Source organism: Telopea speciosissima, chromosome 1 (assembly GCF_018873765.1).
Source record: "Telopea speciosissima isolate NSW1024214 ecotype Mountain lineage chromosome 1, Tspe_v1, whole genome shotgun sequence".
NCBI classification, from domain to species: Eukaryota; Viridiplantae; Streptophyta; class Magnoliopsida; order Proteales; family Proteaceae; genus Telopea; species Telopea speciosissima.
The window spans coordinates 79,328,510-79,464,111 of NC_057916.1; the positions used below are offsets into that span (position 1 = coordinate 79,328,510).

The 135,602-nt window shown below is 38.7% G+C and overlaps 7 protein-coding genes, 3 long non-coding RNA genes and 1 pseudogene across 15 annotated transcripts; 7 read left to right on the forward strand and 4 right to left on the reverse strand.

Moving 5' to 3' along the window:
• The first annotated feature begins 992 nt into the window (after positions 1-992).
• LOC122667142 (protein HOTHEAD-like) lies at positions 993-3,395 on the forward strand. Its single transcript, XM_043863349.1, has 5 exons — positions 993-1,125; positions 1,385-2,026; positions 2,091-2,485; positions 2,567-3,132; positions 3,258-3,395. The coding sequence occupies exons 1-5, from the start codon at positions 1,041-1,043 to the stop codon at positions 3,310-3,312; spliced, it is 1,743 nt and encodes a 580-aa protein (XP_043719284.1). The 5' UTR covers positions 993-1,040; the 3' UTR covers positions 3,313-3,395.
• Positions 3,396-11,445: 8,050 nt separating this feature from the next.
• LOC122652292 (ATPase GET3A-like) lies at positions 11,446-24,885 on the forward strand. Its single transcript, XM_043846365.1, has 7 exons — positions 11,446-11,750; positions 12,110-12,234; positions 15,878-16,028; positions 16,792-16,902; positions 23,841-23,979; positions 24,142-24,257; positions 24,330-24,885. The coding sequence occupies exons 1-7, from the start codon at positions 11,490-11,492 to the stop codon at positions 24,504-24,506; spliced, it is 1,080 nt and encodes a 359-aa protein (XP_043702300.1). The 5' UTR covers positions 11,446-11,489; the 3' UTR covers positions 24,507-24,885.
• A 6,572-nt stretch (positions 24,886-31,457) lies between these two features.
• On the forward strand, positions 31,458-32,132 carry LOC122655249 (putative F-box protein At5g55150). Its single transcript, XM_043849460.1, has one exon. It carries the CDS (start codon positions 31,458-31,460, stop codon positions 32,130-32,132), a length of 675 nt encoding a protein of 224 aa, XP_043705395.1.
• Positions 32,133-53,316: 21,184 nt separating this feature from the next.
• Positions 53,317-76,214, reverse strand: LOC122657674. The gene is made up of 3 exons (XR_006332397.1): positions 76,204-76,214; positions 70,061-70,066; positions 53,317-53,467 (listed from the first exon to the last, which is right to left on the reverse strand). It is a non-coding gene; the product is annotated as an uncharacterized LOC122657674 (long non-coding RNA).
• Positions 70,154-70,416, reverse strand: LOC122658250. Its single transcript, XR_006332456.1, has 2 exons — positions 70,365-70,416; positions 70,154-70,278 (listed from the first exon to the last, which is right to left on the reverse strand). It is a non-coding gene; the product is annotated as an uncharacterized LOC122658250 (long non-coding RNA).
• On the forward strand, positions 70,464-72,594 carry LOC122651480. The gene has a single exon (XM_043845260.1). The coding sequence runs from the start codon at positions 70,464-70,466 to the stop codon at positions 72,435-72,437; it is 1,974 nt and encodes a 657-aa protein (XP_043701195.1). The 3' UTR covers positions 72,438-72,594.
• On the reverse strand, positions 73,761-76,134 carry LOC122655167 (ubiquitin-related modifier 1 homolog 2-like). 4 transcript variants are annotated; one of them, XM_043850289.1, is made up of 5 exons: positions 76,022-76,134; positions 75,761-75,919; positions 74,367-74,442; positions 74,113-74,195; positions 73,761-73,914 (listed from the first exon to the last, which is right to left on the reverse strand). In XM_043850289.1, the coding sequence occupies exons 2-5, from the start codon at positions 75,781-75,783 to the stop codon at positions 73,797-73,799; spliced, it is 300 nt and encodes a 99-aa protein (XP_043706224.1). In that variant the 5' UTR covers positions 75,784-75,919; positions 76,022-76,134; the 3' UTR covers positions 73,761-73,796. The 4 variants fall into 4 exon arrangements, with proteins under 4 accessions (XP_043706224.1, XP_043706956.1, XP_043707718.1 ...); XM_043851021.1 differs by having other exon boundaries at positions 76,028-76,111; XM_043851783.1 differs by having other exon boundaries at positions 75,761-75,915; positions 76,022-76,039.
• A 2,840-nt stretch (positions 76,215-79,054) lies between the features above and the next one.
• On the forward strand, positions 79,055-79,460 carry LOC122658801. Its single transcript, XR_006332513.1, has 2 exons — positions 79,055-79,158; positions 79,192-79,460. It is a non-coding gene; the product is annotated as an uncharacterized LOC122658801 (long non-coding RNA).
• LOC122653142 (mediator of RNA polymerase II transcription subunit 18-like) lies at positions 79,295-84,707 on the reverse strand. Of its 3 annotated transcripts, none has more exons than XM_043848772.1 (6): positions 84,695-84,707; positions 83,432-83,498; positions 80,985-81,084; positions 80,700-80,757; positions 80,263-80,619; positions 79,295-79,634 (listed from the first exon to the last, which is right to left on the reverse strand). In XM_043848772.1, the coding sequence occupies exons 2-6, from the start codon at positions 83,465-83,467 to the stop codon at positions 79,532-79,534; spliced, it is 654 nt and encodes a 217-aa protein (XP_043704707.1). In that variant the 5' UTR covers positions 83,468-83,498; positions 84,695-84,707; the 3' UTR covers positions 79,295-79,531. The 3 variants fall into 3 exon arrangements, with proteins under 3 accessions (XP_043704707.1, XP_043703975.1, XP_043703278.1); XM_043848040.1 differs by lacking the exon at positions 84,695-84,707 and adding an exon at positions 84,420-84,482; XM_043847343.1 differs by lacking the exon at positions 84,695-84,707 and having other exon boundaries at positions 83,432-83,601.
• A 16,101-nt stretch (positions 84,708-100,808) lies between these two features.
• On the forward strand, positions 100,809-108,689 carry LOC122648777 (hydroxymethylglutaryl-CoA synthase-like). Its single transcript, XM_043841998.1, has 12 exons — positions 100,809-101,043; positions 102,267-102,373; positions 104,339-104,471; positions 104,825-104,968; positions 105,834-105,992; positions 106,820-106,893; positions 106,978-107,053; positions 107,172-107,227; positions 107,336-107,423; positions 107,531-107,671; positions 107,766-107,915; positions 108,378-108,689. The coding sequence occupies exons 1-12, from the start codon at positions 100,972-100,974 to the stop codon at positions 108,603-108,605; spliced, it is 1,428 nt and encodes a 475-aa protein (XP_043697933.1). The 5' UTR covers positions 100,809-100,971; the 3' UTR covers positions 108,606-108,689.
• Positions 108,690-112,396: 3,707 nt separating this feature from the next.
• LOC122658877 lies at positions 112,397-114,746 on the forward strand (annotated as a pseudogene).
• Positions 114,747-135,602: the final 20,856 nt, after the last annotated feature.

The following is a 135,602-nucleotide window of genomic DNA, read 5'->3' on the forward strand; positions in this document are numbered from 1 at the left end:
ATTTTCCCATGCAAAACCGGTATGCATCGCCATGGTACCGATACCTCAAACCGTGTTAACACTTTAGCTTCGCCAAATTTAAAGTACATTGTTATCCGGATTCAACTCCTCTACTTTCGCCTGCCCGGTACTGTCGTGTGCCCCACACACAAATGGGGTGGAAAGTACCACCCTACCCCCACTCGGGCAGGGGTAAGGCGGTACAATCTGCCTTACTTGTGTGTGGGGCGCACACGACAGTAGGGACAGGCGAAAGTAGAGGAGTCGAATTGCTGATTCTACAGCCTGCACGCACTAGGCAAAATGAGTGAGAGATACGTAAAACTGTGAAACGTCTCACTTTAGGAATTAGAGAATTGAGATCCACTGCTCCATGTAAAGGAGCAATAAACCCAAGTTTTTAAGTAGGAGCAGCAGAGTAGTAGATATTAGTTGCAGGTAATTAATTCCCAGCTGCTCACCAAAAAAAAAAAAAAAAAAAAAAAAAAAATTTAATTCCCAACCGTTTTTCTCTCATTTATTATGTCGACAATTGCATCTATCTATCCATCCATGCGGGACACATTTACAGCTCACATATCAGCTACTTATCCAACATGGATTATTGGTTTTCTTCCATCCATGGCCAAATCTGAGACAAAGAGTAAACAATAAAGATGCATCTAAGGGCCTAAATTTCAAGCACAGAACCACCTGTGTCTTTTCAAAGTTGAAGGATTGCTTGCTTTGCAGTTTTCATGCATGGAGATGTCACACATCTCTGCATTTCTCAGTTTCAGAGAAGATTCAAGTGATCTAATTGAATCTCTTTTAATGAGTACGATTTGGTAGTTGAGCTATTTATTATCTTCTATCGCGTAAAATGTGAGACATGAAATTCTTGTATCGTCCCTTAGCTTTCGCCGTTAATGTTGTTGGGTTTGGGAGTGGTTTATTTATAGTACTCTCAGTTTGGTTTTTTAATTTTTGTTCAAGGAATCCAACTAGTTGGTATTGAGGAGGATTGTGTTTGAAGCTCAAAACCTACTTAGATCACCATCATGGGTTGTGGATGGTGGTGGAGACTGATTAGCACAGCCATTACTGGAATTCTCTGTTTTCATGGACTCTGTCACGCCCAAAAAGGTATAGACATTCAAAGGCTAGCTGTGAACCATTCTTGTATACTCTTAGGTGCACAGATGAAATCCACTCACTCGTCTAGATTCTAGACATTCAAATTATGCTACGTTATGTTTCTTTTCTGGTTTAAGCATACGTGGAAATTAACCATTTGTTAGGAACTTTGATAGAACTATTTTGAAACTATCGTCAACTCTTTTAGATCTTTCTAGTCACATTCTCTGCATGATTGACTAAACTTACTCATTTTCCAATTTTGCAGTTCCAAACTATACATTTCTTAAACAAGCAGATTCAGAGCCGGCGGTGTCATATTACGACTATATCATAGTCGGCGGAGGAACTTCCGGCTGCCCATTGGCCGCAACACTTTCTCACAACGCCAGTGTCTTATTGATCGAGAGAGGAGGGTCTCCCTACGGCAACCAAAACATAACCAATTTAGGATCCTTTGGTGACACCCTAGCCGACACCTCCCCAACCTCTGCCTCCCAACGCTTCGTCTCTGAGGACGGCGTCTTCAACACCCGTGCACGCGTTTTAGGAGGCGGAAGTTGCTTGAACGCTGGGTTCTACACCCGGGCCAGCACTGACTACGTCAGGGACGCTGGGTGGGATGGTGGACTAGTGAACCAGTCCTACCAATGGGTTGAGAAGATGGTGGCCTTCAAGCCCCCTATGCTTCAGTGGCAATCCGCCGTTAGAGATGGACTAATTGAAGCTGGTGTGTTACCTTATAATGGCTTCACTTATGATCACATTTATGGGACTAAGGTTGGTGGAACTATCTTCGATTCTAATGGCCATCGACACACTGCTGCTGATTTGCTTCGGTATGCCAACCCCAAAGGGCTCACAGGTCTTCTACATGCCACCGTTCACAGAATCTTGTTTAGGACCAAAGGTAAAAATTAAGAACTCAATTCCCTGAATGCCTTCATAAACGAAATTAATTCTTCTTAATACAGGGAAGATAAGACCGAGAGCACATGGAGTGGTGTTCAGAGATGCAGCAGGAGTGAAACACAGAGCCTACTTGAAGAAGGGGTCGATGAATGAGATAATCATATCAGCAGGAGCCCTTGGAAGTCCACAGCTGTTGATGCTGAGTGGGGTGGGTCCAGCCAAGCACCTTAAGTCCCACAACATCAAGGTGACATTGGACCAGCCCTTGGTGGGTCAAGGAATGGCGGACAACCCCATGAATGCCATCTTCATCCCTTCCCCCAACCCTGTTGAGGTTTCTCTCATTCAAGTGGTGGGCATTACTAAACTCGGAAGCTACATTGAAGCTTCTAGTGGAAGCAATTTTGCTCAGACCTCAACCTCTCCTAAGAGAGACTTTGGGATGTTCTCACCTCAGGTTCTGATTTAATTCTCATTGAATCTCCTCTCTGTGATTCATCTGTGCAATCTTCAAAATTAAGCCAATCTTTTGTTGCAGACTGGGCAGTTGTCGATTGTACCCCCAAAGCAGAGGACACCAGAAGCTATAGCAAAAGCAACAGAAGCCATGAAAGCTCTTAGTAATGAGGCTTTCAGAGGGGGGTTCATCTTAGAGAAGGTCATGGGTCCTATTTCAAGAGGGCATCTTGAGCTCCGGAACAGAAACCCAAAGGACAACCCGTCAGTCACCTTCAATTACTTCAAAGAACCAGAGGATTTAAAGAGATGTGTTGATGGGCTTAGAACCATAGAGAAGGTGATTGAATCCAAGGCCTTCTCCAATTTCAGGTACCCATATCTCTCCACACAAGCCCTCATCAACATGACCTCAAATTACCCAGTGAACTTGAGACCAAGGCATGACAACGATTCGACGTCGTTGGAGCAGTTCTGCAAGGACACAGTCATGACCATATGGCATTATCATGGAGGGTGTCAAGTGGGCAGGGTTGTTGATCGGGATTATAAGGTTCTTGGAATAGATGGATTAAGGGTTGTTGATGGCTCCACCTTCCATGACTCCCCTGGTACAAATCCTCAAGCCACTGTGATGATGCTTGGAAGGTAAACATAGTCATGGCATCTTCTTCATCATCATCATCTTCTTCTTCTTATTCTGTCTCTTTTGTCAGATTAATAGTTGATTAATTTGGAGTTCACGTTGTTAATTTTTTATTTGGATGATGCAGGTATATGGGAATCAGGATTCTAAAAGAGAGATTTGAAAGGAAAAGCTCGAATTAAGATATGATCAGAGGGTCCTGCATTTAATTAATTATTAAGGAATTAGTAATAAGTGTCTGTGCGTGTGTTGTTGTGTATTAGTGAGGAAGAGGACTGCTTTCTGTGTTCCAAACTAAATAAAATGGAAATCACTTTTGTGCAGAGAGGATGTAAGCCTGGTTGACATGAAAGCCCAATTTCCATCTCTCTCTCTCTCACTAAAATCTAAACGGCTTCAGTTATTGGCATTTAAAGTGTTTGATAAATTGTCAGGAGAATTAACACAATTAGCTATTAAGTGGGCTAGTATGATATTAGCCACTGGAATTAACAATCGTCATTTTAGGTACACCAAGCATATAATTGACAAAAACAAGAACACCCATTACCCATTACCATTTCCTGCTGTTTCTCTTTTGTTCCTAGGTTGCTAATTGTGTAGCAGATTCTTTGGTCAGGTCGGCCATTTGGGACGAGTTATCAATTGATTGGCCTCTTATCTCTCTGTGGCTTCTGCAGTTATAAACGCAGATGACACTGCTTGTAATGACTCTTTTAATCAATGAATCTCCCTTTTACCAAAAAAAAATTAATTACCCATTATCCATCCCATCCATTTATAGAGGAATTGGAATTGGATTATCGGTTCTGGTCGAATCGGATTTTAATTCCAATTTGGATAGATTTCAAATTAATTCAGACTGGTTTCTTACTTGATTATAACCAATTCTGATAAAATCAAAATCAAATTCTCTGGCGGCCAATCCGTTTAATTACTAGAACGTAATGGATGTTTTTTTTTTTTTTTTTTTGGTGAGATGATTTTATTGAGAAAACGTGAAAACTCCTGATTGAAGAATACACATCTCTACAAGCCATGGATCGAAAATGGGATAGACCATCGGACACGTCACTGATAAAGCCCTCCTTGCCAGAGAGTCGGCCAAGCTGTTAATCTCTCTTAAAATAAAACAAAAGTTACATGCTTCAAAGAAAGAGAGATGAATAATGTCCTCCAAAATGCTTCTCAACGTCAGTCGGGATGATGTGATTTCTTTCTGTAGTTAGGAAATCACATCTTTGTCAACTGATTCCAGAACCACTCTTCCAAATCCTTATGAAACAACCTCCAGTAGTGATGATCGGATAGCTAAGGCCTCACCAGTTGCAACATTAGCAAATCTTGTTGGGATTGGCATGACAAGAAGAGGATTACCATGATAATATCAACAATAAAACCCATACTGCCCTTTTGTGAATCGAAAGGGAGACTCACATCACAGTTTATCTTCACCGTACATTGACTATTTTTTTTCATTTTTAGTAAAGTTCATTGTACCTTGACTGGTGATGATGTGGCTAACGATGCGGAACACAGTGGATGTCAAACCCATTCTTTTATGTTATTGTTAGACCAATTAGCTTCTATTTGGCAACATTCGTTATAAGTATTTCTATTGTTGTTCTGTTCTTTTAGAATTAAAAAAGAACATAAATGTGTTTGATTACACTGATTCATTCTTCTGTTAATTTGTAGAGAACCAGACCAAAAAAATGATAAAAGAAGAACAAACTTAAATTGGGAAAAGAACAAAAATGAAGGGCTCGCCCCACATTCAATACTCGATCAACCCCTCCCCCACTTTTTTCCTATCTCTCCCTCCTCTCCCACCTTCCACTCTCTGAACCTGACCGGCCACCTCCCCTCTCACGAAGGCACAGTCTCACATCTTTGTCATCTCTCTCATTTCCCCCTCTCACCATCTCTTTCGTTTCTCTAATCTATCTCAACCCTGCCCCACCCCAACGCACCTTTGACTTCTAAAACACCACCACCCCCTCCCCCAACCCCAACTCTCCACCTTCTCCTCTTCCCATTTGATCTTTCTTGATTGAGGATGAGAGAGAGAAGAGGAACAATAGGAGGGAGATGATGAAGACAACGTTAAAAGGATAGCTAACAATGCATGGTAGATTTGCTCCAAACACATATTTGATTTGCTTGTTTGTATTGTTTTGTTATGTGCTTAAGTATGAGTGCTAGATTGGGCCAGTCTAGTATATGTTAAGAACTTAGGTCTCATTCTCAAAAACTAGCCATTAAGGAGAGGGTGCCTAGTATCTATTAACCCACTCACATCCCCTTTCAAATCCGATGTGGGACTATCCGATTTTTTTTTTTTTTTTTTTTTTGTCTTGTGTGTGGATATCCCAACAATCTTCCCCTCTACGCGAATGTTTTGTTATGTGCTTAAAGGGGCCCACTTTAGTATATGTTTGGGCCAACCTAATATGTGTTAGGAACTTGGGTCTTATCCTCAAAAGCTAGCGGTTAAGGAGAGAGTGTCTAAGTACCTATTAACCCACCCACATCCCCTTTCATATTCGATGTGAGACCATTTTTTTTTTTTTTTTTTTTTTTTTGCCTTATGCATCGATATCCCAACAATCTCTCCCTCCATACAGATGGCAAACACATGGAACCTAAGATCCCGATCTCCCCCTCCACGCGAGAGATGACGTAGAGCCTGAGATCAAACCCTGAGAATCCTCGACCAAACTAAAATTTCTAGGGCCCGACTTTGATATCACTTATTAGGAACTTGGGTCTCACCCTCAAAAGCTAGCCGTTAAGGAGAGGGTGCCCAAGTACCTTTTAACCCACCCACATCCCCTTTCATATCCGGTAGGACCATTCTTTTTTTGCCTTATGTGTGGATATCCCAACAATATGGGATAGGTTAAAGGGCTTAATTTAATGCATTCCATCAACTCTGAAGTTTTGGCGTATCAATCAAGTACCTAACATTTGGTATCAGAGTTGGACACCACGTCATGAATTCAAGTCATGAAAAACACATCGCCTCCTCACCTTTCTATCTAAATAGATGACATAGAAAATTGGGAAAATGGGATTTATTTTTCTTTATTTTTCTCAGTTTCCCTAAAATTGTTAAACATGAATCCTATCCTTTTACATCTACCATGGCTTCTTCCTTGGCCATGGATTATGTCATCTCATCCGCCTTCAGAAAAAGACGGGCTTCAACATTGAGAAAAAAGGAAGTTGAGAAGTTTAATGGAAAAGACACTTTGATTGCGACCTAAAATGGAAGATAGATTTGCATGATCTCATTAAATGTTTTGGTCACTAATCAAGTTTAAGGTTGGAGTGGGGAAGTTGTAAAGTTGGGGGTGGGGGGTTGTAGAATTGAAGTAGGACGTAGAGATCAATGTTTGGGATGGAGAGGTCAACACCTGGCAGATGTGATTTCCAACAGTCCAAGTTGCACTGCCTCAGTTTTTTTTTCTTCGTGAGCTCGGCACCGTTGGATGTCACGTTTGCCAAGTGTCGACATCTCCACCATGAACTCCACTGCACTGCATTTTTAGGGAATTGGAGAGGATTTTTTTTCAAATATTTTTTTTTACCAAACACATTATTAACTTACAAGAATATTTTTTAATAATCCAAAAAACAAATTTTGTAAGTAAAAAAATACTTATATGGAATAGAAACATTATCAATTGGAACTTTAATAGTGGCAACTAGTGTGTGACCCCACCTCTTTTAAGGGCTACGATCTACTATTAACTAGGGAATCATTGTTTTATGGTATATAATGGTAATAAAAGGCCTTACCTTTTTCGTATATTTGGCTAAGGTTTATGAATTTTTATCCGTTGCTGTAGCTGGAGCGCTGTTGTGCGCATCATGCGGTGCAACAACAGCCATGTGTGCACAGCAGGCCCCATTGTGCACACATGGCCATTGCTATGCAGCACGATACGCACAGCAGCGTTCTAGTTACAGCAGGGATAAAGGTCCTCTTATAGGGTAGGCAGACCCCAATCAGTAGTATCTTCTTTTTTTTTTTGGTAATACCCAATCACTAGTACCGACGTGTGCTGCGTATCGCCATGTGTCTTTTCTTTTTTTTTTCTTTTGTTTTTTTCGGAAGGGAGGGAAGTTCGTCACGATGCCAACATGCAGTTTTCCACCAATGGGCACTGTGGGTGAGGGTAGGTATATAAACGGATCGGATTCGGCTCAGATACGGATCTAATATGATCGGATTCGGATATTTCCTGATCGAATACGGATACCTCTAAACGGATTCAGATACGGATTGAATTTGGATTTTCAACCATCCGTTTACATCTCTACCTTGTAACCCAGCAGATCTTCCTCCCTCTAGCGGACACAATTCACTCTCAATCCATATCTCTTAGATTATGATTCTCTTTTCCTCATATTCTAGAACCCGTTGAATCTTCAAAAACCCTCAAGATCATTACTTATTTAATTTTTTATTAGTAAGTATTCAAATTTTTATTTGAATTTCTCTAAACAAATACAGATACAGATTGAATTCGAATTTTCGGATATCCATTTACATCCCTATTTATTTTCTTTCTTGGGATGAAAGCATTACTTCCGTAACACTTGTTTTAAGCTTTTACCAAAAACAAAACACTTGTTTTAAGCTCTAGTTGATTTCAACAGAAAATGTTGTATAGATCTTGTCTTAGACTAAATTATGGAAAAATGATCTACACACTACAGGGTGTAATGAAAGGTGAATTGGAATCCCTCTCTCTTCCCTCCCCCCCCCCACCCCCCAACCTAATCAAAATTTTCTCTGCTCATCACCATCCCAAACTACTTTGTCCTTGAAATGGTATCCACCTAGTCGAGTGCCCTCAGGTGGTGGCTCTCTCATCACGGCGTCCCCTTCTACCCATGACCGACATCTCCTCCAACCGGTGTCGAGCTCTACAAATCTGATATCGTTAGTGATACATACAAGATTAGTTCTCTAATGAATTAACAACACGTGTCAGGGGTCCAGGCTTGAAACCACATGAGCAATCCCACTTACGATCGATGAATGGTTGAGAAGCAAAACGAGGGATCCTGTGATCAATTAGAATGCTAGCTAGCATATAAGACTCCATTACAAGGTGCTAGTGTATATCCCTCTCCCTGCAAGAATTTTGAAAACATTGAAAGATCCGGATCAATGATACAATTGTCACCATAGATGACACCACTCTCTTTGTATGGATTGAATCTTTTCGTCACTCAAACCATTCCTTAGCATATTTCGAAAGAAAACCTAATGAGGCCAGCCTGATTGTTAATGGGCTACTTCTTACAAAATAATTTCCATACCCTTTGGATGTCTATTGCGTACTTACCTTGCCGTATCAGTTACTTAAGGAAATTAAAAAGAACACTAATCGGTTGTGTGGTTCTTGTACCTAGATATAAGAGCTCGCAAAAAGACTGCTTGGCCCCTAATGAAATCGAAAACACCATCCAAATAAATGCTTTTGTGTGTACTCTCATTGACCCCATGCTGGTGTAGAGGCTACATGACCAGGTAGCATTCTATTTGCCAGTTTCATTGATAAGAAATAAAGCTGACACCAAGACAAATGTTGCGGGCTATTTTAGTTGGCAAGGATCGCATCCCAGGTCAAACTTTGTATGCACGAACCCACCTTTGCGAGGTATGTGCTTTCTTCCTTTTCTCCTTTTGCAATTTGCACTCCCTTCAACCCCAACCCCAAGCAGTTTCATAGTAAGGGGGGGGGGGGGGGGGGAAGGATTGCTTTGTGTAATTATGATTGGTTACACTAACCTACCACCATAATTGGTAAAACCTTTTAATAAAAGGTATTTTGGATAGTTAAAATTAAGGGTGTCAATAAGTCCGGTAGACCTGATTGAGCCCGCCCAACTAAAGCCCAACTCGGCACATTTACTAACTGGGCGGTCCCGGTGTAGGATCCTAGCCTTTCGGGCGCCCGATCAGACCGACTAATTCCAGGCCCGACCTAGCTTGACCGGTTACAGCCCGACCCTTTAATTTGTCAACTTTGCTATGGGCTTGGGCCTTGTTTGATTTGGCCCAAATTTGTTTTTGGCATTAACTTTGTGTTGGGTTGGGCCTGATGTATTGGATATATTTTTATGACATTAACTTTATATTGGGCTAGACCTGATGTATTAGGTATATTTTTATGCATTTAATTTTTAGCTTAAATTTTTATCATGGGACATGGGCCAGCGCGAGTGCACTATTTCAGCTTTGTTTGAATGGTTGGAATATTCAATTTTAATAGAAAAAGACATAGAAGAGGTGGCAAGATGGTACACCTCTTTGTAAATATCCAATTGTAATGGACTGCACCGTTTAAAGTATGTTTATATTTAAACAAGCCCAAAGCCTGGTTCTGCATCGTTTAAGGCTCGATTAAGACCCGATTATAATCCGAAGCCCGATCGAATCCAATCAAGCCCAGCCCGACCCAAATACTTAAATGGATGATCACGGTGCAGGCTTTAAGCACCGTGATCCCCGACTAGACGACCTCTAGTTAAAATATGGTCTGAGATTGAGCACACTGCTAGCTTTTTTAGAGTTAGCGGCTCTACCAATGGTGGGGGCTGACATGAGTGGGGCAGCCGGGCAGGGGGAACTTTTCCAAGGGAAGGAGAGATGCAGACCAAGTGCTGGTAGTGGGCTCCATGCTGGCCTGCCCCAGCCTTTACCCAAAATTAATCTTATAATAGGCGTTTTCCCTAATATGTAAGAGGTTTTATCTTTTATGTGCCAAGATATTGACAACTTATTATCATCATCATGCATGGTTACCACCAAGATTAACTCAAAGCAAAATAAACCTTCAATTCTACTGAAGCTCTAATATCATTTTTCCTATAGTCAAGCTAGGCGTTAAGGCCTCAGACTTAGCTCTAGCACCACAGTCCAGGGATCCTGGCTCAAACCCAACTGATCTATATGGATGGATACCTTGATTAGGATTATTCATTTAATATTTGGGCGACCTCCCAACCCGGCCCAATTTTTAAAAGCTAGCCTCCTTTTGCAGGGCCAGTCCTTGGATAGGATCTAGACTTCTCTGCCCAAGGCCGGTCTGGGGCTTGGGCTTGCTCAGCGTTGGGAGTTGGGACTTGAGAAAATATCGCATGCGGCTAGGGTCAACACCAAACCAGCCCAGCCCAGCCAAGCTAGGCCATGTTGAACCCCCCTCCCCACCACCTTAAGGTCCAAACCAATAGTCTGATCCATCTCTTGGTTAGCAAAAACGGCTTTAAAACTCCATTTAAATGTGTTCTTGGTAAAAAAATTTACCGTTTTAAACATGTTTTGCCATATGTTTAAACATAGAAAGAAAAACGACAAACATTTATGTTTTAACACATTTTAAACGTGTTCCTGTTTTTTTTTTTTTTTTTTTTTTTTGGCATTTTTATAACTTTGGACTTGTTGAACAATGACTTACTTAATTGACCATATCTCTCTCTCAAACTCTGATTGATAAAAATGAATTATAAATTGATGCATCTATTAAAAAGGGTTTCTAAAACAATGACTCTCAACTGTAACTAAACATGCATCACTCTATGAGAGTGTTGGTTGTGTTGATAACAATGAGCAACACCATAGCCAAGCCACATTACTCATGACATTATGGTGTATGAATTGGGAATTGATGTTGGATGATATTAGATGACATGTCTTGAAACTTACAATGGGTTGTGGAATATATATGGATTAATTTTGGATGTTATACTTGTTTTGAGCATTAAAAACATGTATTTCAAATAAAAACTCTTCAATTTATATGAGAATAGTATCATTTTTTTTTAATATAAATGTTTAAAATTCGTTTCATTCAATTTTCGATTTTACCATTCTGTGAGTTTTTGACTTAGCCTAAGACTTCAACCCTGATATGACCCGACCCTGACCCATGGCCAGAAATTTCCAACCCTGACTTGCCATTAGGCCAAATATCTCAGCCCAGACCCTGTTCGGATTTAGGATGAGCTAGGACGGGTCCAGGCTGACAAGGCCAAACTTGCACCCCTACGCCGTTTAGAGACAAGAGAGAGAAAACTAAGTGAAGCATATGCTGCTAACTCAGGTTACTGTTACTAGTACCTGCTTCGTGTTTTTTTTTTTGATAAAACTAGTACCTGTTTCGTAACTTCCACTTTTTTATGATTCTTTGATTGATAGTTGCTGGTTTCTTTGTTGAATGCAATTTAATGTCAATTTAATTTGAGAAGGAGATCAGGAGAATCGAAGATTCGGATATATTTTATCTTGCCGGTGAGAGGGAAGGTGCAGGCATAGCAAGGCACAGAGGATTCCCTGTTCATGGCGACAGAACTGGATTTATCAGAAGGAACGGTGCAGAATATCCTGGACCAAGACACACTCAAATGGGTTTTTGTTGGAGGGAAAGGTGGTGTTGGTAAAACGACTTCCAGTTCGATTCTCTCCATTCTTCTTGCTAAAGTTCGATCATCTGTTTTGATCATCTCCACCGACCCGGCTCATAATCTCAGCGATGCGTTTCAACAGCGCTTTACCAAGTCTCCCACTTTGGTCAATGGATTCACGAATCTCTACGCCATGGTATCGCTTCAATTCTCCCAAAATACCTCCTACCCACTAGATTTGGACCATCTTTTCTACTTTCTTTTTTTGGTTTAGGGTGGGGCTTTAATTCGTTTTTAACCAGCTTTTTCTTTTCCGTAATATTTCTGAGGAGATATTCTTTTAATTTTGTTGAAATTTGGATATCTCCTCAATGGGAGGTAACCTGCCATTTAATCTTTCGTGGAATATAATTGATCCTGAAATCGTGTTTCTAGATCAATACCTGATGAATTTTTGTTGTTACTAAAACGTGAATGCTCTCTTTCTCCCCAAAGGAAGAGGCAATAATACATTTCCTTGACTTCTGATCATAATCTGAATGCATTGTTTTGCAGGAGGTGGATCCTAATGTAGAGAATGAGGAATTGCACAATACGGAAGGAATGGACAGCTTTGTTTCTGAGTTGGCGAATGCAATTCCTGGAATTGATGAGGCCATGAGTTTTGCCGAGATGCTCAAGTAGGTTATCTTTCATTGTCATTTACGGAGCAGAACAACAATCATACTGACCTCTGAGATAAATCTCCTTCAGTTACATAGTTTATGTTTGGTCAAAGTGGAATTCTTTTGATGTGTTAGGCTTATGTTTAGTAATATTGTTGGCCAACATCTTCTTGTTAAAATTAACTATTGCACTGTATGTTTTTGCTTGAATTACTCTGGCATAAATGGGCTGGCTGATACTTGTAGAGAGGACCATAAATGCACATACAAACAATATTTACAGATTACTCTTTGGAGTGTTAAGAACCACCACTTATTATGTTTATACACTTTACACCTGACTTTCCTTTCAGGACCTGAGCGTACAGACAAAGAGTACTAATTGTGTTCCATGACAGAAAATTTTCACTTATGGTTTTTTTGGGCAATGCTATGAATAGAGGCAAGTAGCAAATAATCGTCATAGATGATTTTGGTTTCGGTTTCTGGGGTCATTTATAAGCATGGTATATGCGTGCTCCTTGGAGGTTTATTCGCTTTCTTTAACATTGAAGGTGCTCATCTTCATTTATTGAATGCAAAAGATTCATGCAGCTTTCCTATATATATAAAAAACTTTCTCCATGAAAATTAAATGTTGATGTAGAACATCCACAACAAATATATTCATGTGATATTTTCTGTAGTAATCCAAGTAAGCCAAAGAGAAAACTACCTTAGTGAGAATCTGATTGAGTTTGAATTAGAAATTTTCACCCTGTGGTTGAACCAAGTGAACCAATGCACTTGGTAATTATTCTTTAAAGCTTATTTACGAAATTCTTGCAATAATTTATGCTCTAATCTACTTTTCTACTATCCTTTAGACAATTTATGAAATTCTGAGTCTTCAGAAATTTAGCAGTGATGATAATTTCCTCGCTTTCTTTTCATTTATTTGAATAATTTGTGAGTTCTCGTTATTTCTACAATTTTGAGGACAAAATATCCATCAACATAAAAAAAATTTGAGCCTTTTGTATTGACAAATATAAATTTAAATCATGTGCTATTTATTTATACATATGTCCCTTTGAGACCTCGAAAAATGGACAAATTCCTTTTCTTATTTTTAGGAACACATGCAAGATTCATCACTTCACAAAGAATAATGCTAACCCCACCATTAACTACTTCATTCAATATTTTCTTCACCATAGCTTTCCAATCGTGAGACTCTAGAAGTTCAACTCTGAATTTCAGATGTTTCGGGTTTGTAGTAGTAAGATTGAATGGATAGTCAATGTAAGCTTAGGGGGTTTAGGAGGTGTCCCCTTTTCTTTGTCAATACCAAATCTACTCTAGGATGAGGGGGTATTGGGTTTGCATGCTCTTTAGTTTTCATAGGCTAAATATCTAAGCGGCGGTCTTTAAAGTGTCCTTGATCTCTTGTAGATGTGAAACATGTGGTGTAAGCCTTTAAGTTGACTACACCAGTCCGTATATCATTCTATCAATGCCTTGAGTAAGATCTTGATGCACTTTGAGTTTGACAATCATAGTTGGCGAGGCGTCTAGGCGACCCAAGGCGTTGGAGGGGGTCTGGACGCACACCAACAAGGCGACCAAGGCACCTGCCTAGGCGACCAAGGTGACCCTAGTTGTTAAGGCACCCTGCCTAGGCGATGCGTTGACAACTAATGAAGTACCATACCAGCATTGGGTGTGGCAATTCCTCATGTTGTGAGCCTTTTCTCTTGGTACATGTAAATTTTTGAAATGGAAATGGCACCCATGTCTGACATTTCACTTCTTAAGTGTTGTACTGGGGTTCTATCCTCACTGCGACTGCAATAACATTGTTGTTCTTGCTTCCAAAATTTTAGTTGTTTGCTCATGATTCTATTGATGTAAGGCCTGTGACCAATTTGATGGCTTCTATTACAGAATTGTGTTTGTGGTGTTTAATTTCAAATTATGCTATTTATTGCTTTGCTGCCTTATTTTTTGTTGCTCTTCTTTCTTTCAGAGTTTCAGGGCAGTTATTTAGTTAGTTTTTCTACTGCAATACAGGTTGATCAATTACACTGTAGATTCCTATTTCAGTGCAGATAACTTCTGTTTTAGATTCTATCAACTGAAGGCTCCCTAGTAATACAGATGCTTGTAAATTCTGTACTCATAATCACATGGACAATAGCCATCAATCTGAAAATGTTCAAATCTTTTGCACTATTGATTGGCGACTGCTTAATATACTGATGGATTAAAATAATCAAACAGTCCTTTTCAAGGGCTTTGCTTTTGATGAATAAAGAAAATGATTCCAACTCAAAGTCCGTGACGGAATAGAATCCGTTAAGAGGGGAAGGAATGAATGTTAATCGGTATCAACAATATTAGGGGGCCAATTTCACTTCGTGGCCTTCATATTTGAATCATTTGAGTCAGATTCTGTGTCTGTATAAAAGAAAAAATTGGGCTCCATATCTTTTTGGTTCAGATACCTATGGCAATGTCTGCTTCTTTATAGCTGTTGAAGTTATTTATCCACCTATGTCCTCCTTTGGATAGTCCACCATGTTAGAGCTCCTGTTTGATATATATATTGTTTCCTCCCTTTCCTACAAGGTCGGCCTTTTAGAGGAAGCGGTTCCAACATGGTGTCAGAGCAGGCAGGGGTCACGGTACCGAATCCCCTTGGGAGCGGGCAGGTGTTAAAATTATTTATCCACCCGTGTCCCCCTTTGGATAGTCCGCTGTGTTAGAGATTCTGTTTGGTATACATATTTTTTCCCCTACAAGGTCGGCCTTTTAGAGGAAGCGGTTCCAACAATAGCATTTTGCTGATACAGAAATCCCTAGATGCATGATATGATCACTGGTGCCTTGGATCGTATTGATGCAAACCAGGTTTCTATAAAATACCTGTATCTGTTCGGTAGATTCGTGCAAAGAAAGAGAAGAAAATTGAAATCTGAAGTAGGACAGAAATCAGCAAGATCGCAGAAATCAATGGGCCAGATCAAGAGGAGAAAAAGCAAAATATTTCTTTGATATTGGTGAAAGATTGAGACCAAAAGAAATATAATTCGATGACAAAGAATAGAAGTTTTAGAACTAGCAGCAGCAGCAGCAGCCCATCACTTTTCTTTGTGGTTAATTTTGGGTAGTTAAAACTTGTCCCTTTTCTGTGATTTTGGTGCCGTTTGGTTGGTTATTATCTATCTAATAAATTCCAAGTGCTCTTGCGATTCTGAATTGTACCAGGAAAGTTCTGACTGATATATCAAAGGGGTGCTGGTCTGTGACAGGATTTCTATATTTGGATGTTTAGTTTGTTTAAGAATTTAAGCAAGGTCATTTTAGTCTTTTATTCATGGTATGATTATATTAGAGTAAAAGGTCATGATTACTTGTTGGTAGGGTATAATTGTAAAGGCCGAAAGCGTGGATAGTTCTTGTTATTTTTTTTAATGGCATTGCAAAAATTATTCTCCCCATACGTTTTGGGTCTTGAAAGCTTGGTTGCTGCTTTGTCGATTCAATTCCAAAGTATTGTTGGTTGCTTGGTTGCCTTTGTTGACTCTGCCTATTACACTTATCCGTCTTGCGTCAGTATGTTGTTATTCCTTGATCTAATACTCTTCCTACACTGGTATTGTTTCTTTTCCTGCAGATTGGTACAAACAATGGATTACTCTGTTATAGTGTTTGATACTGCTCCAACAGGTCATACACTCCGGCTATTGCAGTTCCCATCAACATTAGAGAAGGGACTGGCAAAAATGATGACCTTAAAAAATAAATTTGGTGGCCTTTTAAGTCAGGTATTTGTTTTCGATCCTGTCAGCATTTTATTACTTGTAACTTAAGTGATGTCATTTGAAGCTGGGATCTTACTACTGAAAGTGCTGCAAGTAAGATTCCTTTGATATGGTCCGTCTTTTTTTGTGGGGAATAGAGAACCTTGCATTTCTTACTATGCTGTCGACAACGAACATTATTGATTTCCTTTATATCCTAATATCTGTGGTTCTGAACCTGTCAAGATTGCCAGGTGAACCAAGTGCCCATCATATGGTCATATTGAGTTCTGTTTTGTTCTTTCTCGTTTTCTATTTGTTGCCAGGGAAATATTTCGTTGAATATAGAAATATCTATCTTGGAAACCTTGCATGACACATCTGGCGACATTTAGATTTTTGATATTTCTTTTTGGTGGAATTCAAAGTAGATTCCTGCATCAGTGGGATGTAATACCAACTTCAATGTCCCTACAAGTTACTGTTTTCCCTCTGTTAGCCAAGGGAAATCCCTCTGGTTATTCACATAATTCAGATGAAAACGTGTGAATTTCGTTAATTCATAGTTTATCTGGCCTTAGTTGTTTCTTCAGTTGATTTTGCAATAGTTTATCGATTAATCAGAAAAGCTTGATTCATATTTCGAGTCACATATGAACCTGTAATTAGGAGTAGTGATCATTTATTTATAATCAATATTACCTCAACAGTAGAAGGAGCCTCATGCACTGGGTACACCCTTTATTACCTCTAATAGTAAATGACAATGTTATGATGTTCATGATAGATGACACGCATGTTTGGCATTGATGATGAATTCGGTGAAGATGCAATTCTTGGAAAGCTGGAAGGCATGAAAGATGTGATTGAACAAGTGAATAAGCAATTCAAGGATCCAGTAAGATCTCTCATTTATTCTAATTTTTCCTCAATTAAGTTGATTCCCTATTCTGTGATACATCTTTGTTTATTATTTTTGTTGTTGCGAGTGCGCGGACTACTTGCGAGACAGTATAAAATCACATAGAAGCAAGTTTAACTGGTGTAGTTAAAATCTGTTGGCTGGGCAACTGCTGAACATAGCAGAGCCTGGGACTGTACACCTTGGTGCCCAAATCAGTATATAGGCAATTGCTTGATTTCTGTTATAATCAACCTTGTTGGATGGAGTTCAAATTCTGTTCAAGGTAGAATGACATTAGATTAACAAAATCCTAAAAGACTGCAATGATTCAAAGGCCAGATTTAACCCAATTGGAAAAATAGTGAAATCTGAAAACTAAATCAGAATATGAGATAACTCTAATTACAGCCAATCGGGAACTCAGATCAACCTTAAACCCAGCAGTCCTAGTGAGGGTAGGACAGCTATATCACATTGAAACTCGATTGCAGATTTTAGAAGAATAGATAACTGAATTAATAACCTATAACGAAGATCAAAGAATAGAGGAACAATACCTGGGCTACTCACTGCAAGGTATTGATTGGATTCACCACCATTTCCACCTTGGAATCACTTCCAGAGAGCCTACTGAATCACCACAGTAGAGAGCATTCTGACTCATCACAGAACCAAAGGTAACAAGCCAAATTTATATCTCAAATTCGTGTACAAGGCTGGACCCCCTTACAAACTTCCATAGAAGACTCAAAAACAGACTCAAACACTAAAAAGGAAAAACCTAACCCAATCTGTAACTAATAAGGTGACATGAACTGACTAGGAAACTGAATCACAACAGGGCTGGACTTATAGAATCCTAGTCCAGCCAAACTAAAACACTTAATAACAATTAAAATAAAGAAATAAAGACACAACTTAACTAATCTCGTATGCCTAGTCCGTACCCATATCATAGGCCCATTAAAGTGGCTCATTACAAAGAAAACCCATTGTTTCAAAAGCCCAACACAGACATAACCTAACCCAAAGGTTATCTGCATCAAATGGTCTCCTGTCTGGGGCTACAGGATGTGCACACAGGTTTGGGGCAATAACTGGCCATATGTCACATTTTAGAATGATCAGGACCTGTGAATGAGTCCTAGCTTAAAGATTGTACATGATAAAAGTAGTTTTCCAAGTGATTTCAAACTATCTGATCTAAGCATTAATTTTGAAGATTTTTGAAACTCTACCAAAAATTGTTTTGACCGTTCAATAGATGTGCAAAAATTACAGGTTTTGTCAGCATCATTATTATGATACTTATTTCTGGAAAGTAAATCACATATCATAGGGATCAGGACCTGTGAATGAGTCTTATCTTAAAAGATTACAACAACAACAACTCAGTCTTATCCCAACTAAACGGGGTCGGCTATATGGACCCTTGGCCTCCAATTAGCTCTATTCGAGGTCATACTTAATATGAGGCCTAAACTATGCATGTCTTTCCTCACCACTTCTCCTAGGGTCATTTTAGATTTGCCCCTGGCTCTTTTAGTAACTTCAATCTGAATCAAATTACTCCTTTGTACTGGAGCATCCAAAGGCCTCCGTTTAGCATGCCACCTCAAACGACTTTCACATAGCTATCATGTATCGAAGCACTCCCAAACCAACTCTAATATGATCATTCCTTACTGTAACATTCCTAGTTTTTCTACACATCCATCTCAACATCCTCATCTTTGCTATACTAAGTTTATCTACATGATGCTTATTAACTGGCCAATGTCCCACACCATACATCATAACTGGTCATATGACCGTCCTATAAAATTTTCCTTAGAGGAATACGTCGATCACACAACACTCCGGATGAAATTCTCCACTTAATCCATCCTATTTAATTCTCTATGAAACATCACCCTCTATATCCCCTTCTTTATTCATGATTGAGCCTAAATACCTAAAGTAATCACTATACGGAATCTCTGTCATCAATTTTCATCACCTCATTATTCATCCTAGTGTAACTAAAGTTACACACACCATATACTTCGCCTTCGTTCTACTTATCTTAAAACCTTTTGATTAAGGTTGATTCTATAATTCCAACTTGATGTTAATCCTTGCTTTTGTCTCTACCACCAAAACAATATCATGAGCAAAAAGCATGTGCCAAGGAACCTCATCTTGAATATCTCTGGTTAAATCATCCATGATCAGCGCAAACAAATAAGGGCTTAAAGCTAATCCTTGATATAATCCTATTGTAATTGGGAAGTCTCTACCTTGACCCTCACAATTCTTACACTAGTCACCACACCATCATACATATCTTTAATTATGTACCCATATTTACTTGAAACACTTCTCTTCTCTAGTACTTGCCACATTAACTCTCTAAATCTTTCTATGAGTCTCCTAAGTAAGTAAATAGCTTATGTCATGGATCTTTTTAGCATAAAAACTAGTTGGTTCTCCGTAATAGTAGTTTCTTATCTCCAGTGGGTTTCGATATCTCTCTCCCACAATTTCATAGTATGACTCATTATTTTACGCCTCTATAGTTATTTCAACTGTGAATATCACCTTTATTTTTGTAAATCGGAACCACAATGCTTCTCTTGCATTCATCTGGCATTTTTTGTTTTGCTCATAATCTTATTAGACAGCTTGGTTAGCCAAGATAAACCATAGATTCCTAAGCTCTTCCACACTTCTATTGGGAGTTGGGACCTCATCTGGGCCTGATGCCTTGCATACTGTCATCCTCCTTAAAGCTTCTTTTACTTCAAGCACCCTAATTTTTTGTATATATCTATTACATGTGGTGTCTTGATGGGTAATGGCATAATGCAGTCTTTCGGGACACTATTACTTGAATATCTTCATTTGGTAGGCTGTAGAAATAATCTTTCCATCTATCCTTAATGTCCTCATCCCTTTTTAATACTTTACCATCTTCACTTTTAATACATCTATCATGGTCAAGATATTTACTCTTCTTTCCCCTCATTTTAGCTATCTTATATATAGATTTCCCCCCTTCCTTTGTGCTTAGATTGTTATAAAGATCATCTTATTTCTTCGTCCTTGATTTTCCCGCAATCTTTTTAGCTTCATTTTTGGCAAACTTGTGTCTCTTTAGATCCTCTACATATCTAGTCCTTTGACATGTCTTAAAACTAGCTTTCTTAGTTTTAATGGCTGCTTGAACCTCATCATCCCACCACCAAGTCTCCCTAGAGGAATGAGTGTCTCCCTCAAAGTTTCAGTTTCCTTGTTTGACCATTGTATTGGTAAATGATTTCAAGGTATATTCTTTTAAGCTCCACCACCTTATCTTGGGCCAAATAAGCTCACCTTCCTTACAATTTCGCGTAATGAGGTACATATCCATGACCACTAAGCTATGTTGTGTGTTTAGGCTCTCCCGTGTTATAACCTTACAGTCCTTATATAACAATCTATCAAACCTTCTAGTTAGGAAGAAATCTATCTGGCTACTATGATTCCCACTTTTGATTGTAACTAAATGTTCCTCTCTCTCTTTCAAAGTACTTTGTTTGTTTTTTGGGTGCATGTACACCTTCATAGCCTCTATGATTTCTCCCAACATGTCCATTCAGATCACCCCCTATAATGATCTTTTCTCTTTGGCTAAAACCTTGCACTATTCCATCCATAAAAAAGGGCGTACCTAGTGCACGAGGCTCTTGCTACTGCGGGGTCTGGGGAGGGTCATAATGTACGTAGCCTTACCCCCCACTTCGCAGAGAGGCCGTTTCCAGACTCGAACCTGTGACCATTAGGTCGCAATGGAGCAACCTTACCGTTGCGCCGAGGTCCTCCCTGTACCCAGTGAATGAGGCTCCTGCCACTACGGGGTGCACTAATTCATCAATGTGTTCCCAAAATTGTAACTTAGTACTTCCACCAATCCTACTTGGGGTGAGTAAGCACTAATTATATTGACAACCTCTTTCTCCAACACAAGCTTGATTGATATAATCCTTTCTCCAAATCTTCTAACATCCACCACATCATTCTTTAAATCTTTATCCACTACTTTGCCCACTCCACTTCTATTAGTTTATCTCCCATATACCAAAGTTTAAGGCTGTCCAACGCCTTAGATGTTTTATACTTCCATCTAGTCTCTTGAATACAGTTTTTGTTAATCCTTCTTCTCCTCATAACATCTATCAATTCTAGACTCTTACCCAATCTCTGCCCCTGTTCCTGGAAAAGGCCCTGCAAGCAGCATCGACGGCAAGTTCCACATCCTTGGCAGTGGCTGCAGGAATATCCCCTGAATCAGTCCAAGAAGAAGAAGAGAAGTAGGGAGGTAGGTTGCAGGGTGGAGCGGATTGCAAGGCTAAGCAAGAAAGAATGGGGTGGGGATGAGTAGGTAAGCAGGGGTCGGACGAGGGTGGGTTCAAGGGGATGGGGAGGGGGAGGAACAGGGGGTTGGGGCGGGTGGGGTTGCAGGAAGAAGAAGAAGAAAAAAAGTGGGGGCGGGTGATGTGGGTCCTACTATGTTTTATTTTAAAAAATAAAAAGATAATTTAAAGGAAAAAATGGAAATGAACAAAAAATTGATTAACTTGTTTAACCTTAATCTGGTTTAGGTATCCCAAACACCATTTATGAAATGTCAGGTATCTAAACTACAATTTCTTAAAAAGGTACCCTTGATGTCATTTACCCAACTAATTATAACAGCTGTTGGAGTCGTCCACATATTGGCAATTGAGTCTTCAACTTGCATTTAATCTCCACCAGCTGTCATGGGCCCACTTGAACCTGGAATTAATCTTCTCTTTAATCTCTACCACATAGAATTTATCTTCAATACTATCTTCTCACCACTGGCCATGGGCCCACACGAATACAACTGATCGACTCCTACTTTATTTCTGGAAATAAATCCCCTTTTATGCTGCTGGACAATATCCTCATCAAATTTGGAAATATGATAACTCAAAATCTATTTTAATCTGAAGATAATCTTCCCCAAAATATGCTGGACAATAGGGGGATGAACCTGGAAAGGTTCTTGCTCATTCCTTAAGATATGCTCCTCAAAATCAGAAATCTGGTCCGCTGGAACATGCTACTCTATCCAACCAACCAAGAACCAGGCCGCATCAGACCAGGCTGTCTCCCACAGCAGCTTAATTCTTACAGCGATTTTGGACTGGTTTTTGGGCCTTGTTCCGGCGGCTACACCTGTGCTGGAACCTGTGATCTACATCACCTATGCTTTGTCTATTATATGTAAGTTTTCTTATATTAGGCCATTACTAGCATAATTATTTCATATTGTATTGATATGGCTTCTATGTTGCATATCAACATAATTATATAAAATCATCATTGCTATATTACTTATAGTCATTAATACATGCCTAGGCGAGCACCTAAGAACCCCTCCTGCCTTGGGTCGCCCAGTCACCTAGCAACCACATAACTCAAATAAATTTTCATTCATTAAACTCTAATATTCTCAATAAAGATGTTAGGTGTACATATATATAATGGAAAAGAAAATGACTCCTAATCCAAATCTAGAGCAGAAATATAAAGCAACTCTAAAAAAACTACTAAACAGAGCCAGTCTAGCCACACACATGCAATTGCATCAAATCCTATGTGGGAGTCTTGGGTTATCTTCTTCTTTCTAATTTCCTTACTCTTATCAACTTTTTCCTGTTGAATGTAAGCTTTTTGCTGTTTGTTTTAAGCTTCAGGTTATCTTGGTTGTTCTTGATCAAGGAGTCTAAGATCATTCTTGTTGGGTAAAAGAAAAATGGTTAATTGCTATTCCCTGCCCTTATAATATGAGGAATGAAGAATTTTAGAAGTTGAGAAGGAAATATATATATGGGCAAGAAAATGCTAACCGGTCGTGTAGCCCCTGCACCAGCGTGGGGGCCAATGAGAGTGTACACATAAGCATTGGTTTGGATGGGATTTTCGATTTCACTGGGGGCTGAGTGGTCTTTTTGCATGCTCCTGTGTCTGGGCGCAGGAACCACACGACTGGTTAGCGTTCTTTTTCCCAACAAGAATGATCTTGGACTCCTTGATCAAGAACAACCAAGATAACCTGAAGCTTTGAACAGACAGCAAAAAGCTTACAAATTCTTGTAATGTGTTGATATTTTGATGGGAAAAAGATCTCTATCCGGGAGTGTGGCCTACGCCAACACTCCCATGAGTCTATCTCTCTCCTCCCCATGTGAAAAGACACCTCTGCTACCTTGTTTTAAGGAGGAGAGAGATAGACTCATGGGAGTGCTGGCGTAGGCCACACTCCCGGATAGAAAACTACTTCCCTATTTCTATTTATTTGTTTATTTAATTATTTCTTTATGCCAAAGAGTAGGCAATTCAAAATGGGAGAGGGTTTCTACAGGGGCAGTGCAAGAAGGAATTTGCACACTACAATCAATGAGGGGTTGGAAAATGGTATCAACCATATGGGTCCACATAGTCAGAAAAGGAAAGAAATGTCAGTGTGGGTCCCACTGGTTATTATGTGTTGAGGGTATAAAGGAATCTGTACAAGGGCAGTGTAGCAATCTTTTTCCCATTGAAAATTTATGGCATGTGTCAAAATTTCCTCCAAATGTTGTAATAATTGTTCACCATTGGGATTTCCTATGTTTTTCTGAAAATGGAAATGTTAGCATATTTGAGTAATCAATATCAATTTTTGAAAACAATGGTTGCGGCGTTTTTCATCTTACATAAAATTTCTATAGGTTTTAAGCTCGCTAGATGGTGTTTTGTTTGCTGCCCATAATTTTTTGGTGTGGTGTACAACATTTGACTTGTATCACCCAGCTTGACTCATGTGAGCATGCGAATTTGTAGGATACCTCCATAAATCCCTATGGCTTTTACAATATTCTTTTTCTTTATTTCCTGAACAGGACTTGACAACTTTCGTCTGTGTTTGCATTCCTGAATTCCTGTCCCTTTATGAGACAGAGAGGTTGGTGCAAGAACTCACAAAGTTTGAGATTGATGCTCATAATATCATCATTAACCAAGTAATCTTCGATGAAGAAGGTGTGTTTTCTATTCATTTGTATTCATGGTTTCCTTTGCACCCATATTTAGTTGCTCTGCTACTGTGTTTGTCACACCACCACCACCCCCCTCACCCCCCCAAAAAAAAAAAAAAAAAAAAAAAGAGAAAAAGACTTGATAGTGAATTTGTTATTCCTGTAGCTGTTGAATCCAAGTTGCTGAAAGCACGAATGCGGATGCAACAAAAGTATCTCGATCAGTTCTACATGTTGTATGATGACTTCAACATAACCAAATTGCCATTGCTTCCAGAAGAGGTCGATACCCATTCTGCACCTTTTCTACTTCTTTTTTCATTACCTTTATTGACGGCTTGTCAATTTTTGCAGGTGTGCGGAGTTGAAGCGCTGAAGAATTTTTCAAATTACTTTGTAACACCTTATCAGCCTTCCCTTAATAGAGGAACTGTTGAAGAACTGGAGCAGAGAGTATCCATGCTAAAGGAACAGTTAAAAGAAGCCGAGTCAGACCTGGAGAAACTAAGAAAAGGAAAGCAAAAGGTCTGATCTGTCTTTCCATTTGCCAGTGATCCAGTTCTCTTATATTGCTGATGCACAAATGGTGGCTTTCTCAGCTGCGTTTGTCTACCACTGGTAAGGTATTATTTTTCTCTGCTCCCTGTTGTGAATGCTGGCCATGGAAGGTGAAGAATTTTGTTTTGGGTCCGGAAGCAGAACAATCTCTAAATTATTTTAGCTAGTGAAGATTCATTATTAGAGTAGATAAGTTGTACTTTTCTTGGATCCTCCAAAGTATGAACAGGTTAACCTAATGGCTACTATACATTGTTGAGGACATAGGATCCATATTTGCCTGTTAGGCTGTACCATTGTTAGCAAATTCAGATTCGGGAATAATTCGGAATATACGGAAAGTTTGGGTTTATTTGGATTTGCAATTTTGAAAGAAATGGCTAAAAATTTGTAATTTGAAAGATGGGTTAATTTGGATATTAAACGCTCAAGTATCGGAATTCAGGGTTGAAAATTCGTCCATTTGCTTAATTTTAGTAATGGAAGTTCTGTAAAGATTTTGAACATTTTAAGCTGAATTACTTGATTTCCAAATTATTTGTGAGTTATTCACAAGGACCAATACTTTGGAGTTCAAAATTTTGCTAGTGGAATTATTATTCTCAGTTTCTAGAAAAGATTATGAATTTCATGTACACCAGACCTTAAACCCCTTGGAGGTTGCCAGAGATGAAAATCCACTGTACATTTGTTTAAAATTTTTATGAGGTTGCATGCGACACCAATTAAGGAGAAATTGCAAGGGGAGGGAGATAAAGATGTCCAGGTTCTCTTGTAATCAACTGTGGTTACACCAAACAGAACTCATAAAACTAAAACACCTTGATCGAGATTGTTTGGGCCTTATGTAGCAAGTAATATGAGGCTAAAAATGATGGTTTATAGTGAGCTGTTGGCATTATTGGAACTCTAGTAGAACTAACCCTTAAAAACTGGATTAGGATCATCTTCAGGGAGCAGGGAACATCCAGGATGCTGCTAGCCGTTGGGCTGTGCCGCACACATCCCTAGGTGTGTGCCGAGATGTGTGCGGCACAGCTCAACCGCTGGATGCCCCCTGGCAGCACCCTAGGCGCACGCCTCCCTGGAGACAAGGTAAATTCTTAAAAACTAGCCATTAAAGAGAATATGTCTTTATAAGCCTTCATCAAGTTTGTCCTTCGTATTTGTCTCGGTGTTTCCCTTGTTTACAATTCATCCAAGCCTTGAACGTTCGACCTCTGGGTTGCAGACATAATCAACAAACCATTGATATTTTTTCTTCTTCATATATGGTATTTGCTTCTCGTCTCATCTCTTCTCTTCTCTTTCCTAGGAATTCAAAACACCCAAATGGAACCTTAGGCAAATAGGCACTAACTCCTCTACGAGTATGGGTCATCTACATGTATGTGTAGGTGAACGTACATCTGAGAGGCAACTACATGTACTTTTTGTTTCCATAAATACCCCTCCACTATCACTATCAAATAAGATTTTTTGATTCTAGAATCTGGTATCAAATTCACGTCTTGGCACTTTCTTTCTTCGTGAAGCGAGTCAAGGCAATGTATTTTATATAACAACAACATCATCGCCTTATCCGAATTTAATGGGGTCGGCTACGTGGATCCTAGAAAGGGCGAGGAAGAATAATAACAGATTAGGGGGTGGGGTATACAACATCGACACAAACAACAAAAAAACTCTAGGGCATCGATCATAGGTACGTACATCTTCTTACAACCCGGCATTTAGGCCTCGAAATGGAGTGAAAATAGGAAACATCACATCAACATAGTCCAACTAAATGTGGTCGACCGCATGGATCTTTGTTCTCCAATTAGCTCTATATGAGGTCATACTAGGAACAAGGCGTAAATTAAGCATGTCTTTCTTCACCACTTCTCCTATGGTTATCTTAGGCCTGTCCCTGGTTCTTTTGGTTCCCTCAATAAGGATCATGTCACTCCTCTGAATTGGAGCATTTGGAGGTCTTTGTTGAACATGGCCATACCACCTCAAATGACTCTCTCTAAGTTTATCATGTATCGCAGCTACTCCCAACCCAACTCTAATAAGATTATTCCTTACTTTATCCTTTCTAGTTTTCCCAGACATCCATCTCAACATCCTCATCTCTACAACACCAAGTTTATTTATGGCACTTCTTCACAGCCCAACATTCTGCCCCGTTCATCATAGTTGGCTTAATGACAGTCTTATAAAATTTTCTTTTAAGCTTTAAAGAGATACGTCGATCATACAAAACTCCAGTCGCACCTCTCCACTTCATCCACCTTATTTTAATCATTTCGGCAACATCATCAGCTATGTCGCTCTCCTTGTTTACAATTGATCCAAGATATTTAAAGTGATCACTTTGCGGGATCTCGCTCCCATCAATATTTACCACCTCATTATTCGTCCCAAAGCTGCTAAAATTATATACCATATATTCGGTCTTAGTTCTACTTATCTTTGAACCTTTTGATTTCAAGGCAGTTATCCATAGTTCCACTTTGATTTTAATCCTTGTTTTGTTTCATCTACCAAAAAAATATCATCTGCAAAGATCATACCCATTGGTACCTCATATTGTATGCCTCTGGTTAAGTTATCCATGATAAACACAAATAGATAAGGACTTAAGGTGGATCTTTAATTGAGATTGAGAATTCACGACCTTGCCCTCTCACCATTCTAATGGTAGTCACCACATCAGCATACATATCTTTAAATATGTTTATTGGGTTATCCATTGCTTTAAATGTCCGGGCCCGTGAATGCCTCTTGGTCCCATTATGTATCGTTTCTAATGGGGTTTAAATAAATCTGGATCGTCCAAACTTCAAAAGGGTGAACCTGTGGAGTTTGGTTCCTCTGCACGTACCAACAGGTGAACATACATGTGAGAGCCAATCACATTTTTTATTTTGCTTCCATAAACACCCCTCCTCCCCTTGTAAATGGCAAAAATAGGACAGGTGGTTGGCTCTCACATGTACGTTCACCAGTTGGCGTATAGTAAATGTTAAGGCATTAAGCCACCATCTTAAGGTTCACAAATCCTTATAGTGTTTTAATATGTTCTCCAGATCAATACTTTTCAAATACCCCCGACTTTTGAAGCCCTCTTGGTGAATGGAATTCCCATTCACTGTGGATGGAGGGAAACTCATTAATATTGGAAGGATGGGTTTACCCTCCTATACTATCCCTAAACATGATCCAATAAATTCATATTGGTTTCATTTTGGTCCAATTCAGCTAGGTTTCATTGGTTCGGGCTAGATTTTGACACCCCTATGGCCCGGCTCTACTGCTTGGGCGATGGTGGTCGGAATTTTTATCTGTTGCTGTAACTGGAGCTTTGCTGTGCGCATCATGCGGCGCAGCAGCGGCCATGTGTGCACAGTGGGCCCCACTGTGCGCACATGGCTGCTGCACCGCACCGCACCGCACGATGCGCACAGCAGCGGATAAAGGTCCGCTGGGGTAGCTGGAGAGTCCAATTTAGAGTCCAAAGTAGATTCAAAGTTTATTTCAGAGTTGAAGTATGATTAGGAATTAGTTTGAGTTGATTCTATATTACAGCGACACCAGCATTGATAATTGAATGAAGTTTTTTGTGTTTTTTTGTTTGGGATTCTTATACGCTACTGTCTTCTTCGTTCTTCCTCTCTGATATTCCTTCGAGTCTATCTCGTCTCTGCAGGTACTCTCTCCCTAATCTTTGTCCTCGCTCTTTTCCTTATTATATACCCTTTTTTCTGAACTGATTTCAGACTTGTATTTTTGTCCATAATTTCATCATTACTCGTTAATTAGTCTTGAAATTCCGTACGTATTTAATCCTTTGTCATCATTAATTCTCTATTATATTCTGGAATTACATACCATTTACTACACCAATTTAAAGAATTGGAGAGGATCTTTATCCCCTATCCCTGATTATACAGCTTTGATAATTGAATGAAATTTTTTGGTTTGAGATTCTTACGCTACTGTGTGTTGTGGCTGTACGACTACATCTTCTTCTTCCTTTCTCGTAGTCTCTCTCTCTCGTCTTTCTCGTCGTCTCTGGTGCTCTCTCTCTCTAATAGACGTTTTCCAATTCCCGATAGGTTTGCTACGTTCAACGACCCCCTTCCCAAGACCCTGATTCCCTCTTCGCTAACGGGCCCTTGCAAACCCTCAGACTGTCTCTCTCAGTCCCTCGACTCACTACAGTCCTGTCCGTGAGAAGCAGGCAAGCAGCGGCACAGGACAGTGGATCGAGAGCTATACAACGACGGTGGACTCTGCAACTTAGACGGCGGCGCAGCGGAGAACTGGTCGGTAAACCTCTTTCCATCTCAAAATCCTTTCTTTTTCTGGTTTTCCGATGCAATTAGACGCTGGTTTAGTTAGGATTATCTGTCTATTTTATGGCTTTTTTTTCCCCCTTTTAGGATTCAAGTTATGATTTCAGTTTCAAGGTAACCTGGATTAGGGACTTTTATTCTATAAAACTAACCTACGATTGGGATATGGATTTTTTGGGGAATTGAATGAAGAAGTTGGTTTATGCTTAACAGCGTGTGTAACCGGGTGATCTCTCGCTCTCTTTCTCTTTCCTCTTCTTGATTGAGTCAGTCTTATTCCTTTCTTCCAGGTTTGATCTCTATTCTAATTCTTATATTTCTTCTCTTACTATTCCTCTTCCTGTGTATGCCATTGATGCTCTGTTCTGGGGCGCTTTGGCCTCTAATGCTTCTCCCACTGTGAGAATCGAAACCATACTCAGATCTGGTTTCCCAGTCACCGCCCAGATATATTGCAGCAGCCAGTTATTAGCAAGACCCTACTTGGTTCACGGGTATGCTATTGGTTGTTTGCAAGAGCATTGCATTTTAAGAACTGGCGCCTGAAATTTCAGGAAGAACAAGGTTTAGTTGAGTAAGATTTTTCACTCGAAACCAATATAGGTCTCCTCTGCTGGTTCATTTGTTCTACCGTGAGAAAGAAGAAGATATGTTCTTCTATTTACCCTTAAGAAGCCCCCTTTCCCTTGTTATTGTAGAAAAAATCCCTGATTTTGAGATTTTATTTTCTTTTTAACCCCTTGCCACATTAATTTCCAGAATTTTCCTTGTCCCCTAGTTTCTGTTACTGATATTTTGTCCCTCTTCCTATTCCTCACTTCCCAGAGGGTGCTAAATAGTTCTGAACTTCTGAATATTTATAAAATTGCCATTACTCACATAGCGATCCAATTTAAGGATTTCGGAACCCGGATCCACATCATTTGCTTTCATATGTTTGAATAGATTCTTCAAGAGGTTTTGAATTCATTCCAATACTGAAATGATTAGGAAGCCTGTTGTTGGGTTATTTGCTTCATAATTCCAACGTATATGAGCTTTTACCTTGGGAGGGAGGAAAGAGAAAGGAAGGACTTCCTTCCTTCCCTGAACAGAGACTCCCTATTTTGTCTCTTTTTTGTTCTGCCTACTTCCTCTAATCTCTATTATAACTGAAATCTCATCCCTGGTAGAGATACTTCTAATTATTCATGTCTTTCAATAGTGGGGTTCACTCTTGTTCCAATTCTTCAATGTGTTAGGTGGTAGTACCAAGTAACCATGAACATTAAGGAACGAACTCATAGTCACACACTAATCCAAAGCTCAAGATACAAATACTTGGCATTAGGAATTAAAAATACTTTAAATGGATCAAACTTGTTTTCCCTTTCTTTCATCAATTCCCATTTCGGCCCCAAATGATTCATACACTCTTCCCTGGTTCTGTAATTGGGAAGATATTGCTTCAGCTTAATGACAAACTCTTCACAAAAACTCCATTCTCTTCCTGTTCTGGTCCTCCAACTCTAAACCATGATCTTCCCTGCAGTCATAATGTGTCGTCCCACTTGGACTACTTGATCTCAGTAGTTCAACAAAGTAGAAGATATCTTCATCTGGTGTAACTGCTGACATCCTATCATCCCACCTGCAAATGCAAATAGATTTGACTCATCAGTTCAGAACAAAACTAGGTAATTATATTCACTGCTAGTTCTTCAATCTTCAGTACTTTCCACTACTCCCTCGATAGTCTTTTGAGATTGACGAGGCTTTGAAACTTCTCCATTTATGGGTTGCAATTTATAAACAATTTTGGCCTTGTGGTATTGAATATATGCATGTGCTTGCTTCTGTTTCGTGGCTTAGCAAATAAAAATAATAAAGTTGAAACTTTTGGGATGGTATTTGTTTGACAGGTTTATGTTTGTTTTTCTCCATTTTTGTTTTGTTAATTTTCTATAATGCAAGGATTTTTTTAAATTTTATTACTAACTTTACTCTTATTGTTGTTATAGTTCTATACTTTCAACTGTCTATTTGTCACTACCCTATTTGCACGAGACAAGGAAAGGGTATGGGGAACAGGTCCGAACTTTGTAATGACATCCTAGGACTGATTGTGGATCAGTTTTCGGCAATCGAAGATGTTGTTCATTTTGGTGCAGTTTGTAGGTCATGGCGATCAGTTTCAGTCGAGAAGTTGCATTTTTCTATTATAGCTGATCCCTGGCTGATGCTTGCAGAGAAGGAAGACAGTGACAAGCGTGGGTTCTATAGTCTCTCTACCAAAAAGGTTTACCACTTGAACTTGCCAGAGGCCCGCGGCAGGAAGTGTTGGTCCTCCTGCGGTTGGTTGTTAACTTTGGGGCTTGACTTGGAGATTCACTTATTCAACCCCTTTTCTCGGGAACAAAAAATCCGGCTTCCACCTCAACCAACACTCCCTATTCAAGTGCCCGTTGAAGTTAAGCCAGAATATCTCCGCACTATTTTTATAGGGAAAGTGGTATTATCGTCAAGACCATCATCTCGTTCCTCAGCTAAAACAACCCTTTCTTGTGAAGAAGAAAAAGAAGCTGAAAAATGCGTGGTTATGGCGACAATTTCTGGATACAGGAAATTAGCCTTCTTGAGATTGGGAGATGTAGTTTGGACTCCTGTAGAGTCAAACAGTCCTTCAGCCATTGCTGACATCGTCTACCTCAATGGTCAATTCTATGCCATCACTGTCAATGCGAAATTGTTGATTGTTGATATTTCCAATCCTCGTCCAAAGACGATTGAGTTTGCTGAACCACCAGAGGATTTTGACATGTATGCGAAATTCTATCTTGTGGAGTCGGTAGGAGAACTTTTTATGGTTGCACAGGATGTTTATGAGGCTTATGAATCTGAGACAAGCAAAATTGTGACCCATGAAACAGATGGTTTTGATGTTTATAAGTTCGGTTTTGATAACAGGAAGTGGACGCAGGTGAAGAGAAGCCTGGATAACCGTGCTCTGTTTGTGGGTTTTAATGCCTCCTTCGCCATCTTCCCCTCTGACAACCATTTAGGATGCGAACCCAACTGTATCTACTACACTGATATCGACACAGGTGGTCTTCTCAATAATGTCTTACCTAATTATAAATCGAGAGATGGAGCTGGTAAAGACATGGGAGTGTTTCGGATGGAGACCGAGGAATTGGATGATCACTATGTTGGCCCCGACATCATTTCTCGTGTTTGTGCACCTCTTTGGATTTGTCCTTCTTTCTCCTTGTAGGGTGGAGGCTGACGACTTAATTTGTGCCTAACTTATTTTTTCTTTACGTTCTTTCTAATTTTTTTTTGTTTTTTAATTTTAAGAAAGTATATATTGAAAGTGACAATCTAATGATGGTGAACATCCTTAATGGTAAAGCTCTTTTAAATCCCTGTAGAATTTCCTTCTTCGGCATATCGAATTCATTGTGTATCAACATACCTATAGAAAAAGGAATTTGTAGCGAACACCCTAGCTGATACGAGTGCTATCACACAAGAGTCCTCCTTCTGGTTCAGCTCTTCCCCTTCCTTTCTTTCTCTTTGGCTTTTGTATGATTCTCGTTCTATTTGTTACCCATGGGGTTATCAATAAAAGTAAATTATATAGAAATAACAAGAAAAAAAAAAAAAAGGCTACCTAGTCGCATGGATCCTGTGCCCAGACATAGGAGAACAAGAAATTATTGTCTTATCCCCTGTGAAATCAAAATCCCATGCATCGAAGTGATGTTAATGCCCCTTGCACACGTTCTCATTGCCCCCATGCTAGTACAAGTGCTACATGATTAGACAACAGTCTATTGCCCAAATAACAAATCATTTCTCACAACCCCCCCCATGGTATCAATTACAATATTGGCAAAGGCCGATAATGGTTTCTGTTCAATCCTAGGTTGGGGATTGGTATTGGCCCTCACATTTACTTAAACTTTTGATTCTCGTCATCTGTCGCTTCCTTCTTCATCTATTTTTTATTATTTCTATATTATTCAATCTAATTTTTTATTGGGTAATTTACACATACCACCCCTGAGGTTTGACGAAAGGATGATTTTACCCCCCCTAGTTTTGGAAAATTCTGCGTACCCCCCTGAGGTTTACAAACGGTAACAAATAAACCCATTCCTTCAGTTTATGACTAACACTGTTAAAATCAGAAGGTAAAGTGACAAAAATGCCCCTTCAAAAAAAAAAAAAAAGACCTACAACTCATCTTCCCCAAATCGATTGGGGAAGATGAGTTATAGGTATCCCCATCGATTGCTCCATCCATGGCTTCTAATGGAACATCTCCGGTGAGCTTCCTAGGCTTTTGTCGAGAATTGGTTTGAGCTCCACTGCGTTGTGTGTGATGAGGTTCGAGGTGGAGGGAGGAGGGATATCATGTTGGAGCCTGATAACAAAATCAGCCACGGTGGTCTTCAACCCCTTTCCTCATTCAACCACGCAACAGTGAAGGATGACTTGCGCTCAACTCTCGGTACCATCTCCTCCTCCAATCTTGAGCTCCATAGATTCTATTGGGGGTAATTCTCAAGTGTAGCTGCTACACAGTTCCTCTTCCCATCGAAAAACTTTGAAAGGCCGGCGCCCTAGTTCTGCCCCTCAGTGGTTTCTGCCTTTAATTTATGGAGCTCCATAGCATCCATCGGGCCTATCCTCAATTGTATCCGCTCCACAGATCTTCTTCCCAACAAACAACCTTGCAGGCCGTCTCCCTAGTTCAGGTAAACGTGGTTTTCACCTTTGATTTCTGGTGCTCTGCAACCGCTGTCATCGATTTACCTACCTGGTTGTGGAAGCCCTAAAATAGCCAGATATCTACCTGATTGTCAAAAGCTAAGTCCATCTTATTGGTAGTTCATTCTCTCTCTCTATTTTTTTCTTTTCTTCTAACATATTCATAGTTGAGTAGAGATAGTCATAATCATCCTTAATTCCTATTTTCTGTTGTCTACTTTCTGACATTCTATGTAAACATTGACATAACTTAGATTGAGCATTTTCCTAATAAAATGCATTTTATCTTCTCATCAGGTTTAAAACCCAGGAATCAGATCCGGATTGGAATCTGGCTTGAATCATTGCAAATATGCTAAAATTTTTAAAAATCAAGAAAACTAGTTTCGTTAATCCATACTTACACCAGAAGCTCACCAGAGATGTTCCATTAGACGCCATGGATGGAGCAATCGATGGGGATACCTGTAACTCATCTTCCCCAATCGATTTGGGGAAGATGAGTTGCAGGCATAGTTTGAGAACTCGTTTCGTTTCTATATTTCGAACTGACCGAAATATCCGAAATATTCGAAATTTTGGATATTTCGGTCGAAATATTGTATTTTTTCTGGTATGTTTTGATAGGTCATTTCGGTGGGTTTTAGGCCAAGTTAAGGCCTAAAACTTCATGAAAATCCTATTTTAGGCTATATAAACACATTTAAATGTTCAAATTGCAAAAATAGTCACCCAAAATGGTGTTTTGGATGTGCATCATTGATTGGCAACGTACGGTCGAACCCTAATGTATAACTTAGTTAATTACACATTGTACATTAAACAAGTAAATTGACTTGGAACTAAGTTGGAAACATAATGACTCATAAGTTAAGTCATAAATCATAATATTAAATACATAAGACATCAAGTCAATAACAAGTTAACAAATAACAACTTAAGAGTTAAGATTTAAGAAGATGATATCAAACATTCCAAATCACAATATGTCAATATCCCCAATTGTCCCCTACAAGGCTACAAGTCAAGTAGTCAACTAGTCATCATTCATCTCAAATGTTTATAAATTTGGTAATAATAACTACTCCGCCGTCCAGGATCAACCCCACTCATGGTCCGCTGGAGCCGACGTGTATTACTCTCCGACTGTAGGACAAATGCATGCCACGTCATAGTCTGGGAGAAGAAGCGAGTGTAGTCATCCACAGTGGCCATGTAAGCTGCATCATCAACATGCTGAAGGTAACCTATCCTAGGATATAGGTCACCAAACTGTGAAGAAGTACTATCCACTGATCCACTATGATATGAGTCATATGACGGCTCTGGGAGCATGTACGGGTTGTACGGCTACGGCAGGTGGGTTGGGTAGCCAGTGTAGGAAAAGAAGTCATCCATAAAAGACGATCCACTATATCCTTGTGAGTGGGAGTCATACTCAAAACTGGGAATGGATGGAGAAGATATAGGTTGCTGCCCCAAAGGGTACTGCCCAGAATGCCCTTCGCCACATGGATGTGAATGAGATGAACCATGCTCTGATTGTGCTCGAGATGGACTGCTATCTACATGAAAAGATGGGGTACGAAAATGCCCACTCGATCTACTGTCTCTATCGCCAATACTCAGTCCACCAACAGAGCCAGATAGGGCATCAATGTCCATAAGCTTAGCCTACCTACTAGTACCACTACCACGACCACCAGGACGGGATTGACCACGCTGCTTTCTCGAGTAGGTCGAGGTGGACGATGTGGGCCGTGTGGTTGGTGTGAGGTTGGTGGGGGCACGGATTGCCTCTTGCTGCTCTTGTACCACAAACGAGACTCGAGTTCCCTCATATGCTTGACCACCATCACCATCATCATCACGTCCATCATTACCTTCATCATCACCTCCATCATCACCATCTCCACCAGGACCACCACCACCATCTCCACCAGATGACATAGACCAATCTTCATCCTCCTCATCAACACCACCAGTAGACTGGAATGGTATGGGTGACGCGTCCCGTACATGTACCTCACCCTCTGCAGCCATGAAGTCATCCACATCAGCTTCTATGTGTTCAGCTATCATGGGGTCAGGTCTACCTCCAGGCTGATCTAACACTGGCTCACCTCTATCCCTCACCCAATCAACAATAGGATCTTCATCATCTGACTCCACCTGGAAAATGTCGGCAAGATCGATATTTTCCCTGATACCCTCTTGTCCCATGCGTATGTGTTGCATCTTCAACCTCAAATTATAATGCACATACACTAAGTCAGAGAGACGTTCAGAACCCAATCTATTTCTCCTCTTGGAGTGGATGAGAGAAAATGTACTCCAATTCCGTTCACAGCCAGATGCTGAACATGTCTGGGAGAGAACCTTGATTGCTATTTTTCTTAAATTGTTTGTCGAACCCCCATACAACACCCACCATTCAGCTGCATTACAACAAAAGAAACATGTCACCTTCATTTCAAAAGAATAAGATATTGAATTGAGTAATGACTAATGAAGTAATGACTAATGAGTACCGGCATCACCGCGTGTCCGGCCTTGTTGTGCAGCTTTGGTTCCAAAACTTCCCAATGCATCCCTAAAAGTCTTCAACTATAATCATTTGGAAAATATATAAAATTAGTAATGACTCGTTACTATTTAGAATTGAATTGAGTAATTCCAAATGAATTATAACTTATAAGACTCACCTCATTGTTGCATATCGCCTGTAATTTACTATTCGGCTCCAACTTGGCAACTACTTCTTTGACTGCGTCAATAAGACTATTATTCAACCCAAGCCTATGACTGTATTGGTACTTGGGGTTCAAATAACATGCTGAAATTGACATTACATATTGACTAGTTAGTAATATATCCTTCAAATTAACTTTAACAGATGTAATTGCATAAAAAATAAAAAGTGTACACTCACCAGCCTTATGCAGTGGATGCATAAGTTGATTTTCCCAGCGCCCCTTGATAATTTTGAGAAAATGTTTGCTACCTCGTGGATTTGCATTGTAAACACCTTCATTCATCAAGTCTATGGCAGCATATAGATGTGGCATGGTTGGTCCCTTGATAGCAGAATCAACTATATGCAAAACCTTGAACACTGGGTCCAGAAGTTGTACCACTTTATGCAACTTAGACCAAAAGTCATCTGATAAAATTGTAGCTTGTGCTTCCCTACCATCATGGGTATTGGACCCATTCTAGTTGAACCAGTCTTCAGAAGCAAACATTGATCTCAATCCAGACTTCTTGGTTTCTATACTCTTGAGTGCAATGTAGTTGGTGGCGAATCTAGTTATGCCTGGCCTCACTAAGTCACCCCCACACTTCTCTCTCAAGAGGTTTAGTGCAAACCCATGGTTGTAGACAAAGTTGCTCATTTGCCTTACCGTTTCCACAACATATTGTACCAATTTGATCTTTCCTATGTCCTTTAACATGAGGTCTATACAATGGGCAGCACATGGAGTCCAAAACAACCGGTACTTATTGTTTTGCATCAACCTCTCACCGACACTCTTATAGTTGCTTCCGTTGTTTGTTACAATTTGGACAACGTTCCCTACTCCTACATCTTCTACCACTTCCTTCAGCAATTTGTAGATATACTTTGCATCCTTTTTCTCCTTGGATGCATCAACAGACTTCAGAAAGACTGTCCTCCCAACACAATACACCATAAAGTTGATGATGGACTTTCTTGTAGGACCAGTCCAACCATCACACATTATGGTCACCCCATAGTTCTCCCACAGCCCCCTTATTTCATTGATGTAGTCTTCAAGCTCTCTCTTCTGTTGGGGTAAATACACATTCATAATCTCATATGGGGTGGGCCCCTTATACCCTGGGCCAGCCTCAGTAATGGAATCTATCATAGTCTGATAAAAGGGACCTTGTGCTGTGTTTGCTAGGATGGTATGGTATAACATCCACTTAGCTATAGATTCCTTCACCATCCCCTTCAGATTTTTTCATGCTCCCTTGATTTTTGGTTGTTTGTTGCCTTTCTTTCTATAAACACCAGATGCTTGGTGAAGTGCTGGGTCATCTTGTGGTGGTGGAGGCGGAGGGGGAGCTGCCCTCGTACTCTGTGATCTCCTAAAGGGATTAGGCAACCCACCTCCTCCACTTGTACCTGTTCCTCCACTACCACTAGCACCAGCTCTAGAGGTACTAGCTCCTCCACTACCACATACTCTCTGTCTCTCGACTTTCTCCTGATCCTCATGATAACTGGCTCTGCTCATCATCTGTGCTCGTCTCCAATCCCTAGCCTCTTGCTCAGTCTCTATATCATCAGGAACATAGACATCATCACTGTCATCATCATCATCATCACGATGGCTTGATTGGCCTCCCGCTGTACACCTCACTGCTTCCTCAAGATCTACTTTTACCTTCTCCCTCTGAGCCTTCCTCTTACTCCCTCCCTTCATGTAATCAATGACAGCCCTAGATACCTCCACAGGGATCATATGACATGCGACCACTTCAGAAGAATTCCCAGCTAGATGTTGTTTGAGTTTAGTAGCACCACCTTCCAAAAACTGCATGTGACAATAGTTGCATTGGGATTTTCTTTTATCCCCATCAATTGGAGTGCCATGCAACCATGTAATGTTACCCCTAGTGCGTCTGGGTGTGCTCCCCTCCCCCTGGGTCTGGGCCGGCTGCCTCTGCCCCTCTTGCCTCTGGCTCTATCGTTTACCACGGTTCGTCATAATCGGACTAGTTTACTGTTGCATGAATAAAAGACAATTCATTAATCACTGAAGCACATCAATTCTTTTAGTTTAAATGTTTAAGAATTAAGATTTAAGAGCACTAACACAAGTATATAAGTATATAACTATTTAGTATTTTTTCCCTAACCCTCATATTTTTTTCATATTTAAAAATAATTTTTAAAAATATTTTTCAAATAAATATTGGCCTAGCACAACAAAATCGAAAAGATATGTAAATGGGCAGCAAATAAGAAGTATGTACAATTTACTTTTATATTTTTCAGTAATTTTAAAACAAAAACCTCATATTTTTTCTTATTTTTTGCTATTTTTTTAAAATTTTTAAATATTTTTTATAATTTTCAAAAATTAAAATAATTAATTATTGGCAGAAAAATATTTTTGACACCATGAGGCCATAGATCGGCCAATGGTGTCTAACATATATTTAATTCATCACCATACAATATACATAACCCCTATTATTTTTTGATTTTTGTTGTAAATAAATCCAAATTTTGAAGTAGAAAAATAAATAAATAATATGTATACCAAAAAAAAAATTCGACACCGTGAAGTCGTAGATCGGCTTCCGGTGTCTAACATATATTTATTTTATCACAAACAAACATGTTGATCAAGCATTTCCCTAAAAAAAAAAAATTTTGAGAATATGGTTTTACCTGAAATAGTGGAAAGGCTTCACAGATGTGCTAAGAAGTTTGTTCTCCAAGTGATTCCGGCGTAGATGCGACAAGGATTCAAGTGGGAAGTGGAAGATTGAAGAAAAAATAAGCAAAAACCTTCAAAAATCAAGCAAAAGAGGAAAAATGCTCTCTGTTTCTCAGTCTCGGTCGAAATTTCGACCGAGACTATTGAAACATGGTATTTTATATCAAGCATTTTCTCGAGATTTTTGAAATCTAACGAGATTTTGAAAAAATCTCGAAATATCTCGAAATCTCGAGAATTTCGATCGAAATTTAGTATTTTTTTTATTCAAGGGGTCATTTCGTTTCGAGGGGGTCGAAATTCTTGAAATCTTGATCGAGATTTCGCGAGATTTTGAACTATGGTTGCAGGGGTTTTTTTTTTTTCTTTCTTGAAGGGGCATTTTTGTCACTTTACTTTTTGATTTTAACAGTGTTAGTCATAAACTAATGGAATGGGTTTATTTGTTATCATTTGTAAACCTCAAGGGGGTACGCAGAATTTTCCAAAATTGGGGGGTAAAATCATCCTTTCGTCAAACCTCAGGGGTGGTATGTGTAAATTACCCTTTTTTATTCTAATCAGCTTCTTTCTCTTCTTCTTATTTCTTCTCCTACAAATAGGAAAAGGCAACCCCGCCACACCCTTCCCCCTTTCCTTCCTCCCCATCCCTCTCGATCCCGCTCTCACCCAACCTCACCAAAGGGTGGGGTCGGGCAGAGTTGTGGGGTAGCAGAGGGATGGTCGAGGGGGTTGGGGAAGGAGGAAAGGGGGTGGCGGGGTTGCCTTTTCTTGTTTGAAAAGAAGAAGAAAAATGTGGTTGGAAATAAAATAAAAATAGATTGAATAATGGAAAATAATAAAAAAAAAATACATGAAGGAGGAGATAAATTATGCGAATTGGTTAAAGTAAGGGTATCAATTCGTCCAGTTATGGGATATCGGTCCAGTACCTTAAGGACGTGTTTGGTTGAAGGTGTCAAAGGAGTCGGATTCTTACATTGGATCAGGTTCTTAAGAATCTGGTTCATGTGGATTTGGATTCTGATAAAAAACCTGTTTGGTTACCCTTGGTCTGTCAGGTAAAATCCAGTTGAAAATTTGTTTGGTTGCCCTAGATCTGTCAGGTGGAATCCTTCTGAATCCATATGTGAGACTGTTTGGTTACCCTGAGTCTGTCAGTTGGATTCTACTTGAATTTTGTGTAAAAAAAAATTTTAATCTTGTTTTGTTATACAACATATGCATACATTTAATATGACTTTATAAAAAATAAAAAATACAAAATAAAAAAGATAATAAAAAAATTGTATTAAAATTCTCAAAAGAAAATCTTTCCCAATTTTTCATGTGTCCATAAAAATTACAAAATTAGCACTAAGTGGTATTATGTTACTTCAACAAAGCAAAACTCATAGTACGGACATTTTCAAACAAAAGAGATCTCTACATATGGTAAAAAAATCCATATCCATTTAATTTAAATACATAAATATAAATTTTTGTGTCAAATTTCAAAGATGCCATTAAATTTGGGTTCTTGTGTGGATTAGTGTCATAACTGACTATGCTATGAACAGTTGAATAAAAAGGGCCTTGGTGGATTTGAACCACCATCCCTGGAACATGCTCATGTTCTAAGTGCTCTACCAATTTGAGCTAAAGACCCATCAAGTGGAGCTTGGAATTTAATCAACAACAAATAGAACCATAACTAAGAGGACAAGACATTCCAAGACTGATAGTATATTGCTTTCTAGTCTAATCAGCTCTCAAGACTGATAGGAATGGACCAAGATGACAATGAATGTGAGATAAAGAACTACCATACCTGAGCTCTCCATCCAACACCAATTTTGGATATTATTTGGAGAGAAGACATCCCATGGGGTGAAATTTTTTTTTTTGGGATTGTTGTGCAACTTGACTCTCCCACTAGAAACAACTAAAATCATTTTCAGAACTATTGCTGGTAGCAAAAAATAAAAGAAAAACTGATTCTTGAATCCAATGATCATCACCTACATCATTTTCCAATTAAACTTAAAATAATCAAGACAGTCTTGCAAAACTAATCAAAATATCATCACAAAGCTATGAAAGAACTTTCCAGAACACTTGAATGCTCCATTATCAGATGATACTTGATAGCTAGTGAGGCCCTTCATGACTTGTGTAAATCTCAAACCCACATCTGTGGATATATCTAACCTGGTGAGGTGGTCATTCAACATGTTGCCAATCCAAATACTAAAACAGAACTGAATTGCTTCTAACTTTCTAAGGCCCAAACTCTGCAACTCATGCAAGATGATGCCATGGTTACAATGCATGATCACCATGTATGGTAACAAGTATTTCCTTGTTTTTTTAAAAGTTCCATGACGTTTAACTAGCGCCTTTAAACAAATTTCCAAAACCCAGACCTATCAAGAAGCAATACAATCAGAAAAAAATAAGAAGCCCATGAGCAGAACAGGAAAAGAATACGAAGCCCATGAGCACATCCATATCTGGGAATAATTATTATGAGGTTTTCAAAAAATCACCATAATAAATCACCAGTTCCCATTTACTGTGGAATTGTCCTGTAGAGTTGCCTATAAAGAGTTTCCAAATGAGCAAGGAAACTTCCAATTTTTTTTTACTTTGATTTCTGAGTTTACTCCCTACATACGTCAAATATTCATCTAATTGGTAGCTCTACTACTTCAAGGAGTTATACAAAGTTATAGCTGAACTTGTTTTCAATGATCAATTACCATAGTTCATCCACTAAGAGCAGCCTGGGTCAGAACGGAAAATCTGATGCAACATAGACACAGGGTGGTAGGAATTAGGATCCACCACTGGATAGGTCCCACCTAAGCGATTGCTTGTCAAAATTTCCTACCTTCACCATATCGATACAAAAAGTACAAAAAAAAAAATATTAATGCTCAAAATGATGTAGTGATGTACAAAATTTATAGCTAAACCAGATGAAAATACTATATTCTGGTTAAAGTAGTAGTTTAGTGGGAGCAATTCATAGGTGGGTTTAACCAGAAATGCTATAAGGTCAAAGAGAATCATAGAAGGTCTTTCCTTTCATATCCTACTTAATATTTTCTTCCCTTTTTTTCTTCTGAATTATCAAATATGAATGCTTTAGTAAAATGATAATAGCTATTGTACAAATATGACAATGAAGGAAAAATGGAGGGAAGAACAGGACAATCATGAATTTCAGTGGTACCTATGGGCATTGAACAATGAAGCTGGTACGTGCACGGTCTTCCCTTGCTTTGCTATCTTGAAAAGAAGATAAGACTATGAAAGAGAGGAACTATGAATCGGTTTTGGCTAATTTGGAGGGAGCCGACCTCTATCTCTTAAGAGATTAATTGGAATTAAACTTCTCCCTCTTCATTCTATTATGGTACTTTAAATAAGAGATAACATAACTAACAAACCCATCCCTTGATCCCTTCCGCATGATAAGGAAAACTAAACCAACCCATCACTTCCACTAACACATAATAAGGAAAAGCTAAACGATTTTACTAACTTCCTACTACACGTCATACTAACTACACCCAACTCACACCCCATTCTTAATAAACAACTCTTAATTAAAACCCTTAATAACTATCCTTAAAACTCTTAATAACTGCCCATAGATGCACGTAATAACTCCCTTCCCCTTAATTTTTGACCTTGTCCTCAAGGTCTAAAACTTTCCACGGTTTGGTGGTAGGGCCTCTACGTCGTCATCTCCCTCTTCATCACAACCCTCGATCAAGAATAACTTCTTGCATCGATGGCCTGGGACGAATTTTTTGTTACAATTATAGCATAGTCCTTTCGCCCGTCGTTCTTGCATCTCAAAAGGAGTTAGTCGATTGATAGGAAGAGGGGACCTCCCTTTTTCAATTCCGTTGTTGTTCGGAGATTGGCTGGAATTTCGAGCTTCGTATAATCTGGCTAAGCCAATGGCGGCAGACAAGGTGGTGGGGCAGCCGGCAAGTACATCGGCCTTGATCTGATCTCTTAACCCGCTAATGAAAAAACTCACCTGTCTTGGTGGTGGCAAGGGACCCACCTTAGAGAGCAACTTCTCAAATCGAGATTGGTAGTCACGTACCGTGTCAATTTGTTGCAGCTTTGCTAGTTCCCCAAAGAAATCTTGAAAGAGAGTTGGCCCGAACCGAGAATGCAGCCCATCGCAAAATACCCACCAATTCACCGCTTCCTGGTCTTGTTTGAATATTTGAAACCATAACTGTGCGTCCCCTTACAAATGAAATGAGGCTAGTGCCACCCTCTCCTCTGGTGGTGTCTGATGAAACTCAAAAAACTGTTCAGCTCGACAAGTCCAACTAGTCGTGTCTTCGTCCCCGTTGTAACGTGGGAAGTCCAATTTGACCAATTTTGGAGTAAACGTTTGTTGAGAGTTGGAGAAGCGTGTTGCTGTTGGACGACTGAATGGTTGCGTCTGTGGTGGCGGGTCGGTAGTTTTTGAATTCTCCCCCACCTCGTATTGTGAATGAGGTTGAGAGGGGCTAAATTTTTCAAAGAGCTCATTGAGTCGAGACAAAACCTAACGTTGCTCTTGAAGAATTTGTTGTTGTCCCTCCTTGAGAGAACTTACTTCTTCCTCTAGTCGCTCCACCCGTTCGTCCATGTTCCGGCTCTGGTACCAAGCTGGTACGTGCACGGTCTTCCCTTGCTTTGCTATCTTGAAAAGAAGATAAGAATATGAAAGAGAGGAAATATGAATCGATTTTGGCTAATTTGGAGGGAGCCGAGCTCTATCTCTTAAGAGATTAATTGGAATTAAACTTCTCCCTCTTCATTCTATTACGGTAATTTAAATAAGAGATAACATAACTAACAAACCCATCCCTTGATCCCTTCCACATGATAAGGAAAACTAAACCAACCCATCACTTCCAATAACACATAATAAGGAAAAGCTAAACGATTTTACTAATTTCCTACTACACGTCATACTAACTACACCCAACTCACACCCCACTCCTAATAAACAACTCTTAATTAAAACCCTTAATAACTATCCTTAAAACTCATAATAACTGCCCATACATGCACGTAATAGAAGTGGATATCAACATGCAACTCCAAGACCTTAGGCTATGTTTGGAAGGCATCAAAATTAAAGAAAAGAAAACCGTACATATTTATGTAACAGAGACAACCAAAGCAACTACAGAGAAGTACAAAGCAAAGTAACAAAGACTACCAAAGGAAACATTAGCTATACAGAGAAGCAGAGAAGAAAGAGAAATCCTAACCTAGTCACTCAAATGCTGAAATGTATTTATTCAATTAAGCAATTAGGGAAAAGAATAGACTACAAACAGTTTCTGTTTTAAGCAATCCCCTAGCAGTTTTTGTTTTCTCACAATCTCTGCTAAACCCATCTCTTAAATAATCCAGACAAAATAACACAAGATAGGTGAATATAACTCAAATCGTTTATATGAAGGATGAAGAAATGCCAAGAGAAAGTGTATCGCAATCCAAATTATTGTTAAACCCTAGAAACTGGAATCGGGTAGAAGCAGCAAAGACCCTAGAAATTGGAATCGGGTAGAAGCAGCAAAGACTTCCATAGATTTTTTTTACAGCAAAGAATTCTTTATATTTTTTACAACCTAATCAAACAGTTGGAGAGTATAAGAAATTTCTATTTAGACTAAACACAACCCCATCTCTGGTTTTTTTATTCTTCATGAGCTTTAGCCTTTAAATATCAGCAACTTCAAGATCAGTTCTGATTGCTGTCAAGTTTATACCTGCACAGGACCATCTAGCTCATATTTTGTATTCAAGATTCAAGATCCAATATCAGCCAGCAATTGCTGGTTCTTTATGGGTACAACCGTACAAGGCCCTTGTGCATAAGAAAATAGCTCCAATACAAGTCTTCTACAGAACTTCATAAGTAAAAGATGCATAGAAATCCCTATGGCTGCCTCATGGATGGCCATAGCCTCAAAGCACATAAATGAAATGATGAGCCACCATGGTTTACTCCCTACATACATCAAACATTCATCTAATACAAGCCCTTGTATTTTTTCTAAGAATGAATGAAGACAGACAAGAATAATAACAGATTTCTGGAAGAAGTTAGGAAGAATTGAATGTTTGCACACAGCAGTAGTGTCTAGCATTACTTCCCTCATACATGTAGATAAAGTTATACTTTGATTTGAAGCATAGGTCCACTCTCCTGACATCTAGCTCATATTTTGATTTCTATCTAAAAGAGCAAATTATAAAAGAAACTTGGGGAAAAGCCATTTGCCCTTTTACATGGCAATCTCCTAAGATCCCTTATTAATCATATCTACCCTTTCACAAAATCATTCTCAGGAAAAGAGAAATTTTTGTTTTATGAATTAAGATTAGAAATCTTCTGTTTTCCCAATCACCAACTATTTCATTGCTAATCATCTTCATTTTAAATCTCTCTCTCTCTCTCTGCCCTACACTTCCCCCAAATGCCTCAAGCCACAGTGTCTCAAGATTTTCTTTTACCCTATGGAAAGGAGAAAGATCTGTTACCCTACTTGATATAACTTTGATTTGGTACTGTTCTCCACCACTGACCTAATAATAGCCAACCCCTAATTAAGAAGACTATACAATCAGAAACAGGTTCACCCTTTCTCAGATCTGTTGTTATGTCTTGACAAGAATAGCTTAGAATTGGGAACAGCAAAGAAAACAAAAATTGGTTACAAGTAACTACTAGTTGAAAAATAAATCTTAACAAACCACATATTCTGTTAGAAACCTTGAATAAAAGTATAAAATCCAAAGATAGTATTCAGGAATGAAAAACCTATGCTGATAAATGAGAAATTGAGCTTTTACCCATAATTAAAAAATCAGGTTTTGGATTTGTTTAAGGGAGTACCAGTCCCCTTTTACACCAATAATAGATTGTACAAATGATCAAAGCGTGCTGGAGTGTGCCACCAGAGCTAACACTCAGGGCTCTCAAGTCGCCCCCAAATCATCTACTTAACCTATGTATTTTTAAAAAAACTATAACTATAATGCAGCTGTCTCAGAGAAGGGAGAGAGTGAAGAAATGTGGCATACCTGTGTTAATCCAAGATGTTCCTTCAACCGGAGATTTTCAAAACAACCCTAACTACAATCGAACCTGAAATGGAGAGGAAAATCGGTTAGCAATCAAATAATTCCAAATTTTTTTTTTAAAAATAAACCCTAACTACAATCGGAGAATGATAAAGGGAGAGGCAGGGAGATACATAGACATAGAGAGAGAGACAGAGATAATGTGAGAGAGACAGAGACAACGATAGAGATAGAGAGCGATAGATAGAGAAACAAAGAGAGAGAATGAGAGAGATACCCTAGTATCGGCTTCCTTCGTCATCGGTTTGGAGAAAAAACGAGATGTCAAGACCAGAGTTGCAAAAACGACTTCGTCTTTGATTTGAAGAAGAAACGAGAAGGGTGAGAAAAACCCTAGTATCGACTTCCTTCGTCTTCGGTTTGCAGAAGAAACGAGATGGCAAGATTGAGACGATCTTCGTTGGAGAAGCGAAGGAGAGAAACCTAGTATTGACTTCGTTTGGTTTGGAGAAGAAACGAGAAGGTCGAGAGAAACCTAGTATTGACTTCCTTCGTTTCAATCTCGATAAAATTGGAGTCCACAAGATTCCACCGTATTTATTTGAGGGCTTGGAATCCTGGATTCTATTTGGAATTCACCCCCTTGGACGAATTCTGGTGGATTCCAAAATTTAGCCTAAAAGGTAGATTTTTATGGATTCTTGGAATCCAATAGGGATCTGGGTTCCGAAAAACCGAACACCCAAAAAATGACAGAATTCGGATTCCGTCGAATCCGATTCCGCGTCCTAACGGACCCGGCCCTAAGGGATCTAGACCAGAACCAGACCAATAAGTGAATCAATTCCAAACCTTAGATCCAAAATCACTAACTAATGTGTGCGTCGGATCCGATTCCTAAACAGTTCCAAGCAATCCAAAATAAATAAATAAAAAATTCTTAAACACATGCTATTGCTACATATATATACAATACGATATTAATTACATTCATACCTACGATCATTTTTCTTTTCTCAAATCACAGAGCTAATCCATATTACATTATTACCTCTTATTTTGTATTCAATTAATAAGTAGGAATACTATCACCCTCATAAGTTAGAATTATTTTAAGTTATTTTCTTAAGTTACCATTTCAAATGGAACTTTAAAATAAGGGTAATTTACACACACCACGCTGAGGTATCACATAAGTATTAACAAACCCCCTTAGTTTTCAAAAATTCTGCGTACCCCCCTTGAGGTTCACAAAAGTTAACACATGTCCTCATTCCATTAGTTTTGGTCTAACAGTGTAAAAATCAATGGGTGAACCGACAAAAATGCCCTTGCAAGAAAACAAAAATGCCCTTGCAATTCATCTTCTCCAAATGAGTTGCAAGCATCACTGTAGAGAACACCATGGAAGCCGAGATGTCGGAGAACGGAGAACCGAGTTTTTGGCCAAGCCCAGAACCTTAAGGCGAGCAACGAAAGGATGAAGCAGAGAGAGAACCATAGATAGATATTTGGCGCCATTTGAAGTTGATGCACACATCGTTGAAGCTTCCAAGTTCGAAGCAGAGAGAGAACCAGAAAGAGAAATTTGGCGCCATTTGAAGTTGATGCACACATCGTTGAAGCTTCCAAGTTCTAAGCTGTTTCAACATATGAGCAGAGTGAAGAGCATCAGCGACAGATTTCGGATCTGAGATTAGCAGTTGAAATTAGCAGAGTGAAGAGCATCAACGATAGATTTCGGATCTGAGATTCAGAGGTTAAAGGTCGGCTATGGATAGACAATCCACGCCCAACATATGACGAAGAAATAGGAGGATATGAGAGACAACAACCCACAAATGTGAGGGCTGTTTGTGTGTCTGAGCAGGGGATTGGGGAAAATAAAACCAGAGATAAAAGGAGGAGAAGAAGAATAAAGAATTCTATCACTTCAACTAAACGCTACCAAAACCACCACATCGTCCAACAAAACCATCCTCACAACCACCATCAAACCCATCGTTGGAGCTCCTAAAGAAGCCCGTGTGGAAGTGGATTTTGGTGATCAGTGGATTTTGGTGATTAAAGGAATTCAGCTTTGGCTTCAATGGTGCTGTGTGATTCAGTAGAGGGTGGAAACCTTAGGGGACAGTGAGATTCTGGTCCAGGTTTGGTGGGTAGCCATTTTCCTTTCATGTGAATTTCCATCTCTCTTGCTGTACTCTTGTCGTGTGTCAATATGCTCCTTCTTTAGGGTTTGGGGGACATGAATAATATATAGAATTTTGGAGTTCTTCGCTTTCTTCAATGTTTATGGGCTTGGGCAAAAACTCGGTTCTCCAACATCTCGGCTTTCGTGGTGTTGTCTATAAAAATACTTGTAACTCATTTGGAGAAGATGAGTTATGGGTTTTTTTTTTTGTAAGGGTATTTTTGTAACTTTATCCCTTGATTCTAACACTATTACTCATAAACTGACGGAATGGGTGTATGTGTTAACGTTTGTAAACCTCATGGGATACGCAGAATTATCCAAAACTAGGGGTTAAAATTATACTTTCATTAAACCTTAGGAGTAGTATATGTAAATTACCTTTAAATTAATAGGAAAATCTTTTGTAAAATAGCATATGAAACAAGTGGTACCAGTCAAAATGAAAGATTAAAAAAATAGAGGATTTGAGTGAATTTGTTTCGATTCCAACAATTCCTAATTGGTCTATTAGTTCTAGAACTGTGGAGAGACCAATGACTTAATTGGTAGATCCTAAACTGAACCAATAACTTATCGGTAGATCTGGAACTAGACCAATAAACTATTGTGTGAGTCAGTTCCAATTCCTGGCAGGTCGGTTCTGGTTTCGGGCCAAAATTGACACCCTTTTGGGAGGACGAGAGGTAAAAAAGTTCAATTCAGATCCTCTACGATGCAGCTGCCTGTAGTGTCCTGTGCGGCGCAGATTAGGCCACTCATGCAAAGACCGCCTTACCGCTGAACAAATGCCTTGAACGGGAGTAAGGTGGTCATTGCGTGCGCAGCCCAGGCTGCGCCGCATAGGCCGCTATAGGCAGGGCGCCGTAGAGGATCTAGATCCAGAAAAGTTTGCTTTTTGAGTAAATATTAACTTACAGAGTTGGACATAAACTCTTCCATTCTACAGTTGGATTTGCGGAGGATTTTGTTTTCCGTTTTCAAAAAGGAAAAGGAAAAGGAATAGAATCCGAGAGTCGAGAGGTTTGCCACGTTCAACGACCCCTTCCATAAATTCCCTCTTCGCCAACGGGCCTTTCCAAACCCTCACATCGTCTCCTTCAGTCCCTCATACCCTCTTACAGTCCTACGCAGTGGATCGTGAGTGGTGGACTCTGGAACTTAGACAACAGAAAAACCAAGAAAAGGTCAGGAGTCAAAAAACCTCTCTCCATCTCAAAATCGTTTCTTTTTCTGGTTTTCGGATGCAGTTAGACCCTGGTTTAATTAGGATTATCTGTTTATTTTATGATTTTTTTCTACGATTGGTTGGGATATGAATTTTTGTGGAGAAATTTAATAAAGAAGTTGGTTGATTAGGTATGAATTTTCTCTCTTTCCTCTTCTTGATTTAGCCAGTCTTATTCCTTCCTTCAAGGTTTGATCTCTATTCTAATTCTTATGGTTCTTCTTTTTCTTCTCTTACCATTCATCTTTGTGTGTATGCCATTGATGCCCTGTTATGTTCTGGGCAGTAGTATCAAATTTAATAGAAAAATTTGCTGAACCATTATTCCCAATCGATTGGCCCTGGAATTTGTGTCGAAGGCAGCCTACCCTTAGGCGATTCAAACCCTAGAACCTTGTCCTCTAATGCTTCTCCCACTGTGAAAATCGAAACCACACTCTGAATCTGATTTCTGAGTCACTGCTCAGATTCAACAGTTAGTATCAAGTATCAAGTATCAAGTATCAAGTATCAACGTCCTACTTGGTTCACGGGTATGCTATTGGCCGTTTGTAAGAGCCTTAGGTCTTAAGAACTGGTGCTTGAAATTTCAGGAAGAACAAGGTTTAGTTGAGTGAGAGATCCCTCACTCGAAACCAGTATAGGTCGAATTTTTTTCCTATACGGTTATCTGACACTTAACAGCATAAAACTAACAATAGGGACTAATTTGTTATCTTGGGGTCTAAATTAGGGGGTGATTTGAGTTTTTTCAAAAACCAAGGGGTGATCTGAGTTTTGTTTGAAAACTAGGAGGTGATGTGTAATTTACCCTAATAACTACAACTACTAGCCAACCAATGAACATGAATCAAATGACTCTTCATAAACCCCTTCAATGCAAGGATATCCGTACTTGGTTGGTTGTGGTGGTGGTGGTAACATGGAAGTGGTGGAGGGGTAGTGTGTTGGGGGTATGATGTCTTGTATTCCATCGCTTGGTTTGTGGGTTGATTCTGAAGGTCAGTTAAGAGGCCATAGGCCCGGAGGAATCGGCCCACTTGCGCATTAATCTACTATGTTGGTGGGACTTTCGACGAACTAGCGGATCCATGAATGGGTTCGGAGACGGCAATCCCCAAGGAATTTTTTTTGGGTCTATATGAGTTTTTTGGTAAAATTCTTGTATAGAGTTTCACTATAAATATGTAGTGAGGTTTAAATTTGAAAGAGGTGTGTGTAGGGGTATAAATTCCAAGCCCGGCCCGGCAGGCCCGACTGAGCCCGCCTGGTTAAAGCCATGTCCGGCCTGGCCCGATTCTTAACGTGTCAGGCTTAAGTCCGACACGTTTAATAATCGGGCGGTCCTAGTGTGAGGTTCTAGCTTGTCGAGCACCCGACCGGACCGATCGATTCTAGGCCAGACCTAGCCCGACCTTTTAAGCACACTACCCTCCATTTAGCCCACCTGGTAACCGTCTCTCCCTTTGCATATTTAACCCCTTAAAATGATTAGCCCATTAAGCCCAAACCAATGGGCAATTCAATTGATGGGATTAATTCTTTAACTCAGAAAAATGTTCAGATTCTTCTCCATTAAGCTTCTCCTTCCATAGAGAACCAGACATGTACAAAAGGGCGGGCGTTCTTTGAGTTATTTATAATTACAAAAGGAAACAAAACAGTACATAAAAACTAATAACAGAATTTCAGGAAAAGCATATTGAATCAAAGATGAAAAAGAAACAAAATGTAGGAGAGAAATGGAGACCTACTGTACGATAACCAGATTGAATGAAGATGATGGCAGTGGAAAAAGAAAAACAGATAAAACAGTCTAACGCCTAGAGAGAAGCTCATTCTAGAAGCTATAAGTTTGGTCTCTTAAGACAAAAGTACAATCCCTTTCTCTTCCCTTAACAAAGATAACGGGTTGAAAATTTGGGTTTGGATTTGGGTCTTGAATGTGTTTTGGTGGAAACTCGTTTTCTTTTTCTTTGTTTCTTCAGGTGGGAATTTATTTTTAGTAACGGCCGGTTAAGACCCGATTAAGAGTTAAACAGGCCCACAGCCCAGTTAAAGCCCTATTAAAACCCAATTTTAGTATTTGATTAATGCTCGACACCGACTAAGCCCGTCCCGGTCCGGCCCAAATACCTAAATGGTCGGACACAGTGTAGCCTGTACAATTGGTGAGGCCCGACTAGGCCCAATTGAACTTGACCGAGCCCGACCGGTTGACACCCCTAGGTGTGAGGACTAAGAGTGTAACCTTATTCTCCATTGATAGTAAAACAAATCTCATCTCGCTGTGGACGTAGGCAATCTTACCGGACACGTATATCCTTGTGTTCATTGTGTGATTGTTGTTTGCGATTTCCATTATTTTCTGCATTGTATCAAGATTTGTTTTCAACATAGTGGTGGTGGTGGTGGTGAATTTTTTTTTTTTTTTTTTGATTGAAGGTTGTGATGGTGATGAGACCATTAGGAGAGGAAGAAGGGTAGTGTTCTATTTTGAAGATGAAATTACTATTTTGCCCATAAAATTACAATTTGACTCCTCTACTTTCCCCTGCCCCTACTGTCGTGTGTGCCCGACACACAAGCATGGCGGAATGTACCACCTTACCCCTGCCCGAACGGGGGTAACGCGGTATTTTCTGTTGCGCTTGTGTGTGGGGGTGCACGACAATACCGAGCAGACGAAAGTATAGGAGTCGGATCCATAAAATTAACCATATGGTCATTAAAGAGCAAGAGACCCAATGAAATAGAAACTCAACTATTTCAGAATTACTATTTCAATTGATTTCTATTTCACTAAAAGAATGTTCAAAAATCAAACCAAACAATTTCCAATATAAAAATCACCCCATTAAATTGAAATAGAAATCATACCAAATCAGACTTTGAAGTATGATTAGGAATTTAGGAGTTAATTTGGAGTTATTAATATTGAGATTCTTACGCTACTGTGTGCTGTGGCTGTGCGACTACATCTTCTTCTCCGTTTTCTGATATTCGCTCTCTCTCTCTCTCTCTCTCTAATAGACGTTTAATTTCCAATTCCCGGCCGGTTTGCTACGTTCAACGACCCCCTTCCCAAAACCCTGATTCTCTCTTCGCTAATCAAAACCCTCATACCGTCTCCGTCGGTCCCTCGACTCACTCCTACATTCCTATGTCCGTGAGAGACAGCGGCACAGGACAGTGGATCGTGAGCTATACATCGACGGTGGACTCTGCAACTTAGACAGCGGAACTGGTCGGAAATCCGGATTTCCATCTTAAAATCCTTTCTTTTTTCTGGTTCTCTGATGCAATTAGACGCTGGTTTAATTAGGATTATCTGTCTATTTTATGATTTTTTTTCCCCTTCTTTTTATTCATATTAAAAAAATCCTAAGAAGGTAAGAGTTCAATTTTGTTTGAATTTGTCGACTTCCAAAGATTGAGTTTAGATTGATAATAATCTTTTGAGATTGACAAGGCTTTGAAACTTCTGTACTTGTGGATTGAAATTTATAAGCAATTTTGGCCTTTTGGTATTGACTATATGTATGTGATTGCTTCTGTTTCGTGGCTTAGCAAATAATGTGTTTGCCAAGATTTCTTTTATTTTCTGTTATTAATTAACTTTGCTCTTATTGTTTCTTTAAATAGTTCTATCCTTTGGATTGTCTAATTGTCACTCGCTACTCTATTTGCACGAGACAAGGAAAGGGTATGGGGAACTGGTCCGAACTTTGCAATGACATTCTAGGACTGATTGTGGATCAGTTTTCGGCAATCGAAGACATTGTTCATTTTGGTGCGGTTTGCCGGCCATGGCGGTTGATCAGTTTCAGTCGCAACTTCTCTACTATTGTTGATCCCTGGCTAATGCTTGCAGAGAAGGAAGACAGTGACAAGCGTGGCTTCTACACTCTCTCCAGCCAAAAGGTTTACCACTTGAACTTGCCAGGAGCCCGCGGCAGGAAGTGTTGGTCCTCATGCGGTTGGTTGATTACTTTGGGGCTTGATTTGGAAATTCACTTATTAAACGCCTTTTCTCGGGATCAAATTCAACTTCCACCTCAACCAACACTCCCTGGTCAATACCCCTCTATTGTAGGTCCAGAAGTTGTCCGCTGGGTGTGATATTGCCCTCCACACCAACTCGTTCCTCTCCTAAAACAACCCTTTCTTGTAAAGATAAAGATGAAGATGAAGATGATGAAAAATGCGTGGTAATGGTGATCTTTTCGTAATTCAATAAAGTAGCCGTGTTGAGATTGGGAGATGAAGTTTGGACTCCTTTAGACAGTGATAATAAAGGTATTTACGATGTCGTTTACTTCAATGGTCAATTCTATGCCATCACTTACAGAGGGAAATTGTTGATTGTTGATATTTCCAATCCTGATCATCCAAAGACAATTGAGTTTGCTGAACCTGCAGAGGGTCTAAACATTTGTGCAAAATTTTATCTTGTGGAGTCAATAGGAGAACTCTTTATGGTTGCACAGGATGTTTATGAGGCCTGTGAACCTGCGACAAGCGACAATCACATTCATGAAACAGATGGTTTTGATGTTTACAAGTTCAATTTTGATAACAGGAAGTGGACGCAGGTGAAGAGCAGCCTGGACAACCGTGCTCTGTTTGTGGGTTTTAATGCCTCCTTCGCCATCTTCCCCTCTAACAAACCATTTAGGATGCGAACCCAACTCTATCTACTTCACTGATATCGACATATATGGTCTTATGAAAGATGGAGCTGGTAAAGACATGGGAGTGTTTCGGATGGAAACTGAGGAAGTGGATGATCACTATGTTGGCCCCGACATCTTTACTCGTGTTTGTTCACCTCTTTGGATTTGTCCTTCTTTCTCCTTAGGGTAGAGGTTGCGGCTGGATTTGTTGCCAGCAAATGACAGATCTAATTTGTGCTAGGCAACTTATTTTTTTCATTACCATGTTGCAATATATCAAGGAGGATGACTCACAACCAAAGAAGAAAGGGAATAAGAGGAGTGGATTGAACCGGATGACTCGAGTGGATTCCATCTAAACGGCTGTGCTAGTCATTAACATACATTCCCTGCACTCGGAATAAATAGCGTAGGTAACTAAAGGCTCACAAAAAAGTTGTTGCCCTTTTTTCAGTTTGGTATTAAAAAATCTTGCTACTAAAGCCTCAGTTTATAAATAAGTGAAACCCCCCTTAATTGGCCTAATTCAACTATATGGCCCACAAGTAAGGACTTTTCTTTTTAAATTTTAAACGGTTTTGTTGAGTTATAGTTTCTATATCTTTGTATGATACCTAGCTTAGATGGCTCGAGGTTAGTGCAGTTGAGTTTTGATCTGGACGACAAATCCACCAAATTCGGTTTGGTTAAATTTATTCGATCTGGATCCTAATTTTGAAGTAGATTGACTATTGAACTGATGTTACCGCAGATTTTTTTTTTTTGGAACTGGGAGTTTTGTATATATATATATATATATATATATTTTTTTTTTTTTTTCTATAGAGGTGGGGATTGAATCGCGGAGGGGGGAAAGTATCAGCCAGGAGATTCGAACTCAAGACCTCTTGCAGAGCATGGGCATGAAGCGAACCATGACTCACCAACTGTGCCAGGCAGATATTGGCATGTTGCAGATTTTATTTACGCGTGAATCGTTAACCATTCTCTATATATTCTAGCTAATATGGAAGGTATAAAGATAAGGGGAAAAAGAATTTCCCAATTCAAGGAAGCGTTTTAAGCCCCCTATCTGGATCTGAATGTGGCTAATTAAAAGGAAGAAAAGAAAACCAAAAGCCAGATTTAAGAAGAGAAGAAACTCATGATCTCTTATGAAATCCACACAACCTATTTTCATCTCTATAGGTTTAAGCAGGGTTGGGAGCTCCTCTGTGTTGATGGTGGTGGTGGTGGTGATGGTGATGGTGGACATCGAGTAAGGTAGGCTTGGTCTTCAACCAGCCAGCGATCTTCTCATTCACCTGAGCGGTGGTAGTATCTTCGTATATGGTATCAAGCTTTTTGTCCAATGAGTTAAACTTTCTGATGCTTATCATCATCGGTGGTGCTTTCTCCATCATCGTCCCATGCCTTGTCTTCGCCGTTTCTGTCACCTTCGCCGTCGCCTTCCCCATCTGCTTCTATGCTCTTCTCTTCTCTCTACCAGGAATTCAAAACACTCAAACGGAGCCTTAGGCAATACTCACTGCTCTATGGCAATGAAGCTGAGGCCAAAAAACCCTAAACTGATATTTATGTATGCGAAAATGTTCTGTGTTGCGACTTGTAAGGGGGGGGGGGGGGGAAATGCACAACACAACACTTAAGAATTCAAACGAAAAAATATAGACAGTGACATCTTTTTATCTGCTCAAAGGTTTGATGGACACAACACTTAAGAATTCAAACGAAAAAATATGGACAGTGACATCTTTTTATCTGCTCAAAGGTTTGATGGACGGTTGGCTTCTTAAGTGTGGTGCACTGTCACTGCACCGCACTTGAGAGGATAAATTTGGGGGAGTTGTGCACGCCATGCCCAGACACAATGGGGTGAAATAACCACCCCACCCCAGGTAAGGGGGAAATCTTGCATTCTTGTCCCTAGATGCCAACGTACTCTCATTAGCTGTCACGTGCACGTGGCCCCTACCCTCCCCAATCGAAATTTTCTAAAATACCCTTTAAGATCCTATTTCTTTGGCTACCAACGTTATAACAAGCAGCAAAATTTTTTCCATCCTCCCCCACAGTATTTTTGGAAGGCGGCTAGCTTGACCGGTATACCGGTAATAACCTGTAAAGGTGGGGGAAACAGGTCTCAACTCTCAACACTGGAATCAAACTCACGTGTCGGCAGCCCCATCACTCATGTGTGGTGTTTCACCGGGAACCTCCACTGGTCGGTAGTTTCTTTATCCTTTACTTTAAATATCCGTAAAAGTTACGCTTGATCCCATGGGGTTGAGATAAATCTGGACCATTGAAACTCAAAAGGGTGGGACCTCTTTGGGACCCACTGATCTTTCCCCAGTCTCTTCGTTTTACAGAAAAAGTAAGAAAAAAAATGGGAGAACGTGGAGGTGAACCAACGGTTACCAGTGATCTGGATAAAAATGGCATCATCCATCATATCATTTGCTTTCTTTGTGGACGTATCGTTGACATTAATTTGAATTTGCTGAATTTCTATGTTGACTCACAGTGACTGGGAAATTGTCACGTAAGATTCCATTGTGCATACATGTTTGTAATTTTGTATAACATAATATATATATATTAAACGGAAGGTGGATTGTTCGCACTATCTTTCAGATATTTATTTTAGAAAAAATAAAAAAATAAATATTGATTAGAGGAGGAGTTTTCTCTGTGGGGGAGTGTGGCCCTTGCATTCGTGAGGGCAAGTGAGAATTTGCATAGAAGCATCTTAGAGATCAAGATTTCCTTCTTTCATAGGGAGTAGGGGACGGTCATTCCCCTCGCCCCACCATTGTGTGCTAAGTGTGGGCAATACACTATTCCAAGGAAAACTTTTCTCCATATTGATTTTTCAATGATTCTCCAAATTTTTATAGCACCCGTTCATCTACAAAGACAAGGGAGTTGAAAAGCTTTCTCTTTTCTTTTTTTTTTTTTTTTTTTTAATTATAGTGTATTTTTAGGGTTTACATTAGGGTAATTCTAGAATTGCATCTCCTTGTTTTCTCTATAAATTATTAGCAATAGGGGGTTATTAAGGTTATGTGGCGTTATTAATTTGTAAACATAGATAGGCATGAGGAAGAAAGCCTATAACCCTTTTCTCCATTCCTAGTAATGACTGCTCTCATTTTATTGTAGACGTAAGCACATTGTTGAATAGTTGGAAAAATCAAATCTTTTTTCCCATTTATGTCCAAATTAATGGACAAACGCAATGGACTAATATATGCAAAACTAATACCACAAATGATCAAATAAACCAAGCTACAAAATGAACACTTCAATTTATAATGCGGAAAACCCTTCCAAGGTGAGAAGGGAAAAAACCATAGGGTCTTGTCCAGATAAATCTTCCATAATAATAATAAAATATAGGATTATATTCTTTCTCTAGAGAATACTAGAGGCTACCAAACATCAAGAGAAACCCCTCCTTTTGGATCACAAAATAACTCACCCAAATAGGTGGATTCACAAGAGTATAGAAACCCTCATCTCAAACCCGTTGTGGCAAATACATGAGAAATTAGAGTACCTCCCTACTTCCCTTGACAAAAAGAATATTGTCACACCGTAATTCACGTACGAAAATCAACACCTCAAGTAAGTAAAATCGGAAACGAGATCTGTGAAACCCTTTACTAGCGATTCATATGCAAAATAGAACTCGAGAGAAAAATCGTTCGAAACCAAGTTAAAAAAATCTTGTTTCAGTGGGCCTCTTTTTTCCGTACATGAGGAGAAATCCATCACGAACCACGTTGGCTCCATTTGGTTGCAAGGAGAATTAAAGGGAAGGGAAGTGAAGTTTTCATATTTAAAAAAGAAAATTTTGTAAGTATTACCCCATTTAACAATATCACTAACTCCAAATCATTCCATATTTAGTTATTAATTTCTACTTTACTTTGTATCCATTTTTCTTTGGTTTAAAATGTAAACTAAAAATTATATGTAAAATGTATCATTACTAAATATGGTAAGAAATCCGTTACCAAAAAAGTATGTATGGTAAGAATTTAAGTAGTTTATATAATCACATGGGGTAATGATTACAAAAATATTTTTTTTCAGATTTAAAAAATTTCTCTTCCCTTCCCTTTGATTTCCCTTGCAACCAAACAGAGCCGTTGTGATTGTTTCTTCTTTCGGTTTTGTTGTGTTTCCTTCATGTGTATAGGTTTTCATTCAACATAATAGTTATTCTATAATTGATCACCTAGAAACGTCTAATGTGTAGATCTTTAATTTTAACGTGGCTTAGTTATATTGGTATTTATAGAAATTAAATATCATTGGTGTGTTCTATCCTAACAATGATTTTATTTATTTATTTTTTTTATTTCTTTACATCGAAGCAAGAAAATCCTAGGAGTAAGCCATTTGATAACAAGTATACCCCTTAATATTTGTGAACTTCAAAGATAAGTATAAGGCCATGAGATTATTCATGCAAATGAGAAACCATAATTTTAGCCTTTTAGGATCACAAGATAACAAAATTAAGGCCATGGGACTTTACATAAAAATGAGAAATCATAATTTTAGTCTTTTAGGATAACAAGACAACATAATTGGACTTTTTTATTATTTTAAATGGCCTTTGTTATAAATGCAACTTTTGACCCATTGAAAAACAAAATTAAGGAAAATGAGGACAGTTGTAGCTGGCTTGAGACTAATGCAATAGAGTCTAGCCATTATGAGGTTTCAAGTCCACGATTTTCTGTTCCTCATCTAGTCTAGATCCCCCCAACCCCATTCGATAAAAAAAAACGATATATACTTTCATAATCAGATATCAACACATGGAGTTCATGAAAATTTTAATTTATTTCTAAAATTTAGAAAAATAACATTTAAAGTTTCCATTCTAACAAAAAAAAAAAAAAAACATTTAAAGTTTCCTTTTTCAAAAATATACTTCTAAAAATTATGATACATATATTTAATATTTGTTCATCACAGATTTATAAAACTAGGTTTAAGACCCATAATAGAGTTCATCACTTCTCAAATCTCAATAATCAATAATTTGTATTGCTGGGTTAATTTTTATAAAATAAAATCAATAAGAAATTAGCCCTTTCTGAAATTATCACATATTATTGAACTTTGAGCCTTGTGATCATATACTTTGAAACACATGATGTCTGGATAGCCCTACATGCCACATTCAAGGGTGCTAAAGAAAAAGATAATTAATGAGAGAGTTGTTTTGATTAGTTTGACAATTTTGACCTGATTGATCAATCTCCCTCTGGAATCCTCATTGTTTTTTTAATGTAAAATGAAAAGAAGAAAAAAATGTGCATTGAAAAGTAGGAAACTTTTGAATGGAAGAAAATTTTCATGTAAAATATCATTGCCACAGAAAATTTGACTGTGAAACAAATGGGGCAATATTCTAATTCTATAAAGGCCAGATTTTAATTCTCTAAATGATACTATAAGTCATATTCAATAAGATACTCGCTTTTAAAATATGCTTTAGTAATTTCAATTAATATTTCTTAAAAAAAATATCCAAGATTCTTAAAATTAAATATTCATGAAGATTTGACAGAAAGCATCACTACCAATTTTCCTAAATTATTAAAGTCCAAGTGTAGAGCCTCTAAAACAAAGTACCAAATTAAGTAAATACTAGAGGCTACTAGCTATGTATTATGGAGTTAATTCTCTGAATAGTTATTTAAGGGATTTTCTTATTGACACCGCTTAAAGTGTCACATAATTTATTTTTTGGTAAAGAGGTGTCATATAATTTGTAACATTATTTTTTTTGCCTATTTAGTGTAATATATTTTTTGTTCAATGAAGATAAACCCTATCATTTCACATGTATACTAACAAAAATACGCAAGATTAATAAACTTTAGATAATGAAATAAAATAATGATAAGTCACTTTCAAATTAGTTTGATTTTTTTTTAAACACTAACTTAAAGAAATTTTAGAAATGAATCAAAGAGAAATCAAAAGAAGGTTACAAGTTTTAATTGGCTCAGGATGATAGCATAGCCTTTTTCTGTCCTATAGCCCCTCTGGCAAGCAATAACCACAAGGCCTCATTCGAAAGCTACTAAGCCTTAAGCTTAATTATTAATTTACCTCAACCGAATAGGAAGACCTTAGAGACAGGGCATCTCTTCAAAGCGTGCTTTTGTTTGCTCCGGAAGTAAGCATGAACCGGTCACAGACGCAACCAAGCTACATCTTTCTTTTTTTCTTGGAGGGGGGGGGGGGGGCGGGGGAGGGTGGCGCACAGCCACATACACCTATATATAGTGGTGTCATTTAGATAATCCCTTATTTGATGTTGGATGTTAAATTGGAAATGCCTAGAATTTACATTCTAAGGAAGAGTAGGGATGAAATTGTCATTGACTGACATAGAATTTAGCCATCAGTTGGGGGCAAAAGAAAAAGTAAGAAGGAATATGACACAGGATATGCCCTTCAGAGTCTCAAAGGCTGAAGGCCGCCCAGTTTTTTTCTGCCACCTTCTGTCGTAAAAGATAGCATCTACCCTTCAAAACAAAGAGCCACACACGCACACAGAGGGAGGGAGAGAGAGAGAGAAGGAGGTCTCACAGGTCTAAATCATGCCATGTGAGAATCTGAATCATTCATGTTGGAAGGGAGCTTTTCAAGACAAGGTAACAACATAGAGAGAAAAAGAGGGTAGTTCGGAATTTTATCCTCTGCTGTATTCATCTTGCGGCGCTGTAGGTTCCATGTGTGCCATGTGAGGCCTGCTGTGCACACATGGCATCTGCAACACCGCACGATGAGTATAGCAGCGCTACAGATACAACAGTGGATAAAAATCCAACAAAAGCAGGCCAAGGGAGAGAGGAAGAGGATATCCAATGGTATAACCCTCAAGCTGTCAAGCATATGCTATTTACTACATAGGCTTATCCCATCGTTTTGTGTCCACCACGCACCACCCCATGCCAATGCCTTATAAAGCTCATAAGCAGTCCCCGGCAAAACCCAGGACCAGTTCAAGCAATCAGAGATGCGGCGAGCTGAGGCGCCCTTTGTTTGGTTATGTTTTGCTAAGCTAATCAGTTGTAGGCAGCTCTCCCTTGGCAGGTTCTAATGGATTAATGCTTTTATTTGCATTTTGGTCTCAATGACCCGCCAAAGGAGAGTTGCCCTCTGACTGTTTCAGCTTAATTATTGTCATCATCCAATACCCAAATGCTTTTCTTCTCTTCTCATGCAAAAGGTTTGATATTTAAATTAATTAATATATAGCACTACTTCAGAAGAATCATTTATATATATTGTTATTCTTCTCCTACAATAATTTCTCTTCCAACTTCTATGTGAATCAACAATGGTGGAAACACAAAGTATCTTTACTACTGTTTTTTGATACTTTCCTTTTGAGTAAACAAAAACCCATTTGTTTGTCTTATGAGATGTGCAGTTCATGGCCCATGGTGAGGAAGAATTAATTAGTGTTTTTAATGTTTTCCCTTGAATAACCAAATACCCATTTGTCTTATGGGATGTGTAGTATATATGTTATTGGTGAAGTCTGATCTCAACTTAATCCAAGAAGTACTGGTGATTCTTCCGTAATATTCGCGGCATCCAACTTGAATTTTTAAAGAGCCATTTATACTTGTTAGGACAATTTTGTATATTTGGGGATTAGGGTTTCTCTATATTGTTATATGTGAGACGTTATATATAGGGGGTTAGGGATTGAATCTTTATTTATTGAAATAGGAAGCTCATCTTATCGTTCGATCGTGGACGTAGCCCACATTGGGTGAACCACATAAATATATGTTTTATGTGTGTGTGATCTTCTTCTTCGATTTTCTTTTGCAAATCGTTATTCTACTGCGTTGTTAATTCCTAACAATGCTGTTTGGTGGGCTAGCTAGCCGTCTGGGTGCATTCCCAAAGGTTCACACAGACTGAAAGGCTTGAAATAGTTTTTCTGAGTTAATTGGTTGGAGATCGACCTGCCTAGTGTGAGTGAGGAAAGGGTTTCTATTGAAAACCTTTTCACTTACACCATCTTTTTCAGGTTCACTAGTTTTACAAAGGAAGAAGCAAGATACTATAATGGCATATAACACTTATTTAAGCTAGTTTTCAAAGAAATATATCATTAGAGGAGCATGATATATAGCTGCTTTGGTTTTCTGGTTTTATCATTCCTTGAAGAAATATCTCTTCCTCGATCATGTTGATCTTGCAGGATTTCTTCCATGTTCTCTATCTAGATATGGTTAAATTTGGCTTTAGATGGTTCATCTAAGCAAGTTTATGCTACACTTAAAAAAGGAATAAAAGACCTTCTGGTTGTGATAATGTACAATATACTTCCTTATCAAAAGCAGTTAAGTATAAATAGATAAGATTTTAGTAGAAAATGTTTATGGGTTTTTACCTGGAAGCAATGGTGACCAAGAAAAAACTTAAAAAAAGACAAAATTTCAGTCTAATGTGACCTAGTTTTATTAGTTCCTTTTTCATGCTTGAACTTTTTTTGCCCCTAAAACAATATTAGACAAATAATATTTTATCTAACTATATTGATCTTGAAATGATGGCTCATCAGGGATATTAAACTCATCTAAGACTTCAAAATATAAAATGGAATTGAAATTATTTAGAAGTCATAAAAGCAAATGTGTACATAAGACATTAATAGAAGGATATTGAGGATTGATATTTTGTGTTTTTGTGAGTTAAATTGTGTGTATTTTTAGGGTTTATATGGGGATAATTTTGAAAATTGTCTTCTTTTTTTTTATTTTTTTATTTTTTTTATTATTATTTTTTTTAACCCTTTAAATTGGTAACAATGGAGAATATTAGGGTTATATATATGGGAAATTCTTAGTAAACAAAGAGACATGAGAAGACAACTTGTTTTTGCTAAGGATTAGAAAGAATTGTATTAATATGTGAGAAAAAGTTACCTCAGAAAGACAGCTTGTAACCCTATTCTTCATTGCTAAAGAAGTCAATCTCATCTCACTGTGGTATGAATATCAATCGACATCCTCTACTTCCACCTGCCCCTACTTCTGTGTGCTCCCCAAACGCAGCGAGGCGCGCAAAAACCGTCTTACCCCTACCCGAGCACTTTGCCCGAGTAGGGGTAAGGCGGTCTTTGGGCGCCTCGCTGTATGTAGAGCGCACACAAAAGTAGGGGCAGGCAAAAGTAGAGGATCCGGACTCTACGGATATATCCTTGCGTTGTTTTTGTTTGATTGCTATTTCCTTTTTGTTACGCCTGGGGTTGTATACATACCAGTGGAAAAGTTTCTACTGTACTACTTTATGCTGCTAATATTTGCGACCTACGGTGAAATTATTTCATTTTAAGACATCACGGCATTTGTGTGCATGTAGTGATTGATCAAAATATATATATAGACTAATCTCAAATCATTATTTTTTCCTCCCCACTCACTTGGGATCCTTTTTTTTTTTTTAATTAAAGGGAAATTAAGGGAACTAAAATTATTTAAAAAATAAAATAAAATTTTTAATCATGACTGTGTTATTTATTTGAAATCTATCAAATATGATAATTAAATTTTTCAAGGGGATTCTTTATTGTCCTGTTCAAATCCCGGGATTTGTTTTTATTTTTAATTTTGTAATTCCCTTGTCTTAACTTCACTTTCAACCAAATGGGTTAAGATCGAAAATATGGAGTTATAGTTTTGTTAACAAGAAATCAAATTTTGGCTATTTTGGATAGGGGAAAAGAACGTTGTCGGGCTGCATAGATTATGTTAGCGCTTCTTATGTCTATCTCTCTCCTCACTCCTATGAAATGACATACCTGCCCTCTATTATGGGAGAAGAGAGATGGACACGGAGAGGTGTTAGAGTACTATGCAAGTACGCAATCAGAGTGGAAACTCATTCCAGATGAATAATTAGATAGCCTTTTTTTTTTTTGTTTCGGTTTTGGGTCAGTAGAGGTTTGTACGATACGAAATGAAACCATTTTTATTATTTATTATAGGGAGTTGTGGATATTTTAAAACAAAAAAAAATTAGTTTTCTGTCCCATATGTATGTCTCTTTCTTCCTCAAAAGAAGGAGATAGAGATGTCTTTTAATATAGGGAGAAAGATAAACTAATGGGAGTGTTGGCATAGGCCATACTCTAGGACCGGATTTTTTTTTTCAAAATTAAAAATCTTAGTTCTGATTAAATACCTAAATTACTCTTAGACATCCAATGGGACCACATCTCCAAGCAAAACACTACTTTTTTTTTTTTTTTTGGTTGAACCAAGCAATACACTACTTAAATCTAAATGAAGTTGGACTTTTTAGATCCATCATGTCAAAATGATTAAGAAAATAACCAAATTACCCCTCAATCATAAATGGGCCGGACTTGCTGCATCTTGTGGTGGCCATAGAAATATATTAACACAAATAGTACGAAACACAAAAAAAACAGAAAAAAAAAAAAGAACAAAGATGACATTGAGATTTAACGTGGTTCACACACCAATATGATGTATTACATCAACGGGCGAAGTTGAAAATCATTCACTACGTAATGGAAGAAAAAATACAATGGAGATCTCTCAAGAACACCCAAAACGGCACAACAAAAACTCTTTCCCCAGAAAACCCTAACTCAAAAATCCTCATATCTCACTTGATTCCCTTTGCTTACACAACAAGACGATAAAACATATAAATACTCCTCCAAGTCGGGTCAATCCATAGGGTCAGATCAAACCGGAGTCTATCGGCCCAAGTCCTCTGCTACCATCACAAACATCACAAAAAATCCCATTCAGATCATCACAAAAAATATTGGAATAGAGTAAACATCGAAACAGATATAAGAATTCAAGACACACATAACAAAATATAATAGGCCTAGTCTACTAAACAAGTCCATTAGCAAATGCCCAAGTAATTTGGCCTTCCTTTCCTCCTCATTAGGCAATTTGACCAAACCATTACAAGAATAGGTGGTTATAATGGAAGACCTACACAAGGCAATATCCAAAGACAAAAGACTATCTTAAGTCAGTCTACTTGAGTCATACACACATGGAAAGCTCTTAAGGGTTCTCTATAGTCAATAATTTCACAAGTAGTTGTCAAAGTTTTTCAACCTCTAAGTTGCACAAACTATGATCTACAAAGGGAGGATTCTATTCGAGGCCCCTTTCGAGGAGGATTCGCACACTTTCACAGCCTGAGTATGCATGAAGCACAAAATGAAGTATCTTCTCTACAAGTATTCTTAGATGAATAGTTCAGGTATTATTCAATGCATAAATCATAGATATTATAAAAATAATTTAAAATATAAAAAAAAAAAATCTTCCCATGTTTTTTATTTGTTGACTTTGTATATATTGAATTGAATGTGAAAATATTAGGTGTTTAAGAAACTACACTTCTTTCCACCCAAAAATAAATAAATTTTAGAGGACTAAGAGCTCAGTACCTAAATGAGACAGAGTGGTTTCTTTCTTGCCAATTTTCTAAACGAATTTGAGCAATAAGGATATTGGGATTAAGAACTGATTACTTATTGCCATTCTCTTTTGAAGATTTGTTCTAACAAGTTCAGAATTTTGGATGCAACAGTCTATTAGGTACTTCGCCAAAAGCTTTAGAGTTGATAATGGAACACGTTAAATCAAGCCCTTTAACTTATCTTATACTTCTTATCAAGAAAAAAAAAAAAAAAAAAAGTTATCTCATACTAGACTGGCTCAATCTAACACACATACATTAGATCGAACCTATTAGACACATAAAAGACCACCACGCTCCCACTCTCACTCTAGGTAGCCTTTTCCAAACAGCTAACTAAACCCATACTAGGTTGGTTCAATCTAGCCATTAGGACTAGAATGGAGAAACTTATGATAATGTAGCTTCTTTTCTTTCTTGTTAGTGATATTTTCTTATCTTCTTATAAAAAAAATTTTAATTTCACATTTAATATGTATTTTTATGATTTAATTTGAAAAAATAAAATGTGGATTATGATAAAAAGCTATTAACAAGTTTATCCTTATATGGAGCCGCGTATTGTTACCTAATTTTCTCTAGGTGAGAACTACAACAACTCAATTTTATCCCAACTAAATGGGGTCGGCCTCTGGGTGATAACTGTCAATCTTAAATATAGGAAAAAGAACGTTGCTCGGTCGCGTGGACCCTGCACCTATACACAAGAACGAGCAAAATTACCGCCCCCACCCCTCCATGAAATAAAAAAATCCATCCTCATTGGACCTTGTGTTGGTGCAAAGGTCATGCGATCAAGCAGCGATCTCTTACCCCTTTAAATCTATAGTGTGTTATCCATGGGTACATGAACTGCCCATTTGACCTGAAAAATTAAAAAGTACTTTAGTATGTGTGATCAATAAAAATAGAAAGTATTTTTGGGGGGAAAAAATTGGTCTGCTTCTTTTGGAGAGGGAGAGGGGGGGATTCAAACCCTTTGGTCATGGATTTGGTAGCACCTTTGGATTTAGTGACAGCTAGACGTGATTGAGCGTCCACATGATACCAATTAAATCTACCAAGCAAGTGGTCTTCCAATATGAACTGTCTAGTTGTGAGCCCCATCCCTACCTACAGAATTGCACGCCAATTGGGGATTAATTGGTGTTAGATTTATGGATTCCGATACTTGATAAAGTGGTGTTTATATGATAATTAATAGAAAATTTTCCAATACAAAGGGACCCTTTCTTGCACACCAACCACCTCTCAATCACATGACTTTATAATGTGGTAGGATGATTGTAGGATATATCTGGGTTCCTCTTGATAAGTTCAATTTTAGTGGTTTATCTCAACCATATGGTTCATCATACATGAATCTGTGGATCCAAATATGTGGGTCTAAATCCTAATCTTAATATTGGGTTCTCACTTTTGTAATTTTGGCCCCTGAGAGACTCTAGTGGACATATTTATTTGTTTATGATATCTTTTCCACTTTATAACTTTTTTTAATGCCTAAACTGGGAGTGTTCAATGGTCTCCCCCCAAAACCCCCATGCCTCAATTATATACATTATACAAATTTGTGGTGCAGGGGCAATGCTCTGGCATATTCTATTGGAGATTTTCAACATAATGGTGTTGGGAATAATCCCACATTGGAAACGTTGGAGTATATACTTTGGTATATTTAATATAGCCTTATCTATAGTTTAAGTTATTAAACAAAAGGTTGCTACGGTGTATGTGCGAGCTACCGTGTATGGGCGAGGTCTTTCGTCCGAGCGCGCACGCGCACGCGTACGCGCGGTGTGGGCAGTGGGCTGTAGAGGCGTTAGTGGCGCACGCACTTGGCACTTTGCACGCTTCGAGCAAAATCTGATCAGGACCTTTCCTTTTGATCAAGTGGTCCGATTTGAATCTGGATGAGATCAATGTATTCAGTTGATCAACAATTATGGTGGTTAAACTTCTGGACGGTTTAGATCGTACAGTTACGATCTAACGGACCAGGTTCAAAATTGATCAACAATTATGACTGTTATGTGTTTGGATGGTTTAGATCGTACAGTTACGATCTAACGGCCCAAATTCAAAGATGGAAGAATCCATCAGTTGGGAACAGGTGCCAAGTGGCTTATTAATATTCAGAGGATTTTCAAATTTGAAAAGATCCCAAAAACGTTCTCTTCTTCTCCTCATTCTCAGAGTGATCTTGCAAAGAGTCTGTTTTGCTGCAGGAAACAGATTTCTCTGCTACTGGCTTTCTTGTTTTCAAAAGACTTTCTAAAACTGTTTCTAGGCTTCGTTTGTGCAATACGCAGCCAGGATAATCAACACAGTTTGAGGTTTCATTGTATCCTGGGAGACAATTCGTCTGCAACCTATTTACATATGGAAGTAGGGACGAATTTCGTCTTAAGGAAAGTGACTCTGTAACGCGCCTTGAAGGTTCAAGCCAATTCCTGTTCTAACATATTCCTGGTCTCCAAGTCATCGCTGACTTCAAACTGATACCTAGATTGTATTGATATGTAATTTCTCCTACTTGTATACACCTCTCTCTCTCTCTCTCTCTCTCTCTCTCGTAGAGACCTGAACCTTAGTGTTTACTCTTTGTCACAAGAGTTAGTTACAATGACATTGTAATCAAAGGGAATAGGAGAGACCTGAACCTTAGTGTTTTACTCTTTGTAACAAGATTTAGTTACTGAGATTGTAATCAAATGGAATTTTCCCTCCTTTGTACAGGTAGGGTAAGGGTGTCAAACTCAAATCGAAAACATACATTGCAACTAAACCGAGTCGTTTATATCAAAACTGTGAAATCGTTTATTGAATGGTTTGGCTTTGATTTCAAAATTGAGACATTTGGTTAAATGGTTTAAACTGAATTGAACTGTTTAAACCAACGATAAACCGATTGCTATATACATAGTAAAGTCAAGTCATTCATGGTTAAAATAAACAATTATAACAAATCCTACTAAAAGCTATGAGACATTAAACTTTTTGAATAAAAAGAAATTAAAACATATAAACAATTATAATCTTACAATTTTATTTTTAAAAAAATATAACAATAATCAATTCAATTCAATGTTAAATTTACATGTTTTTCAATAAAAATTAAAAAAGAAAAGAATTGATTGAATAAAAAAAATTTAAAATCTAATGCAACCAAAATTGATTTACTAAATGATTCGATTTTAATTTTATTTAAAAATCTTAAGTTAAACCGAACCAAACAGTTTACACCGAAACTTTACCATTTAACATCCTAACATGAAAAAGACCCACAAGACTTGACTACTGTGACAGTATCCAAGGGGAAATAATACGTAGATGCTTTTCTTAAGCACTATTCGCTTTTTGAAACTTCTTCTCACTTTTTCCTCTGACCTTAATTAATGTCATATTGAACTTGGTCAGAGGGTAGAACTCACATATTTTCTACTAAAAACCAAATGTGTCTTTATTAAATACAAGTGAACAATGCAACTAGGCCTGTAAACGGATTGGATTTGGTTCGGATACGGATCGGATGTAATCGGCTTTGAATATGTTTTGGTCAAATAAAGATACCTCTAAACAGATTCGGATAGATTTGGATGCGGATCAAATTTGGATTTTTGACCATCTGTTTACACCTCTGCCTTGTGTAACTCGAACCTTCCTCCCACTAGTGGATACAATTCACTCTCAATCCATAGTTTTAGATCATGATTCTCTTCTCCTCATATTCTAGAACTTGTTGAATCTTCAAAAACCCTTAAGATAGTTATTTACTTAATATTTTATAATTAAGTATTCGAATTCGAATTTTTATCGGAGTATTCAGGTTTTTTTCCGGATATCTCTAATCGAATACGAAAGTCCCTAAACGGATACGGATGCGGATCGAATTCGGATTTTCGATTAACCATTTACAGCCCTAAATGCAACTACCCCAGTTTCTATCTATTCACCATGGAGACCTGAACCATTGACTAACAAATGCGTCTTCCCCTTCAAAGTTCAGAGACAACATGGCATCAAGTCAGGAATAGCAGCTGGGTCTGCAGACAGAGGAGACCGGAGAAGGGAGGAAGAGGAGGAGCGCAGAGGACAATTTTCACTGTTCCAAATTCCCAAATCCGGAGGGAGGAGAGCAGATGACAATTTTCACCGTTCCAATTTCCCAAATCGCAACCCATAAAGAAAGAAGCTTCGGTCTGGGTCTGCATCGACAGTGGCCTTCCACTACCACATACGAACCCTGACAAAGTCACGGTTCTGTCGATTTCCGTTTGTTTCTATCTGCTCTCCCGCACATTCCTGTCCTGTCACAATTCCATCGACGATGCTGCTCGGTCCATGTATCTTCGTCTTCATCTCAACATCAATTCAACTTTCTCTATAGCTCTTTTACACTCTCGAAAAAAAACCCAATTGAGTGCGGGCCATGGCTTTTGCTTCTACTACAATATTGAATATGGTACTCTATGACACTTTACAGGTGTTTGTAATCTTTAGTTCTTCACTCGTTTCACACCTCTTCGTTTACAGTTCATACCCAGAAACCATGAAAGGGGATTGATTGCAAGGGAGCTAAACAAAGACTATCAAAAGTAAAAATAGAATGAGCAGAGAAATGCATTCACATCGCATTAAAGAAACATCGGAGGCCTGCTTTCATGGCTGCTGCCCAGTCCCTCTACTCGGCTTACCAGATGCTCCAAAGCCCACCACTAAACCAATCAACATAGTCGCTGCGTCTCATTACAATTTTGATGCCGCCACAGCCGCTTCTCTCTTGCCAAATACCCAATTCACCAACCATGAGTCCCTCCCTCCATTGGCAGAGGCTCTCTCTCGCTTCGCCACAGCTTACCCATACTATTCCCACACCCATGAGGCCGATCAAATCAGAGCCCAACACTACTTTCATCTCTCCCTCTCCAACCGCGTCTGCTTCGATTACATCGGTTTTGGCCTCTTCTCCTATTCCCAGAATCAAACTTCCAATTCAATTCCTTCATCATCTTCTTCTCCTCCTCCTCCTCCTTCCAACAGTCTCGAATTCCCCTTCTTTGACATCTCCTACAAACCCCCAACTCTGCAATCTCAGACACTTAACAGTGGCGAAGAATCGGAATTAGAATCCAGGATCAGGAAGAGAATCATGGATTTTCTCAACATCTCTGACACTGATTATCACATGGTTTTTACAGCAAACAGGGCATCTGCTTTTAAGCTTTTGGCAGAATCTTATCCTTTTCAATCCAATCGCAGGCTCCTTACAGTCTATGACTACGACAGCGAGGCTGTTCGAGCCATGATTGATAGCTCCCAGAAGCGAGGCGCCCAAGTCATGTCCGCCAAATTCTCATGGCCGAGCCTGAGGATTCATACTGCAAAACTGACTAATATGGTTGTGAGTAAGAGGAAGAAAGAGAAACGGGGACTTTTCGTGTTCCCAGTGCAATCGAGGATGACTGGAAGACGATACTCTTATCTATGGATGAGCATCGCACAGGAGAATGGGTGGCACGTCTTGCTCGATGCCTGTGCATTAGGATCGAAGGACATGGACACATTGGGCCTCTCTCTCTTTAGGCCTGACTTCCTTATCTGCTCCTTTTTCAAGGTTTTTGGGGAGAACCCATCAGGATTTGGTTGCCTCTTTGTCAAAAGATCGAGTGCTTCCGTCTTGGAGGGTTCCACCATGGCTAGAAGCAGCATAGGAATCGCTGTCACTCTTGTCTCAACAAAGAAGCTTTCTCAATTACCCTCTGATGATTCTGATGGTCACTCACAGACCCAAGAAATATCTAAGCTAGAGTCCGAGGAAGATGATTTATCATCCGTCAGGTCATTCTCCGGTCCTATTCTTCTGCAACCTCAGACGAGTACTGGGTTAGGGGAGAGATCTTTGAGCTCAAACAGGAGAACTCAATTGGAAGGATTACAACATGGTTCAACCCCTGAAATTGTTGAAATAGATAGGCCCAATGATCTATTAAAAGCAGAGAGTACAGAAACCAATACCAATGACATGGACAACAAGAGCTTAGACATCGAATGCAAGTATTTGGATCATGCGGATTCTTTGGGGCTCATAGTCATCAGCAATAGAGCAAGATACTTGACCAATTGGCTGGTAAATGCATTGATGAAGCTCCAGCATCCGGAGCAGGGACTTCCCCTCATCAGAATCTACGGGCCAAAGATTAAATTTGACAGGGGACCTGCCCTGGCATTCAATGTGTTCGATTGGAAAGGAGAGAAGATTGAACCCGTGGTTGTACAGAAGCTTGCAGATCGAAGCAATATTTCTCTGAGCTATGGGTTCCTACAGAACATATGGTTCTCAGACATGTACGAAGGAGAGAAGGAGCGTGTCTTAGAGACAAGACACCATGAAGCAACGGGAATGGCAGAAAACAAGAGGAGAGAAAGAGGTGAACTGGGGATAACTGTTGTCACGGCTGCAATTAGTTTCCTGGCCAATTTCAACGACACCTACAGGCTTTGGGCTTTTATAGCTCAATTCCTCGATGCAGATTTTGTGGAGAAGGAGCAGTGGAGATACACGGCCCTTAATCAGGGGACTGTTGAACTTTAAATCCAACTGATTCAATGTTCTCTCAATGTATAATCTTTCATCATCAATGGTAAAAAGTCCCTGAAGTAAACGACACCCCATCATCCAAATACCAGACTCCAGAGAAGGCACCAGAGCTCCTTTTCAAAATTTAATGACCTGCAGTTTTCCAATTCTTTATGTTGTATTAAAAGCTTCCATGTAGACTGAACCTTCAACCTTTCCATTGCAATAAGAGTTGGGATAAGGCTGAGAGTTTAATTGAATTGAGAGCTTCACATTCACATTGAACAGGAGTCCTTTATTACAGGTCGTTCACCTGTGGTTTGCCTCCTTTACCTGTTTCAGCAATCACAATGTATCACCATGAATCAAATTGCAAATACAACATTCTTTATAAATTCCATACCCAAATCAAAATTCTTGTACGCCAGATGAATGCTATTTAACCACAAAAGTAACCAGTCTCATCCTAAATTTAGTGGAATTAGAAAAGGCCATCGATTTGTTGATGATGCGAGTCCAGTCTGCTTGAATTGATGTATGAGGGTTCAAGATACTTGTTGCAGTGAGTGACTTCTGGGTTCTGTTCGGGTTTTCCCAGCGAAGGATAATAACTACATTACATTTTTTTTAATAGCATTGGTACTTGGAAGTGCATCAGAAGAGAAGGTGGGGAGGGGGATGAGCACAGTAAAGGGAATCAGTAGCAATGAGATTGCCTAATCTCCAGTGACTGGGTAAGAATAATGGGAGTCAATATCTGTTTAAAATTCCATTATGAATACTTGAATGGAGGGATATTTAGCTTGGATCGAAGCAACGGATTGTTGTGCATGAGACACGCAGTGCTCACGCCCTTCACTATAGTAAGGTTGACAAACCAACCTTCTCATGCACTCATTCGGCTTCAAGTCTAGATTAGTAGATCCTCTTCACCAAATGTTTTATTTTGTGAATACCACTCCTAGTAATATTTGAAGACATATACTTTCAGAGCTCTCTGCCTCTTCTTTTTCCTTCCCTCTGACTAAAATCTATTCCCAAAAAAATATAGTATATTTTGAAGGTGCAAACCACAGAAATAGTGTGCCTTCAGCATAACACAAAACCAATCATTACAGATTACATGAAGTAAAAGAAAAAAAAAACAATCATTACAGAGGTAATTTGCTAAAGAAACACTATAACACTAGGTTTCTTAAATTTCCAATGCTACTGCCCCCCCCCCCCCCTCCCCACCCCAAAAAACAAAAAAATGTAAGGATTACACAAATTCAGACCTCAATGCTAGAGTAGAATATGACTACCTATTCCCCGCCCCACCCCCATTTTTGTGTTTTATGTGTATGAGAGATTACACGTTGCAACCCTAAAGAATTATCCACCGTGCAGTGTTGAAATAAAAACTACCACATCCTTCTCCTCTAAAGTTGTATCAAGCTGACCGCTTAACTCCCAATCACAATCATTAACAAGGACTAGGACACCAGGTCTCCTGCATACAGTGGCATAAAGAAAGACAAAAACTTCATCCCGTCAAAAGAAACTAAAACAATGAAAGTACTAAAGAACAAAGGAAACAAAAAAGAGTTGGACACTACTAATACAAAGAAAAAAAAAGACTTAATTTGAATGTATCGTAATCAATGTTCACTTCAATATTAAATTAATTTAGAAACTCCCCATAACTTACACAGTATCTCCTTTCATGAACATTTCAGGCCTCTCCTTGATCAAATTGGTACGAACCCAAGACAGCAAGTTGCTCATTGTCAACTGACAGGAACAAGTCAAATGGCACATAGCTTAAGGCTTTAAGCAAACAAGCCAAAAAAACAAATACAAAAATAGATAATAGGGGTAGTTACATGCTACGGTAAGCAACATTGGAATCTTCTTCAATTTGACAAAACATAAAACAAAAAACTTTTGATGAGAGATCGTTACCTTCTCTTCCCCAGCTGGCATATCAACATCAACATTATGGATCTTAATGGATTGGCAAAGAAGCTCAAGTCCACCACTGTGTAGAAAGGTTATACGATAAGAAATCATTCGTAAAGAAAACATGGCATGTTAACAATAATAACAAGAGTAATAAGTAGGAGGAACTAACCATCATAGACCCAGAAGCCTAGTAATATAAGCAAGTCAACAACAACAACACTGAAAAACAATTTCATAATAACAAAAAACTCATGCATCTATGGCGACCATTGTGTTTAGAGCAGCCACTATTACCATTAATAAAAGCATACGATGTTGTTTGGACTAAGATTGTTACTCTATGATATTATATCACATTGAATCGGGTGGGGGTGGGGGTGGGGGGGGGGTGGGGGGGGGGGGTTGGGGGTGGGGTTAGCTTGTTGGTTACTCCATTATCCATTAATATTATTCTTAACATTATCTTATACACGGATTATGATGGCAAGCTAATTCCTCAAACTAATCTAAGAAATCAAGGTATTTCATTCCGGAAGAAGCCTAGAACAGGCAACCCTTCCGCGAATTCCCTGCTAAGGAAGGTGTATCTAAAGAATTATTTATTTTGGTAGAAACTTGCTTCATGTAGTCTATAGACTTGTTTTGTTAATTGTGAGATGCTCTAGGAAAGGTTTTATTCTGCAACATTAAACACAACATGTTCTGAATAAACAAACTTGCACTTCACCTATTATTTAGAAAAGCTTCTCAAGTGATATATATTTAAGAAACTACAGTTGAGGGCCTGAGGGCACCAAATTGAAGAACAGGGCTGGAGAAAGAAGACACCTTTAATGACACTCAAAATGTTTAGAAGTTACTAATTTGACTTATATACATCATCAGTCCAAGGATTTTTGGCATACCAGTTATGTTTCTTATGAACAAACTTAACGTTGCCATACATCATCCATTAAACTGCAAGTTTGAAGGACTGGCATTAGAAAATACCCATCTAAGAGAGGAAACCTTTTTGGTTCCTCACACTTGGTGCATCCACCAAGAATACATATAGTAGATTTTAACCATAAAACTACAGCATAAACAATTAAGGAAGGAGACAATCTGCGTAATAGCAAACTCTGTTGAGAGACCACAATGTTCTTCCTCCCTTGCACTCTCGCTATTCGCTAAACCAGAATTTCACCACAGAAGAATAAGGAACCAACCACCTCAATAGAGTTCTGTATCGTCATTAAAAACATGCACATGGATAAGCGTAAAACTACAAAACATATACATAGAAAGATTGCTAGGATCCTAGGAATCACAGTATCACACGCACAAGTATACCCTGATTGGGTTGCAAAGCAGAGAAATTTTGTAGAAGCCGGAAATAGAGAGAAAAACTTTACCCGAATTCCACAGTGAGTTGCATTATCTCCAAGAATGCTAAGATAGAGGTATGAATTATGGAACCAAAACCCTCAGGGAGCCTTAAGTCGTCGTTCTCCCCTTCGATTCGTTTCTAATTGCACAAAAAAACCTAAAAGTTGACCCCTGCGCGCACCTGGCTGATAAAGAAAGGCATGTCAGTTCTAAACTTCTACCACATGAGAATTACAAGGGATAGGGAAAGCAGGAGACCAGGAGAGATAAGAGCGATTCACCGTCACCGTCACCGTCACCGGAGTAGCAGTTGTCTCGTAGCCGACTGACGATTTGCAGGGATAGGATGATGCAGCTGCCTTGTTTCAGATCGTCCCCGCTACTGCTAATCTGGGGTTTTGCCCCCAAAAGATTCTGATACTTTTGTTTTTAGGGTTTTCTTCTTGTCACTGCGCTAGCGAAGTATAACACATCACTATTAGTCACATGGCAGAACATGGATCAATCCACGTAATAGAACATCTGACAAGCATCTCATTGGTGAATTGTTATCCCCTTCAATTCCTCCAATTCCTCACATAGGGGCGAAAATGACCACCATACCCCCTATCCAAAAAGACTACCTAAGGTGGGGTCCACTCTCCCCTATTGAAGGAATTGGAAGTACCCACGAATAGGAGGTGATAATTATTCTCTCATTGGTACAATTTCATCTTAAATGGAATAGAAGAAATAGCTAAAATTATAAAAAATATCATTTTGTATTTTATGTTCATCTTCATTTGATGGTATTTTAGTAATTTTATTAAGGGTATAAGAACTTTGTCCAAGAGCGTAAGCTTTGCACCAAACACAATAAACCCCCCTCCCAATCCCCCCAATGAAATGTGCAAAAGCCACTCACCTAATGTCCTCGCATGCTCTCCCATTGGCCTCGCACACGTGCCAGAGTCACACTCCCAAAGAGTTGAACAGCTTCCCTTGCTTTCTTTGGACTAAAATTTGTCCATTGAGATATATGTGGCAGCCTCTATCAAATGGACTAACCCATGTCCTGTCAATAGCAAATAGTAAAACATTATTCTTCACTAAGCATAGTGATACCTAAAAGGACCATTTTTTTAATAGGTAAACCCCAAGGAGAGTTGGACTCATGAGTCTCTGTTAGCTAAAACGTGTTTTAAACGCGGTTGCCGTTTGTTACCGTTTAAAATGCGTTTTCCCGTATACTTCTCAACAATATGAGAAAAAACGCATACGGCTAAACAATCTGTTTTAAAATTTGTACCATCCGTTTGCCGTCCGTTTGCCGTTCTCCATTTTTTTTACCGTTTGTTTGACCGTACCGTTCACCGTTTAATTTCGTTTAAAACGCATACCGTAATGCTCCATTTTATTGCCGTTCCCGTATTTGCTAACTAATGCTCATGACCATGGTTTTTGCTCAATTGGGTTTTTTTTTTTTTTTTCGATAAAAGTTCAACTGGTCATTGGTCAGTTTCAAAACCAATACACCACCAATATGTATCACTCGGAATCGCTCTAGTATAAGTTGATTTAGCCAAAAAGGTAACTCTTCAGTGGATTTTTGCCAATACCAACCATACGTATTGATGTGATATTGATCATGGCCAATACCGATATAGATAGGCCGATATAACTTCTTTTTTTTTTTTTTTTATGAACAAGGAATATATATTACTAAGAAGAATTTACAAAACGCTAAGGTGTGACATGGCTCAGTAACTGGAAAGAGCCTCACGTGCCATGCATGTAACATTGCAATAAAAAGGTTCATTACTACGTACTAAAATCCTTTGCAGTATCCGCGGGGCGGCGGTGCACATCCGGTGGCACAGCAGAGGCCTAGTGGTGCCCCGCCGGTACTGCAGAGGATCCTGGTCCTCATTACTACACCATAGGGGTATCAATACCCAACCCGAACGAGCCCGGACCACACCGGACCGAACTCTTAATGGTTCGGGTTCGGTTTGTGGATCCAGAGAGGCAAACAGTTTGGTTTGGTTTGGGCTAGCCCGACGGTGCACCATTAGGCCCGAACCCAAACCGAACCGACCTAACCCGATAAATGAGTAAATTAGTAAATGCCTAATGCCCCATTGCCCCCTAAATGTGTTGTGATAGTTTCTCACTTTATCTCATATCCTTTGTTAGTGATTATCCAACCAATTGTATCCATAGGCCATAGGACATAGGATACAAAGATGCATTGTATTTGAAATATTTTATGTACTTAAAAGAGAAAGAGAAGAAAAATTAGTACTAACCGGACGTTACTAGTTATATAAAACCGGTACCAAACCGAATCCAAACCGATATCAACCCGTTATCATAAACCAAAATCGACACGAAACCAAACCGCACCGAAACGGAACATTTCTTAATGGTTTGGTTTCGGTTTCTATAAAAGTCACACCAAAATCGAAAAGCCCGAACCAAAACTGAACCGAACTGGCCCGTTGGCACCCCTACTACACCACTTAAAACTAACATTAGAGAAACTATTTGTTTCATCAACAAGATTGAAATAAAGTATAAGTTAGTTCCAAGGTAGACAGCATTGATTAAGTAGGGTGAAGGAAGTTGTAAAGGTCTTTGTTGTAGCACCACACTTTTTCGAGTTCAATGTTTGCCTTCGCAGCATGTTTCCACCCTTGTAGAAATCCATGGAGTTCTGCTTCTTTTTCATCTGTCGTGTTGAGACTAACTGCAGCTGTTAAAACATCCTGATCTGCTAGCAAAATGTAAAAAACCCAACTTGTTGATCTAAGTTGTGGGTCATATATGCCTGCACAATTTAAACCAGGTAATTGGAATTCAGGGTTAGAAACCTACTCATATCTTCTTTTGTTTATCAGTACTAAAAAATATTTACTTATCTTGGAGGTTGAATGCTTAGCAGTATAGGTGATGGGAAGCAATTAACTTTGAAACCTCTTCAGGTACTAGTGACCTTTGGCTTGAAGGAGACTTGAAAATAGTAACAGAAATCAACACTACAGGTGGGATCCAATTTGCACATAACGTAACCCGGACATGACACTAGTATTTTCAGTTACCATAAGTAGCCATTTTGAACAAGCTTTTAATTACTGTAAGCAGCCATCTTGCAATATGAAACCAGCCCTTTTTTTCTTCTTTTCAGATCTGCCGTGTTTGTTTGATGGAAAAAAACTGAGGTGTGAGAAGAGGGAGTGGCACTAGCATTTCCAGCAGATGCCAATCGCAAGTACAGATGATTTAATAAATGAACTTGACAACCTACAAGTAGAACACCTATAAAAGAGATGTTTCCTAGTCTCACAAGCATTATGAATTCCATTTCAAAACCTAAACCTCCCCAAATGTAGATTAGACATTATTGAATCGAATTCTCAATCACATGTACTCATTAATCCATTGAGTTGTTAGACACTTTTCTTTATTTCATTCAGAGTTTTCCATATTTTGACATGCATTTTTAAATTTTAATATCAAAAAAATATACAACTACATATAATGCAATCCCCCTATCATACTGAGAGTGAAGGTATCCCAAATATTCTGAACATTTCCTACAATGCCTCTTGATGGAAGTTTGTATAGCTGCAACGCATCACCACCTTGAAAGTTAGGTTAAATGTATCCTAGTGATGGATAAAAGAAAATATTGACGACTTCAATGATCAGAACCTAATGCGCCTATTGTTGAATCACCCATTAAGACAAATACTAATGGATGGATCAAGTAGTGAAGAACCAGAGCTGAAGATCCATCTTCTGGATAAAAGACAGCACTAAAAGCTTTTACCCCCACCACTTGACATGAGAGACGCAGCGGCAGCAACAGCAGTAGGAACAACCCCTGTTGCTACACCTGGTTTTGACAAGTGTAGGAGCCTGAAACAGAACACCCCAAACTCTTATGTATCAGTAACAAGAATGATTTAAAAAGTTGATGGGCACAAGATAAGAATACTTAATTGAAGACAACCATCCGACCACCAACCAAGTCCAAAACACTTTCTGCACTAGAATAGACAAAAATGAAGCGCTCAACAGCCATCTGTTGGTTGACCAGTGCTTAACTTCCACTCAATTAGATAATGATCCCAACTACATGATCTATTTCTGGTATTCTGAATATACCATGTATCTTCCAGACCATATAGAAGAGAACAGATCATATGGTTATAATCAACCTATGATGCCATCATGGTTTCATCAGACAGTTCCAATCCTTCTGCATGTACAACATATGGGGATACATCAGTCAGCAGGGTTTTGGATGGAGCCTCTTTAAAAAAAGATAGAAGAGCTCTTAACGGTGCAGAAAATTCACAAAAAGATGAAACTGCAGCAACAAAGATAATAGATCATATGGTTATAATCAACCTATGATGTCATCATGGTTTCATCAGACATAGTCCCAATCCTTTTGGACGTACAACATTTGGGGATAGGTCAATCTGCAAAGGTTGGATGGAGCCCTCTTTTAAAAAGAAAAAAAAGACAGTAGAGCTCTTACGGTGCAAGATATTCACAAAAAGATGAAATTGCAGCAACAACTTCGGTGTAGTTTTCAGAAGATGCAGGGGCTGTCACTTCAACTAGTTGGATACCGGGCATCACAGGCACAGCATCGTCAATTGCATATAGCTTTGGCATCTTATCAACTGAAGTAACAGTAACAGTTATCCTTGCAACCCTTTGGAAATGGAAGGCGAATCCCACCCTTAGGAGCTCATGGTCCAATTTGTAACCAAGTGCATAAAAAAGGCGCAACACATTCTTGCTTGCTTTGCTTTCCACCACAGTCCTCACCAGGACAGAAATTTGCTCAGCACCAGCACCTCTCATGGCTCCCCCAACATGTCGAACAGTCCTAAGAAGTTTTATTGTAACAGATTTCCATGTGTAGATGTGAATTTTGATGTGAAATTCAAAATGAATTTGAGGTCATACCAAGTGGGCTCAGGCTGCTCCAGATCACACAAGAGTCGAACCTCTGAGGCTACCACTCCTGGAATAGGTAGGAGAAGAAACATCTTATTAACTGCCGAGTGTAAACATCCAGTAACAGTGAGTGGAACGCAGTGCCAAGGACAGTGTTTCCAATTAATATGATCATCAAACAAGTCAATAAGGTGGGGAGTGGATGATTCAGGTCTATATCAAAATAAAAACTCACAGGTCCAGGTGGCACAGAGGAACCCCAAATGTTAAAACATTGTATGTGAGTGAATTTACCAAGAACTGGTGCACTTTTTAGGCACAACTCATGGATCCTAAGTGATTCTTTGGGAACCCCACAAAGGCCCTGAAGTAGAATCTCCAAAGCTTCAACATGCTGTAAGAGAAACCCCAAATGTTAGAACTAGCAAGAAACAGCATGGTCCTTTGTAAGTAAAAGAGAAGGCTAAAAACAATGACGAATAATACATTTTTACATATGGAGGGGGGTGACCCACCTAGCCCAGTTATGCAGGTGACCCTTGAATATATCACCAAAATGCTGTCATTGCTACCTCTCAACACCAATATTAGCCAAACCCAGGCACTTTTAACTCCTATCAAATTTTAATTTTGTTAACAATGCTATAGTGTACCACGATAGTGGGAGTGTCCCTATCGTGGCTCAGTATCATTGTTTGGTAGTTTTCCTAGTTAAAAAAGACTTCTACTTCTCTTTGTTTTCTTATTCTTAAGCTGTGTTTCTTGTGTTATTTAGTCTCTAGGATTCCTACTTGTACTCTGGATTCCTAGTTGCTTCCCGAATTGTAAGCTCTTTTACTCATTATAAATACAATCAGTAGGCGGAGCTGCAAGGCTATCTAGCCTGCTGGTATTCTTAGCAGTCTCACCTCTCCCTTATTCAATCTTCTTCTCTTCTCTTGCATGGTGGCTGGTGTTTAAAGTTAGGTACTGCCACATGGTATCAGAGCAAGAATACCAGTAACCAAGCTTCTCTCCATTGCCGTATTGATAGTCTATTCTACAAGCTTTCTCGGTTCCTGGTTGCAGCACCTCTGCTACCTAATTACTGCATTGTGCCCTAGTTATGATCATATGGAATTAAACTAGGGCCCCCTTGATTGATATATCGCTGATTATGAAGATTATTACTTCCAGGCATCAATTTCCAAGAGCATGATGTCTGCGATTTCAAACTTTGAGGTTCTTATTCCAGATTTCTGAGTTCTGCAATTAATATCTATCCAACCAGTGATGTGGGTGATCTTTTGAAGTTTCATTGCTCCCATACTAAAGTACACTCGATCCAAGTTTGAAGGCATGTTAATGGTTCGATTTTCTTTAATCAAAGTTCTCCTATTGTCTCCTGCGATACTCTAGTTTTTGGGAGATTTTTCAGAAGTATGCTTCTCTAATTACTTCTGACCAGTCCACTACTTGTCCCAATCTTTTGGGACTACTTTCCCTATCACTAGAGGGACCTTTAATCCAATTCTCAGGTGCATTTACAGTTTTACACCCTGCAACTTAATATCTCTCAAAACCTGGATCATTACCTCTCGGTTGAAGAATTTACTACTGTCGGCTGATTTGATCTCTCAGATCAGTTCTACTACTGCTATATTGAGTTTTACTGCTGCTGGTTACTATCTTACATGCTGCCTTTGATCCCTATATTGCCAATTTGCATGATGGCCGACCCAAGCCTCCAGTTGACAATTTTCATATTCAAATTGTTATCTTCTTTATCTTCTTCTCCTTTCTTCTTATCCTTTATGTTCTCCATTCATATTACCCTAAAAAAAAAGTTGCAGTTTTCAATTTGTTCTTTTCATTGTATCGATCCTGGCTGCAATCGATCTCCCGCTGGTTTCCCTGGTTCGAGGTCGACTTTTGCATTATCAGGGGATGAAAGATCAAATACTCTCTTGTTCCTCTCATTCCAAAGAGTCCGACAGACAACAACTTGTAGGTCTACATAAGCTTGGAAATGGGTGGGAGCATAAGAAGCCAAGGATATCACTAGGAAAAACCCAATATACTACAAAGAGGAAAAAGATATGGCCCATGCAAATGCATAATGAATGAAGAGATGGTTAACTAATTCACCATCAACATAGCACATCCAACATAAACAGGAGAAAAGTATCCATGATTTTGCCTTCTTTAGACCGTGTTGCAGGTAGGCGTTCACTCTCATAGTAATGCCTTCCCATTGCCCCCCCCCCCCTTCCACTTTTTTTTCGGGAGTGGGGAGATGGGGGTGTTTTGGGAATTCAGTCCCCCTAATGCAAGCCTTATGTGAAGCAATTTTTACTATGGTGGATCAAAGACCTTTTTTTTTTTTGAGAAAACCACAACTTCAGAAGTAATAATAAATAATACCTTATCATCACCCTTTTCATTTTCAAAATAGAAGATAGTATCAATTCCAAAATAGAATCCATATTAGCTTGAAATATAGAAAGTGGAAAATTAAGACATGGGAGATCTTAGTCCATAAAACAGTTGTTTTTCTCTTCATGATAGACCAGGCCTTTCTGCTAGAATAGCTTGCAAATTAACTCAAAAATCAGGAAATTGATTCTTCTGACACCAATATATTAGCTAAGCTAGAAACTGCAATTATATTTGTATACATTGTATATAAATCTTTACAGAGGCACTAAGGATTACAACAAAGCAAAAGGCAACGGAAAAAGAGAAGAAATACTATGACTCACCTGTGTTTTTATAATTCCTTGAACCACGCACTCCATTGATCTAGTTCACCCCACCAGTCCAATATATCTATCAGCACATTCAACAAAAACAAGGAGTCAACTAAATAGACATCCTCATTTCACATTAAAGAAAGCATGCATTGGCTCAGAGGAAGGAGGAAAAAAAGATACAACTCCTTGCAATGCAGTTCATAATTTATGTAACTATATTAGACATCATCCTTACTTCCCATTCCTACATTCTCTTGTAATTGGACTGATTAAAGAAAACAATTTTTGTAATCCAATTACCATAAAAAAAAATTTTGAAAAAATAACTTTGAATCCCACCATCACCCGTAGTATACCACTGGTTAAACTGCTAAAGGAGTCAACTTTACATCTTGTTAACATTTGTCTACTAAAGCAGATTTAACATTGCAAGCATGCAGATTCTTAAAACTCTAATCGCCTAAGTGATCTCATTAGATGTCTTGATGGAAAGAAGTTAAGCCATTGGACAATAAAATCGGTAGTGTTTCGAACTACTAATAGGATGAAGAAATCTTGACTGTTTATCTGAAGAAATTCGTCAATAGACACAGAGAAAGCAGCAAACTATGTCTCGCGCATTTTATCAAGCAGTTCGTATTCAAGTAATCAAAGCAATTATCGATAAACAACATTTGCAGGATTTTTTTTTTCCCCCTCTACATGTGGCACGAGACGGAGACCATCCCGCCATAGAGCATCCAAACCTCCCTATTACATAAATTAAATAAGAAACGTATACAAGCTTCAACAATGCCGGCCATATAGGTGGATTATGACGCTCTCTCACCACTTTCCAGACCACTAGACTCCTCAAGACGGCAACTGAAATGGCTCAAAGAGAGAGAGACACACAAAAAGAGAAATAGAAAGATAAAAGAAGGAAATATAGTGAGAACTCGCAAGACTGGATTCCATTTCTCCACCACCGAAAAAACCAAGAATGAAGAAATCATACCTTGTGTCTACGATTCTCTGAGAACAGTAACTTGTCTCGAAATAGCAGGAGGAAAGACGGAGGGAGAGAGAGATAGAATTTGATGAGTCGAAGAAGAGCAGCTCTCTGTCGCTCGGAAATCTGTTCTCTATGAGAGAAGGGTTAGTCGGTTGGTATAACGGCGTGCTGTGACTCCGACAGGGTCACAGGTAGGGGTGTCAAAACTCAAAAGTGAGACCGATCCAGATAAATCGAACCGCACCGATGTCTTATTGAACAGGTTTCGGATTGAGTACCCTGAAACTGAATCGAACCATGCCAGAAACCGAAAGAACCCAACACCGGAATCAAAACTGGCTTAAAACCTAGATCGAAACCAAAACCAAATTGTTTTATCCCGATAAGAAACCTATAACATCCCGTAAACCCATTAAACAAATCAGATTTGGTGCACTCAATGTCTGAGCACAGGATCCATGCGACTAGGTAATTTTCTTTTTTCTAGTAAATAAATAATTTTGTAATAATTATTAATAATAAGGCCAAATGTTCTTTGTGGTAGGGGCATAGGATGTGCCCAGACACATGGGGATGGGCAAAATGACCGCCATGTCCCCCTAAATGGCTACTCCATGTGTCTGGGCGCAGCCTACGCTCCCAGGTAGAGAACAATTGCCCTATTATTAATTAAGTAATTAACTCAACAACAAACCAAATATGAAAAGTTGAAAACTAAACTTTAAATGTTAAAACATGTGCAATGGCATCCTAGATAAAGTGTGAAGTAAATTTTATATGGCAAAACGTTTGCTGGTCGGCAGAGTAGGTAATCGTATTGGTGAGGGAGAGTAATCTCATCTCTCGAAAAAGCATCTCATAATCGTGATCGTTCAATCATTTCTTTACCTATATCTAAATACAGTATTATATAGGGAAAGTTGCTCAGATCTACTTAGATAATGAAAAGATTTACAAAACTCGTAAATGAAACTTATGTTTTACAATCACAAGTTATCAAGTTGAAAAGATTTACCAAATTCTCGTGTAAGTAAAAAGAGTTAAACAAACAACCCAAAATACCCTCAGCATCATCCTCTCTCTCTCTCTCTCTCCCCTCATTCTTTTTTTTTTTATTCAACCTTTCCATTTTTTACTGACCCCCACCCTTCTTCCTCCTAACTCCCACTTTCCTCCCCTTCCCCTCTCCTATGCAACCTCTCCTCTCTCCACCTACACCGCCTAGAAAAGGAAGCTCACCATTTTTAGTGTTCTTCGAGTTGAAAGTCTTGGACACTATAACCCACGTACCCACACAAACAGGCTTTCAGTGATACAGACATCCTCACTTTTCTGGAGACACCAACACCAAACTCCCTGTTCAGCAATTAGGTTTCCATAAAAAACAGCAGGAAGACTTATACTACAATACCTCATAAATGTTTAAACGCTTAAAGAGTAAAAACTTATCCATGAATAATTAATTAAGGATCAAAAAAAGAAGAAAATTGAGAGGTTAAAAGCCTCAAACGTGAACAATCCTTCACTCTCTCTCTCTCTCTCTCTCTCTCTCTCTCTCTCTCTCTCTCTCTCTCTCTCTCTCAAATTGTCAATATATCATATCATTCATCTTCTCACTCAAAAGATTGGACGGCCCTATCCCCTCCGGCCACGCTGCTAGTATGTTCAATTCTCGGGCTATCAAGCCCTCTGGCTGAGAAGGATGGCACCATTGGGGCCGGGCAGATCCACAGACGGGTTCACCTGGAGATTATTTACGTGGAAGGAGATTCGTTTTCTAGGCGGTTTGGATGGAGGGAGAGGGAGGAAGGGGAGGGGCCGGGCAAATCCACAGACGGGTTCCCCTGAAGACTATTGATGTGGAAGGAGGTTCCTTTTCTAGGCGGTCATCTGAGGAAGAAGAAGAAGGGTGGGGTTAGTAAAAAATTAAAAAAATGAAAAGATTGAATAAAGAAACAAAATCGAAGTGACAAAAAAGGAGGTTAAGGGTATTTTAGGTAGTTCAGTTAGATTTTTTCAGTCATATGGAGATTTGGTAAATCTGTTCAAGGTGGTATCGTGTGAATCTAAAACATTTTTTACATCTACCATTTTTGTAAATTTTGTTTTTATACGGTAGATGTAAGAAAGTCTCCCTATTATATACGGTTATTTTGTAATTTAAAAATGTGTTTATTCAGATTGTATTTCGGTATTTCCCATTCCCAATACGCAACAGTCTCCTTTCTTCGGTGTCACTTCGAGCACTCCATCGTAGAGTCCTTCCTGTTCATCCAAGAGTCTCAGGCGCCGGGGTGGGCAGTAGGGAGATCAAGTAAGAGGGGAGTTGGGGGTGAGGTGGTCCGCAATAGAGGAGTGCACAACAAGGGAAGTAGGGTTCGGTAGTGGGAAGCTCTCCTCTATTGCAGCAGAGTTCGGAAGCCGGAGAGCACGATAGGGGAGCAATAGGTTATGCCATCGTGGGAGGTGGCAGATGGCAAGGGTTCAACTGGAGAAATCAATAGAGAAAGAGTGGAACGTACCCCTTGAGAGAAAAAGAAACTGAGGAAAGAATGTCAAAAAAGTGTGGAAATTTAGCGTGGTTTCCTCCATCTTCAACTTCTTCGTTTTTCCTCTTTGTCTCCTCTATCTTCTGCTCCACAGTTTGGATACCAGCTCCACCTTCTCTAATCTTGGCTTCAGGCCCAAAGACATTGAAACCATTTTTATTTTTTTTCTCAAATTGTTGACCTTAACAATATCCCAATCGAAGCCATCATTTCTTGCTTGCTTGCTTCTCTGAGGGAGGCACTAGTGCCAGTTGCTCTTCAAGCAACTTCCCATGGAGCACCCTGCTCTCACACCATTATATCAAATGCAGCTCTTCACCGAATAGCCTTTGCTCTATGTCATAAGTCCACCAAGATGGAAGAGAGAGGAGCAATTGGAACGAGAGAGAGATCTCAAATCCTCTGTTCCCCTTCTTCTACAACACTGCAAATTTCCCAAATCTAAGGCCGAAGACGAGTGCAACAAAATCCAAATCCTTACAAAAACTATTGAAGATGGGGCTACAGGATCAGATTAGCGAGGTAAGAAAAACCTGTGTGAAATACAAGCCAGAAAGGATTCGGAGGAAATAGGTTTGCAAGAGGAAAGGGAGCTCGAAAGTTTCGATTTCTTCAATTTTGAGCCATACGTATTACAGGGTATAAATAATATATTTATTATTTTATGCAATACGGATTTCATAATAATATCGTATGTTATTTTATTCCGAACCAACACTTATGATTTATGAGTTCATATCCTACGGTCCAAAAGAAACCCCTCAAAAGATCCCCATATGGGGGTGACGGACCAGGAAACCCCAACCCATTTTATATTTATTAGAATTATGCACATTATTTTTTCAATAAAAAATGAGGAAGGGTTTGCTACTCAGTCGTGTGGCCCCTGCATCAGAACAGGGCCAATGAGGAGGCGTGAGGGGATGTGATGTCATTTCGCCCCCTTATGTGTGAGGGAAAGAAAATGCCAACAAACAACATTCTTTTCCATTAAAAAAAAAAAAAGAAGATAATGTTAATGTTGTTAGTAACATTACTTGCACTTATTATTTTGAATAGATATTAATGTATTACCCAAAAAGTAAAAGAATGGAAGAAGTTTCCTACAATGTAAGAGTGCACTTTCCCACCAATAGGCATCGTGAAATTATTTTTCCAATAAAGAATTTTAAGTATTTATTGCATGAGGTATATGATCATAAGCAATTACTTAACACAATTATTCTCTATGGTAAGTAAGGGATTTTCTTATTGACACATGTCAAATAATTTGTAACTTTATTTTTTTGACCTTTTATTATGACACAATTATTTTTCAATGAAACCAATAATGTCATTTCACATGTATACTCAAGAAATGTGCATGGCAACGACGTATTTGATAATGATATACTGCTATGTCACTTTCAACTTTTTTTTAAAAACCGTTTTAATCCCAGACAAAAAAAATTAAAAACCCTTTTAGACCCCTTTCTTAAAGAACTTTGATCGTGAACTTCACCAATGTAACAAGGTTGATTGACCACATGAGAGAGACCAGCCTTTAGATCCTCTCCAGGACATGTGTCAAATGGAAAGACCTCACTAGGAAATCCCCAACCACCCCCACGTTAGAGAAGATTACACCGTAAACCATATAAAATGGTTGTCAACAAAAAAGATTAATGCGAGCGGGTTGTAGAGTTTCGTCAAAAGACTTGAAACCTTCAACATAGGTTATTGGTGTCAGACAAGGGTGTCATTTGACTCGGTTTTAATTTGGTGTACATCTTAGCAAGGTGCAAGAAATAAGTCAAAAACAAAATCGTTTTACATTTGGTCTAATTTTACCAGATTTTATTCGGTTTTCATTATCCAGTTTGGATATAGTTTGTAGTGATAGTTTTGAGAAATAGTTACAATTCCAATTTGTAATGTGCTTAATTCTGAATCACATTTGATTTACATGTGGTTTGTACTGCTACCCCACATACGGTTTCATCTTTTATACCCTTTAAGTTGATTTCTTTTACACCAAATTTGAGAGCATGAAAAAATAAATTTAGAATAACTAAAGCTTACTGTTTCATTATATATTTTAGATTCTCTTATTATACATTCTAACATCATAAAAAACCATCTTGGAAATGCAATCTCATAGAAACACAAAACCAACATTTGCTTGAATATAGACAGTACAAAAATTGAGTTTATTCGATCCAGTGTCCCTAGTTCCTTAGAGCCGTTGATTTTTCAGTGCAAATCAAACCGAACTAGGAAAAGAACCTATAAAATGAGAATCAAATCATTTTTCTACGATCCAATTCAATTCAATAGTAGACGATTGGTTCCTGTTCTGGTATTCGGTTTTGGTTCCATTTTGACATCTTTAGCTCAATCCCCTCAAACTCAGGCATGGCCGTGTGAAGTTTGGGTGTAAATGGAACCCTATACCCCCTGATAGAGACAATAGGACCAGTTTTTTATTGTTGAAATATAACCCAGGCGAAGGAACGTTGTCAAACTGCATAACATATTCTAGCGCCTCCTTGTATCTATCTCTTTTCTCCCCTCCTATGAAATACCATATCTGGCCCTTATCATGAGAGGAAGAGATAGACACAAGGAGGTGTTGGCATATGCTATGCAGTCGAATGGAGAACTAATCCTATATAATAATTATGGAGAATCAAGTAAAAAGAGGGAAAAAGAATGCTACCCGGTCTCGTGAACCCTGTATCAGCACAAAGACAATGAGGGGATACACAAAAAACCAAATAAGGAGAATTTTTTATTTTGTAGGAAGATGAGACGATCATTTCTAAGGATTTTTTTTTTGGACAGATTTTCCCTAAAACCAAGTTACAATTTTGAGTTCGAAACTTTGGATACGTCCATCGGCGCACAAATGAAATCCAAGAGAGTGAGTGTATTCCATACGATGAGAATGTGTTCCAAGTCTATGAGAATGTGTTCCAAGTCTAAAGAATAGAGAACTTTGAGCAATTATAATAGTTTGAATTTTGAACTTCAAATGTGGTTCAATTATGAGGATATTAGTTTCTTAGTCAGTTACTCAACACCACCAATAAGAACCGGCACGTAGCGAAAAATATTAAAGAAGGCCACTTGTCCCTGTCCGGCCCGTACACCCTAGTGGCCAGTAGGTCCAGGTCACACTACACTCCACAGAGTTTGGAGCAAATTGTTAACTGTTTTTATCGTTCTTTTTCGTAAAGGGCAGCATCGCTGATTGTAACGTGTAGAACATGTGCCACTGTGTCACTAGTGCCACTAGTGCCACCAACCTTCTAATTGGATTTTGCAAAAAGATCCTATTCGCCACTAGGGAGTACGCTAGCCCCTTGTCTTGACTCTCGATATCATTTCCCTTTCTTTCATGAATTGACTTTGAGCCCCAATTCTATGCCTCCTTGCTCTTCTGTCCTGCTTATGTAGAGATTCCTCTCCCTTGGGATTTTTTTTCTTAAGCAGTTACTTTTTGGTTGATAATCCAATACTCTTGGAATCATCGAATTGTACAACGGGACCATGATTGACTAACATGTAAAGTAGAAAAAAAATTTTAAGATATGAAAAGTAAGAGAGTTTGTGCACGATCAAGCATATACAGCAGTGTAACAGCACCGTAGCTTCCACCATCGGATGAGGAGGGGAAGAGGGTGCGTAACATCTAGGGATGTAAATGGATTGGATCCGGATAGTTTTTGGACAAATATGGATATTTTTAAATGGATTCGGATATGGATTGTATTTGGATTTTTGATCACCCGTTTACATTTCTACCTTGTGTATCCGAACCTTTCTGCTCCTAACGGATACAATTCACTCTCATTCCATATCTCTTAGATCATTATTCTATTTTTCTCATATTCTAGAACTTGTTGAATCTTCAAAACCTCTCAAGATCATTATTTTTTTTTTATTTATTATTAAGTATTCGGATTTTTTTTTTTCGAACGAATTTCTATGGAAGTATTCAGATATTTTTCCAGATATCTCTAACCGAATACGGATGCGGATCAGATTTGGATTTTCGGATAACCATTTACATCCCTAGTAACATCAAATCTACCTCTTTAACCAGATGAAGCGCATAATGTCCGACCATATATACATAACTAGTGTATAAAAATCAGGTTCGGATATGAATGTTGGTTTTATTTTATTTTATATTTAAACTGGTCGGACTGAACTAAGACCTATTTGCTCTCTTTTCTCGGTCCCCCCACTAAGGATTGGATTTGGCTCCTCTCCAGCGCCTGGACTGGGTGCCATTCAGACGGTGCAAATTGAGCTGGAAATGAGGATTTCAATCCTTCTCTCCATCACATGTGCACCACACCCAGCTGTGCTCAATCCGTGCCATCTGAATGACACCCAAACCACATGTTGATGTCTGTTGCCGCGCTGGAGATCTCCATCTCAGGGATGTACTGGAGAGCAGCCGAATCCCTAAGGATTGCCCTCTTGCAAAACCTGGACAGAAATCAGGAGGTTTTCTAAATCCCTTATTTCTATTTTTTCCCAACGATCCATCAGATTTGGTTCAGCAGCTTTCACTATTACTGTCACTAAAATTAGATTTTTTTTTTCATTTAGTCGAATCACGTTGAACCATGGTTTTAAATATTGATATTCATACTGGTCTCGACTGATATTGATACTGGTATATATGATTTTGCTCTCATTTAATTTTAAATTTTTTTTTTTGGCTATGTTCAATATACATTCTTGGAATGTATTCTAGGTCGATTTTGTGTTCTTGGATGATAAAAAACAACTATTTGTATTATCCGAGAATGCGAATTGACCTAAAATGCATTTCAAGAATGCATATCCAACACAACTTTCGTTTTTTAATAAAATTTGCCTTTACCAATAACCATTCCATCGATATGAGATTGGCCAAGTGTCACTATCAACCTCAGGCCATCCAATACCAATATTTGAAACCATAGTAGGAACTGAACTGATTTAGATCCAGGCAACTTTTGGGTTCACCATATCCTGTTTCATTGTGAAAACTATGATCGATTTCATACCCACTTGTATTTCCTCGGCAATTTTTGGACTCTTTAGGTGTAATGTCAAGCAAGGTTTTAAATAACCAAAATTAAGTTTGATTGTGAGACTTTGGTCATTGTCTTTGTGTTTGTGTCCTATCATTTCAATTCTCTTCCATAGATGTTATTCTAAGAGAAAAAGGCTTTAAATAAATTTTAACCAATCAAGACTATTTCTGTTTGGTTGGATTGGGATTTGGGAGGTTGGTAAATTCCCACTATTAAACAAAGCTTTAGATTTGGTCTATGTTAGCTTAAAGACTTGAATGTATTTGAGTTACTTATACACAAAGGAATTGGATCCTATCTTGTGAGTTATTTCTTATTCAATGAAGACAATGAAAAGGATTTGTATTATTCTTGTATTATTATTTTTGGTGTTAGGAATATTCAACTTTAAAGTTAAGTTTTTGAAGAATCTACTTATGTGTATTCCTAAAATTTGTTTTCATCCTAAATCTTGTTATTTAACATGTATATTTGAAAAATGTGCAAGACAATGAAAGCTTTTGATAATGGCATTATAGTAAGTTACTTTTAAATTATTTTGAAATCCTTTTTTTGCTTTCGACTTAATGAATGTTTTGAGAAGGTGTCAAGTTCTAAATACACACACAAATGTGTCATTTAGACAATCCCTTATTTAGAACTTGCATGTGGAGTTTTGAAACCCTACCTAGATCCTAACTCAGACAAAAAGGATCCTATGTTGAGTTGACCTAATTCGACCATGGGATTGATTTAGACCGAGCCAATGACTTCCAAGAAATAAAGTACATCATATGGCCAATCACTTGGTTATTGCAGTTGAAACTAGCATGCTAGGAGGTCTCAGTTTCAAGACCCCTTGTTACCTCTAATATCATTCCCCTCATCCCCCTTTCTTCTACCAAAAAACAAATATGGTCAATCAATCTTGTTACACAGGTGAAGATCACAAACAAAGTTCTTTAAGAAAGGGGTCTAAAAGGGTTTTTAAAAATAAGTTGAAAGTGACATATCATTGTCAAAGATGTCGTTGTTATGCACATTTCTTGAGTACACATGTGAAATGATATTATTAGCTTCATTAAAAAATAATTGTGTGTCATAATAAAAGGTCAAAAAAATAAGGTGACAAATTATTTGACATATGTGTCAATAAGAAAATCCCTTACTTACTATAGAGAATAATTGTGTTAATTAATTTATTATGATCGTATACTTGATGTAATAAATACTTAAATTTCTCTATTGGAAAAATGATCCCACGATGCCTATTGGGGGGAAACTGCACTCTTGCATTATGGGAAACTTCTCCCCCTCTTTTACTTTTTGGGTAGTACGTTAATATCTATTCAATATAATAATTGCAAGTAATAGCTAGATAGCCATAGGGTTATAAAATTACTAACAACAGTAACATGTGGTCCTATGTTTTCTTATGAAAAATAACGTTGCTTGCTCGCATTTTTCCCCAACACGTAAGGTCAAAAAAATAAGGCTACAAATTATTTGTCATAATAAAAGGTTGAAAACATAAGGTTACAAATTATTCGACATATGTGTCAATAAGAAAACCCCTTACTTAACATAGAGAATAATTGTGTATCATATACCTAATGTAATAAATACTTAAACTTCTTTACTGGGAAAATGATCCCACAATGTCTATTGGTGGAAAACTGCACTCTTGCGTCATGAGAAACTTCTTCCTCCCCCCTCCCTTTATTTTTTGGGTAGTGCGTTATTACCTATTCAAAATAATAATTGCAAGCAACAACTAGATAGACGTAATAATCACTTTTATAAGGTTATAAAATTACTAACAAGAGTAACATCTGGTCCTATATTTTTTTTTATGGAAAGAATGTTACTTGTTCACATTTCCTTTCTTCCACACACAAGGTCAAAAAAATAAGGTTACAAATTATTTGTCTTAATGAAAGCTCAAAAAAATAAGGTTATAAATTATTTGACATATGTATCAATAAAAAAATCCCTTACTTACCATAGGATTAATTGTGTTAATTAATTTCTTATGATCATATACCTAATGTAATAAATACTTAAATTTCTTTATTGGAAAACTGATCCCACAAAGCCTATTGGTGGGAAACTGCACTCTTGCATCACGGGAAACTTCTCACCCTCTTTTACTTTATGGGTAGTACGATAATATTTATTCAAAATAATAATTGCAATTAATAGCTAGATAGATGTACTCACTTAAGGTTATAAAAATTACTAATAGTAGTAACATATGGTCCTATAATTTTTTTTTTATGAAAAATAATGCTACTTGTTCGCATTTTCTTTCCCCCACACACAATGAGGCAAAATGACCATCACCCCCCTTCTGTTGGATGCCCCTTCATGCCCTCATTGGCCCCTACGTTGATGCAGGGCCACGTACGACCGAGCAACAAACCCTTCCCCATTTTTTAATGAAAAAATAATGTGCATAATTCTAATAACTTCAAATTTACTTCACACTTTATTTAGGATACCATTGCACATTTTTAAACATTTAAAGTTTAGTTTTCATATTTGGTTTGTTGTTGAGTTAATTATATAATTATTATTAGTAATGATTACAAAACTATTTTTTTACTAGGAAAAAGAAAGTTATCTGGTTGCATGGATCCTGCGCCGAGACATTGAGTGTGCAAAATTTCACCCTGCCACTATGAAATAAAAAATCCCATTCATATTAATGCCCCAACGTGCACTCTTATTGGCCTTTGCTGGCGCCATGCAACCAAGCAATGATCTCTTACCCTTATTTGTTTTTTTTAATTTTACATCACACAACATACATGTAAACCAAACGACACCTCACTCTCTCAATTAAACACCAATTTCTTCCAGTTGATTTTATAAAACAATTACTTAAGGGAATAAACAAAGCCTTAATGAAAAGCAAATTTCGAAAAAAGAGGAAAATAAATTGTGTTTTTTTTGGCAAGAAATGAATAGAAAGTAAAAAAAGGATTGGTGTTCTCTGTGAGGGATCGTGTGATATACCCGCACCCCGGGAGTATAATTAATTATTATTTCTTCCCCGTGACGTGTAGTTATCACTGTCACGTATGCTGGTGAGCTGTTCTCACTGGTGGTCAAACCCAACTACAAAATTATTGACCACAGTACGAGTTTGCCTGTGGAGGAAACTATTCGGGGTCATGGGGGACAAACCATGACAAGGAAATAGTAAGTACTAACCCTTAATTTTATTTATTTATCCTTTTCCTCAATGCCCTCAAAGTGCGGACCAAGATTTGGACCGCCCGGGCTATTTTAGTTGAGTTGGGAATAATTCACTTATTGGCCCCACTTGCCTTGGGGAAACATGTGAAGAGCAATTATACCCATATCATGTGAGCTCATCTTTTAATTAGGTTCTTTCCTAATTATAACTAGTAGGCATGCCCATTAGCTTAAGAGGCCCATTGGGCTTAAGTGGTAATTTAACCTAAGGGTCCATCTAACTCTATTTGACCTAAGGTTGGATATTCCTTTCTCTTACCCAAATAGAACTAATAGGTCAACCCATTAAGCCCTCTTGACCCATTTAACTTAAAGTATCTATTTGGCCTAATGACCCATTTGTCTTGGATCGACCCATTTAGTTCTCCCATTTGACTTAAGGGACCCAAGTCATTTTCTATAAATAAGACAAAAGGGGGGGAGAAACATTCTTTCTCTTTAATTCTCCCATCTAACCAAAATCGTGGAGGAGAGAAAGAGGAGAGAAAGGAGAAAGAAGAAAGAAGAAAGAAGGGAAGAAGAAAGATGGAAGGAGCAAAGGAGGAAGAAGAATGGAAAAGCTTGGCTGAAGGCTTGGAACCTCACCTTGTGGAGCCCTCTACGTGGAGCTTTTCTATATTGGGGGTAGGTAAGCCATTAAATCCCACATCTTTTCTTCTATTTTAGGTTTTGGGGTTTGGAAAATGGGAGAGATTCGACTTAGGGTTCTTTTGGAATCCAAGGAATCGATGGAACCTCTAAACCTAGACTATAGTGGAGTTATTTCACTCCATTACAAATTCAAAGCCTAAGCAATCTCTTTCCATTTGAGAAATTTAAGGTTTCTACCATATTATGTCCTAAATTAGGTTCTCTTTGCTTTCCCTCTTAAATCCTTGGGATTATATGGACCTAATGAGGTCTTAGAACCCTAATGGACCTAGGAGGAAGCTTCCTTGAAGCCTCCTTACCTTTAAACCCCTTGGGCAAGGAACCCCTGGTGAGAAACCTTTCAAATTTTGATTCTGCAGGTATGTGATTTTACATGCGGTTTCAAGACCTACGAGAAACCATCCTTGCAATCACCCCCTGAATAAGCCCCTGTTAAAGTCGATTTTAGGTGCGGTTTCATGTTCAAAGACAAACCACCTGTAAAACCACTCTTGGCAGAGACCTTCCTAAGCCCCTGGTTAGCTAGGATTTATATGTAGTTGCAGGAATTGGGCATGAAACCACCCTGTCTCTGAAACCTTATACTTAAATGATTTATGGGAGACCTTTTGGGGATCCATCCATTTACTTAATTAACCCTGTTTTCATTCTTTATTTAGGTTTAAAGTTTTCGTCTTGCGACGTGTTACTTAATTGCGGCGACAACTCATAACATCGGAATATAACTTATATGTGAGTGGGTTTGGTTGTTTGGGCTTGATATTATTATTGCATTGTATATTATGTTATCATTATAAATTATTAAGCATGCTTGCGCATATTGCATACTTTTATATATGATTGTTATGATGTTGATTGGAGATGTGTTACTTTGATGGGTCTCGGTGCCGGTGAGTGCTGGTGTCGAAACCCCGGATACTATATACATTTATGAAGTAATTATGTTGAATGTCATGTTGAACTGTATGCGCCGTGCCGTGCTGGTAACCGGGCACTAAACCAGATGAAAAGCGTCCAGATTACCTCTTGGGACGATAGGACTTGCATGTAGTATATCTACGGCTAGGATTTTATACCCTTATGCTACGACCCTTACCAACATGGGTTTAGGTGTTGGGTAATCAGTACACCGGATTCTGTGGAGGTGGGAGAGGCCAGTCATGGTAGTATTGGTTATTAGGGGTCTGCCACTAAGTGGTCTTGGAGGCTTCGATCGGCGTAAGTCCCAGGTGACAATTGAGGTTTCATTGTGGTGATAAGTTAAGTGACCCACAGTGTCTCCCGAGTTGTCACAGTAGCATATATCTCTGACTTAGTTGTGATGTTAGGTGAAAAATTTATTTAACATATGCATGCATCATTGGACTATGTGAATTGTGTGTTTGTGCATCTCCACCCTCTCACTGGCTCAGTGGAGCTAACCCCCTCGTGTACACATTTTTTTTTAGATTATGATGCAGGTTCGGAGGAGCCGAAAGCTGTGTTAGAGGAACATGACAACGGGTGTCTTTGTGACGATTATGCCTACGGGCCATGAGAATTCTAGGGACTTGTTCCCCTTTTGTTTATTTTAGGACGTAGACCCATGTATAAACATTTACTGTTATACCCTTGTTAATAGTTATTAGATGGTAATGAAAAATGGATTAATTACAGTATTTATCATCTAGGCCTTGATCATCTTGTAACTATTTGATTTTATACGCTTCCGTAAAACTATTGATCTTTTGGAATGTAATATTTTCCTTTCCGCAATCTGATATTATATTGTTTTAATATTAGTTATGACTGTGCGTTGGGACACTGTGTCAGTGATCTTGGCAGCTTAGTAGGATGACATGCGTCGTCCTAGTCACCCCTTATAATGTATTGTATCCCTTGTCTAGGATGGGGGCGTGACATCATGTCCCTTGCGCATGTGAGGGGGTTAATTGGAGCGTGCTTTGCCATCATTGGGGGGGGGGGAGATTTCTACCTTTCATAGGGCGGAGCGATCATTTCACCCCCTCTGTGTTTGGGCATGGCAGGGACACTGGATGGTCATTTTTCCCTTCTATGTCTAGGTGACAATCTTTTTTTTCCAACATACAAATTCTTACAAAATCTTACAATTTAGGAAAAAACTTTGGAAGAGCAAAGAAAACAAACAAGAAAAAATAACAAAAGAACATTCATACATTTCTTTCCATTTATATTCGATTCTTGAAATTTTTATCCTCTCAATTACACTGCCCGTACTTGACCGTCAAGTACATCTAATAGAGGGAGATGGACCCCATCTTGGGCAGTGTGTTAGGGCAGGGGGTAGGTTAGTCATTTCTGCCTCCTTTGTTAGATGTACTTGAGTCAAGTACGGGCAGTGTAATTGAGAGGATAAAGATCCTTGGCAAACAAACGTGGCATAATGACGTCATTGATTTGAAGTATTAATCCAATACATTTGTTAATCACGTATTTGGACAACACAGAATTGGTTAATAGATAGTAAAACTTAAAACAACAAAGGGAGAATGTTCTCTGTGCCGCAATGCAGGTTGCGCCCAGGCACATGGGCCTGTCACTCAAGGGGCAGGGTGGTCATTGCGCCCACCCCCATGTGCCTAGGCACAGCCTGCGCTACGACACAGAGAACAACACCGTCAACAACAAATATGAAATATCCTCTTCTTTTGCTTCTTTTTGGTCGCGGCAGGCACGTAGTTGCAAATTGATAGTCGCACCCCTGCTCATTTCTAGGGTTTTAGGGGTGCGACGATTATTTCACGTGCCCCTTATCATGGCGCAGCGATGGTGTCCCCTGTGCGATCGGGTGGCTTTCTCCTTCCCTTCAAAAAAAATTCTCTTTTGTCATTGTTAATTTTCCAACAGCTGATCATCACCATTCATTTCGATCTTGTCCATTTCTGGACTTTCCATTCCGGCATTCCCATTTAGACAAAGAGATGTCCCGTGGCTGCAGCCGCTGCACATGTTACCTGTCTCGTGTTACATGTCGTTTGACTTTGTCAACAAAATGCCATTATGATGTGACGTCATAGGCTGATCTGATTGCCTTAATCTTCGAACCGTCCATCTGTGCCATGATTATATTTCTTTTTTTGTTGCCGGGAGCTTAGTTAGTAAGTACGCGTATAATACGCGTATTATACGCGTACCCGAATTTTTGAACGCATAATACTCCCGTCCCCGCACTTTCCCATATTTTTATAAAAAAACGCGTTTTTTAATCGATCGCGTATTATACTCGTATAATTCGGGTATTATATGTTTTATACTTTTTAAATTTTACTCTAATGTTTTAAAAAAAAAAAAAAAAAAAAAAACCCCCAAAGATTAGAATGTTTTCACGATTTCACTTTCTCTTCTTTTGTGATTTGCGTTTTCACTCCAAAGTCCAACCCTAGAAGGCAACCAGATGGCAGCCCTCCATCTCCGTTCAACACCGCTATCGTCAAAGCTTCGACGGCAACAACATCGGCGACGGTGACGGCGGCGGCAGAGACGGCGAGCGCAGCGGCGACGCAGTGGCGGCAGCAGCGCGCAGCAGAGGCGAAGAGGCGATGGCAGAGCGACGGCATCGCGACGTTTCTCCTTGTTTATTTCTTCTTCCATGTTGTTCTTGGAAGAACTTCTTCCACTGTGGTTAGTATCCCTTTCTCTATTTCGTATTGTTTGCTAATCAAACGAAAAATCACAAGTTCCAACTGCATCTCCATGGAAAATAGAAACGGGAAACCTTTTTTATTTTCGTTCACCACAATCCACGTTCACCTATCCTCTGTTTCACTCTTATCTACAAGGATTAATTAATTTGGTAAACAGCAAGTTTCCCTATTTTTTTCCCTATTCTCATTTGTAGTTAATCACATAATTTTTCCTTTTTTTTTTTAGCTTCAGTTGTTGTGTTCTCGTTTTAAGATGCCTTGCAGGTCTCCTTATTTCTGTTTTATTCTTATTCTCATTGTCTGAAATTGGAATTTTGTGGAAATCTAACCTCAACTTCACTTTTGGTTGAAAATTCTCACATTTTCCACTATGGTTCAACCAAAAAAAAAAAAAAAACCTTCTCCACTATGGGGTGTGGGTCTCTCTCGTTTAGAGACTACTTTATTGATATTTTGATATTTTAAGTGCTAATCTTAGAGATGTAATATAAGATATTATATTATTGTGTTTATTTTAGTTTATAAAATCATGATATTATTTTGTTTATTAGGTGGTGAATGCATGTTATATAATGAATATATGCCCGTTTTTTTAAAAGTATTATTGCCGTCTATGCCGTATTATATACGTATTAAACGCGTATCGTATTATTATCGTATGCGTTTTATGAAGCCGAATTTTTAAAAAGTATTATTACCGTCTAGTCCGTTTAATTGCCGTACGTATCCGTTCCCGTTCAATTGCCGTTCCCGAACTTACTAACTAAGGCCGGGAGTGAGTTACTTACCCACTAGCTCAAGTCAATGATTAATTCACAAATCTAGAACCGTTAACTAGGTAGACTTTGATGATCAAATCAAGAGTACACTATCACCGTCTGGCCACTTTCATCCCTCGGCTGAGTGCTTAACTGCTGACACGACCAGGTTTTTCCAAAAAAATATCTCAAGGGGCAATTTGGGGAAATAAAATTCAAAAGTTACACTGAGATGCTCTTTTGCTGCTCGGGGTTTGCATGTGCACCGTGGCAGCACGTGAGAAACGATCAGGAAGTGTAGTTGAATCTTGGATGGCAGAGTTGGTAATTAAGAGGTGAAATCGTGTGCAAGGTGGTGAACCGCCGGTACAGACCGTCCTACCCCTACGATTCCTCTTGCCAGTTGCCAGCAAGCCAAGTCCTTTTAAACTCGCGAATTAAAGTTTGCATTCGGAGCAACTTCGCTTGTCACTCCTATTATATGTGAATCTCACATATGTGATTCGCAGATGCTCTCTCTCCGTCTCCTCTTTATCGCTGTCTGCGGGACCAAAGCTTGAGGAAGGAAAACCAGAGCCCCGATTTGCAGCTTTTACAGAATTTGAGTGTGAGCAGAAATGGCTTCGCAACAGAAAGATGTTGGAATCCTCGCCATGGACATCTACTTTCCTCCTACATGCGTACAGCAGGTTGAGATCTCATATTTTTGCTTTCATTTCTGCTGATGTCATTGATTTCTTTGTTTCTTTGCTGCTCTTTAAGGTTTGATTGATTTGAAGGAAGCATAGCGATGATTCTGCCGGTTTAAAGAGAGAAGTTTATATTTGATATCTATTTTATCGTGATTCTTCTTTTGATTCTCCGAATGTAGGATTCCATTGATTTTTTTCTCTTTCTTTGGGGAAATGTACTGGCGGTAATTCCTATATTTGTTTGGATTTGCATGTGGCTTTTCTAAGTCAGATAAAAGGCCAATACCTTTGAGAAAATAAGCGGGAGGGAAATTTATGTACTCAGAATGATCTAGATCATTCCCGCTCTTCATTGTGCTGTTTTTTTCTATTTCTTTAAGCTACTGCATTGCATATTTTAGAATTTGAAGCTTGATAGTAGCTAAGAACATTCATTTGAAGGCTGTCCTGTTTATTTTGTACCCTGTTGCTCTATGTTCAGTTTCCCTTTAAGTTTTAACTACAGTCATTTTTGAACTAGATATTCCTGATTCTTGATCTATTTTATATGTTTTGGAGAATGTTTTGCTCGTCATTCTGAGTTTTGGGGCAGATCCTCACTTCACGGTGATCTGTTTCCCTTTGATTATCCATGAATTTTTTTTATAAAGCTCCTTGAGGCTAGCTACGGAGAGATATTTGAATTCACTTACTATTTGTTATTGTTTTATATGTGTTGTTACCAATATTTTCTCATTATCAAAGAGAAAAACCAACCAGTATGTGAGTTTGATCCTTACAAAGCTCTAGAATAGAACCACTGGATATATGGTATTGGTTGGAGAATTTAATTTTGTAAGTGCGAAAGGTTTCTGAAAAACTATTTCAGTTCCTGGACATTGATATGCACTCTCTTGGAATCAGAGATTCTAAAGTAGAATATTATGGCCAACTTTTATATCATGAAGAAAGAAAATTGAAGGTATCATCTGAGAAATAGTTGTGTTTTTCATTTTTAAATATATCCTCCTTCCTTTTCTTTGTCCACTTAAGTCTTCCTTCTCCGCCCCCCCCCCCCTCCCTTTTAACAGTCCCCTGGACTTTGACCCAAACACTGTAAATTTTTACATTCTTGTTTCTTATTTCTTCCTCCCTCCTCCCTTGTATAAGCACTTGTTGAATTCAAAATTACTAACTTCACGTGATCCTTTGAAATAATCTTTTCCTTCTCTATGGAATAGGAAGCATTGGAGGATCATGATGGTGCAAGTAAAGGAAAATACACCATTGGACTTGGGCAAGATTGCATGGCATTTTGTACAGAATTGGAAGATGTCATTTCAATGAGGTATTCATGCTTCATTTGATCCCGTTGCTCTTCTATGCAACTATTGGTCTGTGGAGTTATTGTCTTGTATACGTATATTTGATGTTCAATCGCCAAAATGCCTTCGATATTTGTAGTTTCAGATGTGTGGATGATTATGGACATATTGGTCAGTTAAGGTCTTAAAATTATGGTTTTGATATGTGGATGTAATTAATTTAGTTAGCATATTTAATAATAAAAAGATGATAACATATTAGAATAGATTTAGTGACATTAAAACTTAGGTGGACATTAATAATTTAGCTATCAATCTTGTTATGGGTAAAATGCTCTCACCATTCATAATAAGACATGTGGAGACATGAAAATAGGAAATATAATCCTACGACTCTCTCGCCTTATTTTTCTAATATAGAAACCTTCTAAGAGCTAAACTCCAAAACGAGGAGATACACTCCAATTTGGAAACCAAGAAGATACACGCTCCCGGTTCCCCATTAAGAGAAGGAATCCTATCGGATCTACAAGATATAGAAGCTTGTCTCAAGCAAACTCTCCAAGAATGATTTCTACTCCCAAAAGGAAGCTACTAATTCAAGCAAAATCCGTATCAGAGAAGGATTCGCCTCTCCAATTCAAACCACCGGGCAACAGTATAAATAGAACCTCCCCTGGAGGTCAAGGGATGATACAATTTCCACTTTACACTCTTGTGATATTGCTCTGCTATTCCCTTTAGTTGCAAGGAAGCTGGCTTAAGCATCGGAGAGTTTTTGTCGGACACAGTTCTGGCCCTTCCACGGTGTCTTTCCCTTTGTCTTCCACAGGTAACTCACGGAGCGCAGCTTGTATCTGCGGAAAGTCAGTTTTCTGCTGCAACAGTTCCTAATAATAAAAGGACGAAAACGTAATAGCATAGATTTAGTGATGTCAAAACTTAGGGGATTAGATGGGAAAAGTCCCTTTTCTTTTGGTTGAGATGTCATTATACTCTAGCTCTTTATCTGTTCTACATAGAAAAGTGGATTTTAGTATCAAGAGTCAGAAGACCACAGATTCCCTTGTCTCAATACCTGTTTAAATTCTGTCAACAATGCCTTCTTTTTTATAGGTATTGATGCCTATTAGTTTATTGAAGTTTGTTGATTGGTTACTAAACTGTAAAACTATTGATTGACATGGAGCAGGCACTTCTTTTCAAAAAAATTGCTCTATTCCTAGTTGATGATAGTTTAATTACCATAGAACATACTGTAAAATTATTGATTGATGGAGCATTCACTTTTCAAAAAAATTGCTCTATTCATGGTTTATGATAGTTTAGTTACCATAGACAATTCCAAACTAGAACTGAAAAATAGAGATGATTTATTTGATCTGTTTGCTCAACCTTATAGAGTTGAAAGACGAATCTGAATGTGTCATTCAATGACTCCAGAGTTTGCTACCCTGGAGAGTATTAGAAGAAGTTAGAGAATAAAAACTCCCCAATGTCATTCAGTTGTGAACCATAAATACTCCCTGGGTTGGGATTCTTCCCTCTTATTATCTTTCTTCCTTCTTATTGTATCTTTCAGTTGTCATTTGCCTTTTTCCATTTTCCATGTCTCTTCTCTTTCCCCATTCTTTTTGTTAGAACTCAGTTTCCCTTTGTTGTGTTTGGATCCATGTAGCCGACCCCATTAAGTTGGGACAAGGCTGAGTTTGTTGTTGCAGAATTGTTATAAAGAATATAGTATTGGATTTTGAAAGCTTTTAAAACATTTAAATCTCATAATATAATTTCAGTGTTGGCAGTGTCCTCTTTGATGGTTATTATTGGTGAAAAATGGTCTTGATTCTATTCAATTATTGTTCTTTGGTTGGATATTTGATGCTTCTGCATGATATACTTGTTCACTAAAAGTTATCAATTTTTTTTTTATGAAAACTTCTTGGTTTTTTGTGGAGGTTCTGTTCTTGTGTTGATTTTTGGGTTTTCAGTTTGACAGTTGTTACTTCCCTTTTGGATAAGTATGGGGTTGATCCAAAACAAATTGGTCGGCTGGAAGTAGGCAGTGAGACTGTAATAGACAAGAGCAAATCCATTAAGACCTTCTTGATGCAAATTTTTGAGGTAACCTCTCAATTTCTTTGGCTGCGCCAATGTTTTAAGACCCAATCTGGCAGGTGAGAAGTTGCTTGGGTTCCACCTGGTCCAACTGTCAGGTCATGGGTCAGTTGTCTTTTAAAAAGGATGGCTCCATGGATAGAAATGCAGTAACTTCTTGAAGGGCTTTATGTGTCCATGAGTAGAAATCCCTTTGTTTCTGAGATCATTCCATCTCACCTAATCATATTTATGAAGATAGCTTTTGCTGGTGGTCAATGTAGTCTTCAATTCTAATTCTTTGCAGGTTTCTATTTTGATCTCCCCCTCCCATATGTCTTTATTTTCTCAGTTTCGTCCTTTTCCTTGTAAATGAACAGGAAAATGACAATACAGACATTGAAGGAGTTGACTCAACAAATGCATGCTATGGGGGAACTGCAGCTTTATTCAACTGTGTGAATTGGGTAGAGAGTAGTTCTTGGGATGGACGCTATGGACTTGTTGTGTGCACAGACAGTGCGGTTAGATTCTTTCCCATTTATACAGTTATTTGACATTCACCATCAAGAATCATATACTCATCACTGTTAACTCGAAAATATTAATGTCTAATGTACACTAGTATCTTTAGATTAGATGTTATATATTCGTCGACAAGTATACCCTATTAGCTTGCCTTCCCTTTCTTACTTATGGTTAAGCTTTCAGTTTTTAGAAATTCCTAGAGTGTTATTGATGGAGGTTCATGCAGAGAAACACAATTAATCTTTTAAGCTGCAGACTATACAATCCTGATGATATGACAAGGGCATCTCTGCAAATCTTCATTAAAATTTTCTTTATTTAGCCTAAATGAAATTAGTAGGCTGATGATATTTTGGTATAAGCTAGAGGCCTTAATTAGAATGGTTTAAATTTCATTTTGGATGATAGACCTAAACATGTCTTGCGTGAAAAGCTTAAACCCTACAAGGTAAGAGTCTTTATATTCTTCTTTTCATCGTATTCTTTTTCATGATCTTTTTAGGGAACTCATACTATTTTGAGATTTAATGTTTTCACTTCTGGTAGATGTAGTAACTGGAAAAAAAAGTTGAATTTTATAAGACTAGCATATCTATTATGTTCATGAGTATCTTGCACCACTGTGAGTATGACAAAATCTAACATCCAGAAGGTTGCCTGGTTGCTGTAAAGATGCCAGACTTCAGGGCTCTGCAACTGGGACTACGGTGTTTAAGATGCATTTAATATGTTCCTTGTGATTCTGCAGCTGCTTTTGTGTTGGCTGTTAACTTATTCACTTAAATATATGTAGATAGATTCAGATCATGACCAAATTGGTTTAAGCCATACATTTGCTTACATCAAGCTTCCTTCTTTTAGGTCTATGCAGAAGGACCAGCCCGTCCCACAGGAGGAGCGGCTGCTATTGCTATGCTGATAGGGCCAGATGCTCCAATTACATTTGAAAGCAAATATAGAGCAAGTCACATGTCTCATGCCTATGATTTCTACAAGCCCAATCTTGCAAGTGAATATCCGGTATGCTTCCTGATCTAAGTTTTGGTTGCCATGTTGTATAATCATTTTGAATTCTAAATTATAGTATATTGGATGGACTATTTTGATGTGTCTGCATTTGATTGTCCCTCAAATCGGGAACGCAGATTTTTTTCCCCGTCAGTTTTCCCTGTTTAGAAGTTTGGCCGCCATTATTTTCGTGGAGATATGAAAAAAGAATGGGATATGGGTATTAAAATTGTGATGTAATGTACATGTTCTTAATTTTTTTTCCCCACCAACCAAAAATTTCTGTTCAACAAAGTTTCAAGATGGCCATGTATAACCAAACAAAACCTGTTAACTATGTTACAGTTATAAACCATCTTGGCTTCATGCTACATTCTATGTATTAATGATCAAATGAGTTCACTGTAAGTTGAGATCTGCTTCGGTTTGAATTGGATAGAGAAAATGTTCAGCATGATATAAGGAGAAGTGGACAATTATGTCCAAGTACTAATTTATGTTGGGAACTTTATCTTTCTAGTCCACACAAATGCAGACCTGAACTTTAGTGGTTTCATGCTGTCTTTCTGACAAATCATCTAATTTGCCTGAATCACATTGGGTTGGCATTTCTGTGAATTTAATTAACATTCATGGATGCCTAATTCTTGTGATGTCAGAAACTCTGAAAGCTTATAATGTCTTGGCAAATGCCTGCTTGATCTTTATGTAACATTCAGTAAACAATATATTTCGCTTTGGACTTTGAAGCCAATTCACATTAGGGTTATAATTAACTTGTGTATATCCCAAGCTTATTCATTAGTTGCCACTTTTTCTTTCATGTGTTACATATACAGGTTGTGGATGGGAAGCTTTCACAAACTTGTTATCTCATGGCTCTCGATTCTTGCTACAAGCGTATATGTGACAGGTAACTTTCCCATGATATGGTGAAGAACTCTTCTGTGGTGACTGTTTATACTATTTGAGTGTCTATTCATCTTCCTTTTTGTAGGTTTGAAAAATTGGAAGGAAAGCCATTTTCGATCTCTGAGGCAGACTATTTTGTGTTCCATTCTCCTTATAACAAGGTATGCATTATATGCAGTCAGGATTTTGCTATCTGTATATTTCTAGATTTATCAGTGGATAACTCTTGAATTCTGGAAGCAGTAGTTTTATTGATTGCTCCTTGAAATGGTTTTGCAGCTTGTACAGAAAAGCTTTGCTCGGTTGTGCTTCGTTGACTTCTTGAGGAATGCTAGGTTCCTACTGTCCACCCTTTTTATAATTGTGAAATGTCAGTAGTGTTTTTTAATGGTCATGCATCAAATAACTGACAACTTTTTGAATTTGGTTTTTATATTTTTTAGTTCCATTGAGGAGGTTGCAAGAGAAAAACTGGCACCATTTTCAGCTTTGTCTGGTGAAGAGAGCTACCAGAGTCGTGATCTCGAAAAGGTTACTTCAGCATCCAACACTGATTTATGCCAAATTGTGATTTTCCATTATCTGGCTACTTGAGCTGGAGTTATATGCTGAGCGTTGTGTGTTTTATACATCTACAGGCATCACAGCAAGTTGCAAAGCACCTGTATGACACGAAGGTGCAACCAACCACTTTGCTTCCAAAGCAAGCGGGCAACATGTACACTGCATCTCTTTATGCAGCATTTGCATCCCTTATCCACAACAAACACAGTTCACTGGTAAATATCTTGACATTCGACATTTTTTCATGGTTTCTACCTGGCCGTAATTAATGTACCTTTTGTCATTATGACACTTTCATTTTACTTACAGGTGGGTAAACGGGTAATAATGTTCTCTTATGGGAGTGGCCTAACTGCCACAATGTTCTCATTTCAACTTCGGGATTGTCAACATCCCTTTACCTTGTCAAACATTGCTACGGTGATGAATATCTCTGATAAGTTGAAGTCAAGGCATGAGGTATTTTTCTTGTTGGATGAATATTTTATTATTATGGCGTTTTATGTGTTTGTGATGCTTGCCATTGACATCACTTGAAACATGGGAAGATGGATATTGCATATTATCAATTCAAACATCATATGCATATACAAGCACGTGGACTTGTGTTGGAAGCTTATGTGCATAGTTACCTGTTAGCGTCTGCACTGAGTACAAGAAAAGCTCAGATTTTTATGCAATAGAATCCTGGTTCAATTCTTGGTTTGTTCAATTTGTCGGCCATTTGGTTTCTCCTCTCCCCCTCCCCCTCCCCCCCCCCTCCCCCTCCCCCTTTCTCTACTTCTGAGGAGGAGAAAGTTATCTTTGATTACCATTAGCTCGAGGATGCAGGACCATGGGCTGATCCATCTGTTTATTTGTGAAGTACATAATGTTGTTGTTCTATACAGTTCAGTATAACATTTTGTGCTTGTCATGCAGATCCCCCCTGAAAAATTTGTGGAAATATTGAAGCTAATGGAGCATCGATATGGATCGAAGGACTTTGTGACAACCAAGGATACAAGCCTTTTATCTCCAGGTACATTCTATCTCACTGAAGTTGATTCCATGTACCGGAGATCGTATGCTAAGAAGGCTGAAGATGGCTCCAATGGTGGTGGGAATGCTACAGCTTGTGCAATTGGGTCACTAGCAAATGGTCACTGATAGCCATCCTAATCCCAAGGATCGGAGGAATGGTCAAAATTTGGCGTTATTGCATTTTCAGATACCGTTAGTGATTAGAAGAAGAAATCGCTTTTTGTACTATTCCCCCCCTCCCCCCCAACAAATATGGTTTCATAATTAGCAAGGTGTCATTATTAGTTCAATGTGAGTAATTTGATTTCTTAGAAGTTTTTTTTCTTGCTTGAGCATTCCTTCTCTCTTCCATCAACTGGGTGTAGGAGCTCTAACCTTGGAGTTGGAATGTTGGATAGCCAATGGTGCTAACCCCATCTGGCTATCAGGTATACCCATTGGTGGTCAGTACTCCAGACCCGGTCAGTGTCACCTGTGCGTGGAGCACAGGGCATTTGCAATGGTATCATGACTCCAGACCCATCATTTGAGGATCAAACAGTCTGCAATCAAGGATCGTAATCAGATTTGTGCAAGAATAGTTATTTATCAAAACTTCATTTTTTCCCCTTAGATATTGAAAATGAAGCCCAAAGCATTATCCATACATTATGAAGTCCAAAGCACTATCCATACATTCCATTTGTAGTTTCCTAATTATAGTTTTAGTAGCTAGATTATGAGTAATATTTATAATTGTCCTATAACAACAAGTGTCCTATAACAACAACAAGAAACTCAGCCTTATCCCAACTTAATGGGGTCAATTATATGGATCCAAATAAAATAAAGTCCCACGGCCATTGGTATTTGTCCGACTGAGACAGCCAGTTCACCATTTCTTCAGAGTTCGTCCAAATTTCTATTTCACGGCATCTCATCGATAGAGCTCCTTTGAGCGCTTATTGGCACATGTAAGAAAACCCATCTTTTATACGTAATCATTTGTCTCATCATACTTTGTTTTCCTTTAATACATGAGATATTTTAAATATTACTTATCTATAGGGTTTTGTGCTTCATAACTGTATTTTGCATGTATTTTAGGCATTTTCATACGTTTTTGGATAATTTCATAATCGTGACCCTCCTTTAACTTTAATAATAGCCTATCGTTGCCATTATAACCTTAGGTATTTAGGTTAGCAAACTAAGGAAATTTTTGAGTTCCCTGTTAATAAAAACAAAAGTAACCATCCTCAAGGGGTTAGCACAGTTGGCTTGGAGGCGACATGAGACTCTGCCTCAGAAAGCGATGTCTCATGATCAAACTTTCGCCGCTGCATAATTTCTTGGGGCCACCAGTTGAGGCTCATTAGGGCCCAGAAGCTCCCGATTTGTGCGCTGCGCGGGGGTCATGTACAAGCCCAGAGTAAATTCCACCTAGACCGATTCAAGTTTTTAACAACGTTATTTTCCTTCTCTCAAGTCTCAACTTCGTTCTCTTAAAATTCTCATGTTCACCTTCTTGCTTTCTGGTTCAAATTTCCTAGTAGGGGCAAAAATTTAGGTCTATTTGGGAAGAGGGAGTTGTGAGGCCGTGGCAATCTCCCCCACTCAATCCTTGGGGCTCTTGCCAAGGCGACCTACACCCCCATGCGGGATCCATATTGTGGTGCATCGTTCAATCTTTGTTCATGTGAGGGGGACACATTGCAATGTCTTTGAAGGCGTGGCCTCCGGGGAAGGGTTGCAGCGAAGAAGTATCCCCATCGATCCGAGTTGTCGTAGATGTGGGCTTGATGTGGAATCCTATAATCACTTATTACTCTTTGAATGTCCATTTTCTCGTGCTGTGTGGTTCGGGAGCAACCTTAACTTCTTGAATCTTACAGATCGCCAACCAACACTGGCTGGTATTCTTCAAGGCTGGGAGAGATTTCAATTTCCTTTGAAGGAAAGAGGTAAGAAAGTGCTTTGCCAAATCTCTTTCATCTGTCGGCAATTATGGCGTGCTAGAAATGATCTCATTTTCAACGGTATCAAAGGGTCACTAGTGGAAGTTATATAGCGAGCCCAAGCGGCCTATCAAGAATTTTGGAAGATCTCGAACCATTCGAAGAATCAGTTTCAGCCCCCCCCCATCCAAACCCAGAAGCGCCTACCTGGACTTGCCCCCCTGCTGATTTTTTCAAACTAAATCGCGACATTGCAGTCCCCATTGATTCAGAGAACGGCAGCCTGGGTTTTATTACTCGTGATCAGAATGGTTCTATTATCTTTGCATGTTCGGAACTTGTTCTCATCTCAAGCCCCTTGATGGGAGAAGCCCTTGCTGTTAGAGCCGGTATGCAATGGGCAGTAGAGTCTCATGTCTGCAACATCATGGTGGAATTTGACAACTCGAACCTCATCAACATTCTCAACAATTGCTTGAACTCATATCCTTTCGAAATTGAGAGCATTGTTCAGGATGTCTCTCATCAAAATTTCTATGTTGTGAATTTGTTTGTATTCCTAGGGAGATTATGGCGTTGCCCACTCCTTAGCCAAGATGGCCTTGTCCGTTGCAAGTAGGAATTGTTGGTCGTATTCCACTCCTTGGCTCCTAGACCTTTGTATCTAGGAGTCTTTGGTTTTTGTTTACCCTCTTCAATAAATTCGCTTTTACCAAAAAAAAACCCCACATCTATGATGTCTTTGGGTTTAATTTTGATACCGCATGTCACTGGCCCTACCACCCAAAATATGGACATACATGGATACACATGCCTCTCGTAATAAGCTTTTGCCAAGCAATCCTCATATTTATCACATGATAGATTTGGTGGGGCCAAAATTTTGAATTTAGCTCGTCTCTAGGGAGCCTAGCACGCCCATGGTGCTGTCAGCCATTGGGCTGTGCCGCACACATCCCTAGGCATGCCTCGAGATGTGTGTAGTACAGCTCAACCGCTGGATGCCCTCTGGGCACGCCCTGGGTGCTGGGCTCCCTGGAGACAATCCTAATCCCAAAATTTTGTGTACTACCTCAAGGGGATAACCCCAAGGAGATAGCTCAGTTGGCATCAACACCTCATAATTAAGAGGTCATGAGTTCAAATCTACTTAGGGCCTACCTATATAAAAAAAAAATCGTGAACAAGTGGATGCTAGAGTTCCTTACTTGTCAAGTTTCAACATTATGGAATGGCCACATGAGAGAATGAACCTTATAAATCCCATTTGAAAGTCTAGCTCTTACCATAAAAACAAAAAAGTCTAGCTTTTGATAAGAAGTACAGATATGAATGAAATTATTAACATGTGATTAAAATGACAACATCTAAGCATGGTTTGAGGAGTCGGTATCGGATTGATTGGATTGACTAATTCATAGTGGTATAGATAGAGGTTGATATTGATTTATGATCAATCTCATATTGATGGATTGATACAAATGAAGGGTAAACAAGTTTTAAAAAAATCTTTTAAAGAAAAACAGGGATAAATCTGTCCGATCTTAAATCATACGAACCAATCCGAATATGTATCGACCTTGAAATGTCAAGCAATCAGATCAACGATAACAGCCGATTCAAGTTCTTACTTGATTTTTAGGGTTTAAATTGATTCTACTTTAATCAGTCTGAATCCATGGAATTTCTTATTTGAACCCAAAGTTAATTATGCAGAATCGGCAATAAGATCGACCCCAGTCGTTTCCAATTCAGTAGAAATTGGCCATAATTGACTTGAACCTTAGAAATCCAACATGAATCAGTCACCCCAGATTGTAGGAATCAGGATTAGGCTCAGCTGATTCCGATTCCATGCTACCGACTCCGTAGAAAATCCCACAACCCCCCTACCCAACTGGCAACTGGTCACTGATGTGCTTCTGTTCGAGGCGTCTCCCCTGTAATTCCACTCCTTCTGTACTCCAATTTTGTTTAGAGTTTGGTGACGAAGAAGAAGAAGAAGAAAAGGGTAAAACCCTAGAAGAATTTGAAGGGGGTACGGAACGAAGATTCTGTTACCAGCGGTTGTTGTTTTGTTGTGAAAACCGAAAACAGACTGCTTAGGAAGCATGAGCGGAATTGGAGCCTCTGCGAATTAGGTTTCAATACAGTGAGTTTCTCTTTTTGTTTTCATTGTATCCTCTTGAAGCCATGGAGGCTTATAAAAGATGGGTCAGGAAGAACAAAGATTATGTACATCTAATGGAGTCTCTGGCCAGCGTAAGCTATCACACTGCTTTTCCTGCTCTGTCTACTCTAATTAATCACTGCATCTGTATGCTTTCTGTTTGTTTAATTGTTTGCTTGCCAAGTCTGTTTGATTCTCTTTTCGTCTAGCTCATCTATTGGAGCTCGGAAAAGGGGTGGAAATGAGGTTTAACTGTGCTTCCTGTGCAAATTGATGCTTTCTCATGTAGATATTTGAAATTGATGTACAGGGGTTGACATGGTTTCTTCCTGAACGCTTCTCTGACTCAGAGATAGTGCCAGAAGCAGGTTTTGTGAAACTTTGGTAACATTGTCTTCTTCTTGGTGGCTTAGAAATTTTGAAACTGTGGCGTTTCAGTTTGTACTCTTAAGAAAGTTTCTATATTCATTGATTGTTTTAGTTGGATTTTCTTCTCTATCGAAGGCTTTAATTTGGGTATTAAAATAACCTGAAATTTCTTATGCAGTAACGACCATTTTGGGTATTCTCACTGCTATCAATGAGCATATAATCGATACGGTCCCTACCCTAATGCATGCTGGCCCTGCTGCAGCACTCGTCATTCACTTGGTCCTTATGGGTATCTATACTAAAAGACTTGGAGTCATTGCTTGAAGTGGTGGCGCAACATTACTATGGTGATGACAAGAAATGGAATTTCATTGCCATCACAGAGGCTACCAAGTAAGATTCACTACTTCACTTGCAGTACTCTCTCTTTGATTAGCTAAACAGTGGACACCACTTCAATTCCTCTTTGATAAGCTAAACATTGGACACCACTTCAATTCAGGGTGCTAGTTAGGTTGGCATCGGTTCGTGATAGTGGATTCAAGATGCTCCTTCAGGGAGCAGAGACACCAAATGTGAAAAGTGGTCCAAATTACAACAGAATGGAAAGTTTCACAAAGCCTGGTCTGAACCAGGGACCTAGTTATTTTCAACACCATTATGGTCATAACATTCGGAAACTTGAAGGACAGGCTTTGACTGCACTGAACAGGTTTGGGGAGAATGCTAGGATGGTATTGAACCCAACATGGTTGAAAAGGCTCCAGCACCACCATGCTATGACTGTAGATCCTACAAGTAAAATTACTTTTATGATCATTGTATATATTGGAAAATTATAGGCTGAGAGTTTATATATATACTTGGGATAATATTTTTCTTTTAATGTTGGTGCAGCTCTACCAATTCAGAGACCTACCCTCTCCACCATTTTGTCTGAGAAAGGACTTCATAAGGGCTTATTTGTGATGGCAGAGGTGCTATTTACTACCAGACCTCTTATTTATGTTCTATTTATTAGAAAATATGGAGTTCGGTCATGGATACCTTGGCTTGTTTCACTAGCGGTGGACCTTACTGGAATGGGCTTTCTTTCCTATGTTACACATCCACGAAATGGTAGAAAAGGCAAACATTTCCTTCTTTCTTCCACCGAACAGAGCGAGGTGAGAGTTTTTTGGTTGGTAGCCTTGTAAACAACTTCTAAAGAATTTTCATTATTATTCTACTTAGTTCTGTTTCTTTTCCTGATCTGTTAATCTGTTTGGTTACCACAAACATTTGTTAGACCAATGGATATTTTTGGAAGTGTTTATTCTTCAGTAGTTTGTTGCTTTCTGTTAGAAAAAACCCCTTTCTGATACTAAATAGATTTCTATTTCATGGGCTTGCTTCAGATAAAAAGGCGAAAGCTGTTATGGGCACTTTACATCATGAGAGATCCATTCTTCAGCAAGTATACCAGGTATAGTTGTGTGATTTTGAACTAATTCCCAAATTTACTCTCTCTCTTACATTGAATAATATTACAGGCAAAGACTTGAAAACACCGAGAAACTCTTGGAACCTATTCCTTTTATTGGGGTTCTCACAGGTATGTTTTATATACCTGATTCTTTTTGCCCTTTTAATTTTGATGTCTAGTTAATATGCTGCCAATTTTAAAATATTCAGTCACCTGAATTTCGGTCTCTTTTTTCCCCCTTGCAGCTAAGCTTGTTGAGCTTATTATTGGAGCTCAGTCGCTGTACGCTCACATGTCAGGATCATAAGAAGTACCTTGGAGAAAATTCATTTTTTGTTCTTTCGATATTTTCATGTCCAGAAGTTATATGGAAAGGGCTGTAACAAGTTTACCCAATAAAGTCGGCAGTTCTTGATCGGTTGTTTTATTTTTACTCTGAAGAGTTTCCATGGTGACCTCTCCTTCCCTAAAAATAAAAAAATAAAAAAAGAGTTTTTAAGTCCTTTTTTTTCCCGGGTGAATAGGGGTATAACATTTGTTCTCTATAATAATGGATAATAGCTATATATTGTGGCACTCGACTATATAAAAAAGTATAATCACTTCTCCAATTCTTTTCTTCAAATCCGCTGGCCCTTTCTCTGTCTATGTACAACTTAAGAAGGAGCTTTTCTATGAATAAGAATGAGGTTCAACTGTCATTTTACGTTCCTGGTGGTGGAGTAAGGATGCGCCGGATCATGTTTATACTTAACAAGAAGCTGTAGCCACACAGAGTATGTGAACCAACACAAATTCTAATTCACTTTGATGCATTACTTTTCTTATATTGCAACAGCCAATTTTTTTCCTGCAGCTTGTAGAGGTGACATCATAGCCTGACTTGGAGAGTGATTTGTGACAGCTAGAAAGAGGAACACATCATGAGATGCCATCCATGCATTCAATCAGATATGTAGGGGAAGGAAGGAGGATTAGTCTGCTTTATACTTGTGTGCATAGCTCTTGAGCGGAATTGGTTGTAAAGATTCTTAAGTGGAACCTGAGAGCTTCTTGCCAGTGATGGCAGGTATGTGATTGCATCTAGCTACCTGATGAATGAATTGAAAAGGTATAGTGAAGTGCCAAACTGAACTTTCATGGAATTCTGTTGAAGGTGGTAAGGGGAGTATGTGTCAACTTTGGATGGGTCGTGGTTTTACCTTCCAAATCTAAAGCTAAGGTGTAAAGTGTATTTCTGAGATTTAGCATAACTTCAATGAATGGTAGATTGACTCCATTGTTTGTTTGCTTCTTAGTTTGATCGAGCATCTAATTTTGCCTGAAGAAGATGACAGGTGCTTTCGGACTATAGTTCAAATATTCTTCTGAGTGAAACTTACCCTTGCTGGTTTAAGTTCTCAGATTTTCTGAAGAAGATTACAGGGGGCCAAATTTAGCTGAAGGAGATGACTATAGTGCTTGTGGAAATGTGGTTCAAATATTCTTCAGTGAGATCAACCCCTTGGTAGTCTTGGTTCATATGCTTTTTTGGCTTTAGTTGGGTCATAACAGTCCCATAATATTTGGACAGCATTGCTGGAGGAGGTTTAAGAAATGTTGAGCAGTTAATAAGTGGTAGTAGGTTTGCTTAATGTCTGTTATTTTGGAGATACTTGTGTGCTCTATGGGATAATAAAATAAAAATTGTTGGTAGTTGGGAGATGGGTAATTTGGAAACTAAGAGAAAGGAAACCTTATGGAAGATGATTCTATTTGCAATTTATTGGAGTTCGGGGAAGGAGCAGCGAATCAAATTTTGATCTATTTGGATTCATGATACAGGGAAAGCAAAGCGACTCCATTGGTCTTCCTACTTGTGAAAGTAAGTACTCTGATTATTATGCCAGTTGAAGGTTTAAAAGGAAAAGGAAAGTAAAAAAAAAAAGACATGGATCAAGGGTAGAAAAGACTATGATTTACAGCTTAGCAGAAGACATTTTGTAATCAACCCAACATTATGTACGAGGCTTTATTCAGTTGAGTTGGGAATCAATCCATTTTACCTCATACCCCATTAATTATAGCTTCTGATTTCCAGAGGAAGCCACATGTGACACTTCCATTGCTGAGCTGATATCAATTTGGGGTTTGCCCTTCCCCCTTTTAGATGATTTTATACAATAACAGCCTTGTCGCTAAAGAAGGAGGTCTCATTGCAGTGTAATTATAAATTTGTCAATGCGGTTGAAGTGAAAATAAGAGATTATTCATCATACAATGAGTACAGATCGCAGTTGCTTGTGGATAGAAGCTATGCTGAAAGGGGGGTAAGGATAAGATTTATTTGCATAATATTGTTGCCTTTAGTTGTTATATTTGCATATGTAAAACAATGAAAAGGGGGACAGGCTACTCTGCAAGGAGATCGACACGAAATGCTAGAGAAGTAAGTGTGCATCAAGAGAATTATCCAAACACATCCATTTGCATGGTGACTTCAGATGTTAATGTCTGCCATTGCTTGGTAATAATTTGAAGTTCATTTGATGCACCAGACAAGATAAAACAGATAACATAGAATTGGCAAGTTCAGATTTTGGTCTCCAAGCTAAGCAGTTAGCTTCTTGGTATTGCAGTCACATTTTCTCTGTTTGGGATTAAGAAACTGGAGGGTTTTAGAGAAGAGGCATCTGTTAAAGACTCTGATTTTCAGTTGGTTTTGGACTTTAGAAAAGGACTTTTCTGGATTTCTATTTAGATTAGGCGTAAACTATATTACCAATTTGTAAAATCAGGGGGGATTTTAGGAATGGTGACAACTCTGCCCAGTGATTGGTGCATTCTGCTAGCTCATCGAAAGTTGGTGGCATGCCCAACCTATAGGTATGTACAATTATTTATCAGCACAAGGCCCCACTCATGGTCCCTCTCCCTCAACCCAATTATTCACAACCAAGAATCTAAAATCTGTAGAAAACCAATATAAGAAGAACTAAGAACTGTGGTTTCCCTGATTCTCTTCCCTTGATGCTTTACCAGTCTCACACGTTTTCCTGGCTGGTAGTTGGAATTCTTACCCTTAACCTATAGGCTAACGGTGAGGGCAAATCCTTACTCCTTTGATGGCCATCACAGAGATATCTCATAAACTTTAAAAAGATGTTTGTGAACTCATGCCAATTGGTATTAAATCAGTGAAGATTTGTTTTTGGGATTTCTATTGTCTACTCAATTCTAACAGAGGATAGCTTTGTTGTACAGGCTTGGTCTCTGCTTTTCGTTTGAGACTTGTGCATTTGATTGGCCAATTCAGGCTTCTCTCTGCCTCACAGTTATAGCTTTGTATCTTTGGGTCATTTGGTAGCTCTTTGATTTCAGGCCTAGAAGACTTTCTATGATCAATTTGGTTTGGTCTATAAGACCAATTCTCAAGCTGGGCCCAATGAACCCAAATTATTAACTCTGTACCTCAGCCTCCAAGGTTTTAAAATACGAATGAATGATGTTCAAACTGTTTTTCAACCAAACAGACTCTCAATTCATGGCAATAAAAAAAAACAAATGTTCTGCCAAGAGAGTCGTACATCTCAAGGTGGTCTCCAAATATACTATTGTCCATCACCCACCCAGCATTTGTGAACTTGAGATCTCTGTGGGCTGTAGAGACATGCGTGGGTAGAGTGGGTCCTTGAAGATGTCGTCGTCTAAATCTGGTGGGGCATTCCATGGTGGTTGAGACCCGAGGGGAAGAAGGATCACCTGAGCAAGTGGGCCGTAATTACTCGTCAATGGCATCATGGGCTAGCTAAGTGGGGTGTCTTGGAGCCCTTCTTTACGAGAAGACAAGCGAAGTAGTGGATTCAGATTCCAGCCTGATGGATTACAGACATTCTCTCTATTTGATATTCTCCAATTAAGGGTAGTGAATTTTATTTTCAGCATCTTTTTCACTCACAATGCATCACCACAAATCCAACGTACCGATATGTAGGTCGAAAGACATCAATCTTTTGGTGTACCAAAACCCATAATGTAACATCGTAACGATAAGGATCTTTCAGGTCAAAGAGTCAACTGGTGACAAGTACAAAACTCGTCCTTATACAATAGGCAATAACACATGTGAAATTTATATAAGATTATTTTTCTATACACATACACGATGTCTAATTACATTTATGTCTTGCAATCATCATTTCTAGTGACATACAATATATGACAATTTAGATAGGCTGTCCGGTCCTATCCTTATTCAAGAACGGTTTTAGGTGAAAACCATATAACGAACTTATAAGCCTATTAAATAATATCATGCAAAATAAAATAAATTATTTATTCAATCAAATTCGGATTTGATGGACACATACATGAACAACATATCCTTGAAGGTTTAAATTAATCATACCCAAGTAATAATGATCCCCCTTAAAGCAGAAAAAACAGGGTCATTCATTCAGATTAGGCAAAAACCCTCTAGCCTTCTCAAAATTTAAATAAGAGTAAATCATCTAACATCCATGAGAAATAGAAAACACATTAAATGTGAATCCAATATCCAACATCCATCATCATCATTCGAATAATTCTACCAAACAAAAAAAAAAAATTCGTCATTCGAATGAGGACTTAAAAATTATAGCCACCAGCCCACAAAACTACTATTTAGCTCGTCTTCAGGGAGGCGTGTGCCTAGGATGCTGTTAGGGGGCATCCAACGGTTGAGTTATGCCGCACACATCTCGGCGCACGCTTGGGGATGTGTGCGACACAGCCCAACGGCTGACTGTGCCCTGGGCGTTCCCTGCTCCCTGGAGACAATCCTGATCCCAACTAGTATCCCAACTAGTATCATTACAATTTAATGTCCACAAAAATATTTTTATTTAGAGCAATTTTGATAGCATTCGCGCACACCAAATTAAGTTTGACCGGCACATGACTCCTTCAATATAAATCAGATTTAACCAATCTTTGAGTTGTTGGAAAGCTATCGAAACAAAGCTTTCTAACAAATTCAAGATTGCTTAAATCTCATTTATATTGAAGGAGTTATGCTCCGGTCAAATCTTATTCGATATCATGCCCAAGAACAATATATAGTATCAAACTTGGACCATAACCACAAGTAATATTTTTAGTGTTCTCTATGTGAAACTAATGCATGGATTGAGTTTAAAATGTAAAAAATAAGCAACACAATAGGAATTAGGGCAAAAAAACAACTTCTAGGCCTCGAAACCAAGATTTGAGTTTAGCCTGGAGAAAGTCCCAGGTTTCGACCGAGATATGGTCAAAACCGAGACGAATTCGTTTTCTGGCTGGTCGAAACCTAGTCGAAACTCGAGTTTTAGAACCTTGCTCACAATTCATGGCAATAAAAAAAAAATGTTCTACCCAGAGAGTCGTACATCTCAAGGTGGTCTCCAAATATACTATTGTCCATCACCCACCCAGCATTTGTGAACTTGGGATCTCTGTGGGCTGTAGAGACACGCGTGGGTAGAGTGGGTCCTTGAAGATGTCGTCATCTAAATCTGGTGGGGTATTCCATGGTGGTTGAGACCCGAGGGGAAGAAGGACCACCTGAGCAATTGGGCCGTAATTACTCGTCAATGGCATAATGGGCTAGCTAAGTGGGGTGTCTTGGAGCCCTTCTTTACGAGAAGACAGGCGAAGTAGTGGATTCAGATTCCAGCTTGATGGATTACAGACATTCTCACTATTTGATATTCTCCAATTAAGGGTAGTGGATTTTATTTTCAGCATCTCTTTCACTCACGATGCATCACCACGAATCCAACGCACCGATATGTAGGTCGAAAGGCATCAATCTTTTGGTGTACCAAAACCCATGATGTAACATCGTAACGATAAGAATCTTTTAGGTCAAAGAGTCAACTGGTGACAAGTACGAAACTCGTCCTTATACAATAGGCAATAACACATGTGAAATTTATACAAGATTATTTTTCTATATACATACACGATGTCTAATTACATTTATGTCTTGCAATCATCATTTCTAGTGACATACAATATACGACAATTTAGATAGTATGTCTGGTCCTATCCCTATTCGAGAACGGTTTTAGGTGAAAACCATATAACAAATTTATAAGCTTATTAAATAATATCATGCAAAATAAAATAAATTATTTATTCAATCAAATTCGGATTTGATGGACACATACATAAACAGCATATCCTTGAAAGTTTAAATTAATCATACCCAAGTAATAATGATCCCCCTTAAAGCAGAAAAAATAGGGTCATTCATTCAGATTAGGCAAAAACCCTCTAGCCTTCTCAAAATTTAAATAAGAGTAAATCATCTAACATCCATGAGAAATAGAAAACACATTAAATGTGAATCCAGTATCCAACATCCATCATCATCATTCGAATAATTCTACCAAAAAAAAATAAAATTCGTCATTCGAATGAGGACTTAAAAATTGTAGCCACCAGCCCACAAAACTACTATTTAGCTCTTCTTCAGAGAGGCGTGTGCCCAGGGTGCTGTCAAGGGGCATCTAATGGTTGAGCTGTGCCGCACACATCTCGGCGCACGCCTGGGGATCTGTGCGACACAGCCCAGCGGCTGACTGTGCCCTGGGCATTCCCTGCTCCCTGGAGACAATCCTGATCCCAACTAGTATCCCTACTAGTATCATGACAATTTAATGTTAATAACATCATGCCAAATTAAACTTAAAAAAAGTTAATCATCCCAAATCAAAACTAAACCCAACATCTGAACATCTTCACTGTTCTAGCATCTCAAATAGCCACTCAAGGTATGGTGTCCTTTTTTGATAAAGTCAAGGTATGGTGTCCAACATACCCATTGTTGATCTGCATTCCGTCGCTCCTAGAGAAGAAGATTACCTGAGACAGCCCATGGTCCTTCAGCCAGGGTATTCTCTTTGTCCACGGTGAAACTGAAACAGGTATTTTCGATCATCTAATAGGGAAATATCTACCTTATATCTAGGGTTCCAAGCTAAGAGGATAGCATCATAGACACCGCCTGATTTCAATAGGGTTTTCGAACCATTATATATGTAACCCGCCAGAGTGTTCTCACACCTGAGAGATCTGTGTTATTGTATTGAGTCTTCAACAATAAACACATCGTCAGATTCTTCAAGGTTTCCTCTGGAGATGACATATTTTCATATAGAGAGGGTGGGAAAAATTAGGATGATTTTAATCTTAATTTTGGGTGATAGACTAAACATGTCTTGGGTGAAAAACTTAAACCCTACAAAGTAATAGTCTATATATTCTTATTTTCATCTTCTTTTTAGGGAACTGCTGCTATTTTTAGATTTAATGTTTTCTCTTCTTGTGGATATAGTAACTGGAAAAAAAAAAATTTTAATTTGAATTTCATAAAATTAGCATATCTGTTCTGTTCATAATTATCTTGCACTACTGTGAGTTTGACAAAATCTAAAATCCAGAAGGGTGCCTGGTTGTTGCAAAGATGCCAATATCTTGCACTACTATGAGTTTGGCCAAAATTTAAAATCACAAGGAAGTTTAATGTAAGCAAATGTATGGTTTAAACCAATTTGGTCATGCTTTGAATCTATCTATCTATATATATTCAAGTGAATGAGCTAATTCAGGCTTCTCTCTGCCTTACAGTTATAACTTTGTATCTTTGGGGCATTTGGTCCCTTTTGCTTCTCTCTGTTGTGTGTGATTTCAGGCCTAGTAGACTTTCTAGAATCAATTTGGTTAGGTTTATAAGACCAATTCTCAAGCTGGGCCAAACCAACCCAAAGTTTAGGGCTCAACGTCAAGGTTTTAAAATACATATCAATAGCATCAGATCTTCTATAGCTCACTGGTCTTAACTCAATTGAATGATTGATTACCATTCAATATCTTAATCTTTATCTTCAAAATTTGTAATGTTTAGAATGATTTTATAAGCGGATATAGTTTTTACCCAATTGTTCTGTGGTGATTCAGAATTTGGTACTATGGTGATCTTTTAGCCCCTTACTGTGGTGATTTAATATTCAATAGATTCCTAATTGTGATTTCAGGAAACCCTTGGTGGTGATTCCAAGCAAGTGTTTCAGTTGGTGATTCTTGAACCGTCAAGGTTTTAAAATACATATCAATGAAGTTTAAACCTATTTTCAACTAAACAAACTCTCTAGTCATAGCAATTCACTCAAGGAACATAGTACGAATTAAGTAGTTACAGTCTATTTTCAGGCTTGAGGAGACTGTTTATCTTTGCCAGGAGTTGGTTAACAAATTTTTGTAAACAATTTCCCTTAACTCTAGGTGAAGTTGAAATTCCTTCACCAATGGGTATCAGAATATTTGGGGGGAGGTTTTTTATTGACTTTGTATATTAGAGGAGTAATAATGACTCTAGATGGGTGTACTTTTTCTTCACCCATGGTAGAGGAAAACTTTCTCCCAAATTATATATAAATGAAGGCCAACAAATCAAGATCGTTTCCTGGTCATGTAGGCCCTGCACCAGGCTAGGGGCAATGAGAGCACACACAAGGCATCAACATGTATGAAATTTTTTATTTTACAGGGGGTGGGGTGGTAATTTTTGTGTACTCTTGCCCAACGGTCAGGCGATCAGACAACATTCTTTTTTCCATAGATAAAATTTATTTAAGCAGACTTTCCCACAACCTTGAAAAATCGCAATAATGAGAGGATGGGGAGACGAATTCATTCATTAAAAGCCCATATATTGATTCAAGAGGTGTGTGTTAGGATTTTTCCAAAATGTGACAAGTGTGGGCTTAATTAATTATCGGGTCGATCACTGATAGGGATCAAGAAATACAAGGGCTGACGTGGCATGCTACTGTTTATTGAGATGGATCGGACCGACCTGGCCCATTGTGGCAGTGAGTTAGGGTTGGTGAGTATTATAAATACTACTGATGAGGGGTCCCTGCAGTTACTATTCTCTTTTCTCTTTTCTCCACAAGAAAGGGAGATGTGGGAGAGTCTAGGAGACGGCAGAAGATCCCCATTGCGGATTGCATTCATTATCTGATGGATTGTTGCAGCTATTGGAGGCGTTCTTATCTTTTCTTCATCAACACACGTGGGTGCCAGGTACACTTTGCTTTCCCTGCGTTATTTGATTCAATCGTATTCTAGAGATCTGTATTAGGACGGATTCGGGTTTGACAAAACCCTTGAGTGTTCTAACAAGTGGTATCAGAGCCAACCATACAGACCTAGGATCGATTGATTATGAACTTGGATCAAGTTTTGACGGTGGAAATAGGAATTTTGGCTGAATTTTTGGCAAAATCGTTCATTTTCACCGCTATCGAATTTTTCCTCCGACGAAAGTCAAATATTTTTGTATGGGTGCGAAGGGCTCAGAGAGACGATCATGGCGACATGTGGATCGTCTCCGTTGGTGGTCGGACGCACAACACACGCCGGCCAAAGTCGCGAGTGGGATCCACGCGCCGGCGACAGTTGCAGGAGGGGGAAAAAAACTCGTAACAATTATGACATCATCTGACGTTAGCATGACGTGACATCAGCGGTTGCTTGCTGGTCAAGATTGACGTTATACCCGACCCGACCCGAGTCAAAGGTGACCCAGACCCGGTCAAAGATTCCTGATCCAGTCAATGTTGACCCGACCTGAGACCCATTTGGCGACCCATTTTTCTACTCAGATTTTGACCCGGGTGACCCGATTGGGTGGCTGAACGGTTCAGTTCAGGTGAATCAGGTTCGTTTTTAGTTATTCTGGTCCGATTTGATTAACCGGTTTGGTTCGTTTTTAAAACAAAAAAAAGAAAAAAGAAAAAAAAATGACTAGAAAACTTCAAATGGACCGTGTGGGCTCGTTTGGATGAATTTTGAGACGTGGGTTTTTCTAGTGTGTCTTTTTTTTCGTGCTCTTCATTTTGATATGCAATTCGATATACTTTGGATAAACAGAGATTATGATTTTGGTGGTTTTTGTGTTTTTCAATTGTTTTGAAAACAGAATCAACTGTTTTAGAACGTTTTTAATTGTTCCAGAAGCTATTTTTCCTGTTTTGGAACGTCGTTTTGATTGGATTCTGTTCTAGGATGCCCCATTTTGCTTGTATTTTTTAAGGTGGACGTTTTGGGTATCCTATTCGAATATTTTATTGATTTTATGGGACCTATCAATTACGATTGTGTCACCTTCGAGTGACATATGGGCGAATGGAGCGTCCGATTGGGCTCCGGTTGATCTTGATTCGTTCGTAATTTCAAGATCTACCCACTGATACCTGGTTTTGGACGTTTAATACTTCTAGAGACCTATTTTGGACGATTATGCTACTTTGAGCATATTTAGACTATTTTGGGTTGGCCATTGCCACTTGGACGATGAATGTGTATGTCACAACACATTATGGACGATCGATGTGTTTACTTCCACATATGTTGCTGCATATCTGATTGAGAAATTATGAGAGGGTAAAATGGTGATCTACTAAAATGGCCCATTGAATCCTTTTATGATTCTGTCAAGGTAGCGGAATAGGTGACATTAGCCCAAAGGCGATGTTACCAAAATTTGACGAGGTGATATGCACATAGAGTGGAAGGATAGTGGTCTAAGGGTTCCAGTTGCCCAAAGGTGCTAGGATTTCTGAAAACTAGTGATTTCTTCACGGAAAGGCAGTGTGTGCATCTAAAGATAGTGTACTCAAAGATTTTGGGATGTATGGCCTAGGGGTCTTCTTACCGCCCAAAGGTGGAGGAAAATTTTTGAAAGTCATCGACATCTCGTGGTAATTGCAGTGCGATAAATTGTTATTGGCGTGCATAACCTAGGGGTTTTTCTATCACCCAAAGGTGGAGGGAGATTTTCGAAAGTTGTTGCTATCTCGCGGTATTTGCGGTACGATGAAGACGTGTACCTTTGACCTTAAAGGGCAAGACTACAGTATTATAAAGAAGTAGTGTTGATTGATATTTATCATCTTGATTGCATATAACTATGTGTCTGATGTGTTGATGATAAATGTTTAGAACCACTGATTATGTGATGTTTTGTTTCTATATGTTGGTGAAAATTATATATGCTGTTGACGAACGATAACTTATTATGGTAGATGAAATAATAAGTGAATAATTATGGTAACTGACGGTTGATCAACGTGCATAATGAACCATGAACGAAATAATCCACCAATAAGAATTGAAATGATGAAAGATTATGTTAAAAACAATTTGTAACCTATAGGGTATAACCGACTTTGAGCCATTTGACGGAAGCTACTTCGGTGGCATGGATTGAAAATACATCAATAATATGGAATGATAGAGCCAAACACTAAAATAAAACAAGGAATAATAAAGGAATGAATGAGCGAATAAATCACGAAGAATATATTGAAGAAATTGATGCACTTAACAAACTACGATTATACCCTTGAAGAAATTGATATCTAATTATGAAGAAAGGATATTGAGAATGATAAATTAACTGAGAACATAAGAAGTAATCGGTTCAGTTTGACTATTTTTTATTACTTTGTACCGAGATGTGTGGTTTGGATCTTAATTTCAAACTTGATCGATTTAGCTTGCTCGATTCTTTTGATCAGTGGGAGTACTTCTTTACATAATTGATTTATTTGTGGATTGAGAATCCTTCTTATTACGTTGATATGCTTGTTGAGTGGGAGGACTTGATATATGTTTCGTTTCGATTATGATGATTCTACTCGTTGTGATGAATAGCATCTGCATGCATGCATATGATTGATGTGTTAAGGGCCCTTTTGGTCCAAGGATGTTCGATTGACAACGAGCCATGTCGTTCGACTATTTCTAGCCATGGATTTTCGATTGATGATAAACCAAGTTGTTCGATTATCAATGAATCATGACGATGTTCAAAGGTAATCCATGAGTCGTACGATGCTCATGATACATTCGAGGACCTACAAGGAATGATGACGATATTTATGTGATCACAGACGTGTACGACATTCCTTGTACAAAATCATCTCAAGGCGGTTCATGTTAGTAAGTAGATCTTTGTTTGTAGCTGACAGAAAGTGATATGCCGTATGTTGATGTGTATTTTCTGCTGTTGCTCGACATCAATATATTTGGTAACTGTATCAAGGTTTAGTAGCATTATTGTTGTATTGAGATCCCATGGCCACATCTGATAATGATGACCTTATAATTAATCTAGCCCAAGTGGGAGATTGTTAGGATTTTTCCAAAATGTGACGAGTGTGGGCTTATTAATTATTGGGTAGATCATTGATGGGGATCAAGAAATACAAGGGCTGACGTGGCATGCTACTGTTTATTAAGATGGACCGGACCGGCCTGGCCCATCGTGGAAGTGGGTTAGGGTTGGTGAGTATTATAAATACTACTGATGAGGGGTCCCTGCAGTTACTATTCTCTTTTCTCTTTTCTCCATAAGAAAGGGAGCTGTGGGAGAGTCTAGGAGACGGCAGAAGATCCCTATCACGGATTGCATTCATTATCTGACGGATTGTTGCAGCTATTGGAGGCGTTCTTATCTGTTCTTCATCAACACAAGTGGGTGCCAGGTACACTTTGCTTTCGCTGCGTTATTTGATTCAATTGTATTCTAGAGATTTGTATGGGGACAGATTCGGGTTTGACAAAACCCTTACGTGTTCTAACAGTGTGGACCCCGGGTTATTTTCTGAGAGAATGTGGAGATTCCTTCCCACTCCGGCATGATAAGTATCTTTATGTTCGATTGTCAAAACTTGAGAATTCTTTTATGGGAAGCAATTTTCTGTCCGGGAGTGTGGCCTACGCCAGCACTCCCATGTGTCTATCTCTCTCCTCCTTAAAACAAGGGAGCAGAGCTGTCTTTTCATATAGGGAGGAGAGAGATAGACTCATGGGAGTGTTGGTGTCTTAGTTAGTAAGTTCGGGAACGGCAATTGAACGGGAACGGATACGTACGGCAATGAAACGGACTAGACGGTAATAATACTTTTCAAAAATTCGGCATCATAACGCATATACGGTACGCGTTTAATACGGATATAATACGACATAGACGGCAATACTACTTTTAAAAAAAGGGACATATATTCATTATATAACATGCATTCACCACCTAATAAACAAAATAATATCATGATTTTATGAACTAAAATAAACACAATACTATAATATGCTATATAACATCTCTAAGATTATCATTTAACATACCAAAATATCAATAATCTATAAGAAATGAATGTAGATTGTTTGAAAATGAGATGAGCAAGTTGATTACCTTATCATTAAATCATTCTTCCAACATTACATTTCTTTCTATCTACAATGAGATAACCATATATTTTTAACCAGATGTGTTCTTGTGAAGGGGGATGAGTTCCCACTAATTAACCAACACAAGATAAGAGGGAGAGTTCCAGATATGGATCTCCACTGTACACATTAGCTACAAGAGACAGAAAAACAAGAATAAAATAGAATAGAGATTGAGTCGTTCTCGTCAATATCACACCAGATTCATTTGCTTCACTACCACCATCAAAGTTCAAAGACCAGAGAAACAAGAGGAGAGTACAAGACTTAGGTGCCGCTTTGTTGAACGGAGATGGGGAGGATGATTCGAGATGGAGGGCGGCTACTGTTGCCTGCTACGGTTGGATGTTCAATGCAAATCGAAAGGGACAAAAGGGAAAGTGAAATCGTTTCCCTAAATTCTAATCTTTTGGGTATTTTTTTTTTTATAAATGTATAATACGCGTATTATACGAGTATATTACTAGATCGATTAAAAAACACTTTTTTTTTATAAAAATACGGGAAAATACGGGGACGGGAGTATTATATGTTCAAAAATTTGGGTACGCGTATTTGCTAACTAAGGTTGGTGTAGGCCACACTCCCGGACAGAGTTCTTTTTCTCTTCTTTTATTTATTTTTTTATGTTTTTTTATACAAACGGATTTTAATCTTCTTAAATTCCTAGCAGTGTACAGTGCGGCAGTGCTAGGTGGAGATGTCGACACTTGGCAGCTCGAACATCCAACGGTCTGAAAGAAAAAAAAATAATAAATGTCAATGAACTCGGACTGTTGGATGTCCAAGTTGTTAGGTGCCGATATCTCCACCTAGACCTGACGCACTGCACACTTTTAAGGAATTGGAGAGGATTATTTTCCCAAACGCATGAGTGTAAAGTGTAAACTATATTAACTTTTAAGGAATTAGAGAGGATTATTTTCCCAAACGCATGAGTGTAAAGTGTAAACTATATTAAATCACAGTGAGTAAAAAGCAAAGCTGATCCTGAGGAAATGAGGAATGCCATAAACCTTGGTAAAGGTAGCTTAAAGCCCATTTAGGAAGAACTTGACAAATCAATATTATTCTAGTGGATGAACTTTAAACTTTTTCTACATCTGTGATGATCTTATGAAAGAAATTCTATGAAAAAAATGAAACCTTAAATCTAAAACCATAAATCAATTGGTGGGCCCATTAGGTGTTCTATACAGGAATTAAGAGAGTCGTACATCTCAAGGTGGTCTCCAAATATACTATTGTCCACCACCCACCCACCCACCGACCATTTGTGAACTTGAGATCTCCGTGGGCTGTAGATATATGCGTGGGTAGAGTGGGTCCATGAAGCCCTGAGGGGAAGGACCACCTGAACAAGTGGGCCGTAATTCCTCGTCCACGGCATCGTGGGCTAAGAGAGGTATGTTGGGGGCCCGCTTTACGAGGAGACAGGCAAGTAGGGAAATGGGGGTCCACACATTTTTGGTTTTCATTCTAAATATTTGAGTGGATAGGACTTAGTTTTGCACGTCCCATGGATTGATCTCCTCTCCAGGGGGTATCCAGCCGTTAGTCTGTATTATGTGCCTAAGTATGTGTGCGGTATAACCCAACCCTTGAATGCCTCGGGCATTCTCTGGGCGCTGAGCTCCCTGGAGAGAAATCCGATCCCTCCATCGTTGTGAGGTGGAAGTCAAAGTTTACCCCACTCATGTCCTCTCAAGGCGGGGTCCACACAAAAACCTATTAGTCTAGATGACCGGCTGGTATTAAATAGCAGTGTGGGGACCACAACCCAAGTTTTATTGGGTTTTGGTCTCACTGCTGGTGGGGCTGTCTCAGGCAATCGACATCCATAGCACCTGCATTCCCCATCTGGATCATTATCCGCTGCTGTAATTGTAGCGCTGCTGTACTCATCGTGCGGCGCTGCAGGTGCCATATGGGCTCCACACACACACACATTCCGACAAACACAAGAGAGAGAGAGAGAGAGAGAGAGAGAGAGAGAGAGAGAGAGAGAGAGATAAAGCCGTGAAGATCACAAAAAAGGATGTGATTTATGGACTTTCTGTGAAAAGAGAGGATTTCCTTCCTAAGCAGTAAAGCTGATAAAGAAGCGTTCTCTCAACTCTCTTTAGGGTTTGAAGCATCTTCCCTTCCTGCATCCACCACCGTCCAAACTCCAAACTCCAAACCCAATAAAAGATTCACAATAAACTATACATTTCCTAAGAAAGAAAGATGTTTTTCAAGGAAAAAGAATGGAAGGAGAAAGATCTATTATAATCTTTAATAACAAATAATCATAATAATCAGGAAAAAGTTTCTTTTGACCTGCACACCAACTAAAAGGTTGATTCGCATACTCCTATTTTTCTGTGAAGTCAAGGAATCTGGCTCCTCTCCACTGAGCCCGCCGCCCAGGGAGTGTCCAATGAGCCATTTGAGGGTTGGGCCGATTGGTATACATCCTTGAACGGATGCCAGTAGGGGTGCAAGTTTGGCCCTGTCGGCCCAAACCCGCCCTGAGCCCGAACAGGGTCTGGGTTGAAATATTTGGCCCTGAGGGCGGGTTAGGGTTGGAAATTTCTGACCCTGAGTCAGGGCCGGGTCGGGTTAGGGTTGAGGCTTCAGGCTAAGCTTGGCCTGGCCCGGCCCGGCCCGACCTTGATTTAAGTTATACTATAAAATATATATTGATATAATATATACATTATAAACTTTAAATGTCACATACATTTTTTTAGATAATATATTATTTATGACGACAATAAGTGATATAATACTTTTTATTATAGTGTTATTTTATGTAAATTTGATAATGTTCTCCTCGGTCCATTCTAGCCCATGCATTTCTTTCCTCTTCCCCATGATCAGGGCCAATCAGGGTCAGCCCGGCCCGACCCTGAGGGCGGGTCAGGGTTGGATTTTTCTGACCCTGAGTCAGGGTCGGGTCGGGCCTGGGCCCAACTAAGGGGACTTAGGGTTGGGCTAGGGTTCTATAAAGCCCGGCCCAACCCGACCCTGTTGCAGCCCTAGATGCCAGTATGTGTTTCAGTCAGCCCACCCGTCGGATGGTTCATTGGCATTCATTGGGTGGATTCCTCAGTGGAGGAGCCGACACCACGTTAGGTTGAATGTATGATGTTCAAATTTTGTCGACATATAGAACCCTCGCTCAAATGCCAAGTTTCAATTCAAAAGGATTGTAACATTAGGGTGTATATAAAATGCTTAGATGAGGGATGCATAAACATACACATAAGATGGACACATCTGTAATTGGCTTTCGTAAGTACACTTATTCGAGAGAAATTTGTCTAAATAAGCTTCTTTTTTTTTTTCTTTTTTCTTTTTTTTTTTGTATAAGCTTAATTATATACCCAATTAATATAGTTGGGCTCGACTCATCCTCCTTAAAACCTGGTTTTTTTTGTTTTTCTGTTTTTAATAGCCTCTCTTTTGCTCAATTTGGTTTATCATTTCTAGAATGGACTCGCACTACTCGTCTAATTCAAAATACAAACCTCCTGGGGGCATGTACTTTACTGGCAATTACGCCTATATGTAGAGTTGGCAAATAGTGTCAACCTAATCCAGATGGTATATATATATATGTAGTAAAAATACAATTCAAAGAGAGACAATAGATATTTATGAAATGGATTTCATTTTTAGATAAGCACAAAATTGGAATTATTCCCATACAACTTCACAACTTCTTATAACGAATATTCAATGGTATAATACCCTCTAATAACTAATCATTTTCTCAACAAAAAAAAAAAAAAAAAAACTAATTTGCCATTTGGTAGAGACCAACACCTTGTTCAATACCTCCATGGTGAGAAGTAGAAGCTCAAATGAAGAGGGAGGGGAGGGGGCATGGTTTAAGTAGGTGGAATTGGCAATTGGAATCTTCTTTCATCGATTTCGATTTGTGAAATAAAACCGATTTGAAATCGATCAAGATGACTCAAAAATTTTTATTTTCTTTTTTAATAAGAAAAAAATTCATTGAACTAAAGAGTCATTACAAACACTGATTTCACCCTCACAAAGATGAAGAAGCCAAGGAGAGACTCAATTCTAATTCGGACTACTCCAAGTCTCCAACCATGGGCATGGTTTTTATTTTTATTTTTATTTTTTTTGAGATTCTCATTTTATTTTAATGAAATTAAACTCCGCATGTTAGTGTAAAAACTCAAGAAAACTTTAACTGATATGAACGTAGAAAGGGTCCGGAATAGGGACACCGTGTACATGTGATCTACACGGAAGTTCCACTTGCGAATACCCGAAAAGTCCAAAACCCATCTCGCTATCTTCTCCAACACCGACCTTTCCTTGCTTTATTGGTGTCTTTTTCTTTCTCTCCTTTTGAGAATTTGGGATCTAGTGGTGTTTAAGGGGGTTGGGTCGTCATTCATGACTTGGACGATAACGTCACTGGCTTATGTGAGCTTATACAGACGCTTCCACACTTATTAAAATGCATCGTTATTTGGATGGGACCCACATGTTTTGAGGAATCCATATCGGTGTAGACCAATAGTGATTTCTGGCCGATCTCGTATCAGTAGATCAATATAGACAAAGACAAAAATATTAAAAAAATTTTTTTTTGTTTTTATAGAAAATAAAATCGATTCAAACTGATACAGACCAATCTGAATCAGTATCAACAGAGCGATACCGATTACTAAAACCCTGATACCAAGTAAGATTTTCTTCACACTATACTCCGTCGTTTCTACCCAGGCTCTACTATACAAAGTAGCTTCCATTTGTTCCACCGTACATTTGGCATCTAATAATGTAAATCCTTTCATCAATCAAGGACGTGGCAGGTGTAGGACCCAACCTACACACCACGGAAGAAAAGGACATGGCAGACCCAAACCCTGGGTCTTATGTCCCAATGGGCCTACATGATGTCACTATTTTTTCTAGATCATGTTTTGTTTGAAAAATGATTTTTTGTATTTATATTATTCTATCAAATTTCTAACAAAAAAACATGTTTGATAATGCATAATGATTTCTATTTCTGATCAAGAAGTAGAAACACATTTATTATGCTCAATAATAAATGTTTAATTTTTCAATACTTTATTTTGCCATTTGGTTTTGACAAACAATAATAGAGATAAAACAATGCCGTTTCCAAAAGAAATTGCCTTTAGTGATAGAAAATTAAAAACATTCTATAGAGGTCAAAAAATTCCACCATATATAATCTTTAAAAAATTTCAACTAAATTCAAGTTTTATAGGAAAAAGAAAAGATTGTTACACTGCCCTTGTATATTTCTCTCTGCTATTTCGAACAAGTTGAGTCTTGTATGGATGATACTATTTTCCAAATCCTCATTATTGTGACGTGAAAAGAAAGTAAATCAAGATATATTTGATAAGTCAAATGTAAGAGTCAAAATTGTATTATTGAGTTTGATCACAAAATTTTAATATTATTATTATTATTATTATTTTTTATGAAAGTGTAATCACACAAATCACAAAATTTTAATATGTTAGTAATCAAGGACAGACCCTAATTAATCATATGGATGGAATCTAAATGGCCCCTAGCCTCAAAATACAATGGTACCTACATGGTGGGCCCCACCATAATGGGGCTCATACTTGGGAACACCATACAGGCATGTAGAAATACCATTCCTCTTGGGGTTTCATTTCCTCCAACTAAAGAGAAAGAGGTGTTAAAAGCCACTGGAGGCCTCACTCTAATAAAGAGTTGACCAGCACTCTATATCTTCCTTTTGTTTATTCTGTGGATTTATTGTTACAAAAGGAGGGAGGGGGCGAATAAGTAGGGGAAAAAAGATTATTCACGCCCATGGGTGAATTCTCTTTCATGAGGTTGCATTTGGTATGCATTTTGGAGGACAAAAATGTATCAAATTGAATTTTTCGCTTCAGAATGCATTTTAGATCCATAATGCATTTTGCATACTAGACAAAGCATTAGTTTTCCATTCATGATCTTAAACACTTGGATCTCAACTGGAACATTTTACGAGTCTCAAGCACAATATCCCCTGGAGATCTCTACTCTAAATCATGGTTAAAGAGAATGAACTACACAACTATACTTTGAAGGTGTTTTAAATTTCTTACAAAAGAAAAAAAAAATGTGTTTTGTATTTTATAGTGGACATTTTGAAATTAAGGTTACATTTGGTATAATTTCTTAGAATAGTGGACATTTTGAAATTAACGTGACATTTGGTATAATTTCTTAGAATGCGTTCCAAAAATGTATACTATACACAACAAGAGAACAAAGGATAGGATCAAAGAGAAGTGAAATAAAAATATGGGTAAAAATGGTTACAATGACATTTCTCTCTCCCGTTCTATCCTGGCTATGTGAGCTCCATGTAGACTCCACATGGATGATACATTTTTTAGACCCTTATTGGTTGTAGTGACGAGATTCCTTCTTACACTAAGCTGGAGTATCCCATCTTACCTATTGCGATTAGGGGTGAAACAGGGCTAGGTTGGGCCAGGTTTTTTAAAACCCTAGCCCAACCCAGCCCTAGGTCGAGCTGAGACATCTCAAACCAGACCCAACCCTGTCGGGCTCATCCCATCCCAGCCTAGCCCGGCCTTGATTGACCCTGATCGGGCCGGGCTAGGCCGGGTTGGCCCTAATTGATCCTGATTTTTGCCAAGGGTTGGCTTAGCCCTGATTGACCTTGATTTTTGCTAGGGCCTAATTGTCCCTGACTTGCCCTGTTTTTTTGCCATTTACTTCGTCTTATGCATTAAAAAATGAGTCACATGTGATTGGGTATGGGTTAGTGTCATATTCAATTGACTATTAGACTTTTCTTCGGGTTAAAAAACTTAGCCCTATCTTAAAATTGTAAATATTTTCGTTCAATAGATAATTAACTCTTTTTTTGGTAAACCAATAGATAATTAGATACTAAACAAACATAACGAAATATAAACAATAAATTGTAAAGAATAACCTAACACAGGGCTGGGCCTGGCTGGGCTTAGCCTGAGGCCTCAACCTTGGCCCAGCCTAGCCCTATCGTGACCCAAAGCTTGAAAATTTCAAACCTAAATCGGCCTCAGGGTTGAAAAATCCAGCCTAGCCCCTATTTGAGCTCAGGGCGGGCTTGGGGCGACAGGGCCAACCCCTAATTGTGATATAAGGTGAGTAAAAAGAAAAAAAGGAAAGGGATTGAAAAGAGAAAATAGGAATGGAGATAGAAGAGATGAAGGTTCACACACCATCCGAGGTTTCACAAACCCTATAGAATTTTAATATGTTCCCCAAAACAGCCTCTTGATACCCTCCCGAACACTTATGAAGCACAAAGGTGAATGGTTTCCCATGTGATTTAAGGAAAACTCGGTCTTTAAAATTTGTCTATGTGTAACAACTACTAGTAATTACTTGCCATGTACATATGAGTTACACTCTAGGTCTGGAGTTATATTTTGGCTGGTGATAAGAATTCCTCCACTAGACAAACAATCTCTCAAGTGTGACCCAACTATAAGTGGGCTCCTCTACATATGAGACACATAGAACATGTTGATCTGAGGGATTGGCTTTAACTGTCTTCAATCGCTTTTCTTGTTTTTTTTTTTAATACTACGGTTTAAATTAGGGGTGTAAATGAATAGTCGAAATCCATTTCCGTATCCATTTAGTACTATCTAAATCTGTTCGAAAGCTAAACGGATGCGGATGCGGATACGGATAGGCTATAAGCTATCCGAAAAGCTATATTTACATGTAAACGGATAAAATATTCGATCCGTATCCGTGTTTGTATCCGCTTAACATTATCCGAATCCGTCCGAAAGCTAATTGGATGCGGATGAGGATAAAGTGCTATC

Excerpts from the sequence above, each read along its gene's own strand:
- LOC122667142 (XM_043863349.1), top strand. The coding sequence starts at position 1,041 with ATGGGTTGTGGATGGTGGTGGAGACTGATTAGCACAGCCATTACTGGA. Across the intron at positions 1,126-1,384 it reads ACTCTGTCACGCCCAAAAAG|TTCCAAACTATACATTTCTT; the intron begins GTATAGACATTC and ends CCAATTTTGCAG. Across the intron at positions 3,133-3,257 it reads ACTGTGATGATGCTTGGAAG|GTATATGGGAATCAGGATTC; the intron begins GTAAACATAGTC and ends TGGATGATGCAG.
- LOC122652292 (XM_043846365.1), top strand. The coding sequence starts at position 11,490 with ATGGCGACAGAACTGGATTTATCAGAAGGAACGGTGCAGAATATCCTG. Across the intron at positions 11,751-12,109 it reads TCACGAATCTCTACGCCATG|GAGGTGGATCCTAATGTAGA; the intron begins GTATCGCTTCAA and ends ATTGTTTTGCAG. Across the intron at positions 16,903-23,840 it reads ATAAGCAATTCAAGGATCCA|GACTTGACAACTTTCGTCTG; the intron begins GTAAGATCTCTC and ends TTTCCTGAACAG.
- LOC122655249 (XM_043849460.1), top strand. The coding sequence starts at position 31,458 with ATGGCGACAATTTCTGGATACAGGAAATTAGCCTTCTTGAGATTGGGA.
- LOC122651480 (XM_043845260.1), top strand. The coding sequence starts at position 70,464 with ATGCATTCACATCGCATTAAAGAAACATCGGAGGCCTGCTTTCATGGC.
- LOC122655167 (XM_043850289.1), bottom strand. The coding sequence starts at position 75,783 with ATGCAACTCACTGTGGAATTCGG. Across the intron at positions 74,443-75,760 it reads CAACTCACTGTGGAATTCGG|TGGTGGACTTGAGCTTCTTT; the intron begins GTAAAGTTTTTC and ends CTTTCTACACAG. Across the intron at positions 74,196-74,366 it reads TGCCAGCTGGGGAAGAGAAG|TTGACAATGAGCAACTTGCT; the intron begins GTAACGATCTCT and ends TGTTCCTGTCAG.
- LOC122653142 (XM_043848772.1), bottom strand. The coding sequence starts at position 83,467 with ATGGAGTGCGTGGTTCAAGGAATTATAAAAACACAG. Across the intron at positions 80,620-80,699 it reads GAGCAGCCTGAGCCCACTTG|GACTGTTCGACATGTTGGGG; the intron begins GTATGACCTCAA and ends AAAACTTCTTAG. Across the intron at positions 79,635-80,262 it reads TTTTGTGAATATCTTGCACC|GCTCCTACACTTGTCAAAAC; the intron begins GTAAGAGCTCTA and ends GTTCTGTTTCAG.
- LOC122648777 (XM_043841998.1), top strand. The coding sequence starts at position 100,972 with ATGGCTTCGCAACAGAAAGATGTTGGAATCCTCGCCATGGACATCTAC. Across the intron at positions 105,993-106,819 it reads ATCTTGCAAGTGAATATCCG|GTTGTGGATGGGAAGCTTTC; the intron begins GTATGCTTCCTG and ends TTACATATACAG. Across the intron at positions 107,672-107,765 it reads ACAACAAACACAGTTCACTG|GTGGGTAAACGGGTAATAAT; the intron begins GTAAATATCTTG and ends TTTTACTTACAG.